The 144179-nt window shown below is 43.9% G+C and overlaps 2 protein-coding genes across 2 annotated transcripts; both read right to left on the minus strand.

Annotated features, from left to right (window-relative positions):
* Positions 1-54501: 54501 nt before the first annotated feature.
* On the minus strand, positions 54502-83784 carry LOC146021152 (olfactory receptor 1-like). The gene is made up of 3 exons (XM_083154952.1): positions 83649-83784; positions 72430-72647; positions 54502-55440 (listed from the first exon to the last, which is right to left on the minus strand). The coding sequence occupies exons 1-3, from the start codon at positions 83782-83784 to the stop codon at positions 54502-54504; spliced, it is 1293 nt and encodes a 430-aa protein (XP_083011078.1).
* A 4929-nt stretch (positions 83785-88713) lies between these two features.
* LOC146021153 (olfactory receptor 1-like) lies at positions 88714-111022 on the minus strand. The gene is made up of 5 exons (XM_083154953.1): positions 111014-111022; positions 108776-109699; positions 107793-107827; positions 89600-89735; positions 88714-89166 (listed from the first exon to the last, which is right to left on the minus strand). Exons 1-5 carry the CDS (start codon positions 111020-111022, stop codon positions 88714-88716), a joined length of 1557 nt encoding a protein of 518 aa, XP_083011079.1.
* Between the last annotated feature and the right edge of the window lie 33157 nt (positions 111023-144179).

Below are 144179 nucleotides of genomic sequence, written 5' to 3' on the forward strand. Positions count from 1 at the left end.
TGTCCTAGTTGATGGCTGGTTCCATCATCATGCAAAACAGAAGTTCCCACTGGGCAGGAAATAATGTCATCTGAGATGCAAACATACTGGGATTCTTTGTGTTCCTGGTGTTGTCTTGCCTGGTCATATTCCTGATTTCAGCGGCATCGAGTACTGCCCAGCCTGTACAACCCTCCTCAGTTTGTGCCTGTAGTACAACAGGGCAAATTAGGAGTTGATAGCAGTGTGTAAATGGCAGCCACCTTACCACTGTCAAATTTGTTTGCTGTTTATGTTAAATAACCAGCAAAGAAGGTGGGTATCGGCTGGGTCTGTTTTATAAGTCTGGCATGTTTTTTTTTTGTTGTATAATATTTTGTTGTATAATATGTATTGATGGTAAACAGCATCCATCAAAAAAAGGCAATGTAAAGACCAAATACAGAAACATAGAAACATAGAATTTGATGGCAGATAAGAACCACTTGGCCCATCTAGGCCCTTATTCTGGTTGGTGCGGCCGGAGCCGCACACGGTGCTCCGGCCGCACAAACCAATCCCCGCCCACGAGACGGATCGCCACGGCCGTCCGTACACGGACGGCTGGCGATCCGCATAAAAATGGTGGGGCGTACGCCTCCACCATGGTGGGAGCTGCCCCCTGCATTCGATGGTCGTCGACCATCGAAGGCAGGGCCGCACGCCACAGCAGCTCCTGCAAGCTGAGACCACACGGACAATCGTCCGTGTGATAGCTTGTATGGGGGCTAAGAGCTGACATCCGGCGACGTCAGCTTTCCGCCCCCATCAGTGGCGTCATACCCTCATTAGCATGCATACGCCCCGCGTTTGCATGGGAACGCCCATGAAACGCGGGGCGTATACATAGGGAAATGAGGGTATGAAGCCCCTCACGCCCCTATACGCCCCCTTTGCGGCGGACGAAATACGTCTGCGGCGAATGGGGCTGCACATGCGCAGATTGACCTCTGCGCATGTGCAGACTAAAAACATCGGCGGTACGGCCGCACGCGGGCCGTACCGTCCGATGCAGAATAAGGGCCATAGTCTGCCCCTTTTTTTAAACATGTTACCTCAAACCATATTTGATCCTTATTTTTTTGTAAGGATATCAGTATGCTTATCCCAAGCATGTTTAAATTGTACTACTGAATTTGCGTCTACCACCTCTGTTGGGAGGCTATTCCACTTATCTACTACTCTTTCTGTGAAAAAATTCTTCCTCACATTTCCCCTGAATCTTCCTCCCTCTAGTTTCAGTGCATGTCCTCGTGTTCTGTTGCTCCTCTTCCTGTGAAGAATGTCTCCCACCTGTACCTTGTTAAAACCCTTGATATATTTGAAAGTTTCTATCATGTCCCCCCTTTCCCTTCTCTGCTCTAAAGTATACATATTAAGATATTTTAGTCTTTCCTGGTACGTTTTGTGATGTAGGCCATGCACGATTTTAGTTGCTCTTCTTTGGCATTATTACGTCTTTATTTATACTGCTGATACCTCTCCGTATGCAACCAAGCATCTGACTTGCCTTCTTCATTGCTTTATTACATTGCCTGGGGAAAAGAAGGATAGTGGATAGTTCCGAATGATGACCACAACACACCCAATGTAGCAAATCACAAATACATCCATCATACAAATACAAGCCAAGAGAGCACTCTCCAAGAACAAAACACACACCAAAAACAACAACAACAACAGATCAACAACAGATCTCGACGCATCGAGACCGCTTATAATATGTACAGCATAATTACTATAAAACCATAAGTGAAGTATATTTAACTAGAATTGTTGAGAGGGGTATATTTCTCAAAACTTCCAGATTATATTTAGGGTTTTTCAAAATAGAATAGGGGAAAAAAGGTAAAGGAAGAATAAAGAGAGAAGAAAAAGAGAGAGGTAATTGATCAACTATGGGAATTCAATAGAGAGCATAAGAGATAACAAAGCATAATAGTATTACATAGCTGTGTACAACGTGGACATATAGGCCGATATGTAATAGGGTGCGATTTTTAGACTTTTGCGATTTTTTGTCAAAATTGACCAAAATCGCATTTTTTCTAAAAATCGCACATGTAATAGGATGCGAGTCGCGGTAAAAATCGCATTTTTTACCGCGAAATCGCACATTTTAAAGATGCGATTTTCAGGCACACTGAAAATCGCATCCAGATGTTTTCCCATAGTAAACTATAGAACTCGCATATGTAATAGGATGCGAGTTCTAAAGTCGCATATGGGAGCTTAAAAAAAATCGCAAAAAATATAGACCAGCTTCTGACTGGCGATTTAGGCAGAAACATGCACAGATCATTGAGATCTGTGCATGCTTCTGCTGTAAAAAAATAGTTAAAAAAGAAATGTAAATAAAAAACTGGCGTGCTGTCCCCCTCCTAAGCATTACCAGCCCCGGGCTCAAAAAGCCGGTGCTGGTATCATAAAATCAGAGGGACAAACAAATAGGGGTCCCCTTGATTTAATGAAACCAGCACCAGGCTCAAGGTCCGGCGCTGGTTCCCAAAATATGGGGGACAAAATGACTAGGGGTCCCCCGTATTTAAAGAACCAGCACCGGACCCAAACAGCCAGCAGGGTAATGCCACAGCCGGGGGGAGACTTTTTATACAAGTCCCCCCGGACAAAGCATTCAGCCCTGTGGCTGGTCAGCATGGGCAGGGGTCCTGGGGAAGTGGGGACCCCCCCAAAGAAGGGTTCCCCCCCTCCAGAACTTACCTGCCCATGCTGAAGCCCGGGGCTGTCCTCCATGCCCCTGGGCTGTGGGCATGGAGCTGATTTTGTGTAAAATCAAGTTCAATTTATTGTTTTTAACAGTGGTACTACAAGTGCCAGCAAGCCTCCCCTGCAAGCTGGGACTTGGAGAACCACAAGTCCCAGCCTGCAGGGCATTAAAGGGCCCGCTGTAACTTGTAGTTCTACTGTTAAAAAAATAGTACACAAAACACACACTGACACACATTTTAAATAAAAGTTTAATACACACATCACACACACACTCATACTTACCTATCTTTATCCCGTCGGTAGGTCGCTGGCTCCGGTGTCGCTGGCTCCGGTGTCGGCGGCTCCGGTGTCGGCGGCTCTGTGTCGGCGGCTCCGTGTCTCTGCGGAGACATGTTGCCTCTTCAACGCCGGTGCTTAGAATGATTCTATTGGCTGCTCCCAGCGGCGCTTCTCATTGGCTACTGAGCAGCCAATAGAATCATTCTGATGTTAGGCGCTGAAGATCAAACATCTCCAGCGCCTTTCATCATATTGCCGAATGGAGCTGCCGGAGCCGCAAGAGCTTGAAGATAAAGAAGAAGAGAGAAGAGAGAAGAGAGAAGAGAAGACAGAAGACCATCCATGGTGGACCTGGTGAGTAGGATTTACTTCCACAGGTCCAACATGGATTATCGTCGGACAGGACGCCGACCCCAGAGCCGCCGACACGGAGCCGCTGACACGGAGTTGCCGACACAGAGCTGCCGACACCGGAGCAGCCGACACCGGAGCCAGCGACACCGGAGCCAGCGACACCGGAGCCAGCGACCTACCGACGGGATAAAGATAGGTAAGTATGAATTTGTGTATTAAACTTTTATTTAAAATGTGTGTCAGTGTGTGTTTTGTGTACTATTTTTTTAACAGTAGAACTACAAGTTACAGCGGGCCCTTTAATGCCCTGCAGGCTGGGACTTGTGGTTCTCCAAGTCCCAGCTTGCAGGGGAGGCTTGCTGGCACTTGTAGTACCACTGTTAAAAACAATAGATTGAACTTGATTTTACACAAAATCAGCTCCATGCCCACAGCCCAGGGGCATGGAGGACAGCCCCGGGCTTCAGCATGGGCAGGTAAGTTCTGGAGGGGGGGGAACCCTTCTTTGGGGGGGTCCCCACTTCCCCAGGACCCCTGCCCATGCTGACCAGCCACAGGGCTGAATGCTTTGGCCGGGGGTCTTGTATAAAAAGTCTCCCCCCGGCTGTGGCATTACCCTGCTGGCTGTTTGGGTCCGGTGCTGGTTCTTTAAATACGGGGGTCCCCTAGTCATTTTGTCCCCCGTATTTGGGGAACCAGAACCGGCCCTTGAGCCTGGTGCTGGTTTCATAAAATCGGAGGAACCCCAACTTGTTGGTTGCCTTGATTTTATTAAACCAGCACCGGCTCTTTGAGCCCGGGGCTGGTTATGATCGGGAGGGGGACCCCACGCCGTTTTTTTTTTTTTTATATCGCACATTTGAAAATGTGCACATTTTCATGACTGAAAATGCGCACATTTTCATTACTAAAACTCGCCCGAAATCGCACCACATCACACTTTTTTCCCGTGAATTCGCATCTCATGCGATTTTGTGCGATATGGTGCGATTTTTGGACTAGTCTTTATATGCTGGTGAAGCTTTATATTCAAGCCAGGGATACCAAGTGGCTACAAATTCAAACAATTTCCCTATTGATGAAAGGAGTAGATTTTCCATGGACATAAAATAATCTAATTTAGAAAACCAGGCGTGACATGGAGGGGGTGTAGCTCTCCACAAAACAGGAATCACAGCACGTGCCGTATTGCTTAAATACAGCAACAGTGAATTCTGAAATTGGGAGAAGGGATTAGAGGAGTAGTTTAATAACCAGAAAGCTGTGTATCTTGGAATTGAGATATAAAGGATATCATGGGAAATTTCACTTACCTCTGTTCAGAAAGTCTTAAGAAGTAGGCAGTCCCACCAAATTTGGTGGAAGGATCAATTCGCTGTGGAGCACCGCCAGCATTGCAATAAGACAGAGGAATACATTGCAAAATGGGTTAGAACTTTATATTGGGTTTAGGAAATGTCTCACTTTTAGAATCTTCCAGAAATCTAATTGTGGGATGTTCCATCTCTCCTGTAAGTCAGAGAATTGTCTGATTGAGAGGGGAGCCACCAGCTGACAAATCCTGAAGAGTCTGGCAACTGCCCACTTAGAGAAATGGGACAGTGTCAACCCAGTAGGAAAGTCAGAATTTGCCAGAAACGATGTGAGCAGACCTAATTTGGAGGTTAGACAACCTTCTGTAGGACCTTCCATACAGATAGAGTGGGAGATATTGTCGGATGAGGAGTCAGGGGCCTCAGAAGGCTAGGGATACAGTGAAAAATATCAGGTAATTGCTGCAAATCTAATCCCTCCAGAGCCACCCATTTATTGACCTCATGGTATCTAGTCCAATCCAAAATCCTATTTAAAAGGATTGCGTGGAAATTAGTATTAATGTTTGGAAATTGTAGATCTCCAGTGTGAAAAGAGTTGCAAAGTATGGTGCGTCTAAGTCTGGGTGATCTGTTGAGTAAAAAAATTGTTGGATTAAGGATTGAACTGAATGAAGCCAGGAGTCAGGAATATGAATCAGCAAGGTGTCATGAACCCCGGTTCTCGCACTGCTCGCATGCGCCCCTTACCGGCACGCTGGGGTAGTGTCCTCCGTAGGTCGGCTGCCGGCACAGTCGGCAATCCCTGGCGTGATGCCTTTTGCTTCCAAGTCACCCCTGCGTCACTGTGAGCTCCAGGTGTATTCCCTGATCAAACTGCGGGTCACATGATCCAGGTAAGCTCCAACTCACTTCCTGGTCTGTGTGCTGCTGCTGCGGCTAATCCCATCACCTGCGTCTGATTCCCTAATCACCTGGAGGAATAAAAGCCCAGCTCACAGTCTCCTCCTTGTCTTGAACAACTCGTCAGTTTACCTGTGAGTTATCCAGCGTTAAGCTCCTGTCAAGACTCCCCACGTGCTCCAGAGGTCCGGTTTCCTGAGTCCGCTGTCACCTGTGTTACTCTCAGCGTCCTGGTCATTCCACTCCTGCCAGAAGTCTCCACGTGTTTCCATCTGCCGTGTGATCCTGTCTTCTCGTGCAGCCCAGGTTACTTACTCAGTGTCCGGTTATCCGTGGGTTCCGTGCCCGTCTCCCCTCGGCTCTCAAGCCGCTCCAGCGATCCCCAGTGATCTCCAGTACCGGCTCCCTAGCCGCTCCAGCGATCCCCAGTGATCTCCAGTACCGGCTCCCTAGCCGCTCCAGCGATCCCCAGTGATCTCAAGTATCGGCTCCTTAGCCGCTTCAGTGACCCCCAGTGTCTCCAGCGTCTCCCTGTGATACCTTCGTGTCTTCCCCGGCTTCCAGGCCGCATCTCACATTCCTCAAGTACCCTCCGTGTTGCTGTATAGCATTCAGTGCCATCGATCACCATCGATGGTTTAAGTACCCCATTAAAGACTCTTGTTGTCCAAACTCTGCTAAAGCCACAGGGGAACCTGGGCAGAGGGCCGCGACCTGGTCGGCAGTTGCAGCGAAGTCCATATCCCCTTGCGGGGGTCCCTGGTGAATACCACTGTCGGCTTAGACCCCGCGCCTCTGCTTTAGGTCTCAGCCAATCCTCTGTGTCCCCGGCAGATCATCTCCCTCCAGCCTCCGTGCATGAGCTCCAGCTACCTCAAGCCTCCTCGCTTCCAGTTCCCTGAGCCCTCCACTGGCGCACCCAGGTCAGTGCCGGGAACACAGACAGTCCAGGCCGTGACAGATTGTTCAAGACCGATGGACTCGGCACGCGACCATAGTGTGGGGCCAGCGGCTCTCCAAGATGTCACCTCGCGTATAGAAACACAAGAAGCGACGCAGCAGCAGGTGATTACATACCTCCAGGATGTGTCCACTTGTCTGGATTCCCTCCAGCAGTCCCTCCGGCCACCTCCGCCACCGGTATCTAATCAGCCTGCCACTCATGCCCCAGCATATATTCCTCGTCTTCAGCTGCCTACTCCTAATAAATATGATGGCAATCCTAAAGGCTGTAGAGGCTTTCTAAACCAATGTGACATCCAATTTGAACTTCTACCACAGAACTTTCCGACTGCCAGAACCAAGATAGCATATATTGTCTCCTTGCTGACTGGTTCTGCCCTAGATTGGATATCATCCCTCTGGGAAAGATCTGATCCAATTCTCACCAATTATGACAGATTCGTCTCTACCTTCCGACGGATATTCGATGAGCCAGGAAGGCCTGCATCAGCCTCTACAGAAATTCTCCGCCTCAAACAGGGCTCTCGTTCCATGGGCCAATTCGTGGTTCAATTCCAGACTCTTGCCTCCGAGCTCAAATGGAACAATGAGGCGTTAACAGCCGCCTTCTGGTTGGGCGTTTCAGAACGCATCAAAGATGAACTTGCCACCCGAGATCTCCCAGAGCAGCTTGAAGAATTAATTTCCTTGTGTGTCAAAATAGACCTGCGCCAAAGAGAGCGAGGTTTAGAAAGATTAAAGAAAGTAGTTCCCCGAGTTCCGCCTCTGCCTCAGCACCGTCCTGCGACAACCGCTACAGAAGAACCTATGCAAATAGGTAGATCTAGGTTATCTACAGAGGAACGGTCCAGGAGGCAAAAGGAAAAATTATGTATCTACTGTGCCGCCCCCGGTCACTTCATTGGGTCCTGTCCCGAGCGTCCGGGAAACGCCAAGCCCTAACCTGCAGTGGGGGAGTCAGGTTAGGTTGTCTCAGTAAAACTCCTCCCACCACTGACTTGATTCTACCTGTTGCCCTTGTGTCCCCTGTGGGTACCCTGCAAGTCTCAGCCCTGGCAGACTCCGGGGCTGCAGGGAACTTTATCTCAGCCGAGCTGGTAAAAAAGTGCAAAATTCCAATTCTGCCTCTTTCCCAGCCTCACTACCTAACAGCGGTGGATGGAAGCAGGATTCCCGGAAGTGATATTGTGCATCGGACAGTCCCTGTCTCATTCCACATAGGGGTGCTTCATCAAGAATGTATGGACTTCCTGGTCATTCCTAAATCCTCCTACGACCTTGTGTTAGGGTTACCGTGGCTACAACTCCACAACCCCCGTATCGATTGGAGATCTCTCCAAATTGTGGAATGGAGCGAATATTGCCAGAAACATTGCTTGACTGAAGTAACTCCAGTTCGATCTTCCACAATTAAAAGCCTTCCGTGTCTTCCCTCAGTGTATCATGAATTCAGTGATGTATTCAGTGAACAAGCCGCTGATGTTCTGCCTCCACACCGCCGGTGGGATTGTCCCATCGATCTCCTCCCTGGGAAGTCCCCTCCTAAGGGGCGTACCTATCCTCTGTCAATCCCTGAGACCAAAGCGATGTCTGAGTATATTCGAGAAAATCTCCAGAAAGGTTTCATCCGACCCTCTACCTCCCCTGCTGGTGCAGGATTCTTTTTTGTGAAAAAAAAGATGGAGGGTTACGCCCATGCATAGATTATAGAGGTCTCAATGAGATAACCATCAAGAACAGTTATCCTATTCCCTTGATCACTGAGTTATTTGATTGTATCAAAGGTGCAAAATTTTTTACCAAGCTTGACCTCAGAGGGGCGTACAACCTAATCAGAATTCGCCAAGGCGACGAATGGAAGACTGCCTTCAACACTAGAGATGGGCATTACGAGTATCTAGTGATGCCCTTCGGTCTCAGTAATGCACCTGCCGTCTTTCAAGAATTCGTCAATGAAATTTTTAGAGATGTCCTATATCAATATCTTGTTGTGTACCTCGACAATATTTTAATTTTTTCTTCAGATCTCCAGTCTCATCGTTCTCAAGTCAAAGAAGTGCTATCCCGTTTACGTGCTAATAAATTGTACGGTAAACTCTCCAAGTGCACATTTGAAGTCCCCCAGATACCCTTCCTAGGGTATATCGTGTCCGGCTCAGAGTTGCGAATGGATCCCGCAAAACTTGAAGCCATCAACAGTTGGTCCCAACCAACCACTCTCAAAGCAGTCCAGCGTTTTATTGGCTTTGCCAACTACTACAGAAAATTTGTCAAAGGATTCTCCACCCTCATCGCTCCCATCACAGCTCTCACCCAAAAAGGTGCCAATCCAGCTGTCTGGTCCGAAGAAGCCTTGTCCGCATTCCACCTGCTAAAACAAGCCTTCATATCTGCCCCCATCCTCCGGCAGCCAGATACAGACAAACCCTTCCTCTTGGAAGTTGACGCCTCGAATGTGGGTGTTGGTGCTGTGCTCTCCCAAGTTACAGACGATGGCAAACAGCACCCCTGTGGGTTTTTCTCTCGGAAATTCCTCCCTGCCGAGAAAAACTACTCCATTGGTGATCAAGAGTTGTTGGCAATTAAACTTGCACTGGAAGAATGGCGATATCTGTTAGAAGGGGCCAAGTTTCCCGTGTCCATCTTCACAGATCACAAGAACTTACTGTACGTCCAGACAGCCCAGTGTCTTAACTCCCGCCAAGCTCGTTGGTCCTTATTCTTCTCACGATTCAGTTTTAAAATTTTCTACCGTCCTGGGTCCCAGAATGCAAAAGCCGATGCACTATCCCGTTCTGCAAGAACAGCGTCCCATCATCAGTCCTACGGCTTTTGCCGCCACCCATGTGTCACCTGTGCCACCTCGAGGAAAGATGCTGGTTATACCAGAGCTCCAGCCCAAAATCTTATCCTAGGCTCATGCCTCGCCCTTCTCCGGTCACCCAGGTGTTCACAAAACCCTGGAGATTCTTCGCCCGTCATATTGGTGGCCTCACATGAAAAAGGATGTCCAGGATTTCATGGCCTCATGTCCTACTTGTGCCCAGCATAAAATCCTTAGTCAATCCCCTGCCGGTGCTCTCCTTCCGTTGCCCACTCCCATGCGTCCCTGGACGCACATTTCCATGGACTTTATTTCCGAACTCCCAAGGTCTCAAGAATGTAATACCATCTGGGTGGTGGTAGACCGGTTCTCCAAAATGGCACATTTCATCCCATTGACTGGCCTGCCCTCTGCTCCCAAGCTCGCCCAGATCTTCATTCAACATATCTTTCGAATTCATGGACTCCCTGCAGATATTGTCTCCGATCATGGAGTGCAATTTGTAGCCCGCTTTTGGAGAGCTCTCTGTTCTGCCCTGAAGGTAAAATTGAACTTTTCCACAGCGTACCACCCGCAGTCTAATGGGAGAGAGTTAACCAAGATCTAGAAGCATTCCTCCGCCTGTAGGTCTCCTCGTCACAAGATAACTGGGTCAGTCTGCTGCCTTGGGCTGAATTTGCCCACAACTTCAGATACCACACAGCTACTGGCTACTCTCCTTTCTACATAGTGTACGGTCAACACCCTCGACCACCGATCTTTGAGCCTTTACCAGCCTTGGAAGTGCCTGCCGCATCTTCCACACTCAAGCATTTCTCACAAGTTTGGAAAAATGTGCATGTTTCTCTCAAGAAAGCCTCAAAAAGATACAAATTCTTTGCTGACCGTAAAAGAAGAGCAGTCCCTCAGTTAAAACTTGGTGACAAGGTATGGCTCTCCACTCGAAATCTTTGCCTACGAGTCCCGTCCATGAAGTTCACCCCCCGATTCATTGGGCCATTCCCTGTGATCCAAAGGATCAATCCTGTAGCTTATAAGCTGAAGCTACCTCCATACCTGAAAATCCCAAATTCCTTCCACATATCCTTATTGCGACCTCTTGTTCTCAATCGGTTCCAAAGTGCTACTCCTGAGCTCCCCAGAGTTTATACCCATCGAGGGGTTGAATTCGAGATCGATAAGGTGGTGGATTCTCGCAAAAGATATGGAAACATCCAATACCTCATCGATTGGAAGGGCTATGGCCCGGAAGAAAGAAGCTGGATCAATGCTGCAGATGTGCATGCTCCCCGTTTGATTGCAGCTTTCCATAAAGACAATCCGAGTAAGCCCAAAGGGTGTTCGGTGCCCACCCTAAAAGGGGGGGGGGGTACTGTCATGAACCCCGGTTCTCGCACTGCTCGCATGCGCCCCTTACAGGCACGCTGGGGTAGTGTCCTCCGTAGGTTGGCTGCCGGCATAGTCGGTAATCCCTGGCGTGATGTCTTTTGCTTCCAAGTCGCCCCTGCGTCACTGTGAGCTCCAGGTGTATTCCCTGATCAAACTGCGGGTCACATGATCCAGGTAAGCTCCAACTCACTTCCTGGTCTGTGTGCTGCTGCTGCGGCTAATCCCATCACCTGCGTCTGATTCCCTAATCACCTGGAGGAATAAAAGCCCAGCTCACAGTCTCCTCCTTGTCTTGAACAACTCGTCAGTTTACCTGTGAGTTCTCCAGCGTTAAGCTCCTGTCAAGACTCCCCACGTGCTCCAGAGGTCCGGTTTCCTGAGTCCGCTGTCACCTATGTTACTCTCAGCGTCCTGGTCATTCCACTCCTGCCAGAAGTCTCCACGTGTTTCCATCTGCCGTGTGATCCTGTCTTCTCGTGCAGCCCAGGTTACTTACTCAGTGTCCGGTTATCCGTGGGTTCCGTGCCCGTCTCCCCTCGGCTCTCAAGCCGCTCCAGCGATCCCCAGTGATCTCCAGTACCGGCTCCCTAGCCACTCCAGCGATCCCCAGTGATCTCCAGTACCGGCTCCCTAGCCGCTCCAGCGATCCCCAGTGATCTCAAGTATCGGCTCCTTAGCCGCTTCAGTGACCCCCAGTGTCTCCAGCGTCTCCCTGTGATACCTTCGTGTCTTCCCCGGCTTCCAGGCCGCATCTCACATTCCTCAAGTACCCTCCGTGTTGCTGTATAGCATTCAGTGCCATCGATCACCATCGATGGTTTAAGTACCCCATTAAAGACTCTTGTTGTCCAAACTCTGCTAAAGCCACAGGGGAACCTGGGCAGAGGGCCGCGACCTGGTCGGCAGTTGCAGCGAAGTCCATATCCCCTTGCGGGGGTCCCTGGTGAATACCACTGTCGGCTTAGACCCCGCGCCTCTGCTTTAGGTCTCAGCCAATCCTCTGTGTCCCCGGCAGATCATCTCCCTCCAGCCTCCGTGCATGAGCTCCAGCTACCTCAAGCCTCCTCGCTTCCAGTTCCCTGCGCCCTCCACTGGCGCACCCAGGTCAGTGCAGGGAACACAGACAGTCCAGGCCGTGACACAAGGTCTGGAGAGTATAAAGCAATTTAGGAAGTGTGTTCATCTTGACAACTCCAATTCTACCAAAAAATGACAGTTATTTAAGGTAGCAATTATTTTAATATCTATGTAATGATTGGAGCAGAGGGAGAAAATGTAAAGAAACCGATTGGGATAGATCTATAGGGAGTTTAACACCTAAATAACTAATGTGTGAAGATTGCCAGGAAAAGGGGAAAGCATGATGTAGACCAAATATTATGGAGGAATGGGCACAAATGTTAAGTGCACTTGATTTTGAGAGGTTGATTTTAAAATTTGATAGAGTGCCGAAGGTTTCCATTTCCTGCATAAGGTGTATGAGTGAGGTGGTGTGGTGTCAGATAATTGCGAGCAAATAATCTGCGAACATAGCCAATATATATTTCTCATCTCCAACCGTAAGGCCGAGGATATGGGGATTGGCCCTGATAGCCCTGGCTAGAGCCTCTATACAAAGAACAAATATTAATGGGGATAAGGGAAACTCTTGCCTGGTGCCATTGTGTATAGGGAATTAATTTGATAAAGAACCATTACCACGGACACTATCTCAAGGGGATTCGTACAGCGCCAGTATTTGGTGAAGTGCTGCTGGTACCAAACCGATGTGCTCCAATACAGACATCATAAATATCCAGCTAACCCTATCAAATGCCTTCCTGGAATCTATAGGAAGCAAAATGGAAGGTATCTTCCCTTGGAGGCCAGGTGGATAAGGCTCAAAACCTTAGTGGTGTTGTGTTTGGCTTTACAACCAGGGGCGAAGCCCACCTGGTCATTGTGTATCAGATCATATTCAATCTGTTTGCCAAATGTTTTGCAAACAGTTTGAGATCGATATTTAGGAGAGATATGAGTCTGTAACTGGAGCACACCGAGGGGTCCTTACCTTACTTATGGATCACCAAAATGTGAGACTCCAGAGATTGGTTAGAGAAGAGTGTAACAGTGGAGATTTTGACAGCAGATAAGAACCGTTCACTGAAAGGTTTCTTTGAATCTGTCCCTCCTACTCGCAGGACATAGGTAACTTGCTGACTCCAAATACTTGTATAAAAGATAAAAAAAAATATTTCCAGTAGCAAAAGTTCCAAAAATTACAAAAACAAGTCTTAAACAAGTCTAAAAAGTGGAAAGAGGCTCCTTGGGTAAGTGGTGTTCTGGGTTACCTCCCTATCTGGATGGAAGGATCCCCTAGTAGCTGAAGATGACAACCAGCACCAAACCACAAACCTCCTGGATAGTCTCTTTTCCTCCAACAAATGCGTTTCGGGCTACAAATGAGCCCTTTTTCAAGGTGTGGAGGTTACCACCACATACACAGTTTATATACCAGTTCCAAATTACACTTTTCTAAGTCATAGTGAAAACATGGAGAAAGTGCTTAGTCCTAAAATGTCCATAATTCATGTTAACAGTCAAGTATAAACACATACATTTCATGTAAACATAATAAAAAGTACCTCTCCTGTACATATCATACAAGCACAAACATTGCGCATATACAATACCGCATAAACAATAAAAGCACTCCAGCAATTCCCATTCCAGTCTTTCAATTTTGCTGGGGCACAGCTGTTTTCTAATTGTGTTGGCGTCTCCAGCCATGATATAATTCCCCAATCAGACTGTGGTATAAGAAAATAGAGTGGAACCAACTTTACAGTACAAAAAACTACAGGGACTTCAGCTATCATCACTCAGGAAGCGCTGTGCCCGCTGTCGGAAGATCCCTGCATTCCACGGAGCATCGGAAGGTGTGATAATCTAAGAAAGATGCGGCTAAAAGATCTTCAGCCACCATCGTTTAGGAAGCGTTGCGCCCGCTTCCTGGAGTGTTCACTGCGTTCCACACAGCACCGGAAATTGGGACGAGAAAATCATGATGCGGTTCAAAGACCCAGAAGTGCGGCACACAGCGTGGCTGGAGACGCCAGCAGAATTAGAAAACAGCTGTGCCCCAGCAAAATTGAAAGAATGGAATGGGAATTGCTGGAGTGCTATTATTGTTTATGGGGTATTGTATATGCGCAATGTTTGTGCTTGTATGATATGTACAGGAGAGGTACTTTTTATTATGTTTACATGAAATGTATGTGTTTATACTTGACTGTTAACATGAATTATGGACATTTTAGGATTAAGCACTTTCTCCATGTTTTCACTATGACTTAGAAATGTGTAATTGGGAACATAGGCGTGCGCAAGGGGGGTGCCGGGGGTGCACAGGCACCTCCTAATCATAGCTGAGGGATGGGGCTTTCCAACGAGCCCAGCCCCGTGTCTCTAGCCCCCTGGGAACCGGAGATACTGCCAGGCAAAGCTGGAACGTTTTCCCTATAGTATAACATGGGACCCGCTAATTCCGACCCCCACCCAGTTCAATGGCTGCCAGTTCCCCCTTCGGCATCACTGAAGCTCGAGGTTGATTTCAGTCGAACCCAAATCGCTGGGCCTTCAATCTGATACCAGGCGGATCCATATGGATTATTTGATTCCAGGGATATTGAGGTTAAACCGTTTTTTTTTTTGTTTGTATGTGTGTGTGTGTGTGTGTATACTATGTGTGCGGGCGGGCATTTGCCCCTGGGCACTTGGGGTACAAGTGTCCCGTGCCCGCCACAGCCTCCTTCCCTTTTGAGCGGCTGACCAGATGCTGCCTGCCGCTGACAGGTAAAGTAGCTTCAGTGTGCGGCGTGCAGCATCCGGCCAGCGGCTCAAAAGGGAAGGAGGCTGCGGCTCCGGTGGGCATCTTATAAGAAGAGTGCACAGCGCTACCCGGAAGTGCAGATTCACGGGAGCGCTGGTGTGCAATGCGCACCCCCAGCAATGAGCATGAAACTCCCCTTGTCAACGAGCATTTAACCACCCCCTTCCCAGGGAGCATGTGACTCCTGGCAAAGAACATTTCACATCCCCCCCCCCCCCATGGCATAATCTGTAATGGCCATCACAGTCTGAGGCGTAACGTGTAATGGGCATCATGGTGTGAGGCGTAACATGTAATGGGAATTACACGTACAACGTGTAATGGGCAATATGGAATGTGGTATACTATGTAATGGCTGTGTGATGTGTAATATGCATGTAAGTATGTGTTAATTTTTGGCGCGCGCCTTCGACGTGCACAGTCCCTATTGTCCCTGTTTTAATAATATTTTTTTAAGCCCTAACATAATGTGTAATGGGCATTACGGTGTGTGGCATGTGTGATGGGCATTATTGTGCGTGACATTATGTCTAGTGTGTCTCATTATGTGTAATAATAGGAGATGATGAACACGCCCAGTAGATAGTGATGGACACGCCCCCTCCAATGGTGCACCCCCTAATAAAACGGGCTGCGCACGCCTATGATTGGGAACCGGTATATAAACTGTGTATGTGGTGGTAACCTCCACACCTTGAAAAAGGGCTCATTTGTAGCCCGAAGTGCATTTGTTGGAGGAAAAGAGACTATCCAGGAGGTTTGTGGTTTGGTGCTGGTTGTAATCTTCAGCTACTGGAGGATTCTTCCATCTGTATAGGGAGGTAACCCAGACACCACTTACCCAAGGAGCCTCTTTCCACTTTTTTTTTTTTTACTTTTTATTTTTGAACAAAGTGAAGGTACACAGTATGGATAATTGAACATACAAGTGGGATGTATAAAGGTGCCTTCACAAATTTTTTGCGTTTAAACATTTCAGAAGTATAAAACATATTATAGGCTAACTTACGTTATGGGGGGGGGGAAGGGGAGGGGAGGTATGAGGAGGAGGGGGGAGAGCAAAAGAAGGGGGGGGAATGGGGGGAGAGAGAGAGCAGGGTGAAAGAGAAAAAAAGATGGGTCTGAGGATGGGGGGGGGTCTCAAGGTCGCCCGCTGTCGGGAGAGGGGGTCGCTTGTGGGGGATCTAGTTGCCAGATGTTGAGAGGGGTGTGGGGGGGACATCATGGCCGTCCATGGATTCCACACATCGTCAAACTTGTGGGGACAGTCGTGTAGATAATAGGTTATTTTCTCCATGTGGGCTATATACCATATATAGTTGGTTAAGAGTGCCTGTGGGGGTGTGACCGGGGATTTCCATTGTTTGGCAATGACTAGTTTTGCTGTGGCTAGGATATGCAATAGTAGTTTATTCAGGGGGGGGGGGTCAATGTCTTGGAACGGGCGGGCTAGTAAGAAGGACCATGGATCTAGGGGAAGAGTGAGGCCTGATATAGACTTCATAAGGGAACGGACTTCCTCCCAGAAGGGGACTATCCTTGGGCATGACCACCATATATGAATGAGCGAGCCCCTTTGTCCGCAATTGCGCCAGCAGTTCGGTGTAACCGTGGGGAACATCTTGGAGAGTTTTTCTGGGGTAAGGTACCATCTATAATATAGTTTATATGTAGTCTCCTTGATGCGTGTGGATATTGAGCATTTTGCAATACTCTCGCGGACATCCTCCCAACATTTCTCATCTGGTGGGGAGCCCAAGTCTCTTTCCCATTCTGATTCGTGGCGGATATGTGTAGGGGCAGTTGTGTCTATAAGTAGGTTATATATCTGAGAGATCATGCCCTTAGAGAGAGGGTTCGATGCACATAGTCTCTCAAAAGGGGTCATGTCACGCAGCGTCTCCGTTTGTGGGAGTGATGAGAGATAATGTCGGATTTGGAAGAATTCAAACAGAGGGGGTGCCAGTGAGGAAAATTTGTCCTTTATTTCCTCCAGGGATAGCCATGAGTTTTGGGTCGGCAGGTCAGAGACAAAGCGAATCTTAGATTTAGTCCACTGCGTGAAGGATGAAGGAGAGGTTCCAGGGGGAAAGGCATGGTTGTCCCAGATGGGGGTAAGGGGGGACGGGCAGGAGGATAGTTTATATTTGTAGAGGGCATTGTCCCACAGTGAGAGGTGAAATTTAAGTGAGGGTAGGGTGCCGACGAGGGCCGGTCTATGGGATTTTGAAAGGCTCCAAAGAGAGGCTAGCGATCGGAGGCCTAAATGTTGTGACTCTAAGTCAATCCAAGCTATCGAACCCGGTGGGGCATGGGAAGTGGTGATCTGGCTCAGATGTGAAGCCAAGTAATAGTATTTAATATCGGGGAGGCCTCTGCCACCTCTCGATCTGGGCAATTTAAGGGAGCTAAAAGCTATTCTCGGTGGTTTATTGTTCCATATGAATCTAAAGAGCGAGGTTTGGATATTTTTAAGGGTTTGGGTGGGGACTTTAATTGGTAGAGTTTGGAAGAGATAAAGGATTTGTGGTAGGATAGTCATCTTGGTAGCTGATATCCTCCCAAACCACGAGATGATATATGATTTCCACGTTTTGAGTTCCTGTTTGATCTTGTTCAGAAGGGGGGGGGGGGATTTTCTTTATATAGGAGTTCGTATTTAGAGGTTATATATATACCAAGATATTTAATTTTGTCGGTTTGCCATTTAAATCGGTAGGAGGATAATAGAGAGGCTTTTATTAGGGGGGGGGGGGGGTATGTAATAGCATGGCTTCGGATTTTTTTTTAATTTAAGTCTTTATTTATAATTCTCAAACATCACATATAAAAAAAGTCAAACATTACTTTTGAACACAAACAAGTGCAGATAAATTTTTAACCATTTACTTAGCCACATATTCATGGTACATCCCCCCCCCCCGCCCCGTCACCCCACATCAGACTTTTATCACTCTATATTTTTGCGTCTTTATGATCATTCTTTACTCTATCCCTTCTTTCACGATTGTCACTAACACTTCCTTCGGGCCCCCTGAGTTCTTATATTTTTTTTTCCTTCTTTTGCTACCTTAGCTTGCACCGCTAATTCTTCCTTTAACCCTGACTACTCATATTTTTGTCACCTTTATAATGTTATTACACACAGTTATACCATACTCCACTTATTTATGTGTTATTTACGATCGTGATTTACTATCCACACATTACAATATTCTAGGTAAATATATATATAGAAATATCTACTTGTGCCTATATAATAATAAAAAAACAAAATTTAAATAAATAAATAAAAAAAAAAAAAAAGTGATAAACAATTATGTATATGAGAAAATAATGCCTCGGCATTACTACTTGTGCTTTACATATAATGAATTTTGCATTTTTTCAATTCAATCATCCCACATGGGCATACAGCCTATGGCTCTTTACAGTTCACTTGAAACAATTCTGACTGATGCCATCTTTTCCATATATTGTGAAAGTTTTCACTAGCACCACGTGAGGCGAAAACATATTTCTCGTGCTCAAATGAAACATTCACTAAGTTAACCCATTCTGAGAAGTCAGGGCCTTTTTGTGCAAGCCAGTGTCTAGCTATGACCACCTTGGCTATTGCCGACAAATTCGCGGCCAGTACACCCTCCTCCCTTGGGATTGCCTCTTTATCCCATGCTCCTAAGATAACATTGAGACCCGTAATGACATCCTTGGGTATCCCCAGATTCACCATGACCCTGAATATCCGTTCCCAAAAGTCATGCACCAATCTACACTCCCAGATCAAATGCCAAAATGTGCCCGTATTATCTCCACATTTGGGGCATAGATCGGATCTCGCCCCACTGAACCTTTTAAGTTTTACCGGCGTAATATATATCCTGTGAAGAATATTATACTGCACTTGCTGAATTCGTATAGAATTGGTTGCCCTTTTGGGCGCTGCCATGGCCACCCTCCATCTTTCCTCATCTACCCCCGAGATATCCTCATCCCATTTTTGTCGCAGATACGGTAACCCCTCCTCTTCCTCCATTAGTAACAGATGACCATATACTTTTGCAATTCTTTTCCCCGGGACTAGTTTTTTCACAAATAGCTTGATTGGAGCTTCTTCCAGAAAACCCTCTTTTCCTCTGCTAAATTGGGCTAATGCACTTCTTAGCTGCAGAAAACTGTAGAATAGTGTCCTAGGGATATTAAATTCCTGCTGAAGTTGTTCAAATGATTTGAAACTATTATTCTGATATACTTGTCCTAATGATGATACCCCATATCTGGCCCATATTCTCCCAGTCTCCTGTTTCTTAATCTCCCGCAGTGTGGTCAGAGAAAAGATAGCTGAATCTGGGTCTATCCCCTCATATTTACACAGCTTACATACCCCCCTCCATATTTTTATAGCTTGTATTACAATTGGAGGGAAACTTTGACAGCCACCTTCTCGAAGCAGCATTTGCATTGGTGTAATCCCAGGGTCTACACACTCTATCAACTTCCTCAGTTCATATGTAATTTCTTCCTCCCTTACCCATGAGCATACGTGTACCAGTTGAGCCGCCCAGTAGTACGTCTTAAAGTTCGGAAGTGCGAGCCCTCCCCTTTCTCTATCCCTCCATAAAGTGGCCATTTTGATTCTGGGGCGTTTATTCCGCCAAATGAAGGAGGAAATAACACTGTTTAGTTTCCTGAAGTACATGTCTTTAATATATATAGGTGAGTGTTGAAATATATATAATAGCTTGGGGAGGATGATCATCTTGACCAGATTGACCCGGCCTATTAGAGTCAGGGGAAATTTGGCCCAACTTCTACATTGTTTCCTCACTCCGATCAGAGCGGGGACGATGTTATCTTGTATATACTCTTCTGTATTTTTGGATACCAGGACCCCAAGGTATTTAAATCTATCTACCATTTCTATAGGGAAGTTACCCACCCTTTCTCTCTCAAAATCATTATCATTGTCTACTATCATCAAATTCGATTTTTGCCAGTTTATTGTAAGCCCTGAGTATAACCCGAATTCCTGTATTAGTTCTATAACACTTGGCAGGTCTTTCGCAGGTTCTGACAGCCCCACCAGGAGGTCATCTGCATAGAGGGATACCAGATTATACCTATGGTCAACCCCTATGCCTGCTCCCATCAGTTTGGTCCTTAATAGACACGCTAGCGGCTCTATCACCACTGCAAATAGCAAGGGGGAGAGAGGACACCCCTGCCGGGTGCCTCTGAATAATGAAAAGGAATCAGAGGTGTAGCCATTAATAGATACCCTAGCCTTTGAGTTTTTATACAATAATTCCACCTGGTTAATAAATCCTGCGCCAAACCCAAATGCTCTAAGGGTACCCCAAACATACTGCCATTCAACTGAGTCAAATGCTTTGTTCGCGTCAAATGACGCGATCCCCACATTTGACCTTTTGGCATTTGCATGTTGGATATAAGAAAAAACCCTCCTTAGGTTAATCATAGCTTCGGATTTAGTAAAGTTTATTTTATATCCCGAAAGGGTGCAATATTCATTGATGATTTCGTAGAGGGCTGGGAGTGAGGTCTGGGGCTGGGTTAGGGATAGTAGTACATCGTCAGCGAATAGTGATATTTTATATTGATGGGTGCCCACTTCCACCCCCCTGACCCTCTCAGAGAGTCTTATCCTAGCCGCCAAAGGCTCAATCACCATGGCGAAGACTAGGGGTGAGAGAGGGCATCCTTGTCTGGTACCGTTGGAAAGTGAAAAGGGGTCAGAAAGGGTTCCGTTAGTGAGGATATGGGCGGACGGGGCTGTATATAGTGCAGAGACCGCGCTAAGGAATTCCGCAGATAGTCCATATGCTCGGAGGGTCTGGAATAGGAAAGGCCATGAGATGCGATCAAACGCCTTCTCGGCGTCTAGGGAGAGGACAAGAGAGGGAGTGTGTCTGTTATTAAGGATCTGGACGAGATCGATTGCCCTCCTCGTGTTGTCCCTGGCCTGGCGGCCTGGGATGAAGCCTACTTGGTCATAGTGGATCAGGCCTGGGAGAACAGCACTAAGGTGAGAGGCAAGGATCTTAGCGTAGATCTTAATATCTATATTTAGCAGAGAGATAGGCCTGTAGCTGGCACATTCAGAAGGGTCTTTTCCCTCTTTATGGATTACTATTATTCTGGCCTCCAGCATCGTTTTAGGAAAGTGAGATCCGTGTAGGACTGCATTAAACAACCTTTTTATATGGGGGGTCAGGATGTGTACGAATTTCTTGTAATAGGCGGCCGAGAAGCCATCTGGGCCGGGTGCCTTAGATGGCTTTTGCTCTCCCAGGGCCTTCAGTATCTCCTCGTCTGTAAAGTCCTGGTTCAGTTGTGCTGAGGATTGCTCAGATAGCTTAGGGAGTTTAGCTTTTTGGCGAAATTCTGATATTGTCTCGGTAGTGGGGGTTGGGCTTGTTGAGTCCTTTTGCAGGCTATAGAGGTTATGGTAAAAGGTTTGGAAATCCTGATTAATGGTGTTGGGGGAGTGGGATAAGGTGCCGTTTTTAGTTTTGATGGCTAGGATGTTATTTCGCGAGCGTTGGGATCTGAGTCTTGAGGCTAGTAGTTTGTCCGCCTTATCTCCCTTCTCATAGAACATTTGTTTCAGCTTCTGGAGCGATTTGGCTGTACGCTCTGAGAGAAGAAGTGAAACATCGGCTCTAGCTTTAGTAAGGAGATCAAGATTAGATTGAGTAGGAGAGAGTTTGTGTTGGCGTTCTAATGTTTGGAGTTTAGTAGTTAGGTTATTGAGGCAGGATCTTATTGATTTTAGATATCTGGAGGCCATACTTATAGGGTGGCCTCTTAAAACTGCTTTATGGGCCTCCCACAATGTTAAGGGAGACATATCTGGGAGGTCATTAAGTTTAAAGTATTCAAGTAGCTGGTCTCTGATCTGGGTAGAGAGCTCAGCGTTGTGTAGGAGGAAGTCGTTCATCCTCCAGGTCGATGTGGTAGGGCGGGAGGTTAGTGTGGTTATTGTTGTGGAGATGGGGCAATGGTCCGACCAGATCATAGGGTGAATTTGTGCTTCTTGTATTTTGGGCGTCAGATCTCTGCTAAGTAAAATCATGTCAATACGTGAGTAGGTTTTGTGAACATATGAATAGAATGTGTAGTCCTTAGTTGTGGGGTTCAGTATGCGAAAGGAGTCGAATAGAAGATGGCGTTTAAGGAGGGAGTGTATAGCTAAGGTTGCCGAGGAGGGGGCTCTTGGGTCGGGAGGTGAGAAGGAGGTGGTGCGGTCTAGCACTCTATCAAGCACTTTGTTAAAATCTCCTGCTACTATGACTGATCCCTTGGCAAACGAGGAAAGAAGGGAATCAATTTTCTTGAAAAAGGAGGCTTGTTGTTGGTTAGGAGCATAAATATTTACTAAGGTACATTCTGCCCCGTTACGTTTACCTACTAATATTAGCCATCTCCCTCTCCTGTCCATGTGCGAATTTAAAAGATCGAATGTTAGATGTGAGGCCAATAATATGGCCACACCGCGTTTTTTTTGTTTAGAGTCACACGCATGGAAAGAGAGAGGATAGGCTTTGGATTTTAGTTCAGGGTGGGAGGGATTTTTGAAATGGGTCTCTTGGAGAAAGACTATGTCGCTTTTGGATTGTTTAAGTGTAAGGTAGAGTTTAGTGCGTTTTGTAGGGGAGTTCAGTCCCTTCACATTCTGGGAGTACACTTTAAGGGCCATGGAGAAGAGTGTGAGGAAACGCTACGTGGGCCCCCCTGAAAGTCCCCCCGGGAAGGCCACAGCATAATACAGGCAATAGGAGGTAGGGTATGGTTGTTTGGCTTTTAGTAGTTGGGTATCGACCTTGAGGGTAAGGGAGAGGCGAGAGCAAGAAAGGGGCAAATAGAAGGAAGGACAGGGGAGTTGGAGACCAGAGAAAGGGGAGTCTGGTCGAGTTTGCCGGTCAGGGGGGGATAAGGAAACGTCACGAAGTGACAGAGACCGGGCTTGGGTATAAAACCCGAGGTAAGGAGCGCGGTCTGGATTTAGGGTGGACATATGGTGTCAATAAGACGGTCCCAGTCCACGGGGGGAGCTAAGTCTACATGTAGGAGATAGATATATAAAGAGGGTGAAAGTGATATTTCCTGCTAGTTTTGTAGGGAAACAACAACAACAAAAAAAAGAAACAGAACAGCATAACAATAATCAAACTTACATAGAATTAATAAGTACGATAAGGTCCTCCCTCTCTCTTTTTAGAAAAATAAAAAGGTTTGAGCAAGGGGTGGTATCTCCGCGCCTCCCGGGTAGGGGAAGGAGGGGGGATAGGCCCCCGAGAGTTATAGGTTGTATGCTGATAAAATTTTGAAGGGGGTGGATAAGTATATATAGTCTGCATAGAGAGAAGGGTCTAGAGCCTGTACAAAATACATAGAACAACTTCCACCGAACAGTGGTATGTAATAGTGATATTAAGTGGAGTTAACTACATTCAAAAAAACATTGGATATATAAGCGAGTCCACATATCACCTGGGTACTGAGGGGGTAGTGCCAAGACAGTTCATCAATGGAGCCTCAGGGTGGCTGGTTGGCTGGGGTCGCCTATCTGGCGGAGGGTACCTTAGACCAGTCATGATTCAGGGTACGCCTTGGAGTTCTTAGTTGGTCTGGGTTGGGGGAGTCCTGGGACCTGGCGCTCGCGTCATCAGGTGGGGGAGGCGCTTTCAGGCCCAAGTTATCCAGGAGCTGGTGAGCTTCTTTTAGGTTCTTCGCCGCATGGAAGCGGTTCTGGTGCCAGACTAAGATGCGGAAAGGGAAACCCCATCTGTAGCGGATTTTGTTCTCTCTTAGTATAGATGTAATGGGCCTGAAGTCTTTCCTTTTGAGTAGAGTGGTGGGGGCGACATCCTGGAATATTTGGAGGGTGTGACCTTGGAAAGAGACTGATGGAAGTTTTCTGGCCTCACGGAGGATATCTTCCTTTGCTGTAAAATAATGGCATCTGAGGATGACATCTCTGGGCTGCGAGGTCTCTTGTGAACGAGGGCGAAGGGCTCGATGAGCTCTGTCGAGTAGGAGGTGGTCCTCTGGGGTGGATGGGGATAGATGCGAGAATAGCTTTTTGAGGTAGTCGTCCAGCAGTGTTACCTCCACTTCTTCAGGGATGCCTCTAATGCGGAGGTTATTGTGTCTCGCTCTGTTGTCCTGATCTTCTTGGTAGTCTAGGAGGGACTGGACCTCTTGTTTTAAAGTACGGATCTCCTCCTCTTGATCGTTGTGAGAGGAGATCACTTCATCCATTTTTGTCTCTAGTTGATCAGTTCTGTCTCCGAGATCATTGAGATTGAGACAGCTTTATGTACTTTGGTTTGAATCGCCTGGACTGATCTTCTTGTCTCCTGTATCTCATGAAAAAGAGAGCGTATGTCTTTTCTGGTGAGCGGAGCATTGTCGGAATCTTCGGAGTCAGAGTTTTCTTGGTGTGAAGGAATGGGGTCTTGTGACGATTTTTTTGTGGAGAATGCAAATTTTTTGAGGCTTTGAGAGAGTTCTGGGTCAGCGGGTTTTTTATTACCCTTCGGCATCCTGAGATAGGTAATTATATGGGAAGGTCGAAGTTCGGTTGAAAGGTGGGATTTGGAACTCTGTAGCAGGAAAGGGTAGTTACATTGAGCTTAGGATCATATAGATGCGAAGTGCTCCCCTGAACTCGGGAGAGTGGTGAAGATTACATCCTTATATAGGGCCGGGAGATATCGGTCAGGGCTATAGGATGTAAGCTATTAAGCGATGATCTTTGTGTTCCTGATATTCTTGTGTACAAAAAAGGGAGATGTTATGATGGGGGGAGTTCTTTTGTGGGCCGGTACTTCAGGGGAATTATCTTCTCCACTGAGGCAGAGGAGTGGAGGGTAATCGAAAGTGATTCAGTGTCTCGGTTGGTAGCTGGAGGTGAGGTATAGTCTTATTCCTCTGGTAGCTTGGCCTTAATAGGTCGGGGAGGTTGGCCCCTCCGGGGAGGATGGAGAGTTTTAGATATGGGTGGGTAGGAGACACAGACATGCACAGCTAGGGACTACCAAACTCCACAGTATGTGAGGTGGAGTGATTCTTCTCAGTATTATTTTCAGCTCTGGGCTGTCAGTATGCACTTTTCAGATATGGCAGGGGTGCAGAGAGACACATATATATAAGATATAAAGTGGTTTTGTCTGTAATAGGAGTTTTCCAGGTGCTGTTGTGGAGGGGGGAAGCATATAGGCCCTTATTCTGATCGGTGCGGCCAGAGCCGCATACGGGGCTCCGGCCGCACCAACCAATCCCCGCCTACTATACGGATCGCCACGGCCGTCCGTACACGGACGGCTGGCGATCCGCAAGAAAATGGTGGGGCGTACGCCTCCACCATGGTGGGAGCTGCCCCCTGCATTCGATGGTCGGCGACCATCGAAGGCAGGGCCGCACGCCCCACCAGGTCCCGCAAGCTGAGACCACACGGACAATCGTCCGTGTGATAGCTTGTATGGGGGCTGAGAGCTGACATCCGGCGACGTCAGCTTTCCGCCCCCATCACTGGCGTCATACCCTCATTAGCATGCATACGCCCCGCGTTTGCATGGGAATGCCCATGAAACGCTGGGCGTATTCATAGGGAAATGAGGGTATGAAGCCCCTCACGCCCCTATACGCCCCCTTTGCGGCGGACGAACTACGTCTGCGGCGAATTGGGCTGCACATGCGCAGATTGACCTCTGCGCATGTGCAGACTAAAAACATCGGCGGTACGGCCGCACGCGGGCCGTACCGCACGATTCAGAATAAGGGCCATAGTTAGGGGAATCACACCAAAAAAAATGGCTGCTGTCTCTGCAGCGTTACAAGGGTGTATAGTGAGACTGTGTGCAATGCTTGGAAGGTTATAGAGGTGAATCAGGGGGAAGGGGGGCCTTTTTGGCTGGTGGCCTGATGGTGGTGTAGGCTGGGTACCTGGTGTATTGTGTCCCCTGCCCCTGTCACCGGGCTTTCCTTCTGTCAGGGGACGTGCTCTGGGTTCCAGGGCCCGCCGCGCCGCGAGCCGCCGTCAGCTGTGTGTTCAGCGTGTTGAGCCCGGCTTCGCAGTGTGGTAGCAGCCGGCTCCGGTAGCAGCGGGAGGTCTCCACGGGCAGTGTCCGTCTCCAAGGTGAGAGTGCGCACAGCGTCTCCGTCTAAATGGGGCGGAAATTTAGGTCCCGGCTCCCGTTTTGAAGTAGGCCGCAACCTGCAGGAGCACTTAGAAGTGCTCCCCGGCTCCGCGGCTCGGTCCCCCTGGCACCGGACCACTTGTGGGTGAGAGAGGGGTGTTTGTATCTCTCAGGGGGGGGTAGCGAGCGGTAAAGGGCTCTGGATTGTGGGGTTTTTCGGGGAGCTCGCAGTAATGGCGTCCTGTCTCTCCAGTGTCCAGACCACGCCCCCCTCACTCTTTCCACTTTTTAGACTTGTTTTAGACTTGTTTTTGTAATTTTTGGAAATTTTGCTGCTGGAAATAGAAATTCATCTTTTATACAAGTATTTGGAGTCAGCAAGTTACCTATGTCCTGCAAGGAGGAGGGACGGATTTAAAGAAACTATTCCAGCACGTAAAGGATGACGTGAATATACCAGATGATCATAACAATGAATCCGATTGGTTCAGCCATCTGATTTATACCCACTGGCAATGACGTTCGGGTCCAGCCTTGACAAAGCCATATGTGAAATGCGCTTTGGCCGGATGCACGCGCTGTGTAAATGTTTGATGTTAATGTACTAATTTACTAAATGTGTTGGTTAGATCGAGCAGTCTATAAGATAGAAATAGAAACAGTGCCTACCGCTAGAATAGACATCAGAGAAGCGACACAGCTAAGCGGGGATTGGTGTAAATATAGCCGGCTAACATTATCTGAGCCCGTCAGTTACGGCGATTGGCCTAACAGACGGAGCACAAGACAAACACATACTATAGGAACCCCTAGTCTGAAACCAAGCAGACTACCGGCGTACTGTAAACTGTGTTCACCGCTACAAATTAATATAAAAAAGGCACTGTCCAGCAGGTATTAACACTAATACCCAGTAAAGATATCTGGTCAATACTATCTAAGTCCATTAGATATTGGACAGACTTAAACAATTAAGTGTAAAATAACATATGTTGTAGCTACCTTTACTTTGGGGCAAAGCGAATTACTGGCACATTACATATTGTGCTTACCGCTATATATTAAAATAACGGTGCAGCTGAGTGGAGTTTTGACAGTTAGCATTGACTATCAGAAATATAGCCGGCTAATGTTACCTGAGCCCGCCAGACATCCCAACGGCCTGAGTGACGGAGTGTGAGACAAACACATAGTATATATTGCAACAACCCCTATTGTGGGGCTAGCAAACTTACCTGCACTCAAAATTAATATATAGAGTCAGCAATGTAAGAAATAAGAATAGAAACAAAAGATGATGAAGCCGCTGACACACTGAGAGGCGGGGAAACGCGTCATCAAAGAGACCCCATCTACTACTTTGAACTCTGCAACACCGCTGGGAGACCCGGAAGCCGGAGCAGTGCGTTCGTCACAAGGCTGATCAGCACAAACAGCCAGGAACCCTCTCCAGGCGTGGGCTAAAGAATCAACTCCTAACAGTGGATTACAAAAACGGAGCCTAAGTATCAATTTCTTTGCATCTATTTCTAACAAGCTTACTAACATCTTTAAGCTTATAAAGGGCTCTATTGACTGAGTTTAAATGAGAGAAAGTTTGGCTGGAAATCTAACCTTTGGCTGTGCATATTCAAGTGTGTTTGTTTGAAGCCTCCATTCACAGACTAACATCGTCTTATACCAAAGACTGTTAAAAAATATTAACCCTATGCATGCCTAAAACTTCCTATTAAGCTCTGCAAAACCTATGTGCCTTATCCTATGGTTAGCCATAACATAGGACAGTCATTAAGTATTGCACAATTTCTGTGCAAACCATATATATTATATTAGAGATGCTTTGATTGATTAGAGGTGCACCAATAGCTTTTTAAATATTTACATAATACCGGCCGGCAGGGGCGGATTGGGAATTAAAACCAGCCCGGGAAATATCTTGACGCAGCCCTGGGAGGGGGGGGGGCGGGGCGATGGGCTGTTGCGCGCCGCAGGCGCGCCCAATTTTTGGGGGCGTGGCCTAGCAATATGGGGTGTGGCCTATTTCAATGAGGCCACGCCCCGTTTTGCCACTGTGGGGCATGGCTAGTGGCTCTGAGCTGCTGGCTATGTCCCCGGCAAGGACAGAGAGAGTGACAACAGACAGAGAGTACATCCATGGGTACAAATAAGAAATCCATGGGTACAAATAAGAAATATAATTTGTCTGTAAAATACCAGAACCTACCAAATCAGCAATGGATATCCATACCAGGTTGAACTAGATGGACGCAAGTCTTTTTTCAGCCTTACCTACTACTACGAAAGAGTGACAGCGGGGACACAGAGAGAGCCACATATGTATATTGAGCATCACTGTGTGTGGCAAATGTATAATGGGCATCACGGTGTGTGGCCTATGTATAATGAGTCCATTATTCATAGGTCACACACCGTGATGCCCATTATACATATGCCACACACCGTGATGCCCATTATACATAATTGAAATGCCATCCGAGAATGGAGTATGAGTGCGTTCAGCGCTGCGCTCTCCTCCTGTCTCTCAGCTCATCATTGTAGTTCAGCTGCTAGAAGCCAGTGGTGGGTAAATGGTGCTGCCAGATGGTGTGCCCACAGTGCAAATGCACTGTGGGCAAGGCACAACTGGCACACCGATAGTTACGTCCCTGTGTGGGACACAGATCAGGCTGCTTCTGCCTCCACCCATACACATTATTATGTTTTTCACTAGTTTTTAATGACAGGGGGCATGTGTTGGTGTTGGTGCACTGCCCACCCCCTAAAACAACCACTGACTGCCAAGATAATGATCTTTCTTTTACTTACCATGTTCTTGGTCTTCTTTCTTCTCCTTCTGTCTTTCTCTTTTCTTCTCCTTCTGTCTTTCTTCTCTTTTCTTCTCCTTCTGTCTTCTAGGGCTCCTTGCTGTATGCTCCTCACTGAATGATGCAAAATGTTATGAGGTGGGAGGGGGTCTCTTTTCAAGTGTAAAGGCCCCCCTCCACTAGTGCACTTTGGAATGTTTAATCCGATGCAGAGCAATCAAATTAAATCAAATTAAAATGTAAAATGGAGGTAGAATCTACCTTCATTTTACATTCCCTCTCCCCCAGGACCCAGATAGCAGCATCTTCTACCAGGTACCAGCATCTTCTACATTCATACATACTACACCCACTGCCGCCATCATTTATACATACTCCACACACTGCCGACCTCATTCATACATTCTACACACACTGTCACCCTCATTCATACATACTACACACACACACTGCCGCCGTCATTTATACATACCACACACACTGACGCCGTCATACATACATACATACATACTACACACTGCCACCCTCATTCATACATCCTACACACACTGTTGCCCTCATTCATACATACTACACACACTGCCGCTCTCATTCATACATACTACACACACTGCCGCTCTCATTCATACATACTACACACACTGCCGGCCTCATTCATACATTCTACACACACTGCCACCATCATTTATACATACTCCACACACTGCCGACCTCATTCATACATACTACACACACACACACTGCCGCCGTCATTTATACAAACTAAACACACTGACGCCGTCATACATACATACATACATACATACTACACACACTGTCGCCCTCATTCATACATTCTACACACACTGCCACCATCATTTATACATACTCCACACACTGCCGACCTCATTCATACATTCTACACACACTGTCACCCTCATTCATACATACTACACACACACACTGCCGCCGTCATTTATACAAACTACACACACTGACGCAGTCATACATACATACATACTACACACTGCCACCCTCATTCATACATCCTACACACACTGTCGCCCTCATTCATACATACATACTACACCCACTGCCTCTCTCATTCATACATACTACACACACTGACGCTCTCATTCATACATACTACACACACTGCCGCTCTCATTCATACATACTACACACACTGCCGCTCTCATTCATACATACTACACACACTGCCGCTCTCATTCATACATACTACACACACTGACGCTCCCATTCATACATACTACACACACTGCCGCTCTCATTCATACATACTACACACACTACCACTGTCATACATACATACTACACACACTGACACTCCCATTCATACATACTACACACACTACCGCTGTCATACATACATACTACACACACTGACACTCCCATTCATACATACTACACACACTGACGCTCTCATTCATACATACACACACACTGCCGCTCTCATTCATACATACTACACACACTGCCGCCCTCATTCATACATACTACACACACTGACGCTCCCATTCATACATACTACACACACTGCCGCCCTCATTCATACATACTACACACACACTGCCGCCGTCATTTATACAAACTACACACACTGACGCCGTCATACATACTACACACTGCCACCCTCATTCATTCATACATACATACATACATACATACTACACACACACTGCCGTGCACGAGAGGCAGATTCCTGGCACGGTCAGGAAGCTCCGGGTCCGCCGCTGTATCCGTCCGACCTCCACTGTCTTCCGGAGACCCAGCAGCAGCAGTGCTGCAATAAGCCCCGCCGCCTCTTCCTACCGCAATAACTTCCCTCCCAGTCCGCCCGGCAGTACACTGCCCCCCCCATCTGTCAGCCGGATGGGGGGGGACGGGAGCGACGGAGTTCCCATGGGCGGAGACAGGCAGCTCCGCCGAGTAGACAGAGGAGCAAAGAAAAATAAATAAATCAGTGCTCGAAGAAAGTGCCGGTACCAGCCCACTTCGAGCACTGTGTGTGTGTGTATATATATATATATATATATATATACGCACACATGTATACATATATATATATATTCATATACATACATGTATACATATACTGTGTATATACATATATATATATATATATATATATATACATATATACATACACAAATATATATATATATATATATATATACATACATATATATACATACACACATATATATATATATATATATATATATATATATATATATACACATACATACATATATATATATACATACTTTTCCCTGAGGCCAAAAATTATTATTTCTGGCAGTGCCACTGCCATTTCCATTTACAGTACCTGCCTCCTGCTGCCGCCTGCTTAACGCTGCTACCAGTGCCGCCCATCGGATCCCGGCTCCCCAGCCCAGCGTGCAAAACAGACCTGCGCGCTGCTGCTGCTGGGGAGGATCATGTGGGCAGCATAGCCATTCTCCCTCCGGACCGCGGGAGCTGCTGTGTGCGCGCGCGCATGCGCACCAGCCCTCCCGCGGCCATTTTAGCTGTGGGAAAGTCGAGGCTGGCCGCGGCCATCTTCAGTCAGGGCACAGTGCCGCGGCCCTGCACAAAGATGCCGCGTCCAAGTAAGCGGCCTCCTCTGAAGTAATATGTGCCGGCCCACCGGGAAACAGCCCGGTTTCCCGGTGGGCCAATCCGCCCCTGCCGGCCGGTGTTTTCAAGTTTATAATTGATGAATTATTGTGATAAATTGTCTTAAATAAATTTGCATTTTGTTTTTACTATAATACCATGTGTCTATAGTGTCCTTTAGCGCCATCTACTTTGTTTCTATTGTTATTCCTGCTCAAGAGGGGTTGAGTATCCCCTCTAGACGGCTGCAAGGACAACTTACATTTTCCAGCGCTCTGCTATCCTTTCTCTTTTGCTATGTAAGAAATAAGACTGCATATATAGTAACTGCTCGAGAAACCAAATGTGTCTACACATTATTGGGGTTAATGTAATAACAATTGAGTAAATTGCTACAAAACCCACAACCACAAATGAACAAGTTTCCTATCCTCTTGTACTTCAATTAAAAATTCTGTAAAGGATATACAGTAACATACACATTATATTCACTGCCCGATAACGTATGCATGTGAAGCAACCAATAAAATTCTAATTGCTTATAAAAAAGTCGTAATATAATAGAGGAATCTGACACAACACACACTGCCAGATCACCCACACGACCTTCCTGACATTGCCTTAAAAGCAATAGTGTGATTTATTAAAGTGGCATCACTTGTATTATCTGTGTGAATATAACACCAATACAGCAAATGGTTATCATGAATAAATACTTCTCTACCTCCTGTACCATAACTAATTGGTAGCATACAACCAATTAATCTGTACAAATAAGGTGTGCCACGGATATAACAAACGTACAAAAACGAATTGCCCAATAGCAATACATGAGTAACCTCTGAACGAGCCACTCATCAGTAGAAAACTCACTGCCCGATAACGACATACAAACACCCTCTGATCGTGGCATCTGTCAGCCGAATCATGCTGACTATACACATTTATGTTGCAGTGTGTGGATACGATCCAACCAATATTGTCAAAATCCTCCTGCAACATTGATTGATGCAATCCACCTCCATTATTTCAATTTAACAAGGCTGCCAAACACTAGCGGAGTTATAACCGCACAATAAGGCAGAGAACAGCCAGTCTATGGGCAGTGAACATATACATTGAAGACTACCCATACGACCCGATTTTTGAGAATGCACTAATTAAAAGGCATCAGCATGACTTATTAAAGAGATATTAACCGAGGGGACTCAAGCTCACACTTTAATAGGAAACCAAAAGATAGTGGATACATTAAAACCCATGACACAACTTACATCAAAGAAAAACACACCCAGTGCGTGCATCAATTTTAATTAATTGTTCAATGTTTGTTTAAGTCATATATGTGGTTCATATCACTATAACGTTTTGGTACTTATGTAGTATCTGGGCTGCCGATTTTTTGATTGTATGCCTTAAGTTAAGGCATACAATCAGATGCGATGCGATGCGATATCGCATCGCATCGCATCCGATATCGGATGCGATATCGGATGCGATGACCCGATTTTTCCATAGGAATCAATGTTAAAATGGACTGAGTCCATTTTAACATGGAATTCAATGGGAAAAATGGGTCCTTTTCATACCCCTACTATCCAAGTGGGCATGGAGTTGGATATAAACCTGTGGCGAGCGTAGCGAGCCACCGAGCCCGAAGCGTGGCGAGCGAAGCGAGCCCCGCGAGGGGACGGTATTCGTCCCCTCGCGGGGCTCGCTTCGCTCGCCACGCTTCGGGCTCGGTGGCTCGCTACGCTCGCCACAGGTTTATATCCAACTCCATGCCCACTTGGATAGTAGGGGTATGAAAAGGACCCATTTTTCCCATTGAATTCCATGTTAAAATGGACTCAGTCCATTTTAACATTGATTCCTATGGAAAAATCGGGTCATCGCATCGCATCGCATCGCATCGAATCGCATGGTCGCATGCGATGCGATGCGATCTCCCGATCCGACCCGATTTAGAAATCGGCAGCCCAGATACTACATAAGTACCAACGTTTTTTTATACTTATACAATTTAAAGTTATATTTTAAAGGTTGGTATTTGTGTATTTTGGCGGCGCAGGATCGTGCGATGAACGCGTCGCATCGCATGCCATGTACCCGATGGCATGCGATGCGATTTTGACCCTCTATGCGATGGAAAATCGTATAAGCACCCTAAAGGGTGCTTTTGAGCACCCTAATGGGTGCTTACAATGTTAAATGCACCCCCCACGCCACCCCCCCCCCACTATAAACGTGAACCCGAAGCGTGGCAAGCGCAGCGAGCCCGCGAGGGGCGGCGGTACGCGTCCTACGACCTTTTCATACCCCCACTATCCACGTCGGCGTGGAGTTGAGAATAGATTAGTGTGGCGAGCGTAGCGAGCCACTGAGCCCGAAGCGTGGCGAGCGCACGCGGATACCTTCACAGGTAAACGCGTCCCTTCGCGGGCTTCACAGGTATCCGCGTCCCCTCGCCACGCTTCGGGCTCGGTGGCTAGCTGCGCTCGCCACACTAATCTATTCTCAACTCCACACCGACGTGCGTGGATAGTGGGTGTATGAAAAGGTCGTAGGACGCGTACCGCCGCCGTTTATAGTGGGGGGGTGGCGTGGGGGTGCATTTAACATTGTAAGCACCCATTAGGGTGCTTAACATTGTATAAACACCCATTAGGGTGCTTATACAATGTTTAATCGCATTGCATCGTATGGCATTGTATGCCATGTACAATGGCATACAATTTGAAAATTGTATGCCATCGCACACTAACCAACGAAATCGCGTCGCATCGCATACGATCGTATGCGTTATGGTATGCGATGGGCGCCGCCAAAATACACAAGTAACTAAAGGTTTTTTCTTCAGTGCGCCAGCAAAAAAGACAATCCTTTTCTTTTCTTGCTTCTCCGAGTCTGATTCTGACCAAGTAGCCATTGTCACACCTCTTTGAAGGGGAGGAGTGGCACCAAATGTCAACTTGCTTCATGGCTTTGATGAATTTACACCCATGATGCCTGTGAATGATGCCTGTGAATGATGTACACGTGGTAGGAAATATAGATTGTAAACTTTATTGGGCCAGTGACTGAGGTGAATGACTGAACCATTATCTACGCAAGGCATAAACAACTGTTCAGAAATATATAATATTCTCTCAGAAGTTACACTATTGCCACACCAGTATTTACAATGTTAGGGCCAACAGACACCTTGAATTCTTTCCTATACTAGAGGAAGCAAGTGGAAGTTTCCAAAAACAATGGTGCCTGACTGTGAATGAATATTAACAGTTCAAAAACACATGTAAGAGTAGACATGTGCAACTGCAGAGGGCACCACAAGGCAGGGACTTCAAATAAAGGACAATGTAAAAAATAGCAAAAAGCTATATATACAGTATATATATATATATATATATATATATATATATATATATATCCACTCAATCCGGCACTGCCCACCAGTGTGCTGTCAACAACTTGCCCGGGTGCTCGTTCAGTGTGCAGGTGAAACCTGACCACATACAATGAATCCAATGAGACACGTCACTCCAGGTCTAGTAAATTCAAAACATCGTTTATCTGGTGCCTACGGCGTTTCGGGACAAGCCCGTCTTCAGAACATACTCAGTTATACTTCCAACAGTGAATGACATTTATACATTTGTGTGTGACTTACCCATCCCGGCGCTGCCCGCTCTCACATCCGTCCATCGGCGTGTTCTCCGTCTCCTTTCCGGGTTCCCCTCCCGGAAGTGACGTATCGCCGTCTAGGAACGTCATGCTGGACGGGCAGCACTGCGATGCACTAAGTGGTGTATCTAAAAAATCAAACAACATTTACAAAGTTATTCATCATGTGACCCTATATCTTCCTTATAATATTATAACTCTATCGTGCAATTGCTCATACAAATATTCTCAAAGGGGTCATACATGTTATTAACCCTGTGTTGTTGTGGGTGTGCATATTTGCCTATGTGTGTTATTTGTAACGTGATCACTAGGTGGCACTGGTGCTTTCTTTTCAATAATGTCTTATATTTAAACATAATCGTTACCAATCATGTCTCAATAATATAAAGTAATATTTAAACAAAACATATATATATATAATTATACATAAAAGGTGCTCCTGTATGTGATGCAATATATACACCACATGCAGGTACCAATACATGGACAAACACTAATCACCATAAAGTTTGAAGATGATGTCCCGAAACGCCATAGGCACCAGATAAACGATGTTTTGAATTTACTAGACCTGGAGTGACGTGTCTCATTGGATTCATTGTATGTGGTCAGGTTTCACCTGCACACTGAACGAGCACCCGGGCAAGTTGTTGACAGCACACTGGTGGGCAGTGCCGGATTGAGTGGAGAGATGTATGGACGCCCAGTAACTAGCCCGCACCTTGGACTGGACTGGCCGTTATAATCAAGGCACGCCAGAGGTTTATACCTATTCAGCTATTATTTCCATCCAGGACTGCTGAACAGCACTGCAGCACTTTAGCGGAGGATCACCCCGCACACTAAGATCACCACATTTCCAGGTGAAGCACGGGCACTTTCTTGGAGCAGCACACAAGCACTTTCCAAGCACTCACAGCACTTTTCAGCAGCAGCACTTTATCGCTAAAGGATGGCAACCTCCATGGGAGAAGAGATGTTGCAGATGATACAATGTGATAATACCAACGTGTTCAGCTACTCTGATAGCGACATAGGAGGCATTCTCTACACGGAACCGGTATTTGACATCACGTTACAATCCTCTGGGGAAGAGTTATTCCAGGAACTCACCCGTCTTAAGAAAAAAGAAGTAGATTTTTTACTGCACGGGATGACTCTTTCTGAGTATTTCAGGAACAAGCAGATCCCCAGGGGGTTTAGAGTGCATAATGCACCCACTATTGGACGATTCAGTCCTGCATTCTGCACCAGGTAGATCAGTATCCTGAACAAGTGTTCAATGGATCTGATCCTCCTGGTGATAGAAGAATCCACCCGTGAGCTAAACATGTACAGAGAGAAAATAACTGTCTTTGAAACTGAGCACAAGGACACTCTGAGTAACACAGCTCATGTTGAATTGATGAACAAACTAAAGATTCAGGTGGACAATTACAAAAGAGACATTCTGAGATTCAAAAAAGAAAAGTTTCAGAAGGTCCAGCAGGATTACGGCCAGCACAGGGTATATAAGTGGCTTACCACTGACCCCCAACAGAAAGGTCATATTCCCCCTAAGTTTAGACGTGAGAGGAGACCCCCAAGACAACAAGGGGGATACTCCAGCACGTCAGCCAGCGACACGGAGGCCCCCAAACCTCCAGGCAGAAACAGCAGGAGACCAACTGGCCCTTTAGGGGTGGACACCCGGTCCAAAATCCGGTTCCGCGAACAGAGGGGCCCAGGTCCCACAAGCGAACCAGAAGAGGGGGCCAGAGTCAAAGGACCCGGAAGGCAATCCAGAAATGCCAGGGGAAGGAGGAACTGATCTTTAACTTATCTACAACACCACTCACCGAAATTGAAATTAAACTCCTGAGCAAAGGCCTCACGTTTGTACCAACAACCAACCAAGATGATTTTCAGTTGAAGGTTGACAACTTTAAAGTACAGCGGAAACTGCGGCTCAGAGATCATTTCGACAAAAAGGGAGGAAATTCAGAGACACTTGATTTAAATGATTTACACCCACACAGCATTGAGAAAAAATTAGGAAAAACCAGTACTTTTGACCCCCAAACGTTCAATGCCTCCATCAGGACATTTTCAAGATTGATGGATATGAGGACAATTGAAGCCAAAGCCAGCACCAGATCCAATCTTACCAAAGATGAGAGACTGGCCTTAAAAGAGTTAAGTGCCAGAGAAGATATAGTGATCTGTGGTGCGGACAAAGGGGGTTCAATAGTAATTCAGGGCATAGAGGCATACAGGGCAGAGTGCAATCGCCAATTATTGAATGTGGATGTTTATAAACTTCTACCCAGCAACCCGACTGAGATGTATTCGAAGGAGCTGGAAGAAATCCTCAATTGGGCGGTACTAGAGGGCATGATTTCTACAGACCTCAAAAAACAATTGCACAAGGCAAAGCCCAAAACCGCTTTGTTTTATACAATCCCCAAGATCCATAAGGACGCGCAGAGGCCACCGGGCAGACCGATTATATCCGCCCGGGGGTCTCTGTGCGAACCATTGGCTATCTTTGTGGACTATTACTTGCAGCCCTGTATTCAAGCTACAACAACCTACCTGAAGGATACAACTATGTTACTAACTAGACTGGCCAGTATTGATACCCTCCCGGAGAATCTGGTCATGGCATGTGTGGACGTTACAAACTTATACACGTGCATCCCGCACGACCAGGGACTGTCAGCTACTAGAGAGTTGATCACAGACAACGTACTGTATACTGGCCCGCAAATTGAATTTTTCCTAAAAATATTAGAATTCACTCTAACCCATAATTGTTTTTTACATGATGGACAATTTTTTAACCAGAACTCTGGATGTGCAATGGGTTCCCCAGCAGCGCCTGTCTATGCAAATACGTATATGTATGGTGTTGAGAATGCAATTTTTTTCAGGAATGTCAATATTAGTGCTAAGATATTTTTATATCTTAGATACATTGATGACATCATTATATTCTGGACAGGGTCAGAGGAGGAGTTAGAGGATGTTCTACAAACACATAATGCCTCCCCAAGTCCAGTAAAATTGACATACACCATGAGTCGTGCCAAAATTAATTTTTTAGATGTACAGATAGAAATCAAAGATGGTGGCCTGATCACACAACTGTACTCCAAGCCGACTGACCGCAACACCATCTTGCATAAACAAAGCTTTCATCCAAGCCACACTACCCTTAGTCTACCCTATTCCCAATTTTTGCGAGTCTGTCGCATTAACAACATAGAGGGGATTAGGGACAGACAGCTTGATGAAATGGTTAACAAATTCATAGCCAGAGGGTACCACATACAAGATCTCTTAAAAGCGAGAGAGAAGGCGACCAGAGTGAGCCGACAGGAGCTACTCGCACAAGCCAAGAGGGACAAGAACAAAAAAGAACAACAGCCCTTTATGTGGGTAACCCACTACACCAATAAGAGTCCAGATATGGTTAAACAAGTAAAAAACATCTGGCCCATAATAAATAGTGACCCAGACCTAAAGAGCTTGCAGGGGTCAAGACTGATGCCTAGTTACATCAGGGGTCCAAACCTGAAAGACATCCTTGTAAAGACAGACATAACTGGTAGAGGAATCAACAGGCCAACACACTTTCTGTCCAGAAAAGCGGGATGCTACAGATGCCTGGGATGTGCCACCTGCAGCCACATGGTTGTGGGTGACACCTTCAGGCACCCATATTCAGGGAAGGCATACAACATCAGATATGCCCTCACGTGTACTACAAGATATGTAGTGTACCTTATCTCGTGCCCGTGTGGCCTGCATTACGTGGGCAAAACGGTAACACAATTTAAGGAAAGGATGGCCCAGCATAGAACAGCCATCAGGGCCGCCTTAATCAGTGGGACCAGTGAACAAACAGTTGCCCGGCACTTTGCCACAGCAAAGCACAACATCGCGGCATTGAGATACCGGATGATTGATCACATCCCAGCCTCCCTTAGGGGAGGAGATAGGGACAAGCAACTATTATGTTTGGAGAGCAAATGGATTTATAGACTCAACACTGTGAGCCCGCATGGGCTGAATGAAGCCAACCATCTTGGGTGTTTCTTATAATCATGTATCAAGCAGATCCCCATAGATGCCAGCAAGGCCCACTGAATAGGGGCACAAGTGTTCATAGATACGACCACATCCAGAGAGAGAGAGAGATATATATGGGTGTGGCTTTGGAATACAATTAACAATAGCGATAGAGATAATCTGTATGTTTTGCCATACAAAGTCATTAACATCTAGCTGTGAGAGCGACATAGCCCAACAGGGCTGAATTAGAACACACTTGAGCAGATCATTAATTTACATTTTTTTCACTGATTGGTTTGATTTGGTTAAGTTTTAATATCACGTTTGCTTTTTTTAATTTAATGTGAAATTTTTGACACAAGACACACAAGTCGACACAGGGGGAGATGTCGACAGGAAAGGAATCACCTGACGGAGGGTGTTACTATACCCCTTCTCTAGGGTGACAAACAAAAAGAAAATAAAAATAGAATGTTGTCTTCACATATATATATATACAAAAATTTTCTTTACACATATACATCTGACTCACATATATCTATGTACAATTTGGTGATAAGGCCCATACACACTTAACGATTTTCACCTGAAAATCGGTCAAAACAGCCGTTTTGAGCGATTTTCCGCTGAAAATCGCCTAGTGTGTATGGCCCACCGATGGAAGACTAGCGATGATGCGCGCTCCCGCATCATCGCTAGCAAAGTCTCCCATCTGCTGGTTATAAGGCCCATACACACTTAACGATTTTCACCTGAAAATCGGTCAAAACAGCCGTTTTGAGCGATTTTCCGCTGAAAATCGCCTAGTGTGTATGGCCCACCGATGGAAGACTAGCGATGATGCGCGCTCCCGCATCATCGCTAGCAAAGTCTCCCATCTGCTGGTTTTACCAGTATGCCAGCGATGATGGCTGCTTTCTCAGCCATCATCGCTGAGTGTGTACAGCAGCCGGGCTGAACGCTGAGCTGCTTTCAGCCCGGCTGCCGCCATGCGCCCTCCCCCGGCTGCCGCCCTGCGCCCTCCCCCAGCTCCCGCCCCCGGCTCCCCCGCGCTGTTGATGGAGCATACTCACCTGCTCCTGCCGCTCTGCCGCTGCGCTGCCACATACACCGCTCTACCTTCTCCCATGCTGGCTCCGGCCTGCAGCTCTGCTCCCCCGGCCTCACATCCCTGCATGATGCCCCGCCCGCCGGAACGCCCCGCCCCCTGCACTGTTCCATACACTGCCCACCAATGACTTTTCTAAAGGCAGTGATATATATATGACTGACACATGCCAGCCATGTATATATTTCTGTCACCACTGCCCACCAATGAGATATATATATATGTCAGTAATATATACATGGCTGGCACATGCCAGCCATGTATATATTTCTGTCACCACTGCCCACCAATGAGATATATATGTCAGTAATATATACATGGATGGCACATGCCAGCCATGTATATATTTCTGTCACCACTGCCCACCAATGAGATATATATATGTCAGTAATATATACATGGATGGCACATGCCAGCCATGTATATATTTCTGTCACCACTGCCCACCAATGAGATATATATATATGTCAGTAATATATACATGGATGGCACATGCCAGCCATGTATATATTTCTGTCATCACTGCCCACCAATGATATATATATATATATATATATATATATATATATGTCAGTAATATATACATGGATGGCACATGCCAGTCATGTATATACTTCTGTCACCACTGCCCACCAACAATATTTATAAGGCTGTAATACAGATGGAGCCGCTCTCCCCCTTGCCGCCAGCTTGCCATATTGCTGTAGCTGGCAGGAGATGGTGGACGGTGGGACGAGTGTCTCATTGCTGAGAATGTGGCACGCGAGCATCTCCTGAGCGCACGCCCCATTCTGGCAGACAACGTGGGACAGCACCATGAGAGCCGCTCCGATGCAGCGGCCCCATCTGTATATACATTGCTGGCACAGGCCACTGCCCACCAATGCATTTTTTATGGAGACAATGTATACATTGCCAGCAATGTAAACGTTGCAGCCGCCACTGCCCACCAATATACATTGACAGGTATTCAATGCCGGTGCGAGCGGCCGGCGAGGGGGTTAAACTGCGAGGATCACAGAAAACCAGTGATCCTCGCAGTTTAACCCCCGCGCCGGCCGCTCGCACTATGCAACGTTCCGGGGGAATCCTCGCAGTCACAGAACTGCGAGGATTCCCCTAAACTGCGAGAGCCGCGGCTAGTGCAGCAAACTCGCTGTAATTAGCCTCGGCTCTCGCACTTTTTGGAGGCACATTCGCAAATTCCCCCTCGCTCAAAAAACGGAGCGAGGGGGAATTTGCGAATGAGGGGGGTCAGTTGAATACTGACAGGGTGAGCGGTGACTGCGAGCAAAAAGTCCTGCTCGCAGTCACCGCTCGCCCACGGCATTGAATATATGCCATTATGTTATGGTGGTAACGTATTCATTGCTGGCGCAGGCGAATGGATTTCTCCCTATGTACAAGGCTGCAAATAATCGTTGCCATACACATGGGCGGGATTTTGCCTGAACAAGGTGGCGTTTACCTGATCGCTGGGCTCCGAAAATATGCAGCCCAGCGATCAGTTCTGAATCAGGCCTCAAGAACAGAAATGCACAGAATAATATGGCCGCTGTTCCCACCCTTGGAATTCAAACCCACCCATTATGTAAATGGCCTTATACTGAAAGATTTTCAGCAAAGTCTTTTGCCTCCTGAAAATCTTTTGCTCTTTGGGGAAAATAGTTCAGTGTGTACGCACTACTTTGGTGAAAGATAAATCTATCAGAGATTTTGGCAAAGTCTTTTGAAATGAAAATCTACTAGTGTGTATGGGCCTTTAGCAATATTGTGGTTGAACATGCAAAGTGTCCATCTACTGCTCTAGGTATTAACCCCGAAATCTGCTGCGATTGTAAGGCAGATATAAAGTTGGTACTTGGGTTGGTGTTGAGGCGGGTTCGTTGAGATATTGATACTGTAATCTTTTATGGAGGTGCGGTACATATACCCCCTGGTGTGAATATAATGTTCTGCTGGTCAATAGGTCTTTTTGTCGACTACCAACACACATTGAATTTATAACAAACAGGATTATATTAGACACATGGCAGCCCCACACGTGCTTTACAACACGCACTTTGTTCCCATTGTCTGTGTTATATCTTATGTGTTTTTTTTTATTATTTCGCAGTTTTACCTAATTATAATAAATTATAAAGTTACAATTTACTGTCTATTTTTCTTTTTGGTGCACCACATTGTGACAAACTATTCCTGTCTGGCTGTAAAAGATTTTTCTTTTTAGTTCAGAGATAAACACTTGACAATTCAAATGCTGAACTGGCCAAATTATTATTTTTTTAAATTCACTTACCTGTACATGCAAACAGTGTAACTGACGCTTTGCTGAAATAAAGTATACACAAATTGCTAAATTTTCTCTGCGCAGATTAATGTTCTACCTGCTGTACTGTACACGGTACTGTGCTGATACTGAGTTATTGCAAGTGCAAAACTTCAGTAATATTCCTTATATTTTCAAATGCATTTGAAATAAGTGTCTAATGCTCTGCTGTGATGTAAAATACTGTGCAATAGCTGGCATACCGTAGAACATGTCCTGTCCCAGCCTTCTTATCTATCAGATACAGATATACAGGTTGAGTATCCCGTATCCGAATATCCGTTATCCGAATTATTCCGAAAACCAGACATTCCAGAAAGTGAACAAATTTTTTTTTTTTTGCTAAAAACTCACTGGGGACATTTGTAACAGCACTACTGAGGACATCATATGTAACTGGCACTATATATGTACAAGAAAATGGTTGCTTGGCTTTCAAATTCAATATCTGAGATAGTACACACATTTTGTTTCATTTTTTGAAACCTTGTTTTTTGAACAAATAAAATATATTTGTGTGCATTTCATGTGTTTGATGTGTTTATACAGCATAAATGCAAGATACTTCAAAATACATCATTGAAATATAAAAATATTCCGAAATACGGAATAATCCGTTATCCAAAATTCTCCTGGTCCCGAGCATTTTGGATACGGGATACTCAACCTGTATACACATCTAGGGTTGTGTACGTTCATTATACAGATTGCTAATGAATGACCTCTAAGGACAACTATATTAGCATGTCATCACAGCGCTCAAGCAAACTGCTCTGGGAAACTGATTTACTCAATGGTCATTAAAAAGATTCTGTTTTCATCTGGTTCTTTTTATGCTTCAGAGTTTTATATTGTAAACTTTTTTTTAAATTGTACTTTTCAAAGTGTCTCTATTAGGGGGATAGTCAATCTGTGCTGTTATTTCCTCCATTGAATATAGCGGAAATTCTGCCGTTACCGACAGCATTAACCCCTTCAGTGGTGGTTTTTTTTTTTGGAGCGCTACCCACTGGGCGAGTTTTTTATGGGGAGCGCTCCCTTTAAAAAAAAACCACCACTACCCCCCTGGGTCCGGGCAGCGCCGCTGAACTGTCAATCAGCGGCTGCCCGGACCTGCGCCCACCCCCCCCCGCATCGCTGTCCCCGGCAGCCGGCTTGTCATAAGCCGGCGCCGGGGACTTCTATTGAAAACCCGGAGGGGAGGGAGGAGGAGGAGGGAGGAGGAGGCGACGCCGCAGAGGGGAGGGAGCCGGGCAGCGCGACGCTGCCTGAGATCAGAGTGAACTCAGCAGCGCTGCCCGACTCCAAACAGTGGCAATCCCGAGAATTTTCCGGGCTTGCCAGACTGGGCACTGAGGCACAGCCCGGAAAATTCTCGGGATTGCCACTGAAGAGATTAAAGGCAGTCATACAATTTTTTTTTAAACCGGATGTGTTTTGTCAGAACACGGCGGTGGATTGTTGAATTCTCGGCTGTTTTTCGACAATCCGCATACTTTTTCGCCGATCCGCGGACTTTCTGACACTCAATTGTCAGAACATTGAATTCCTACTTTCGAGTTACTGTCGGATTGGATGAAAAAAAAAACGGCCTGGAAAATTTGATATTTTAAGGCCCCCATACACTACTGCGACTTGTCTGAATGAAAAGTTGCATACGATTTCCCTTGAACTCCCCTGGCAGCTCCCAAGAGGGCTCACATACGATATGGCACTTGATGTGCCATTTTTTACATGTGATAAGTCGCATATGATTTATTACATGTAAAAAGGAAAATCTGATGCGATACATCGCAGATGCTAAAAAGAACCCATGATGGGTCCGATTGTGATTTATCCTAATGGGTCCGATTGTGATTTATCCTATGTGCTGGACATAGGATCTCCAGCTCCGCCCTGATGCTCACAGGACCCTGCATCGGATCAGACTGGATATCAAACACAGCCGATTTTGCCACTTTTTACCCATCGGAATCGGGTGAAAAGAGGTCAGATTGGTCAAGTGTATAATCTGGCCAAGTGTATTTTAGGTTGAATCAACTTGTATTCTAATTTTACCCTCTCTTTTACATTTATTACACAGAATATAATTGAAATGCACAAATGTACAACATATGTTCAATGTGATTGTAGAACACTGTCCATTTTCTTAAAACTCTGCTACTTCTCATACCCAGTGTGAGTCTAGGAAAGGCAGGTACTCACTTTTTTGTGGGGGCACTCTTGTTTTAAAATATAACTTTTATTGTTTAAGGTTAAAATCATGGGTAGAAGTCCCAGATAAGAGGACACATACAACAATTATTAGACAACACACAAACACTGAAAATTGTTTAAAGAATCAAAAATATTTATGGCAATGGCCAAGTATATGAGGCCTGCGAATGTTGCAATGCGCAATGCTGCTTAGCGTGAAAGAACATACATATCCAATTAACTTGTAGTTGTACATGAGCTTTGCGCACTTACTTAGTACTATTTTACTTCTCGCAACCAGTAAATCCATTGCTAGGAATGGATTGTGGCAGAAAAAACTATTGCACCTGATTTTCCCATGTGGTCTTCCATTTAAGTACGAACCATGCCACACAGCATAGCTTCCAAGACAAGAAATTATTTAAGTGGTTGTTGTTGTAGGTGAACTCTATTGATCTCTTAGACATCCTCTGCTTCTCACGAAATGTATCTGCTAAGAATAGTCTGTGGTCTGTAAAATTCTCTAGCTTCTGACAAATCCACGTGGTCTACCACTCAAGTATTAACCAGGCCCAACACTGATTAGCTTTTAAGAACATACATGTATGATAAAGTTCTGATCATTGATGATCTCAGAGCATTATTTTAAAACTCTTCTTCTCACAGGGCGGGATGCTCTAATATCCGTGCCCGCACTTCGCCACACATCGCCGGCTACTGTCAACATAATTATCGCATATGCACTAACATATGCGATAATTATGGCAAACGACAGCTCTTGCGTTAAGAGTTGTCCTTTGCGTTGTGGCCTGCGATGCGCAGCGGGTCCTGGCGGCTCCCCCCTCACTCCCTTACCCAGCCGGGTGCTGCTGCTGCTGCAAGCAGGCTCTATTCCTCCTCCCTGAACCCGGAAGAGGATTTACAGTGCTGGGAGGAGGAGGTCACAGATCCAGGCAGCACAGAGCTGTGCGAGGCGGCGGTGGGGTCCATGCGGGGAAGCGAGGGTGGCATTAAGAAGCCCATAGGCTTTTATGGGGTATCACCAGCTTCTGCTGGCGATACCCCCTGCAGCAAAAACCCGCCATGCGGGTTTTCCTGTATATCAAAATGCGGTAAAAACCTGATAGCAGGGTTTTTACCATTTTTCGTTGAGTGAATCCAGCCCACAATGAGTAAAGTAATTCCTAATATGCAGCACACATGTAGTAAAATATCCCCTATATTTCCTAAAAATCCCAGCTGGTATCCCATCCAAGTGCTAAACAGGCCCAATACTTGTTAGCATAGAAGACAAAACTGTTAGGTAGGACTGGGTGTGTGGACCCGGTTGCCGCGATTCCACGGTTCTGCTGGCCTCCTGCGGGCTAAGACTTCACCAATAACAGCCACGTTTGTGGGGCTGAATTAGGTCCAGCCCCAGACCAGTGCTGCCTGGTCTTGAGTGGGACAAGGTGGCCCACAGGAAGTGTAACACATGGCAAGGTGGGGTGAGATGGCGTACACACCCAGCCTACCAATGCGTGGGAAAAATAACCCCACGGGTGCAACAATGCACTAAGATGGTAACTAGATGAATGTCCCTAAGTTTACAATGGGTACAACAATGCACAGATGGAAAGAGAATGATAATAACCCCGTATACCTGCACTAGGAGATCGGAACCCCCTGGGTAGGCAAGGCCTGACCCTCCTGTGCAGGTAACTGCAACAATGCAGAGAAGGATGCAAAAAGATTCTTTCAGCCTGCAAGGAATTCTTTCTGTTAAAGATCTGGCAGTGTGTGTTGTGTCAGATTCCACTATTATATTACGACTTTTTTAGAAGCAATTTTAATTTTATTGCTTGCTTCACCTGCATACGTTATCGGGCAGTGAATATAATGTGTATGTTACTGTATATCCTTTACAGAATTTTTAATTGAAGTACAAGAGGATAGGAAACTTGTTCATTTGTGGTTGTGGGTTTTGTAGCAATTTACTCAATTGTTATTACATTAACCCCAATAATGTGTAGACACATTTGGTTTCTCGAGCAGTTACTATATATGCAGTCTTATTTTTTACATTGCTGTCTCTATATATTAATTTTGAGTGCAGGTAAGTTTGCTAGCCCCACAATAAAGGTTGCTTCAATATATACTATGTGTTTGTCTCACACTCCGTCACTCAGGCCGTTGGGAAGTCTGGCGGGCTCAGGTAACATTAGCCGGCTATATTTCTGATAGTCAATGCTAACTGTCAAAACTCCACTCAGCTGCACCGTTATTTTAATATATAGCGGTAAGCACAATATGTAATGTGCCAGTAATTTGCTTGGCCCCAAAGTAAAGGTAGCTACAGCTTATGTTATTTTACACTTAATTGTTTAAGTCTGTCCAATATCTGATGGACTTAGATAGTACTGGGTATTAGTGTTAATACCTGCTGGACAGTGCCTTTTTTATATTAATTTGTAGCGGTGAACACAGTTTATAGTATGCCGGTAGTCTGCTTGGTTTCAGACTAGGGGTTCCTATAGTATGTGTTTGTCTCGTGCTCCGTCTGTCAGGCCAATCGCCGTAACTGACGGGCTCAGATAATGATAGCCGGCTATATTTACACCAATCCCCGCTTAGCGGTGTCGCTTCTCTGATGTAAATTCTAGCGGTAGGCACTGTTTCTATTACTATCTTATAGACTGCTCGATCTAACCAACACATTTAGTAAATTATTACATTAACATCAAACATTTACACAGCGCGTGCATCCGGCCAACGCGCGTTTCACATATGGCTTTGTGAAGGCTGGACCCGAACGTCATTGCCAGTGGGTATAAATCAGATGGCTGAACCAATCGGATTCATTGTTATGATCATCTGGTATATTCACGTCATCCTTTACGTGCTGGAATAGTTTCTTTAAATCCGTCCCTCCTCCTTGCAGGACATAGGTAACTTGCTGACTCCAAATACTTGTATAAAAGATGAATTTTTATTTCCAGCAGCAAAATTTCCAAAAATTACAAAAACAAGTCTAAAACAAGTCTAAAAAGTGGAAAGAGACTCCTTGGGTAAGTGGTGTCTGGGTTACCTCCCTATCCAGATGGAAGGATCCTCCAGTAGCTGAAGATTACAACCAGCACCAAACCACAAACCTCCTGGATAGTCTCTTTTCCTCCAACAAATGCACTTCGGGCTACAAATAAGCCCTTTTTCAAGGTGTGGAGGTTACCACCACATACACAGTTTATATACCAGTTCCCAATTACACATTTCTAAGTCATAGTGAAAACATGGAGAAAGTGCTTAATCCTAAAATGTCCATAATTCATGTTTTAGTCAAGTATAAACACATACATTTCATGTACACATAATAAAAAGTACCTCTCCTGTACATATCATACAAGCACAAACCACCACTTACCCAAGGAGCCTCTTTCCAATTTTTAGACTTGTTTAAGACTTGTTTTTGTAATTTTTGGAACTTTTGCTACTGGAAATAAAAAAATGTATCTTTTATACAAGTATTTGGAGTCAGCAAGTTACCTATGTCCTGCGAGTAGGAGGGACAGATTTAAAGAAACCTTTCAGTGAACGGTTCTTATCTGCTGTCAAAATCTCCACTGTTACACTCTTCTCTAACCAATCTCTGGAGGCTCACATTTTGGTGATCCCCAAGTAAGGTAAGGACCCCTCGGTGTGCTCCAGTTACAGACTCATATCTCTCCTAAATATCGATCTCAAACTGTTTGCAAAACGTTTGGCAAACAGATTGAATGTGATCCTCCCTTCTCTGATACACAATGACCAGGTGGGCTTCGCCCCTGGTTGTGAAGCCAAACACAACACCACTAAGGTTTTGAGCCTGATCCACCTGGCCTCCAAGGGAAGATACCTTCCATTTTGCTTCCTATAGATTCCAGGAAGGCATTTGATAGGGTTAGCTGGATATTTATGATGTCTGTATTGGAGCACATCGGTTTGGTACCAGCAGCACTTCACCAAATACTGGCACTGTACGAATCCCCTTCAGATAGTGTCCGTGGTAATGGTTCTTTATCAAATTAATTCCCTATACACAATGGCACCAGGCAAGAGTTTCCCTTATCCCCATTAATATTTGTTCTTTGTATAGAGGCTCTAGCCAGGGCTATCAGGGCCAATCCCCATATCCTCGGCCTTACGGTTGGAGATGAGAAATATACATTGGCTATGTTCGCAGATTATTTGCTCGCAATTATCTGACACCACACCACACCACCTCACTCATACTCCTTATGCAGGAAATGGAAACCTTCGGCACTCTATCAAATTTTAAAATAAACCTCTCAAAATCAAGTGCACTTAACATTTGTGCCCATTCCTCCATAATATTTGGTCTACATCATGCTTTCCCCTTTTCCTGGCATTCTTCACACATGAGTTATTTAGGTGTTAAACTCCCTATAGATCTATCCCAATCGGTTTCTTTAAATTTTCTCCCTCTGCTCCAATCATTACATAGGGCCTTATTCTGGTTCGTGCGGCTGGGCCGTACGCGTACGTTCCGGTTTTTTTTTTCATCTGCGCATGCGTACCATCTGCAATGCGCAGGCGCGACCACTCCACAACGCTCACGGACGGGTCTTTCCGTGCGAAAAAACCTGTACGCGAGAGTACGGTCATTGTGGGCGGCATAGGGGCGTGTTGAGGGGAGCGGCCAAAATAATGAGGGAAAATGGGCGTAAACATGGGCGTACACGGGGGTGTGCACCAAAAATGAACGGTGCTACTACCGCACGATCGGCGAAAGCACCGTTCATTTCGGACACAAAACAGGCGGCCGCCAACCGCCACCTCAGACCACCCCTACAGATACCGCATGACAGCGGACGCCTGGGTCTGCTAATTTACGCTGATTACTACTCAAACACATACACCTGAATGTAATAAGCAATGCTGCAGTCTATTAAGTCCAAACCATTATTTCACTACCTGCAAGCCACACACAGCACTCAAACACATTGGAAGCTTATCTTACTATACTTCTCTACATTTAAAGGTTTGTTTCATTTAAGGTAAGAATCTTTTTGAGACCTGCTTATTTATGCTAATGTAGGTATTTGTTAAACATTTATACACATTCACAACATGTTTTCATAGACTTTACACAGTAGCACACTCAATCTACACAAGTCGACATGTGTCAACGTGTTCACTCTAATACAAACATATGTTTTGTATTTATGATACAAATACATAAACCACATCTAATAGCTACAAAGGATGTTTCAGCAATGTTTTAAGCCCATGGCCACTATTTTGCACACAATCTTTGTATAGTACCCAAAATACAGAACTGTACCACTTTCTGATCTGCTATGAATTTAATAAACAATAGAGACCCATCCGTGCACGGTGGCGTATGCTCAGATAGCCGCAAGAAGTCGGTGGGAAGACGGACGAGAGACGTCCATAAACGGTGGCGTACGCTCTGTTGTACACCAGTTGTCAGAGTCTAAGGGGTGATCCGTCCGTGTACGTTGGCGTACGCTCAATTGTACGCCACTCCCCTTTGTCAGTGTTTGTGCCCGTACGTATGCGGCTGTTTTGTGGGTGGACTTTAGCTCAACGCCTGCGTACGGAGAGCGTACGCTGATATGGAACGTACGCACGTTTGGCCGCACCAACCAGAATAACCCCCATAGATATTACAATAATTGCTACCTTAAATAACTGTCATTTTTTTGGTAGAATTGGAGTTGTCAAGATGAACACACTTCCTAAATTGCTTTATACTCTCCAGACCTTGCTGATTCATATTCCTGACTCCTGGCTTCATTCAGTTCAATCCTTAATCCAACAATTTTTTTACTCAACAGATCACCCAGACTTAGACGCACCATACTTTGCAACTCTTTTCACACTGGAGATCTACAATTTCCAAACATTAATACTAATTTCCACGCAATCCTTTTAAATAGGATTTTGGATTGGACTAGATACCATGAGGTCAATAAATGGGTGGCTCTGGAGGGATTAGATTTGCAGCAATTACCTGATATTTTTTCACTGTATCCCTAGCCTTCTGAGGCCCCTGACTCCTCATCCGACAATAACTGCCACGCTATCTGTATGGAAGGTCCTACAGAAGGTTGTCTAACCTCCAAATTAGGTCTGCTCACATCGTTTCTGGCAAATTCTGACTTTCCTACTGGGTTGACACTGTCCCATTTCTCTAAGTGGGCAGTTGCCAGACTCTTCAGGATTTGTCAGCTGGTGGCTCCCCTCTCAATCAGACAATTCTCTGACTTACAGGAGAGATGGAACATCCCACAATTAGATTTCTGGAAGATTCTAAATGTGAGACATTTCCTAAACCCAATATAAAGTTCTAACCCATTTTGCAATGTATTCCTCTGTCTTATTGCAATGCTGGCGGTGCTCCACAGCGAATTGATCCTTCCACCAAATTTGGTGGGACTGCCCTCTTCTTAAGACTTTCTGAACAGAGATAATTGAAATTTCCCATGATATCCTTTATATCTCAATCCCAAGATACACAGCTTTCTGGTTATTAAACTACTCCTCTACTCCCTTCTCCCAATTTCAGAATTCACTGTTGCTGTAATTAAGCAATACGGCACGTGCTGTGATTCCTGTTTTGTGGAGATCTACACACCCTCCACGTCACGCCTGGTTTTCTAAATTAGATTATTTTATGTCCATGGAAAATCTACTCCTTTCATCAATAGGGAAATTGTTTGAATATGTAGCCACTTGGTATCCCTGGCTTGAATATAAAGCTTTACCAGCATATAAAGACAAGGGGCGAAATGTAATAGGGTGTGATTTTTTAGACATGTGCGATTTTTGGTCAAAAACGGCCGAAATCGCACATTTTCCGAAAATCGCACATTTAATAGGTTGAAAATCGCGGTAAAAAATCACACTTTTTACCGCGAAATCGCACTTTTAGAAGTGCGATTTTTAGTCACATTTCAATTCGCATCCAGATGTTTTCCCATTATAAAGTATACAACTCGCAAATGTAATAGGGTGCGATTTTTGGTAAATGTTACCAAAAATCGCAAAAAAAATAGACCAGGTTCTGACAGGCGAATTTGACAGAACCATGCACAGATCATTGAGATCTGTGCATGGTTCTGTTAATAAAAATGTGTAAAAGTGTTTTTATAAAAAAAAAACGGCGTGGGGTCCCCCCTCCTAAGCATAACCAGCCCCGGGCTCATTGAGCCGGACCTGGTTCCAAAAATACGGGGGGACAAAAAGCATAGGGGTCCCCCGTATTTCTGAAACCAGCCCCGGACTCTTGGACCGGTCCTGGTTCCAAAAATACGGGGGACAAAAAATCTGGGGGTCCCCCGTATTTTGAAACCAGCACCGGGCTCCAACAGCCCGCGGTGTCATGCCACAGCCGGGGGACACTTTTTATACAAGGTCCCCCGGCCAAAACATGAGCACCGTGGCTGGTCAGCCTTGGACGGGGTACCTGGAGGAGTGGGGACCCCCCCAATAAAGGGGTCCCCCCCGGCTTCACCCGTCCAGGGCTGAAGCCCGGGGCTGTCACCGGCGTCCGTGGCCAGTGGACGCCGGCCTGATAGGGTTAAATCCATCATACATATCATTACATTGCTTTTTACCGGCGAACTACAAGTGCCAGCAGACCTCCCCCGCATGCTGGGACTTGGAGAACCACAAGTCCCAGCATGCGGGGCATTAATGGGCCCGCTGGGACTTGTAGTCCACCTGTAAAAAGAATGTTTATAAAAAACACACACACAGAGAAGTACAAGTTTATTACACACACACACCTCACTTTTACACCAGCATACTTACCATTCCTGGATCCAGCGCTGGTCTGGCTGCTTCTCAGCCGGCTCCCCCCGCACTGACAGGCAGCGGGGAGAACCGGCTGTCTCCGTTGCTTCTAACAGCCTCTGTAGCACTGTCCGAGTGCTACAGAGGCTGAGAGCGTGATTGGCTGAGCTACAGTATGCGTCTCCATGGAGACGCATAGCTCAGTCCTGATTGGCTGAGCTATGCGTCTCCATGGAGACGCATACTGTAGCTCAGCCAATCACGCTCTCAGCCTCTGTAGCACTCGGACAGCGCTACAGAGGCTGTTAGAAGCAACGGAGACAGCCGGTTCTCCCCGCTGCCTGTCAGTGCGGGGGGAGCCGGCTGAGAAGCAGCCAGACCAGCGCTGGATCCAGGAATGGTAAGTATGCTGGTGTAAAAGTGAGGTGTGTGTGTGTAATAAACTTGTACTTCTCTGTGTGTGTGTTTTTTATAAACATTCTTTTTACAGGTGGACTACAAGTCCCAGCGGGCCCATTAATGCCCCGCATGCTGGGACTTGTGGTTCTCCAAGTCCCAGCATGCGGGGGAGGTCTGCTGGCACTTGTAGTTCGCCGGTAAAAAGCAATGTAATGATATGTATGATGGATTTAACCCTATCAGGCCGGCGTCCACTGGCCACGGACGCCGGTGACAGCCCCGGGCTTCAGCCCTGGACGGGTGAAGCCTGGGGGGGGGACCCCTTTATTGGGGGGGTCCCCACTCCTCCAGGTACCCCGTCCAAGGCTGACCAGCCACGGTGCTCATGTTTTGGCCGGGGGACCTTGTATAAAAAGTGTCCCCCGGCTGTGGCATGACACCGCGGGCTGTTGGAGCCCGGTGCTGGTTTCAAAATACGGGGGACCCCCAGATTTTTTGTCCCCCGTATTTTTGGAACCAGGACCGGTCCAAGAGTCCGGGGCTGGTTTCAGAAATACGGGGGACCCCTATGCTTTTTGTCCCCCCGTATTTTTGGAACCAGGTCCGGCTCAATGAGCCCGGGGCTGGTTATGCTTAGGAGGGGGGACCCCACGCCGTTTTTTTTTTAACTTTTTTTTTTTTGCACAAAATCGCATTTATGAAAATGCGCACATTTTCATGACTGAAAATGCGCACATTTTCATGACTAAAAATCGCCCGAAATCGCGGCAAATCGCATTTTTTGCCGCTAATTCGCATCTCATTACATATGCGAATTCGCGGCAAAAAATGCGATTTTTAAAGGTGCGATTTGGTGCGATTTTTTTTTAGTCTAAAAATCGCACCCTATTACATTTCGCCCAATGTCCACGTTGTACACAGCTATGTAATACTATTATGCTTTGTTATCTCTTATGCTCTCTATTGAATTCCCATAGTTGATCAATTACCTCTTCTCTCTTTTTCTTCTCTCCTTATTCTTCATTTACCTTTTTTCCCTATTCTATTTTAAAAAACCCTCAATATAATCTGGAAGTTTTGAGAAATATACCCCTCTCAACAATTCTAGTTAAATGTACTTCACTTATGGTTTTATAGTAATTATGCTGTACATATTATAAGCGGTCTCAATGCGTCGAGATCTGTTGTTTCTGTATTTGGTCTTTACATTACCTTTTTTTGATGGATGCTGTTTCCCATCAAAACATATTATACAACAAAATATTATACAACAAAAAAAAAAACATGCCAGACTTATAAAACAGACCCAGCCGATACCCACCTTCTTTGCTGGTTATTTAACATAAACAGCAAACAAAATTGACAGTGGTAAGGTGGCTGCCATTTACACACTGCTATCAACTCCTAATTTGCCCTGTTGTACTACAGGCACAAACTGAGGAGGGTTGTACAGGCTGGGCAGTACTTGATGCCGCTGAAATCAGGAATATGACCAGGCAAGACAACACCAGGAACACAAAGAATCCCAGTATGTTTGCATCTCAGATGACATTCTTTCCTGCCCAGTGGAAACTTCTGTTTTGCATGATGATGGAACCAGCCATCAACTAGGACAGTTACCAGAAAAGGGTTTGACCTATGTACATGGATACAAGAAAGGGGCTAAATATGTGTTAGTGAGACTTAACCAACGGTGCCACTAATCTCTGAAGAGCTCTTCTGATTTCATGGTTACGGAGACTATATATGAGAGGATTGACCATGGGGATCACTGTTGAATAGATCACAGTCAAAATCTGTTCGAGGAAATTGGATTGGTCTGATGGTGGTATCATATAGACAGATATACAAATAACATAGTATATGGTCATGACGGTGAGGTGGGATGAGCAGGTGGAGAAAGCTTTATTTCTTCCTTCCTTTGATTTAATATGCAATATAACACTGACAATTTTTTTGTATGACATTATATTAATGAAAACTGGGCAAACACCAAATAAAAGTATGTTTACATATATGGTGACATTAAACATGCTTGTGCCAGAACAGGCGATATTAATCAGAGCTTTAGCATCACAGAAGAACTGATGGATGGTGACTGATCGACAGAAGAACATTTTAAGAATTGATAATAACCACAAACTTGAGTTTATAAATGCGCATAGCCAGATCATAGCCACCAGCAGGATACAGACCTTCTTCCTCAGTATCTGGTGGTAGTGTAAGGGATGACAGATGGCGATGTACCGGTCATACCCCATCACAAATAGTAGTAAATCCTCGGAGCTGGCAGCTATGAAGAAGAAGTACACCTGAGTGAAGCATTGTGGGAAGGACATTGTGTTATTCCCGGATAATAATATGTCCAGCAGTTTGGGGACAGTTACTGTTGTGTAACATATGTCTACAAAGGACAAGTTACAGAGAAACAGATACATGGGGGTGTGTAAATGAGAATCCAGACATATCACTGTGATTATAGCCGTGTTCACCAGGACTCCAAACAGAAATACTAGGAAAAAAACACATAAAATAATGGGTCCATCACCGGCTTTCATGGAAAATGGCACAATATGGAATTCTATCATATAAGTAATGTTCTCCATGGGATTCTGTAAGACAATAATACCAAAATAATAATAATAATAATAATAATAAAAATATCTATATAATAAGAAGAAGAAGAAGAAGAAGAAGAAGAAGAAGAAGACAAAGAAGAAATATTAGAAGGAGAAGAATAAAACCCCTACTTTTACATTTAATACACAGAATATAATTAAAATGAACAAATATACTACACATGTTGTATGTGGTTGTGGTTGTAGAACATTGTCCATTTTCTTAAAACTCTGCTACTTCTCATAACCAATAAACTAATTGCTAAGAATAGACTTTGATTGCAGTGTAAAAATACTAGAGCTTATGACAATCCCGGTGGTCTCTGATCGGGCCTGCTTAGCTTCCAGCACATTTTGGGGGTGATTCGCAGGTTTGTGGGTCCTCTAAACGTTGCCCGGCGCCCGCACGAACACCTGCCCCACCCTCACACGCCGATTTCCCCTACACATGCAAATGGGTGTTTAGCATATACATCCATGCGTAGCCTTGCATGCAGGGGGGAAATCATTTGATGGTCACCAACCATCGAATGATTTTGCAAGCGCTCGTAGAACTCACACATTTCTCTGGTGTCTTAGATCTGTGAGTCCCTGTAAGGCCAGGATGGCCAAACCTGTCCTCAAGATCTACCAACAGTTCATGTTTTTCAGGCAACCTGTGGATCTATAGTAGGAATGATTTTTGAAAATGTGACAGTTAGTAATGACTACAGCTGTGCACCAGCTAGGGGGTTTGGAAAACGTAGATCTCAAGGACTGGTTTGGCCACCCATGCTGTTAGGGAAGCAGGCAGGCAGCTGACTTCTGCTTAGGTCAGCTGCCCGCCCCCTTGCCCGCACCCATGTCACCGGAGAATTTCCCAGTGTTTTCATGGGAACGCCCATAAATCACTAGGCATTCCCATGGGCGTGACCATGTCCTGCCACATCACTCCCCCCACCCACACTGCTGTGTGCGAGTGGCCGGAGAACAATCAATTTGCCATGACCGCTCGTACAATGCGGCTGCACATGCACATAAAAGTTTATGCGCATAAACAGTCGCTAAACATCGCTCCTATGTGGGAATGTGCAGTGGAGCATTCCATCTAGAATAAGGGCAAGTACATATGGTTGTAGGAGATGGCTGTTGCTTTTCCAAAAACTCTACTACTGCTCAATTTACAACTAAGTATAGTCTGTGGTCACAATATAAAAATACAAAAGCTTTTGACAACCCCGGGTGGACTCCTATGTAACTACTTTCCAAGTAAACAATTCATCGCTTCCAAGACTATACATGTCCAATGCTGCCGTGGTTGTAGGAGAATTCTGTATTTCTCTTGGGTGTCCCCCATCCAAGTACTCACCAGGCTCCAGTACTGCTTACCTTGAAAGAACATACATGTGCAATTTACTTGTGGTTGTACATGAGCTCTGGCCATTTACTTAGTACAGTTCTACTTCTCGCAACCAGTATATTCATTGCGCAGAATAGAGTGTGGCAAAAAAAACTATTGCACCTGGTTTTCTTCTGCTTCTCACAAAATATATCTGCTAAGAATAGTCTGTGGTCTCTGTCTAAACATTCTGTAGCATTTGACAAATCCAAGTGGTCTACCTCCCAAGTATTAAAAAGGCCCAATACTGCTTAGCTTTTAAGACCATACATGTACTGTATGATATAGTGGTGGTTAATATGAACCCAGTGCATTATCTTAGAACTTAGAACTCTTCTTCTCACAATGAGTAAATTAATTCCTAATTTGCAGTACGATGTAGTATAATACCATTATATTACCTAAAAATCCTAGCTGGTATCCCATCCAAGCACACAACAGGCCCAATACTTGTTAGCATAGAAGACCAAACATCTTCAGTGGGGTTGAGGTTGTAGGTGAGCAGCCTCTCTTTTTCATAGCCATTAAAATAAATTATGGGGCACATAGATTGGTGAGGTCACAGAGCATGGCAGTCCCCCAGATTGCAGAGATCATAAGATGAATACTTTGCAGAGATAAGGAGGGGCATGCATCCGGAGCTCACAGACTATAGCTGTCCACCGGATCTGAGAGAAAAACACAGAAACTAAGGGGTCCATGGCACGATACGGAATTGTGTAATATAAGTAAGGTTCTGCATGGGATTCTGCAAGATCAAAATAATAACAATATAAAAATAATAATAATAATAATAATCATAATAATACCAATATAATCATAATAACAATATAATAATAATAATAAGAAAAAAAAGAATAATAAGTTATCATTTACAGTAGTGACTGCTCCTAATTGCGAAAAATACTGTATACACTTACAGTACAGCGTGTTTTACCTATATTCATATTAAATACTTTATTTATTATTATTTTTGTTTAATTGCCACAGAGATGTATAAAACAGAGTAACATGGATTATAATGTGCCTAGTTGAAACATAATGAAGTCAACAAATAATATGGAATACAAAATGTATCTTTCCATGTGAATTAATCTTGACAAGATGCATACTGTACTATTGTTGGTGGTAAAATGGGCACATATCAGTAAAACATGAAAGCACTCAGGGCATAGAAGGAACAACTGAAGCAGTTTGTTATCCATGATTCAGTTCTATATTTTTTTTTTTGCCCTTTTGGAACCCGGGTGCAAAAATGAGTTACTGGCACTCTGCTACCCAAGTGCAACGGTCAGTTCTGTCCACCGTTGCTACACAATGTGATCCTGAGCTCCTGCTACTACCTGAGTGCAATCCTGAACACTTCAACACATGGGAGGTTATTCCGGTCGATGCGGTCCATCCCGAATTCTTTCGGAGCGGACCGCACGCCACGCTGTGCGGACATCGTACGAAGAAACGCCCACCGGTCCTCCGCATTCGGACGGACTCACACTTTAAGAAGAGGGCGTGTTTACGGACAACATCCAAACCTTGCGTCTGCGGTGGACACACACATATTCTGCACGGTCTTACAGCGTCTGCATGGTCTTACAGCGTCAGAACGGACGGGAACCTGCCCGTATGCACCGATGCGGTGTATTATCGCAAAACTCACGACTATTATCTGAACTCATAAATCGGTCACATGACCCACTTATGCAATTAGGCAACCTCATTAAAAAGTGTTTGTTTGGAATTGGAATCAATTAAATCCTAATAGATACTTAAACACATTACTACCACATTCATTACAGACATTAACCCTTACATCATGTGAAGTGCTATTTATTTATTGTTACCCCTTTATCTAGGTTTTATGTATGCATATTATATCATAATTGCACGTCAAATGCAATATTCTACAATGTGCTAATTATTACTTACACATACTAAAGGAAACTTAACAACAGTTATAAACACAGTGTGTGTGTGTGTGTGTGTGTGTGTATTTTGTTGTTTGGATAATGTTAATTGCTCTACAATTATAGTACATTTGTGTATTGCAAGGATGTGCACACTACAATAACATACATATATATAGTATGTACCTTTTGCTACTGAAAAATATTCTAAACAATTTACACATATACTGTTTAATGTCAAAAAAACACACAGACAACTTCTAACTGTTAACAACTATTTATTTTTTAAACAAAATATTGAAAAGTAAAAATTTACAAAAAAAAACTTTACAACAGCAGGTCAGTTAAGTCCTGCAGGTCTGCCAGGACTAAGTGCAGGTGCTCCCACGGACACCCTCATCTGCTTGGGTAGGTTCATCTGTGGGCATGTTAAAGGGGGTAAAATTAGTAATGATATTCATGAATACATTTAACATAGTCATACATAAATCTAATAAATGCAAGGTGACATGTGTATATATATATATATATATATATATATATATATATATATATATATATATATATATATATATATATAGACATATATAAATATATATGACACATACATATATACATACATGCATACATACTAAATGTAAAGCCTGTTTTTGTCCCTCTACCCTTTACTCTGTAGAAGACCTCACAGTCATAGTGCTCCTTCTGAATCCCAACCCACCCATGACTAAGCTGCTGCTGCTGTTGTCCGTTGACATGAGAAGCATGTAATGAGTTCCACCAATAACAACTCATGTTCTGTTCTCTGATGCAACGTGGCATGGGACTTAGTCAGCTCTCAGGAATGCACAGTACACTTGTGCAGTCATGGATGGATTGGCTGCTGATGGTCTGCTCCATAAATCATTGTCATATTGCCAGTTAGGTGAAGCTGCAGCACTAACCCACTCCCATGCACAAAATCATTATTAAGACAAAATCAACCAACAATTATGTTGGCAAAAATACATGCCAAACACAGGGAGTGGAGAGCTAGAGGAGGGCCCAGGGGCACTGACCACTTGTGACTCCATTATAAGCCACGCCTGTCCATACTCCATTTATGCCATACTTAATCTAGTTTAGAAATATCAATCAACTATAAACTCTATTCACCTATATGAGGCTACAGATTGTACGCTTGCAGCAGGGGCATGTAACCCTAAAGTGAGCAAGTCATCCCTTTAATCCAGGATCTAGATTAACTACACAGGTTCTGTGGCAGTTAAAATCGAGCTGAAAGCCATCCCCAGAACCTGTGTAATTAAGATGTGTCCCGGATGAAAGGGATGACTTGGTCACCATATCTAACCTCTAAGTGTGTCTGTTGCTACACACTTTGTTTTATTACTTTATACTATTGTAAAACACAATTGATTCACCAGTGCTACATAACAAATAGTAGTCAAAAAAATGATTAATGATGCATTATGTATACCTACCACTTTCAGCCACCTTCACCACCTCACAGGCCTCCTCCTCCTCCAGCTCAACCTCCTCCACTTCCTCCCTGGCCTCCTCCACTGCCACCACCTCCTCCTCCACCTCCTCCACCGCCACCACCTCCTCCTCCCTTCCTCCACCGCCACCACCTCCTCCTCCACCTCCTCTGCCACCACCTCCTCCACCTCCTCCTCCACCTCCTCCTCCACCTCCTCCGCCACCACCTCCTCCTCCACCTTCTCCGGCACCACCTCCTCCTCCACCTCCTCCGGCACCTCCTCCCGGGCCTGCCCCGCCTCTGTCTCCTCCCGGGCCTGTCGTGCTCGATCCCGTGCTGTGTTGGAGAAAAGAACGATTAGTGCCAATTAAGGGTCATTGGGGCAGATGTATCAAGCCTTAACAAGAGATAAATGCAAGGGTGATAAGGAGAGATAAATGTCCAGCCAATCAGCTCCTTACTGACTTTTTTCAAACACAGCCTGTAACATGGCAGTTATGATGTGATTGGATGGACGTTTATCTCTCCTTATCACCCTTGGATTTATCTCTTGTTAAAGCTTAATACATCTGCCCCATTGTATGCATCACAATCAATAATCCTATAGAATTACATATTATATCCACATGACTGCATGTCAAAGAGGAAGTAGCACACATATAGTGTATGCCATTTTAAACTCATGATCAGCCAGTTTACCTTATTGACTTTAAAAAGTTAATTTAAGCAATCATTTAAAAATGTGTATTTATTGTGTAAACACTCACATTGAGCTATCCTGCCCCTTATTTGCTGGAGCAATTGTGGCTGTCACCTCCGGAGGTTTGACCATCGCCTCTCCAGCTGGGCGATGGTCCTCCGCACCTGGGTGCGGCCGTATATTCGGCGGCAGGCCGCAGCATAAGCACTGCGCTTCTGCCTGTTCGTTATAAAAGGCCCTGCACGGCCCAGCCTACTCTCCATAATGAAGACCAGTGCCCTGAGCTCCGCAGGAGAGAATGGGGCTGCTCTCCCATAGGCCGCCATCTTAGCAATGGCGCAATACAAGCAATCATGTCCTGTAATTGGTTGTTCACAGCGATATTTGGTAATAACTTTATTGAACATTTGTATGCGTGTATGCGCCACAACAAACAGCTAAAACATTGCATCGCTGTAGGTTGGCATCGCTGAGCTAACCTTGGCATTACTTAGTATATACTAATAAGACAGGGTGAAATATGTTGGAAAACCAATATACTCTCCAAACATGGCTGAAAACAGCAGGTGAAATAGTGTGCCACAATATACAGTTACACATATCTGTACAAGGTACTACATTAGTCAGCCTTATTGGTATGAAAACAATACACCACTAACATACAAAATAGTGCTATACCTTTTCAAATTATTAGGCCATGGTGCCATTTATGTACCTAGCATCAAGGCAGTATTTATAGGCCTATCACATGTGATTTGGATGCAAGCACTGATTACTATTGCCTGAGTTGTGGCATGGATTAACATATGGAATGGGTTAGTGTCATTTGTTGTACATACCAAACAAGTGCACAGTAAAAATGAACATTCACATATAGATTTTATGTCTGGCCAAAGTTGTAGGTGTTTATTGGTGTTCAAATCTGGCAATGAGTACAAAATCAGACTTGGAAAGTATGCCTGGTTTTGTAGATTTGTTTTTCCGGTGGTATGGGCGTGGCCTAAGCGCCGCACGGTGTAGGTAGTCGTACGGAACGCTGCCGCACAGAACGCACGGTGGGGTTGATGTACGCCAATTGAAGCAATGTGTATATATATATGTATGGGATGCGGTCATTCGTCAGACTGCATTTAGGTCTACAGTCATTAGGTCGACCCCACTAGGTCGACTGGCAGGAAGGTCGACCTGACTTAAGGTCGACATGGGCCAAGGTCGACATGACTAAAGGTCGAATTTGCATAAAGGTCGACATAAGGAAGGTCGACTGGTCATAAGGTCGACATGGGTTTTTCACTGTTTTTTGAGCCGACATGTGCCGACAGGCGGTATTTCATGCCCTACCATCCACTAGGGCGTGGTGGGAGAATAAAATAGTGTGCCGAGCGCAGCGAGGCACCGTGCCCGAAGCATTGCGAGCGAAGCGAGCGATGCGAGGGTCCGATTCTCATTGCCAACTGTGTCCATGTCGACTGTGTCGACATTCGGATAAAAAAACAGTGAAAAACCCATGTCGACCTTATGACCAGTCGACCTTCCTCATGTCGACCTTTATGCAAATTCGACCTTAAGTCATGTCGACCTTGGCCCATGTCGACCTTAAGTCAGGTCGACCTTCCTGCCAGTCGACCTAGTGGGGTCGACCTAATGACTGTAGACCTAAATGCAGTCTGACGAATGATCCCATTCCATATGTATATATAGGTGTGCATGGAACAAAAGATCATCACCACCTCCTAGCTCAGCTGGACTCCATCACCTCCAATGTGCACCTCACCAGAGACCAGCCATTGGGGGGTGAGTAGACAGCTGCCCCATCTACAGCTGGGCCATCTTCTGCCTCAGCAGAATCATTGGGAACACAGCAGATGGCTTCACAAGAGAGTAGCCTGGCAAGCACTTCAAGTACAGCGACTGGTGGCCGTGGGCGTGGCCGAAAGAGGCCAACAGAGGAACCAACCAGCAGGAACATGGCATTTGAATTGCAGGAGCTTGCCATACTGGTACCCCATGCACGGGATTGGATAGAGTTGACACAGGAGAGGTTGACACACACAAGGAGATGGAAGATTTGGGAGGACATAACTGTGGAGATTAATGCGGTAGCTCCACAAGTTCGTGAGACGGAGCACGTAAAAAAGTGTTACATTTGAGCAGAACAAGACCAGTAATGTTTTTATTATATGTTAGATGGAGTTGGTAAATGGTCGGACACATTGCTAGGAGCAACAGACATGATTGCCATGTCACTTATTCTATATTTATTGTAGGGTGAGTGTGAATGTTTCTTCAAAGTGTTGGTTTTATAGTTTAACATAATGTAACTTATGTTGAATGAAGCACACGTTGACATACAATACAATGCATGCTACATCAAACGTCAGGGGTGACATGTTATAATATGTAAACTTTGTTTGCAGGTGGCATGACTTCAAAAGCAACCTCAAGAAGAAACTGACCAAACGGTGGGAACACAGCCACACCTCTGGGGCTGGCCCCATGACGCTCACCCCCCTGGAGGAGATGGCTGAGGGCTGCATTGCAATTGAGGAGGTCCGGGGGGTGAGCAACATGGATAGTGAGGCCCCAGTAGACGTTTTTGCTACTGACTTAGAAGGTAATTTGTTTGCATGGCATAAGTAGTTTGTACTAATTTTAAAGGAATGTGTTGTAATTGTAAGTTTCTCTTTTAGCATCATCTCCACCGTGCGGCAGTGAAACTCTTGAGGAGGCGGAGGAGTCAGTGCCACCTGCCACATGTGCCAGCCATGTGCAGCAGCAGGAGCCAACGGCCACACAGGATTTGGACAGGTGGGTGCAGATGCTTGGCCAGTTTCGCCAGCAGGGAGACTTAGGATCAGAGCGGCTGCGTAGGACCGAGGAGGTCATGCAGGGTATTGTCAGCACCCAGCAGGCCATGGCTGCCACCCAGCAGTCCATAGCTGGCAGCCTGCAGGTGTTGGCAGAGCAAGCCCTGCGCGAAAATTACCTCCTCCTCTGCCATAATGAGCTTATGGTGGAGCTAGTTACCACCAATAGGGCCCTATTGTCAGTCGTTTCTGGTGCATTTCCAAAACCAGCACTCCCTGCTGGCAGAAGGGGAACACCATCCCCCCCTTCCACATCATCTGCTCCACCTGCCCCACCATCCCAACGTGGCTGTGGCCGTGGCCAAGGAGCTTCTGCACGTGGCAAGGGCCCTACCAAGGCCAAAAAGTCCCGCAAATGAACTTGGTTCCGCATTAATCTCCACCTTTATGTCTTCCCAAATCTTTAATTTTGCTGTGTGTGTCAGCTTCATGTGTGCAACCCAATCCCGTGCACAGGGTACCCAAACTTGCCTTCGGTTCGAATGTTTTGTTTGGTTCCCCTGTTGCCCTCTTTCGGCTATCATTACTGTCTGCTGTACTTGAAGTGTTGGTGCTATATATTTGTTGTGAAGCCACCTGATGTGTTCCTAATGATTCTGCTGTATGTATGAAAAGAATACATTTTTGTACATTTTTTTTTTTTAATTCCTGTTATGGTACCTTTAATTTTTGGCATGTGGCAAATAACATGCTCTTAAAATTTTATGTTTTCCCTAACTGTAATAAATATTTCATTTGATCCTGAAATGTGTGCTGTTATTGGTGAATGTAAAAGTGACATGTATATTTATATTAGTTATAGCAAGTTCTGTCCATTGCTTGCAGTGTAAATGTGTGTAAAAAATGCATCCGTGCTTTCAGCATAGATTTGTGTGTTTTGTAATGGTCCATTTAAGCTGCAATGGTTCCAATTGAAGCAGTGACAAGAGTGTAATTAATGAGTAATGAGTAGAGGAGGTGATTGTATTGTGTTCAGCTGACATTGGTTCAGGTGCGGCCGTACTAATTGGGCGTTCCGATTGCCTAGCGCATGACCGAGTGGTGTCCGTAAAGCAATACTTGCTTATGGAGACCGCATATTTTCTGCCTTTTGGTTCGTTTGCAGTCGATGTTCTGTCCGAATGCATGCCTACCAGAATTAGTGCACTCCCTCGTGTACGCCCATGTTTACGCCCAGTTTAGCCCACTTTGAAACTACGCCCCTGTGTAGTTCCGAATGACGCCTATATTACGCCCATATTTCCTGAGTGAATGCGGTGCACTTTTCTGTACGGTATTAGTGAGAACGAGTACGGAGACCGTGCGTGGCACATGCGCATAGCGTTGCCCATGCATGCATGAATTCGGAAAATTATGCATCGACCAGAATAAGGCCCATGGCGCCAAAGGTATTCAGCCTTTGCAAGTGATAAAGTGGAGAATGATGAAGTGATAAAGTACCAGTCAGTCAGCTCCTAACTGTCATTTCTCAAACACAGCCTGTAGCATGGCAGTAAGGAGCTGTTTGGCTGGTGCTTTATCACTGTTCATCTCTCTCTACTTTACCACTTATTAAAGCTCATTACATTTGGGGCCTGATTCAAATTGACTCACTAAGCAGCATACATTGGCTACATACGTCCGCGCAGCATGCAAACGCATGTGCAGCTTACGCATCCATTTGTATGTGGGCGTAACGGTGAAAAAATCATTCGATGGTCGCAGACCATCAAATTATGTTTTTCCTCGTTTCGCAAATAAAAGTCAGTGTACCCTGTCAGAAATGGCCGAGAACGGGGCGGGCGCTGACATGTGTCATCAGCTGCCAGACCCGTTTTCACATGGGGACGCAAAGTGTTTTTCAGGGTACACCCACCTTTTTGCGGGTACGCCCAGGACTGCCCCATGTGATTGCCCCCCCCCACACCCACTACACGCCCACCGTGTGGGAACGTCTCGGCAACTGTGTTATCCACACATATTTGCTGATATGCATGTGCAGACCAGAAACATCAGTCCCCGCAGAGAATTTGCAGGGGACCGATTATACCTGAGTAATAATATTAGCTCCTCCCACTCCGCTGCCCAAAGCAAAAACAAACCCTGTGCAGCCGTTACATAGTTGGATGGATAATTTTCTATCGGCCCAGACAGGTTTTTCTGTAAATACAGTTTCATTGATTACAGATTGCTATTGCAACTGTGTTAGCGTTAATATTAACCCTTAATACCCTTAACAGCATCTCTCTGTGAGATGTTCAGAATATCTGCCGAAAATCCCAGCGTCGCTCACATTTATATAAATTCAAATAAAAATGATGTGTAAAAAAGATATTTCCTATATAAGGTAACATTACAGGACATTATGATGAATAAAAAGGTTTATTTGGCAATTTTCACACCTATTTTGACATACTCACTTGGCACTCATAGGGTTAAATTAGGACACAAACATCGATGACAGCATATTAACAAAATTCAAGCTACAACTGAGATATGTTTCTGAAACAATCTGTCTTTGTCATTATTACAATGGGCCTTATTTTGGTTCATTCTTTCTGACAAAATCCTTCTTAGATGGGCAAAACCATGTGCACTGCAGGTGGGGCAGGTGTTACTTGTGCAGAGAGAATTAGATGTGGGTGGGGTTTTACTTCAAAGTGAGATCTATATTGCAGTGTAAAAATAAAGCAGTCAGTATTTTCCCTGCACAGAAACAAAATTACTCACCCAAATCGAATTCTCTCTGCACATGTTACATCTGCCCCCCCTGCAGTGCACATGGTTTTGTCCATCTAAGAAGGATTTTGTCAGAAAGAATGAACCAAAATAAGGCCCAATGTGCTGTGCTCTCCAGTATTGTGGAGAAACAATAACATTGATACGTGTACAAGCACAGATCATCCCGCTGACATTTCGGTCCCCACTTGGACCTTTGTGAAGTAGGGGCTATTCCTGTCCGGCTGTAAAAGATTTTTCTTTTTAGTTCTGAGATAACACTTGACAATTCAAATGCTGAACTGGCCAAATTTTTTTTTTTTTAAATTCACTTACCTGTAAATGCAAACAGTGTAACTGACGCTTTGCTGAAATAAAGTATACACAAATTGCTAAATTTTGTCTGCGCAGATTGATGTTCTACCTACTGTACTGTACACGGTACTGTGCTGATACTGAGTTATTGCAAGTGCAAAACTTCAGTAATATTCCTTATATTTTCAAATGCATTTGAAATAAGTGTCTAATGCTCTGCTGTGGTGTAAAATACTGTGCACTAGCCGGCATACCGTAGAACATTCCTGTTCCAGCCTTCTTATCTATCAGAAACAGATTATATACACATCTAGGGTTGTGTACGCTCATTATACAGTATGCTAATGAATGACCTCTAAGGACAACTATAATAGCATGTCATCACAGCGCTCAAGCAAACCTCTCTGGGAAACTGATTTACTCAATGGTCATTAAAAAGATTCTGTTTTCATCTGGTTCTTTTTATGCTTCAGAGTTTTATATTGTAATCTTTTTTTTAAATTGTACTTTTCAAAGTGTCTCTATTAGGGGGATAGTCAATCTGTGCTGTTATTTCCTCCATTGAATATAGCGGCAATTCTGCCGTTACCGACAGCATTAAAGGCAGTCATACAATTTTTTTTTAAACCGGATGTGTTTTGTCAGAACACGGCGGTGGATTGTCGAATTCTCGGCTGTTTTTCGACAATCCGCATACTTTTTTGCCGATCCGCGGACTTTCTGACACTCAATTGTCAGAACATTGAATTCCTACTTTCGAGTTACTGTCGGATTGGATGAAAAAAAAAACGGCCTGGAAAATTTGATATTTTAAGGCCCCCATACACTACTGCGACTTGTCTGAATGAAAAGTTGCATAAAATTTCCCTTGAACTCCCCTGGCAGCTCCCGAGAGGGCTCACATACGATTTGGCACTTGATGTGCCATTTTTTACATGTGATAAGTCGCATATGATTGCATGTAAAAAGGAAAATCTGATGCGATACATCGCAGATGCTAAAAAGAACCCATGATGGGTCCGATTGTGATTTACCCTATGTGCTGATCTCCAGCTCCGACCTGATGCTCACAAGACCCTGTATCGGATCAGATTGGATGTCAAACACAGACGATTTTGCCACTTTTCACCCATCAGAATCGGGTGAAAAAAGGTCAGATTGGTCAAGTGTATAATCTGGCCAAATGTATTTTAGGTTGAATCAACTTGTATTCTAATTTTACCCTCTCTTTTACATTTATTACATAGAATATAATTGAAATGCACAAATGTACTACATAATGTGGTTGTGGTTGTCCATTTTCTTAAAACTCTGCTACTTCTCATACCCAGTGTGGGTCTAGGAAAGGCAGGTACTCTCTTTTTGTGGGGGCACTCTCATTTTAAAATACAACTTTTATTGTTTAAAGTTAAAAATTCTGGGTAGAAGTCCCAGATAAGAGGACACATACAACAACAATAATGAGACAATACATAAACACTAAAAATTGTTAAAAGAATCAAAAGTAAAAAATAATATTTATGGCAATGGCCAAGTATATGAGTTATGTAAATATAAGTCCGTCAGGTAGGAGAATCTGAGAAACTCATATAAAATTGAAATGCAAATCACAGTAATTCAATCTGTCCTATCTGACATTGGGGCAGATGTATTAAACCTTAAGGCTAATGCAAGGTTGATAAAGAGAGATAAATATCCAACCAATCACCTGCTAACTGCTATGTTACAGGCTGTGTTTGAAAAAAGTCAGTAAGGAGCTGATTGGTTGGATGTTGATCTCTCTTTATCACCCTTACATTTATATCTTGTTAAGGCTTAATACATCTGCCCCATTGACTCATATAGACCCTGTAATTCCAAAATCCACCTTGAAAAGGTAAATTTAAAATGGATTGGCTTGAGGCATCTCTTCATTAGGAAACTAGGGTAAAAAAACTTTTTTGAATTGTGGGAAAGCTACAGTATGTGGATACTTTAACATCTTCCATACATTTACAAGTTAAGACCTGCTTCCAACATACGGGTTGGTATGAGGGGTTGTGATCTACAGCATGTTGGTTGACAAGCATTAGGTCGACACCATTAGTTTGACATGGTTCTAGGTCGACATGGACCTAGACACTGTCGACCTAATGCTTGTTGACCTAATGACCTGTTGACCTAAACCCATGTCGACCTAGACCCATGTCAACCTTGACCCATGTGGACCTAGAACCATGTCAACCTATCCCCATGTCGACCTAATGGTGTTGACCCAATGCTTGTCGACCATCATGCTGTAGACCAAATAATCGTATCCTGGTGTGAGTACAGAGTGTTATTGGATGATAAGGTGATTCTGGTGTAATTGTTATGACTTATACAGATTCGAGGCTACCCCCTTGGAGGACCGAGATACCCAAGGGTGTAACTACCATAGGTGCAAGGGGTGCAGCTGCTATGGGGGCCAGAGCTGAAAGGGGCCCATCTTTGCTGTCTAAGTAATATGTTTTACATACATTTTTCACCATCAGTTGCAAACTTTTGCTATGGGGCCTACCAATATCTAGGTGTGCCTCTGGATATACCCCCTTTTCACTCTACTCCTTTTTTTTGTTTTGCTTTATTGCCTGTTTTTAATTCAATAGTCTTATTGTCTTATGTCCCTTTTTGTTACTTATGTGATGATGTCATCTTTGTTTTCTTTGTATTAAAACAATGTTTCATCTTAACGATCACAAGAAAAGAAACAGAATGGGAAAAAAATACTGCTTACTTTGAAAGAACATACATATCCAACTAAGAATATATGGAATATGATACAGCGCTCGGATATTACTGAATTTATTACAATATTAAAACACAATTAATAAACAATACATTGCATATGAGAATTCTCAAAGATATAAAAATGGAAAAATGATGATAAAAATGTTTAAAAAGGATTTTCCGCTAGCATTCAATATTGGGGCCAAATAAATATTGAGTGTCCAAATCAACACCAGGGTGTATAATTACCATACGTGGTGGATAACCTTATTAGGAATGGGTTTTCAGAGTCCCGGAGATTTCCTAGTAGTGGATTCCTGGACCTCTCACAATAGATGGAATAATGTGGCAGTCCTTAAGGTACGGCTGGTACCAAGATGAAAGGGCTGCAGATTCCAGGAGATCCAAAGCGATGAATACAGCAAGACTGGTCCGGGTATGGTGTCCTCTGCAATTGCAAGGTTTGAAAAATGGAGCTGTGTGTGAGCTGGATGGCTCTCCAATAAAGTGCTAGAGCAAAGAGTGATGGCTTGTACATGAGCTTTGCGCACTTGCTTTACTTCTCGCAACCAGTAAATCCATTGCTAAGAATGGAGTGTGTCAGAAAAATCTATTGCACCTGATTTTCCCATGTGGTCTTCCACAAACCATGCCACACAGCATAGCTTCCAAGACAAGAAATTGAAGTGAAGACTGCTTCTACTAGGCTTCTATCAATGCCACATTTCTCAGGGTTGGTGTTAAACCTGTGTGCCCTTAGAAACTTTAAAACAGCCTCTACCTTAGGTAGGTGTGATGTCTAGTCAGAGCTGTTGATAAAATTTTTGTCTAAATACAGTAGGAGCAAGTTTAATCTTTGCTCCTTTGGCCATGGCTAGCCATGGCTAGCCATGGCTATTCTATTGTTCTCAGCTGCAATACGTATTGTATTGCAGCTGAGAACAATAGAATAGCCATGGCTAGCCATGGCTAGCCATGACCAAAGGAGCAAAGATGAAACTTGCTCCTACTGTATGCAGCTACATATTCTCTATAGGGCCACAGCAACTTCTTAATAGCTCTTTGAAAGGTTGCTGGGGCACCATGTAAACCAAACGGCAGCACTTTGTGCTAAAATAAGCCATCTGGGGTAGAGAAGTCTTTTTTTACCTTAGCAGTTTCTGTCAAGGGAATTTGCCAATAACCTTTTGTCAGAACAAGAGTGGTAGGGTACTGACTTTTGGCTACATTTTTTACCAGAAGAAAAAATGAGCAGGATGGTGATGGTAAAAAAACACCTACCAAACTATGAGTTCTGGCGCTTTAGCTAGAAGGGTTTATAAGAATGTGATGTTAATTTGGTGAATATGAATCCACTGCTGCTGCAAGTGTTATTATGAGTTGGCTAAACTCATGAGTTTGAGACAAGAGAATGGGGGGTTACCACCATGTGCTGCTGAGTGGATACTTATTATAAACCGATCCTTGCTGAATCAAATACACACTGGACACAATGTATACTTATAAGTTTTTATAAAAATAGCAACAGTTGAGACAATTTGGGCACATAAAATAACATTACATATAAAAGGTATACATATATATCATAATATATCAATAGGGAGTCCAATAAGGCAATGGGCTCTACCCTGCGCTGATGGCTGTGGTAATGGTCCCGGAGATAGCCACCTTGAGATGGCGATGGGGCGGTCGGGCAGCTTCCCTCCGATGGAAGGTAGTTGGGGAGGCACAGGCGAGCCCAAAGAAGAGGGGGCTGATGCCTGCGCTTGTGGCTGTGAAGGTGTTGCGGAGAAAATTCAACAGCCGGGCGGCTTCATCTGGCAGTGAGAGTGTCTAAGTGACGGCTGTGTCCAGCGGCTCACGTGGACAGGAGAGCTGGACGGTGTTACCAGCTGATAAATGATGGTGCAGACGTGCAGCGGAAGGGGGCGTTGATGCGTTTTGTTCCTATGGCAACTGGGAACTTTTTCAAGACTAGTACAGACTTCCACTGTTTGGTGCTATTTAAGGGTGAATGCCCTGCTATGTAATCAATCATTTAGGATTGTAACAACTCTATAATTATACAATCAATGCGAATATGTAATCAGTAAAAGTGTGTCCAGTGTTACAGAGAAATATATATATATACATGTATAAAATAGTTCTGGCAATATTATGTCAACATAATAGGTTCCTTAAATATCTGATACAATTATTTTTATTTAATTTTTTTAATCACGGCACCCTAAAGTATCAGAATATTTTTCACGGCACCCCTAGGCCAAAAATTGGTTACTAATTTCAGGAAAAATATTTAATTAGTTGTGGTTTAAATGTTTTCCTTAGGTCCACTTATGTGGTGAGAAACATGATTCACTTCTGTTTACCCACATATTCTTAACTGGAAGCCACAAGCACTGATTTTGCCTATTTCATTCACCATAAATATCTTGCATTGATTCTGGACCACCAACCTGAGGCACCCCTGCAAGTGCTCCAAGGCACCCCAGGGAGCCTAGGCGCACAGTTTGGGAACCACTGATTTAGACCATTAGCTTTCAGTACTAACCCATACCAGCTATTGGATACAATTATTTGATCGTATACCATTTATTACATTCAATCAACTAATGGAGTACTTCAGCAGATGTGCTATACTAATCTATTGATATATTATGATATATTTGTATACCTATTATATGTAACGTTATTTTATGTGCCCAAATTGTCTCAACTTTTGCCATTTCATAAAAACTTATAAGTATACATTGTGTCCAGTGTGTATTTGATTTAGCAAGGAGCAGTTTATAATAAGTATCCACTCAGCAGCGCATGGTGTTAACCCCCCATTCTCTTACATTTTTTTTTTATCAACTTATCAACCTGGGGCATAGAGTATGAATCAAGCGAGATACTTGATTTAATTCATGGAAGTCATTACAGAATCTTAAAGCACACAAAGGCATAGGTACTAAAACAATGGGATTATTCCACTTGGTTGTTGACTCCTCTATAAACTCTAGGCATAGCATATCTTTCACCTTTTGCTTTACCGCTGCCCATTTCGCCTTGGGAATGTGATATGGTGTTTGTTTAATGACCACCACATCATGCTGGATGAGCTGTGTCTTTCCTGGAATGGCAGAAAACATGTATTTGAATTGTGTCATCATGTTCACCACTTCCTGTTTCTTTCTAGGACTAAATGTGACTTCAATGGTTACCTGGAATTCTGTACTCTTTTTTTTATACCAAAGAAGGTGGATTGTCACTTTCCTTCCAAGGTTTTAGCAGGTTTACAGTAATTGAAGATTTGGACCTCCTTCCTTCTACTCTTCTGTCGAACCTTGTAATTGACCGGTCCCACTGCCTATATGATCTCATAAGGGCCTGCCATTGGGCATATATCTTACTCTCTGTAGTGGGCACACTAACTAGCACCTTGCTTCCTCATTTAAAGGACTGGTTGACTGTTGTGATGTCATAGCTCTGCATCTGATGCTGCTGATCCCTTTCCATATGTTTGTTCAGAAGTGAAATTAGACGACCATACAATTGAGACATAAAATGAACGATGTTAGGTTTCTGAAAAAGGTTGTTTTTCCTGCCCCTGTTTCAATAGATCCAGAATCCCTCTGGGCTGTCTCCCATAGAGGAGCTCAATGGGACTAAACCCGGTAGAGGATTGGAGTACCTCTCTGACCGCAAACATTAAATAGGGTTATAGCAGATCCCAGTCTCGTTTTTCTTGAGATACTGCACTCTTTATCATTTGTTTAAGGGTCTGGTTGATCCTTTCTACTAGGCCATCTGTTTGGTGGTAGATTGAAGTGGTTATCCTGTCTACCTTTAACAATTGGCATAAATGTTTCATAAGCTTGGAAACAAATGGAGTACATTGGTCCATTAAGACTTCCTTCTGTAGTTAGTAGCTCTCTGGCAATAGTACCAGATTTCATATTACACAGGGGTATAACATCTGGGTACCTGGTGGCATAATTAAATACCACTAGTATATATTGGTGTCCTCAAGCAGATTTTTCCACTGGCCTTATTAAATCCATGCAAATTTTTGAAAAAGGCATGGAAACTAGAGATGAGCGGGTCCGGATCCCCGAGATCCGACAGATCCGAATATCGGGGATCCGGGCCAGATCCGAGCCGGCTCGGGTGTTCCCGCCTGAATTCCGGACCAATAACGAGGCCGAACGTCATCATCGCGCTGTCGGATTCTCGCGGGAGCGGGATCTTATAAAAGACGCACGCGCGCCCGCCATCTTCACTCCAATCTTGGAGAGGGAAGAGGGTGGTTGGAAAGCTCCGTGTGCTCCGTGCTGTGCTCTGTGCCATGTGCTCCGTGACCTGACCTGTGCCCTCACTGCCCTGTGCTGTGCTCCGTGCCATGTGCTCCGTGCTGTGCTCCGTGACCTGCCCTCACTGCCCTGTGCTGTGCTCCGTGCCATGTGCTCCGTGCTGTGCTGTGCCCTGTGTTGTAGACTTGTGGCCTGAGCCCTGTAGTGTGATTTAACTAACTAGGTGCTGCAGTGCTCACACGCAGGGGCTGCAGTGTCCACTGTCCAGGGGCTGTCCTGTGGCCCGTGCCCTGATGTGATTTATTTAGCCCTAAGCCCTATGTTGTGATTTATTTTATTTAGCCCTGAACCCTGTGTTTTTTTTTGTGATTTAACTAACTCAGTGCTGCAGTGCTCACACACAGGGGCTGCAGTGCTGCTGAGTAGTACACTGTGTACAGGGGCAGCATTAATACAAGGGGCTGTGTCCAGTGTGATGGCCTATATCTTATCCAGTGTCACAAGTCACTCACGACATATATCCTGTGTCCTGTCCTGTGTGACGACTGACGACATATCCTGTGTCCAGTGTGACGACATATATCCTGTGTCCAGTGTGAAGACATATATCCTGTGTCGTGCTGCAGTGCTCACACGCAGGGGCTGCAGTGTCCACTGTCTAGGGGCTGTCCTGTGGCCCGTGCCCTGATGTGATTTATTTAGCCCTAAGCCCTGTGTTTAGCCCTGAACCCTTTGTTTTTTTTGTGATTTAACTAACTAACTCAGTGCTGCAGTGCTCACACACAGGGGCTGCAGTGCTGCTGAGTAGTACACTGTGTACAGGGGCAGCATTAATACAAGGGGCTGTGTCCAGTGTGACGGCCTATATCTTATCCATTGTCCAGTGTCACAAGTCACTCACGACATATATCCTGTGTCCTGTCCTGTGTGACGACTGACGACATATCCTGTGTCCAGTGTGACGACATATATCCTGTGTCCAGTGTGAAGACATATATCCTGTGTCGTGCTGCAGTGCTCACATGCAGGGGCTGCAGTGTCCACTGTCCAGGGGCTGTCCTGTGGCCCGTGCCCTGATGTGATTTATTTAGCCCTAAGCCCTGTGTTTAGCCCTGAACCCTTTGTTTTTTTTGTGATTTAACTAACTAACTCAGTGCTGCAGTGCTCACACACAGGGGCTGCAGTGCTGCTGAGTAGTACACTGTGTACAGGGGCAGCATTAATACAAGGGGCTGTGTCCAGTGTGACGGCCTATATCTTATCCATTGTCCAGTGTCACAAGTCACTCACGACATATATCCTGTGTCCTGTCCTGTGTGACGACTGACGACATATCCTGTGTCCAGTGTGACGACATATATCCTGTGTCCACTGTGACGACATATATCCATTGTCCAGTGTGACGACATATATCCTGTGTCCAGTGTGACGACATATATCCTGTGTCCAGTGTGACGACATATATCCTGTGTCCAGCGTGACATATATCCATTGTCCAGTGTGACGACATATATCCAGTGTCCAGTGTGACGACATATATCCAGTGTCCAGTGTGAAGACATATATCCAGTGTCCAGTGTGACGACATATATCCTGTGTCCAGTGTGACGACATATATCCTGTGTCCAGTGTGACGACATATATCCTGTGTCCAGTGTGACGACATATATCCTGTGTCCAGTGTGACGACATATATCCTGTGTCCAGTGTGACGACATATATCCTGTGTCCAGCGTGACATATATCCATTGTCCAGTGTGACGACATATATCCTGTGTCCAGTGTGACGACATATATCCTGTGTCCAGTGTGACGACATATATCCTGTGTCCAGTGTGACGACATATATCCTGTGTCCAGTGTGACGACATATATCCTGTGTCCAGCGTGACATATATCCATTGTCCAGTGTGACGACATATATCCTGTGTCCAGTGTGACGACATATATCCTGTGTCCAGTGTGACGACATATATCCTGTGTCCAGTGTGACGACATATATCCAGTGTCCAGTGTGACGACATATATCCAGTGTCCAGTGTGACGACATATATCCTGTGTCCAGTGTGACGACATATATCCTGTGTCCAGTGTGACGACATATATCCTGTGTCCAGTGTGACGACATATATCCTGTGTCCAGTGTGACGACATATATCCTGTGTCCAGTGTGACGACATATATCCTGTGTCCAGCGTGACATATATCCATTGTCCAGTGTGACGACATATATCCTGTGTCCAGTGTGACGACATATATCCTGTGTCCAGTGTGACGACATATATCCTGTGTCCAGTGTGACGACATATATCCTGTGTCCAGTGTGACGACATATATCCTGTGTCCAGTGTGACGACATATATCCTGTGTCCAGCGTGACATATATCCATTGTCCAGTGTGACGACATATATCCTGTGTCCAGTGTGACGACATATATCCAGTGTCCAGTGTGACGACATATATCCAGTGTCCAGTGTGACGACATATATCCTGTGTCCAGTGTGACGACATATATCCTGTGTCCAGTGTGACGACATATATCCTGTGTCCAGCGTGACATATATCCATTGTCCAGTGTGACGACATATATCCTGTGTCCAGTGTGACGACATATATCCTGTGTCCAGTGTGACGACATATATCCTGTGTCCAGTGTGACGACATATATCCTGTGTCCAGCGTGACATATATCCATTGTCCAGTGTGACGACATATATCCTGTATCCAGTGTGACGACATATATCCAGTGTCCAGTGTGACGACATATATCCTGTGTCCAGTGTGACGACATATATCCTGTGTCGTGCTGCAGTGCTCACACGCAGGGGCTGCAGTGCTGCTGAGTAGTACACTGTGTACAGGGGCAGCATTAATACAAGGGGCTGTGTCCAGTGTGACGGCCTATATCTTATCCAGTGTCACAAGTCACTCACGACATATATCCTGTGTCCTGTCCTGTGTGACGACTGACGACATATCCTGTGTCCAGTGTGACGACATATCCTGTGTCCAGTGTGACGACATATATCCTGTGTCCAGTGTGACGACATATATCCTGTGTCCAGTGTGACGACATATATCCTGTGTCCAGTGTGACGACATATATCCAGTGTCCAGTGTGACGACATAAATCCAGTGTCCAGTGTGACGACATATATCCTGTGTAACGGGCTGTGTCGTGCTGCAGTGTCCAGTGACCAGGGGCAGTGTCCAGTGTCACAGGCTGTGTCCAGTGTAAAAAATCTGAAAAATAAAAAAAAGTATTAAAAAAAATTTTTGGGGGGAGGATGATGGAGGAGGAAATAGTGGGAGATCAGCAACCTGATAGAACTTCTGAAGCTGCTACTACCAGTCAGATTCATGATGGCAAGGCCGATGGTCAAAGGCCTAGAGGCCATGTAAAAGCAAAGCAGAAATCAAATTTTACAATGGTCCATAAAAAAAAAATTAAGTCACGTGCGGAGAAAAATAAAATTGGCAATATGCCGTTCACCACACGCAGTGGGAAGGAAAGGCTACGGCCTTGGCCTTTGTTTCTGACTGATGGTACAGCGTCTCAGAAGAATGATGGTAGCCCTTCTGCTACTACAAAAAAAAGAATGAAAGTTTTTAAGACAAAGGCGAGTTCACAAATGTCACAAATCCCAGAGGAGAGTCTAAGTGTGTCCGTGGATGCCATATGTGAGCCGGACCTTTCAAATACTGTTTGTGAAGAGGAGGTTCATTCCACCATTTGCATGCCCTCTGCAAGTGTGTGCAAGAGCATCCCCAGTCAAGATTTTGACCTGGTTATTGAGGATGCCCAAAATCTACCCAAATCCGGACAACAACTGTCAAGCCGTGTGTAGCGTTTGCAAAGCTATTGTAAGTAGAGGTAAGGACGTGCAGCACCTTGGGACCTCCTCACTGTTACGGCATTTGCAGCGCATCCATCAGAAGTTTTTGTCAAAAGAAACTGTGAACAAACATGTAGCAGCCCGCCCAGCGTCACCGTCCTGCTCCCCTTTCATTGTTAAATCCAAGGTCCTGCAATCTCCTCAAACAACTGCATCATCCCCATCCTCAGAGATTATGGGATTGGGAAGTAGTCCTGCACCCAATGTCATGATCCTGACTGAATCCTCTCCTATCCTGGATTCCTCAGAAGCATCCTTATCAGGTACACCTGTTGCTTCTGCTGCTGCTGCTGGTGCTGCTGCTGCTGCTTCAAGGAAAGGGACCAGGAATGCTAGTCCTGATCACTTAGCCAAGCAACTGACTGTAAGTCAATCCTTTGAAAGGGGGATGAAGTATGCCAGCAGTCACCCCGTTGCACAGCGTATTACTGACGCCATAACAACTATGTTGGTAATAGACGTGCGTCCAGTATCCGCAATTAATTCTGTGGGTTTTACCCAGTTGCTAGAGATCCTGTGTCCTAGTTACCAAATTCCATCTAGGTTCCACTTCTCCAGGAAGGCAATACCCAGGCTGTACACGGACATTAAAAAAAGCATTGTTACTGTCCTTAAAAATGCCTCTGTACCCACTGTCCACTTAACCACGGATATGTGGACAAGCGGAACAGGGCAAACAAAAGACTACATGTCTGTGACTGCTCACTGGGTGGATGTATTGCCTTCAGCAGCAGCACCAACAGCAGCAGCAGCAACATCATCTCCCATTGCTATTCAGAGGCAGGCTACACTGTGTATCACCGGTTTCAGTAAAAGGCACACAGCGGAAAACCTCCTAGAAAAACTACGGGAAGTCATTGCGCAATGGCTTACCCCACTTGGACTCTCCTCGGGATTTGTGGTATCCGACAATGCCACCAATATTGTGAGTGCATTACATGTGGGCGAATTCCAACATGTCCCATGTTTTGCTCACACAGTAAATTTGGTGGTGCACCATTTCTTGAAAAAGGACAGGGGTGTTCAAGAGATGTTGTCCGTTGTTCGGAAAATTTGTGGACATTTTCGCCATTCTGCAAGTGCGTGCAGGAGATTGCAAGACTTGCAAGAAAAGCTAAATTTGCCCTGCCATCAGCTGAAGCAAGAGGTGGTCACGAGGTGGAATTCCACCCTCTATATGCTTCAGCGGATGGAGGAGCAGCAAAAGGCCATCCAAAGCTACACCTCGACCTATGACATAGGGAGAGGAACGGGAATGCACCTGAGCCAAGCTCAGTGGAGAATAATTTCCGTGGTGTGCAAGATCCTGCAGCCCTTTGAGGCTGCTACACGCGAAGTTAGTTCTGACACTGCCAGCTTGAGCCAGGTCATTCCCTTGATAGGTCTTTTGCAGAAGCAGTTGGAGAAATTGAAGGAGGAGTTGAAGTACACTGATTCTGCTAGATATGTTGGGCTAGTGGATCACGCCATTAGTTCCCTTTGCAACGATCCAAGGGTCGCGGATGTCTTACAATCAGATCTTTACATTTTGGGGACAATGCTGGATCCTAGGTTTAAGTCTTACATCGTGTCTTTGTTACCAATGGGAACAAATCTGCAGAGGTGCAAAGACCTCTTGGTCCAAAAATTGTCAGCTGAAGCGGAACGTGGCAGGCGCACAACTTCTCCTTCAATTTCTACCACAGGGGTTGCGAGGAAAAAGCTCAATTTTCCTAGAAGACCGACTGCTATTCAGTCCGGAAATCTATTTGACATCTGGTCCGGACTGAAGGAGCTTCCTAGCATCATGGACACGTCGACTGCCACAGACTATGATGCTATCACCATTGAAAGAATGGTGGATGACTACTTTGCTGATAGCATCAATATAGGTATGTCAGACTGTCCATTCCATTACTGGCAGGAAAAAAAGGCAATGTGGCATCCTTTGCACAAACTGGCTTTGCTTTATTTAAGTTGTCCACCCTCCAGTGTCTATTCTGAGAGAGTCTTCAGCGCAGCTGGGAACCTTGTTAGCGATCGGCGTAGGAGGTTACTTCCACAAAACGTGGAGAAGATGCTCTTCATAAAGATGAATTTCAAATTCCACGAACTGGACCTCCTTCGCCAACACTTACGTCCTCCTACTGCACACAGTCCTCCTGTATTGGTTGATTCCAGCGACGACGAATTAATTGTGTGTCAAGAAGAGGATGAGGCTGAGGAATCTGACGCTGAGGATGACCTCTTGTAAAGCCAGTTTGTGCAATGCCCATTGCCTTTTTTTTTCGTGGGGGCCCAAACAAACCAATCATTTCAGCCACAGTTGACAGTCCCTCCCGCTGCAGTCCCTGTCGCTGAAATGATTGGTTTGTTAAACTGTGCATGTCCTGTATTCAACATAAGGGTGGGTGGGAGGGCCCAAGGACAATGTCATCTTGCACCTCTTTCTGCGTCGTTTTGTTGGCTGTTGTAGCGTCCTAATTTTTTTACCTCTTTGGTGGATGAATGTTGGGGAGATGGGTGATTTCTCTCTCCACATCATCTATTATGGATGAAAATATGTCCTCATGGACATCCATGGTCTTATCCCTTCCTATCGTACTTCTTTTTTGGATGGGATGTCCCGGATGGATGGATGGCTGGGTGGCAGGGCCCCAGCAAATCTTTTTCTTGCACCTCTTTCTGCGTCATTTGTTGGCTCTTTGTAGCGTCCTAAATTTTTAAATCTTTGATGGATGAATGGTGGGGAGATGGGTGATTTCTCTCTCCACATCATCTATTATGGATGAAAATATGTCCTCATGGACATCCATGGTCTCATCCATTCCTATCGTACTTCTTTTTTGGATGGGATGTCCCGGATGGATGGCTGGGTGGCAGGGCCCCAGCAAATCTTTTTCTTGCACCTCTTTCTGCGTCATTTGTTGGCTCTTTGTAGCGTCCTAAATTTTTAAATCTTTGATGGATGAATGGTGGGGAGATGGGTGGTGTCTTTCTCCACATCATCTATTATGGATGAAAATATGTCCTCATGGACATCCATGGTCTTATCCCTTCCTATCGTACTTCTTTTTGGATAGGATGTCCCGGATGGATGGATGGCTGGGTGGGTGGCAGGGCCCCAGCAAATCTTTTTCTTGCACCTCTTTCTGCGTCATTTGTTGGCTCTTTGTAGCGTCCTAAATTTTTAAATCTTTGATGGATGAATGGTGGGGAGATGGGTGGTGTCTTTCTCCACATCATCTATTATGGATGAAAATATGTCCTCATGGACATCCATGGTCTTATCCCTTCCTATCGTACTTTTTGGATAGGATGTCCCGGATGGATGGATGGCTGGGTGGCAGGGCCCCAGCAAATCTTTTTCTTGCACCTCTTTCTGCGTCATTTGTTGGCTCTTTGTAGCGTCATCAATTTTTAAATCTTTGATGGATGGATGAATGGTGGGGAGATGGGTGATTCGCTCTCCACCCCATCCATAATGGATGAAAACATGTCCTCAGGGACATCCATGGTCTTATTCATTCCTAGACCGAGTGCGTGGCTTCGGGAGGAACACACGTGATTTGGTGAAGTGGTGAGGGAGGTAAGGGAAAACACACCTAGCCAGCCAGCTCAAACAAATTAACCTTAGCGGTGAATTGGGTGACAGATGTAGCAGACTAATTGACCCTACTACATAGATAGCGGTCTATAAGGGTAGACCTATATAGGGATCTCCTAACCTGGGGTCCTAGAGAGGTGGAGGCCACCAATTACCCAACCCCTGCCACCAATTACCCCACCCCCTCCACCCATTAGGTGATGGATGAGGAGGCAACTGGTAATGCTCCCAGCGTTCAGAAACCACGTGACCTCACGCCAGATAGGGGTCTTGTTAGATATTAAACTGATATAATCAGATACTACCTTGCAGACTAAATAAGTGCTGCACGAAACGCCCACTGCTCCTTGGCTGAACATGAGGAAGAGTGCTCATTCAAGCCAAACAGGGGTTTTGGTACTTGATTGGATCTTCTACCAGAGGAGCGCAGCTACTAGTATAGCTTTGAACGAAGATCGGTCCTTCTCTATTGGGGAAGAATAGATGTCATCAGTGACATCCAGAGTATATCCTCCTTTTGGGATAGTATGGATGGATTGATAAATGTTTGGGAAGAAGTAGTCCCAACAGCTGCTGATGGTCAGTGTACTAGACCAAGTGCGTGCCTTCGGGAGGAACACATGTAATGTGGTGAAGTGGTGAGGGAGGAAATGGAAAACGTACGTCTAGCCTGTCTGATCAAGTTTGATAAGGAGGTATCTTCACAAACCACGTGACCTCACGCCAGATAGGGGTCTTGTTAGATATTAAACTGATAAAATCAGATACTACCTTGCAGACTAAATAAGTGCTGCACGAAACGCCCACTGCTCCTTGGCTGAACATGAGGAAGAGTGCTCAATCAAGCCAAACAGGGGTTTTGGTACTTGATTGGATCTTCTACCAGAGGAGCGCAGCTACTAGTATAGCTTTGAACGAAGATCGGTCCTTCTCTATTGGGGAAGAATAGATGTCATCAGTGACATCCAGAGTATATCCTCCTTTTGGGATAGTATGGATGGATTGATAAATGTTTGGGAAGAAGTAGTCCCAACAGCTGCTGATGGTCAGTGTACTAGACCAAGTGCGTGCCTTCGGGAGGAACACATGTAATGTGGTGAAGTGGTGAGGGAGGAAATGGAAAACGTACGCCTAGCCTGTCTGATCAAGTTTGATAAGGAGGTATCTTCACAAACCACGTGACCTCACGCCAGATAGGGGTCTTGTTAGATATTAAACTAATCAAATGTTCTCTTCTCTTGCTAATGGTGTGGAGGTTCTAAAAGAGGAGTGCAGCTACAAGGGGGGGGGGGGGTTATTAAACTGCCACAATGTCTGCCCCTGTAGTGCTGCTCTGCTTCCGACATGTGCCAGGTTGGAAGTGTAAGGTCCACATGTATGTGATGCCCACTGCTGTCGCCTAGCTTAGTCATCCAGCTACATCGGGATAACCTTATGGCCCTACTACAGTAAATGAAAACGATTTTGTGAGCTGTGAAGTGATCAAAATTGTCTAGAATTGAGTGGAAACTAATGTTATTGAGCTCAATAACACTTTAGGGGCAAAAACAGGCCTGAAAACTATTATTTTAGCAATTTTTAGCATTTTTCCAAATAAATCCAGATCCAAAACCAAAACCAAAACCCGCAAGGGTGGTTTTGCCAAAACCAATCCAGATCCAAAACACGAAGGGAGATCCAGATCCAAAACCAAAACCAAAACCCGAAAAAGTGGCCGCCGCACATCTCTAATGGAAACCAGTGGAGCTCTTGTCGAGGGGGCGTCTTCTGGCACACTGGGCATACCTGACAATACCTCTTGACTGAGGCATAGATGCCTGGCCGAAAGATCAGTAACTTTAGACATTGGAGAGTTTAATCCTCTCCTAAATGGCCTCCCCACAAATGTGTATGTGCAGCTTGCAATACCAACAGCACAAGCTTTCACGAAACTAATAGCTGATCCACGCTTTTTCCCTGTAAAGTAGTAACATTATATCATTCTTTATCACAAAATATGTCACATCCTCTGATGGTAAAGTAGCAATCACCCTTCAATTTACCACTTTAAGACTCTCAAAGGCCTGTGCCATATTGGTATCATTGTATAGTATCGCCCAAAGACCTGTAATGATATTCATTCATCAGCAGGGGTCCATTGGAACTCAGACTTGGTCTACTGGGATGGTTCAATATCTTCGGTAGCGCTCCTGGATGTCAAGCCTTGGTAGTCTCCAATGGATAAGGTGGTCTGGAGGTCACTGCATCTACCACCTTTAATGTTCGGCCCTGTATGGTACACCCATGGACACTACCCAACCTCACTATGGATACACAACCAACTGACAGTAGGCGGGACCTGGAGGAACCACATTGGCAGCGACAATGATGAGCTCACTACCAGTATCCACCAGTGCCCAGTTCTCCCATCCTTCCAACTGCGCCAGTACCCGGAACAGGGTGGAATCCACGTGAGATACCACAGCAGCAGCCATGCTGACCATTAGCCAAGCTTCTTATCATGCAGTGCAATCCATCATCTCTCACTGCTTTGGGCAGTCCCACCACACATGACCAGGCTTGCCACATTCGATGAACACATTGGGAGACGGAGCCTTTGGTTTAATCACTTGGACCTGTGTTCTAGGCTTTGATATTTGCATGCATCCTGACCTGGCTTTATTCAGCTTTTTCAGAGTCAGGTGCTCTGAAAGGTGTCTGGGGGTCAGCCTGAAGGGTCCACTGCTGTACCAAGTGGTCAAACACCCGCATAGCCTGGTCCAGACCAACTATCTCCACAATCCTCGCTGCAGAGTTCTTATCCATCTGTAACCAGGCCTTGCCAGCCAGGCCAGTCTGGCCAGTTGAATCCTGGGAGGCTCAGAGCCGTCCAGACATGATTCAACCATTGAAATTCCTGGGCTTTGCTGGGCTCCTTCAATCCAATCCTGTCAAATATAGCCTTTTTTAAGGCTAGGAACGTGCCTCAGCCACAGTCATATCCACATATGCTCCCTGTGCCTCCCCTGTTAATCAGGGAGCCAGCCTGTCAGACCATTCCTCTGCATGCCATCCCAAACACATGGCCATGCACTCGAACGTACAAAGGAATGTCTCTATATCATCAGCTGGGGTGAGCTTTGGTAGCCTCTCCCACTCTGGCTCACTTTTCCTCAACCCCTTCAATTCCACATGCAACAAATTAATCTGGGCTTGTTGCCCCTCAAGAAACATCTGGACTTGATGTTTAGCAGCCAGTTCCTGTTGCGCTTCATGTAACATCTGGACCTGAGCCTGATGGCTCTCTATCTGGGCTTGTATCTGAGTCTGCTAACCTGCAGCCAACTTTTTTACCATTTCTTCCACATTGCCCTGCTCTTTCCCTTTAAGGACAATCCTTGGAGGCTTAATATAATGTGCAAGATGGGGCATGGCCTGACTGGGGAGCCACCTAGATACTTGGCTGAGAATCTCCTGAGACTCTGCGCCTTTCCAAAAGAATTTGTCATCCTTAGACACTCTCCACCTACTCCACTCAGGGCCCACTGACCTGCTGCACCTTGCTTGAGCACAGTGGTTTGCGCGGTAAATCCAGGAGGCTATTTGTTCAGGTTCCACGGGTTGTGGCCTACCGCAAGTCTGAAGCCAGGGCCTCGATTTTGAATCCAGGCTGGGTACTTGTGTATTATAGCGGCGCCCCCGATTTCCATTGCGCGATGTTTTAATCGAATCGCATCGCATGCCATGCACCCGATGGCATGCGATGCGATGCAACGCGATTTTTGGCCCCTATACGATGAAAGATTGTATAAGCACCCTAAAGGGTGCTTTTAAGCACCGTAATGGGTGCTTACAATGTTAAATGCACCCCCACGCCACCCCCCCCCACTATAAATGTGAACCCGAAGCGTGGCGAGCGCAGCGAGCTCGCGAGGGGCGGCGGTACACGTCCTCCGACCTTTTCATACCCCCACTATCCACGTCGGAGTGGAGTTGAGAATAGAAAGTCACATTGTATGGCATTGTATGCCATATACAATGCCATACAATTTTAAAATTGTATGGCATTGTACAATATCGCGCGATATCGCATCGCATCGCATACCATCGTATGCCTTATGGTATGCGATGGGCGCAGCCAAAATACACAAGTACCCCAGGCTGGGATCCGAGCTCCGTGGCAAAAATTAAAGGCACACTCACCTGCACCACGGCCTCTGGACCGGGTGTATTTTCCCACCTGTGGCACATTCATCCCTTTACTGGCATCACTGCCTACCTCTGGACACAGCAACAGAGGTGGGAGAAGTACAAGGACCCTGTCAAACTGTAGTGATGGCAGCCATTTTCTTCGTGGGAGAAGAAGTTATTTCTCAAAAGGTCCCTGACTTAACCACTACCAAGTGCCATTATATTAACCATTATACTTTGTCATTACCTCACCTGGGGAACACTTATCACCACTGGAGAGGCTTTGTCCTGCTGCAGAACCCCACTGAACCCTAGATCTCTGGTGCATCCTCACAGAAGGCCTCTATCTACAGGCTGCTGGGCCTTCGGTATTACAACACAGCATTGTGTCCCAGAGGAACAGTTCATTGTTGCCCTGTCCCCCTGCTTTATCCTCCTGCATTGCCCCACATGAGGGTCAGGTTTTGATTAAATTACCCCTGGTCTGCACTTTCTCCAATATTATACAGTATGCTGTAAGGCCTTTTTGCTGCTTGTCTATTTCAGAAGGCTGAGACCCATATTGCCCTCACTCACTAAGATTACAAATGTCTCATCCTTTCAATGCGTGGCTGTCTCTAACTATGAGTCCACTAGATACTTGATGGCTCGCTAGCATCATACCAATGGGAGTCTTTGCTCATTAGGCATTCTCAGTGAAATGTTCAGTCCATTCCAGCTTCTTATTTTGACAATTGATACTTTTCACTAATAAACTCTTCACATTATGGTCAGAAATAAGATACTGTCTCAAAAAATTGTCCCCTGTTTGCGAAACTCATGAGACCAAGAAGTATTGTCTTTCCTCAAAAGCCCTCCCAACTTAACAAGACCAACAGGACAACATTTGAAGTGAACTTGCCACAGTTGAACGTGGCATCTCCCATCTATCTGGTTGCCTTTCTGATCTGGAAGAAACCCAAATGTCGATAGACACCTTTCTCGGATTCATAAAGACATCATTGTTGCCCAATCTAAAGAAATCCATCTCCTACAAATAAAGATGACGGTCCTAGATAACAGAGGAATATGCAATAACATTCGCATTAGGGGACTGCCTGAAGATGTTCCTCAAAGTGACCTTGTAGACACAAAGGTTTTTAATGAAATCCTAGACAATGATCCTAATGATATCATCACCTTTCAAAGAGCTCACACGGCGCTCAAACCAACAGGACTCCCCTCGGACAGCCCACGTAATATTTTTTGCCAATTGCAAGAGACAACTGAAATACCCCACTGGGGATTCCCCTTTCATGTAATTGATGCAAAACTACTCTTATTGGCCTCCCACTCTGCTCCTCCTTAGGCTTCCCTAAGATTGATATCCAGGACCGGGAATTGTCCATTCCCTTCCACCATGGACTTCCCTCAACAGATGGCTAATAACAATTCTTGGCAAGAAGTCCGGAATCCTAAAAGAAGATCAAACCCATTGCCGTCTCTCTAGGCTGCTGAGATTACCTGAAGACACCCCTTCCCTCTCTTTACTGACCTCCCCATACTTTCATCATGATAGACTTTATTTTATCCCACTTTTGGTAAGATACTGCCTTGATTACCATTCACTCTCTTGTTTGATAGTTTGTGAATGTGCGCATTATAGTTTATCTCCTATATTTAGTTTATACTAATTCAATGTGATACTTTTGTGTTGCTCAATCTATTGTTGCACTGTTATAACCCTGCTTTTTGATTTATATCATTACACATTTATACGCCTTTAGACACAGACTCCATTCCCCCTTGCCCAATTTTAGCTAATTTGCCCACTGGGATTCTGACTTCTGGTAGCCAGCATTTACACTGCAGGTTCCCTATTGTTGTACATTTACTACAGTATGTGCTCTTTTGTTTCACTATGCTGCTATTACTTTATTTCTACCCTTTATTTCCCCCCCTCTCTTCTTGATTATCATGGGTACTATTTTCAGATTTTCCTACTCTAGCCCTTAATGATTTCATTGGATAAGCTCAAACTAATTTCCATCAATGCTCATGGCCTCAACGTTCTAAAAAGACAGTCCCATCTGCTTAGGTCTTTATGAACTGACAAAGTCAACATAGCTATGATACAGGAGACTTTAAAAAATTGTGCCAATACTCCCTCCCTTATGAACAAGCACTTTTTCTGTGATGGTTTTGGGTGTGAACCCACAGCCATGACTGCTGTTTAGGATGGCCACGGAAAACCCTACACTACCTCTGTTGACCTCCTCTGAAAGATGGCTGATACCTACAAGAGCTAGGACTTCACCTCTAATCGCCACATTTGAAGGGGTGAATTAGGTCCGCTCCAACTCCGGTGCGACCAGGTCTTATGTAGAGACAAGGTAGTAGCGGTCTTCAGAGGTGAAAGGTCAAAAGGAGCAAACTAGCTAATAGGGATCTGCCTGGAGGGGTACCTACCTACAGGCACCAAGCAAATAACAGGGACAGGAGTGACCCAGGTGCAAGCCCAGAGCGACTTAGTCGCAGACCCAAAGCAAACCAGTCACAAAGACAAAACACAAGACAAACACAGCAAACCACAAATACCACAGCAAACCACAAAGACAGGTACCTGACTACTCAGAGTGGCACCCAGCTAGGGTGAGAAATATGCCTCTGGGTAGCATAGACCCGGAGCAATCGTCTGGTATTCTTAGAGTAGACTTACCAATATGGGCCAAAAAAGGGACCACAATACAGCCCAGAAGGTACAAACAAATAAGAAATCAGTAATTAAAAGAACCCAGGCTCCAGGTGGAGCACTTATGGTGACCAGGACCCTGGAGTGGAAGAGAAGATCCAAGAGGCTGCTACAATGCACAAGAGCTGGCTGGAGGGTAAGTGATGTCCACAAACATGGCAGAATCACCAACATGGCTGGGCAGCATCCCTTAAAAGGTATTAGATGGCCAATCACCTGCCAATACACCCACCAGCACCTTGGCCCTGATTGAAGAAGGTGGTGAAGGGGGCAATATACATCATCCCTTGTCTACCTGGCAACCGCTGGGTGGATGATGACCATGCCAGTGTGGCAAATGGAGCTGCTGATGATGCAGCCTGTCAGTACGGCCAACGGTACCCCCTTGAGGAGGGGTCAAAGACCCCTACCACCAGGTTTATGAGGAAACCCGAAAAAACATCTGCTAGAGTCTGGGAGAATGTAAATCCTAATCCGAAACCTATGATGTCAAAGATCTTGTCTACCAAGAATTTATGAATGGCCCCTCTATCCCTTTATCCATCTTACGAGGGAACTTACTGGAGAAGAGTGCAGGTTTAAGGAGAGATGCATGGAACGTATTAGCGATTCTGAGAGATTTAGGCAGCAGTTGTCGAAAAGCTACCAGATTTACTCTCTTGATAATACAAAATTGACCAATGAACCTCAGGCCAAATCTAGCCAAAAGTTGACAAAGCTTGATGATCTGGGTAGACAGCCAAACCCAGTCACCACCCTTAAATGAGCAGGTATGCCTGGACTTATCAGAGAACACTTTCTCTTTAAAAGCCGCCTCTTTACGGGCACAATGTACCTTCTTCCAAATGGCCTTGAGATGAGAAATACCAGAAGAAATACCAGAAGAAGAAAGCTTCAGGTCCCAAAGAATTGGCAAAGTCTTAGAGGAACAATGATAGGCATTGTTGTACACAAACTAAGCCAACGGAAGAAAATCATACCAGTAATTTTGTAACTTAGAAACAAAGCACAGCATATACTATTTCAGGGACTAATTTAGTCGTTCCGTCTGACCATTCAACTGAGGATGGAAGGCTGAAGTTAGGCTGGATATAATTTTCAGAGATGAATAGAACAGTCTCCAAAACTGTGCCACAAATTGAGGACCTCGGTCCAATACAATATCCGTGGGTAACCCATGGAGTCTGAAAACATGCCGTAGAAACAAATTAACCAATTCTTTGGCTGACGCCAATTATTTTAAGGCTACAAAATCTACCAATTACTACCAAAATGGTTTGAAAAACACAAGACATTTCTAGTCCCACCAAGTCCATTGAAATGTGAGAGCAGGGTCTATTAGGAATGGCCAAAAGCATTCGTTTCCCAAATAGTCGAGAATGAGGTACCTTCTGCCTTCCAGAAACTTGGAAGGAAAGAACAAATTCCTTGGTATCATGGGAAATACCCATGAGATCTAACGTCTTATAAACTCCTGGATGGCCTGCAATTTTACAGTCATGCAATTCTGCCAAAACTCTACATCTAAGAGTTTCGAGAACAAAAAGACAACATGGAGGACATTGAACAGGAGCTTGGCTATGAGCATGGTGAATAAAGTCCTCTAAAGTCTTAGTGAGACCGGCTTGAATACAGGTGGCAGGGAGGATAGAAGCGGTAACTGCCAGACAGTTGTTTTGAGGTAGAAAACATCGGGAGAGTCAATCAGCCCTCATGTTCTTAGAACCAGGTCTGCATGTGATAAGAAAATTTAAACGAGTAAACAATAATGCTAAATAGGCCTAGCAGGCATTAAGACGTTTAGCTGCATCAATATATTTAAGGTTTTTATGATCGGTTATAACGAAGACTTGATGAATGGCACCATCAAGCCAATGCCTCCATTGCTCAAAAGCCCACTAAATGGCCAATAATTCTCAATTCTCTACATCTCGATTCTCTACATCATAATTCCCCTTTTGCTGAGGAAATATTTCTTGACATATAAGCACAAGGGTGTAGAACAGAGGAAACTGGGTCTTTTTGAGAAAGATCCGCCCCTGCTCCAATCTCAGACGCATCAACCTCTGCGATTAAGGGAAGGTCGGAATTAGGGTGTCTCAGGATGGGAGCTGAAACAAAGGCTCTTTTAAGAGATAAGAAGGCTTGTTCTGCCTGAGGAGGCAATTTGGATGGTTCAGGCCCCGTCCTAGTCAATGGTACAAGAGGAGCCACCAAAGTAGAAAAGGAATGAATAAAACATCTGCAGTAATTTGCAAAACCCAAAAACCTTTGAATAGCTTTAAGAGAGGTGGGTTGGACCCAATCTAAGACAGCTTAAAGTTTTTTAGGGTCCATTATTAACCCCTTAGATGAGATGATGTAACCTAAAAAGCATACTTGGGCCACTTAAAATTCTCACTTCTCAAGTTTAGAGAACAGATTGTTTTTCCATAGCTTCTGCAAAACTTGCTTAACTTGCGAGCGAGGGGGAAACGGCATGTGTGGCTGCTAAAACAGCGAGGCTCGCGGCTAAATGCAGCAAGCTCCCTGCATTAGCCATGAGCCTCACTATTTGGGGGAATCCTCACTGTCCAATGAGGATTTCCCCAGCGTGTTGAATAGTGTGAACGGTCTGTGTGTGTGTGTACATGTGGTAGGGAATACAGATTGTAAGCTCCACTGGGGCAGTGAATTATGTGAATGTTCAAATATTCTCTGTAAAGCAATGCAGGATTTGTGTGAGCTATATAAGAAACTGTTAATAAATAATGATAAATAAAATGTCTCAACTGAGGTCTCCAAAATTACCCTCTAGGAAGCACACAAGTGCGTGCTGCGAGGTAAATTCATTCAACTGGGGTCATTTATGAAAGAAACAAAAGCAGTTATGTATTGAGAGCCTTTTGAAGAAAATCCACTCCCTCGAAACCTCACACAAGACTTCCTTATTAGGAGCGACATACGTAGAACTGACAGACCACAATTTTAAAAATCCTTTCAGATCAGGCGCAACTTTCACTATGTAAATATTTTTATTATCAATGGGGCAACAAACCAGTCCACCTTCTGGCCCGAGCTCTACACACTCAATATGCTGCCTCCTTTTTACGCTCTATAAAAGATACACATGGCTCTACATGTTGCTCATCCCCTCAACATATTAAGGATTATTTTAAGTTTGTCGATTATCCAACACTTTCCCAAGCAGCTATAGAATCTTTAGAACAACCTTTCACTCGCCACGAGCTGGAGGAGGCTATCTCCTCAACTCCATCTGGTAAGAACGAAATGGGGTTTTTTTTGGTAGGTTCAGTCGCACAAGATTGTAGTATTAGAAATAAGTGATGATCTTATCATAGGCCCTCTGCAAATATTAGTGTCTATGTAACACTTGGAGGTGCAGGGGTGTGCTACCACAGACAATTTTTAGGCAGAATATATTAGAAGACAGGGTAGGGATTGTCAGAGGTGTGGTGCACCAAGAGAGAAAAAATTTTTTAACACATAAAATATACCTTTTAATGGTTTCTTTTAAAACTGCGAAATATACAGACTAACATGTAACATAAAACAGTGAGTACAGTGATTTATTAAAAACTGCACGTGCGGTATCAGCATGCAATGCCTCCTACTGTGGTGATCCACTCTCCTAATATCTTGTACACGTATATGTCCCTTATGGTATCTGGTGGCTTACATTAGCCTTATTACAGATATCCGCGGGTGAGTGTACTTATACCAGGATATCGAGTGATCTGTATAGATATCACTAGTGTCTCTTACTTTGATATATTAATGTCCCTGAGTCCGTGTTAGGGTTAGTGGTCAGATTATCACTGATGAATAGGGGATTTTTTATATATATGTGTATTAGGTGATATCCGATTGAACCAATCCCCAAATCTCCTGGTGTGTATGGTATTTTCAGTATATGCGGTGTTTAGTACACATTCATATTGGAGATCTGATGTTGGCTTTTAATGGGTATGATAAATCACTTTATTAAGGGGGATAATGTCCCTATTGGGTCCCCTTTATCCTTTTCCCACAATATATAGATTTTTGCACTATCTCAGTTCTCCAATGTTGGTTTTATACACATATTCACGGACAGTATTTAGCAGGGTATATGTCTGCTGGTGAACTAATCTGATTAATATCCTAATTATAGGTCAGTTATTGTAGTATTTAATTAGTGCTCTCCACGGGGTTTAGCAGCAAAAATAAGGACAAGGACAGTATTTGTCTTTCATAGGTTATTGTCCTGCTATTAATGGCCCTCGTGGGTGATGTTATAAATAAGCTGATACAGTATTTTGTTAGCGCTCTCCACGAGGTTTTGACGGCACAGATAAGGACAGAGACACTGTTTGTCTGCAATGGATAACCGTCCTGCCGTTAATTGCCCTCGTTGGGTGGCGTTACAACTGGTTAATGCTCTCCACAGGGTTTTGACGGCACAAATAAGGACGGAGACACTGTTTGTCTGCAATAGATAACCGTCCTGCCGTTAATTGCCCCCGTTGGGTGGCGTTACAACTGGTTAATACAGCATATAATATGATATGAGCCGCTGCATTTAGTTAAATCAGGGGTATGACCGTGAGTGTCAGTAACTTTTGTAGCCGGCGAAGTACAGCAGTGTGGAAACGGAGCGATCGGTTCTCGCATAACAGGGCTGGAGACCGGATCCTGTAACCCTCTCGGGTGCTCAACGGAGTCCCTAGAGCTGTTAGGTTCACTTTAGGCAGACATAATAAATTATTTAAACATTTAAATCATTAGAGTCCTTACAAGGACTAGCATTGCGGACACAGTGATTAATATTAATAGGAGTCCTTACAAGGACTATATCAGGACACAGTCTGAGGCATGCATGTGAGGCGACCGCACGGCTAAGGTGGCCGGCGTACGCTTCGCAGATCTTCCTCAGTTGCCCTGAGGAAGATCTGCGAAGCGTACGCCGGCCACCTTAGCCGTGCGGTCGCCTCACATGCATGCCTCAGACTGTGTCCTGATATAGTCCTTGTAAGGACTCCTATTAATATTAATCACTGTGTCCGCAATGCTAGTCCTTGTAAGGACTCTAATGATTTAAATGTTTAAATAATTTATTATGTCTGCCTAAAGTGAACCTAACAGCTCTAGGGACTCCGTTGAGCACCCGAGAGGGTTACAGGATCCGGTCTCCAGCCCTGTTATGCGAGAACCGATCGCTCCGTTTCCACACTGCTGTACTTCGCCGGCTACAAAAGTTACTGACACTCACGGTCATACCCCTGATTTAACTAAATGCAGCGGCTCATATCATATTATATGCTGTATTAACCAGTTGTAACGCCACCCAACGGGGGCAATTAACGGCAGGACGGTTATCTATTGCAGACAAACAGTGTCTCCGTCCTTATTTGTGCCGTCAAAACCCTGTGGAGAGCATTAACCAGTTGTAACGCCACCCAACGAGGGCAATTAACGGCAGGACGGTTATCCATTGCAGACAAACAGTGTCTCTGTCCTTATCTGTGCCGTCAAAACCTCGTGGAGAGCGCTAACAAAATACTGTATCAGCTTATTTATAACATCACCCACGAGGGCCATTAATAGCAGGACAATAACCTATGAAAGACAAATACTGTCCTTGTCCTTATTTTTGCTGCTAAACCCCGTGGAGAGCACTAATTAAATACTACAATAACTGACCTATAATTAGGATATTAATCAGATTAGTTCACCAGCAGACATATACCCTGCTAAATACTGTCCGTGAATATGTGTATAAAACCAACATTGGAGAACTGAGATAGTGCAAAAATCTATATATTGTGGGAAAAGGATAAAGGGGACCCAATAGGGACATTATCCCCCTTAATAAAGTGATTTATCATACCCATTAAAAGCCAACATCAGATCTCCAATATGAATGTGTACTAAACACCGCATATACTGAAAATACCATACACACCAGGAGATTTGGGGATTGGTTCAATCGGATATCACCTAATACACATATATATAAAAAATCCCCTATTCATCAGTGATAATCTGACCACTAACCCTAACACGGACTCAGGGACATTAATATATCAAAGTAAGAGACACTAGTGATATCTATACAGATCACTCGATATCCTGGTATAAGTACACTCACCCGCGGATATCTGTAATAAGGCTAATGTAAGCCACCAGATACCATAAGGGACATATACGTGTACAAGATATTAGGAGAGTGGATCACCACAGTAGGAGGCATTGCATGCTGATACCGCACGTGCAGTTTTTTAATAAATCACTGTACTCACTGTTTTATGTTACATGTTAGTCTGTATATTTCGCAGTTTTAAAAGAAACCATTAAAAGGTATATTTTATGTGTTAAAAATTTTTTTCTCTCTTGGTGCACCACACCTCTGACAATCCCTACCCTGTCTTCTAATATATTCCATCTGGTAAGAACCCAGGACCAGATGGCTTCACTATAGCCTAATATAATATGTAGAGAAGTTGACCCTCATGCTCCTCAATGCTTTTATCTCCATCTCTGCTGTTACACACTTCTCTAACCAATCTCTGGAGGCTCACATTTCAATGTACCCCAAGGTAAGGACCCCTCGGTCTGCTCCAGTTACGGACCCATATCTCTCCTAAATATCGATCTCAAACTGTTTGCAAAACTTATGGCAAACAGATTAAATATGATCCTCCCTTCTCTGATACACAATGACCAAGTGGGCTTTGTCCCTGGTTGTGAATCCAAATACAACACCACTAAGGTTTTGAGCCTTATCCACCTGGCCTCCAAAGGGAAGATATCTGCCATTTTGCTTTCTACAGATGCAGAGAAGGCATTTGATAGGGTCAGCTGGACATTTATTACGTCTGTCCTGGACCACAATGGATTGGGACCACTGGCATTTCACCAAATACTGGCAATGTACGAATCCCCTTCAGCTAGAGTCCGTGTTAATTGTTCTTTATCAAATTCATTCCCTATACACAATGGCACCAGGCTAGGGTGTCCCTTACCCCCATTAATATTTGTTCTTTGTATTGATAATACAGAAGTATATATAATTACGTTATAACCCTTAAATATAATGGCAAATGCTGAAATAATTGCACACCAAAACAAACTTGAATGACAAAAATGAGTGACAATGCTTTAATTGAAAGATAACTTGATTACATGTATTTGCAAATGCGGACTAACACAATAAACATAGAATTGATTGACTTAAACTTAAACAATAATTCTACATTAAATCAAAATTCAAACCTATCAAGGACAGTGATCAGCCATTAAACCGGTACTTGATTCCTATCTGGGCGCCCAGGTTTTCTACGTACGGCACCGTAATGAAATCGGATCGCATCGCATCGGATTCGGTACTCGATGATGTACGATGGTATACGATGCGATGCGATCCGATTCGATTTCCCATAGGAAACAATGTGAAATGGCTCAATTTAGCCAAATTATCATAGGAACAATAGTAAATGGGCCAAAAACACCCCTGAACATTGAAATGTCCTCGCGGGCTTCCCAGGTGTCCATGGCGACGCGGACACCTGGGAAGCCCGCAAAGGGACGCGTTTACCTTTGAAGGTATCCGCGTCCCCTCGCGGGGCTCGCTGCGCTCGCCGCGCTTCGGGCTCGGTGGCTCGCTGCGCTCGCCACACTATTCTATTCTCACTCCACGCCCTAGTGGATAGTAGGGCATGAAAAGGTCGGAGGACGCGTACCGCCGCCCCTTGCGGGCTCGCTGCGCTCGCCACGCTTCGGGTTCACGTTGATGGCGGGGTGGCGTCAACTACTTTTGGGGGGACATTCCACTGCTCTGTGGGTTTTTTTGGGGTTTCTGGCCCATTTACCATTCTTCCCTATGCTGATTTGGGTAAATTGATCCATTTAACATTGTTTCCTATGGGAAATCGAATCGGATCGCATCGCATCGTTCAATATCGTGTATGTGTATTTGTGGTATCCGATGCGATGCGATCCCATTTTTATATGGAGAATAGCATGGTGCGCAGTTAACTTAGCGGGCGCCCAGATAGGAAACAAGTACCATTAAACCTTATTCATAGTTACCTCCAGCCCCCATGCTTGCCTGTTCTTCCTCATCCAGCCCCTTACATCTCTATCTCTGATATTTAAACTTTACTCATGTTACTTAATTAATTAATCATAAGCATTGAGTCTTATTGGTAAGCTTTGCTTTCAATTATACTGTCATAATTCACCCCTCACCCAACTTCCTTGTTACTAGCTAAAGATTCAGTGGCCTTGGGGGTCTACGCATGCGTGGCCCTCTTAACAGGTGGTTTCTCATATTGTAGAGTTTAGCTGGCTGTCCTCACATTGCATTCTTAAACTTACAAAATCAAAACAATTCTCCATAAGAAATCACTTTTCCAGCAGAGCCATTTTGTAATGTTTTTTATGCAAGTCATAGTTGACAAAATGGTTGCTGCTTTGTTGCTTAGCACAATGGGTAGGCCTCATACACCATGGCTAGTACCTTATGTAACAAGCTAATGCCATCTGCAGCATTAATAACAGTATTTAAGAAAACAGAGAATAAAAGCATAGAACTATTGATGCCTTAATTTCTGTTTTAACAGTATAGAGGCTCTAGCCAGGGCTATCAGGGCCAATCCCCATATCCTTGGCCTTACAGTTGAAGATGAGAAATATAAATTGGCTATGTTCGCAGATTATTTGCCTGCAATTATCTCACACCACACCACCTCACTCCCACACTTTGGCCTTTATTCAAATCTGATCGCAGTACAAATTTGTTTGGAAAATGGGCAAAACCATGTGCACTGCAGGTGGGGCAGACGTAACATGTGCAAAGAGAGTTAGATTTGTGTGAGTTATTTTGTTTCTGTGCAGGGTAAATACTGGCTGCATTATTTTTACACTGCAATTTAGATTTCAGTTTCATCACACCCCACCCAAATTTAACAGGTTACATCTGCCTCACCTGCAGTGCACATGATTTTGCCCATATACCAAACCAATTTGTAATGCAATCCGATCGGAATAAGGGCCTTTATGCAGGAAATGGAAACATTTGTCACTCTGTCAAATTTTAAAATCAACCTCTTAAAATAAAGTGCACTTAACATTTTGACCCCTTCCTCCATAATTATTGGTCTACATCAGGCATGTCCAACGTTGGCCCTCCAGATGTTGTGAAACTACACATCCCAGCATGCTTTGCCACAGTTTTGCTTTTAGAGAATGCTAAAACTATTGCAAAGCATGCTGGGATGTGTAGTTTCAAAACATCTGGAGGGCCAACGTTGGACATGCCTGGTCTACATCATGCTTTCCCCTTTTCCTGGCAAACTTAACACATTAGTTATTTAGGTGGTAAACTCCAGAGACCTATCCCACTTGGTTTCCTTGAATTTTTATCTGCTGCTCCAATCATTACATAGAGATTACAATAATTGGCACCTTAAATAACTCATGGTTCGGTAGAATTGGAGTTGTCGAGATGAACACACTTCCTAAATTGCTTTATCCTCTCCAGACTTTGACGATTCATATTCCTGACTCCTGGTTTTGTTTAGTTCAATCCATAATCCAAAAATGTATTTGACTCCACAAATGACCCATACTTAGGTGCGCCATACTTTGTAGCTCTTTTTACAATGGAGTTCTACAACTTCCAAACATTAACCCCTTCCCGACATATGACGTACATTTACGTCATGGCCGGGAGGTACTTCCCGACACATGGCATAAATGTACGTCATGACTTTAAACTGTCACTGCGTCTCGAGACGCAGTGACAGAGGGACGATGTCTGCTGTCCCTGACAGCAGACATGTCCCTGCATGCCCAGGGCGATCGCTGTGATTGGCTGTTCAGTGTGAACAGCCATTCACAGCGTTTTCCTGTGTTACCAGCGAATCAGACGCTCGGTAACACAGGTGTCAATCACCGCCGGGCGTCAGGGGGCATGGGGGGGTCATCGGTGACGATGACACCTCACCCCACCCTCACCCCACCTGCCCCCAAGGCTGTGATTGGTCCGTGGGACCCACGGACCAATCACAGCCAAGGCGCGACATTTAAACTGACGGTGACTGCGCTGCAGACGCCATTCCGGTCTGGAATAGCGTGCAGAACGGTCACCGTGCCTGTCTGCCGTGAATACCGACCTGATCCTTGCTAATACTTACCTGATCCTTGCAAATACCTTACCTGATCACCTGCTCACTGCTTGTAGCGTGCTGGACGCTTCCTGGATCTGACTTCCTGAGACTTCCTGCTGCTGCTGCAGTGTGATAGAGAGATAGAGAGATAGAGAGAGAGATAGAGAGAGATAGAGAGATAGTGACAGAGAGAGCTATATTTTGTGTCTGCTACCCCCCCTTTTTGGGGGTGCAGGGGTTTAAATAACTGTCAGTGCTGCTGCTGCAGTGTCCTAGAGTGATAGATAGTGAGAGATAGTGATAGATAGTGAGAGGTAGAGAGATAGAGAGATTTGTGTCTGCTACCCCCCCTTTTTGGGGGTGCAGGGGTTTAATTTTATATATATAACTGTCAGTGCTGCTGCTGCAGTGTCATAGAGTGATAGATAGTGATAGATAGTGATAGATAGAGAGATAGAGAGAGATAGTGACAGAGAGTGATAGAGAGTGTATATTTTGTGTCTGCTACCCCCCCTTTTTGGGGGTGCAGTTTTTTTTATACATATAACTGTCAGTGCTGCTGCTGCAGTGTCCTAGAGTGATAGATAGTGAGAGATAGTGAAAGATAGAGAGATAGTGACAGAGAGTGATAGAGAGTGTATATTTTGTGTCTGCTACCCCCCCTTTTGTGCTGATCAGTATATCTGTGCTGATCAGCAACTTTTTGGGGGCGCAGGTTTTTTTTTTTTATATATACCTGTCAGTTGCTGCCAGTTGCACTGTCAGTTGCACCAAAGGTTGTGCACCTGCTGTCCCTCACTGGTAATCAGTGTCGCATCACTGATCACCTTTTTTTTTTTTTGTGAGTGCTGTGGGGTCTTTTTTTAATTTTTTTTTTACACACACTGTGATTTTGTGGGTGTCCTGTGGCCACTGTGCGCCGATCAGTGACGTACATCACTGATCAGCTTTTTCGGCACAGGGTTGATCTATTTTTTTTTTTTTTTTGATCAAATTCCTGTTGCCTTTGAGCGCTGTTCAGTGACGGACGTTACTGACCAACATCTGTGCTCAATTTTTGGCGCAGGACCTTTTTTTTTTTTTTTTAACCCCTTCAATTTTTTTATTTTTAACCCCTTCTTTTTTTTTTTTTTTTATTGGTATAAAGTATTTTTTTTTTTTCTGCACTACATACACACTACACACTACATACCCCCCGGGTTGAAATAAAGTTTGTACCCCCCCCTACACTATACACGTGTTGAAACATTTCACTACCAGTAACACAAAAATAAAAATGGCATCCCAAATGTCCTCCCAAATGTCCTCCCAAATGTCCTCCCAAATGTCATCCCAGTCATCCAGGAGAATGTATTCAGTGGAGGAGGCATATGCCATGCTTGCTTCTGACTCTGACACAGCCAGTGAGGCAAGCGGGGAATTTGAAGGATTCATCTTAAGCTCCTCTTCCTCCTCTGGTGATGAGGGACCCCCTCAAAGACGCCCCCGTAGATCAGCTGAGATTCCCCCCCCAATAATTGATCTAGTATGGACCCCACCACCAGACAATTTTGAGCCCCAGGTTCCTGAGTTTTTGGCCATGCCAGGAATCCAATTTGATTCCACAGGTCTCAGAGAAATTGACTTTTTCAAATTATTTTTCTCTGATGATTTTATAAATTTAATGGTGGACCAAACTAATTTATATGCCCAGCAGTTTATTGCTCAAAACCCCACGTCATCATTTGCTAGGTGGACCCCTGTAGATGCAGTAGAGATGATGACGTTTTGGGGTCTGGTGTTTCATATGGGCATAGTAAAAAAGCCAGAAATTAGGCAATATTGGAGTACAGATGTTCTGTACAGCACCCCATTGTACCGTATGGCCATGCTCCGGGCTCGATTTGAGACAATCCTTAAATTTTTGCATTACACCGATAATGCACAGTGCCCACCCAGAGATGATCCCACCTTTGACCGGCTATTCAAAGTCAGGCCGGTCATTGATCATTTCAGTGCCAAATTTGAAGAGGTGTACATCCCTGAAAAATTTATTTGTATCGACGAGTCCCTTATACATTTTAAAGGAAGGGTTAAATTCCGCCAGTACCTTCCCAGTAAGAGGGCAAGGTATGGCATAAAAATGTATAAACTGTGTGAAAGCACCTCAGGGTACACTCACAGGTTTAGGGTATATGAAGGGAAGGATTCAAGAATTGAACCGCCAGAATGCCCCCCCTCCCTCGTAGGTGTTAGTGGGAAAATTGTCTGGGATTTAGTGCACCCCTTCCTGGATAAAGGTTATCACCTCTATGTGGATAACTTTTACACCAGCATCCCCCTGTTTAAGGCCCTTGGTTCAAGAGGTACAGCAGCTTGCGGTACTGTGCGCAAGAACCAAAGAGGCCTCCCAAAAACGCACATTGCCCAAGTAATGAGAAGGGGTGAAAGCAGGGGAATATGCACCGAAAATATGTTGTTGGTCAAATATAAGGACAAGAGGGATGTCCTTATACTGACAACAATTCACGGAGACAGTACCACCTCCGTCCCTGTACGAGGTACCAGTACCCACACCTCCAAACCTAATTGTATCCTGGATTACAATAGGTACATGGGCGGAGTGGATCTTTCAGATCAGGTACTGAAGCCGTACAGTGCCCTGCGGAAAACAAAAATCTGGTACAAGAAGGTGGCCGTGTATATCATCCAGATGGCACTGTATAACGCTTACGTGCTATTCCGTTCTACCGGCCAGAGGGGGACATTTATGCACTTTCAAGAGGAAGTCATAAAGGGCCTAATATTTGGGAACCAGCAGGCAGAGGGCCCCAGTACTTCTAGTACTGGTCCCCGTATTGTACCAGGGCAGCATTTTCCTGATGAAATCCCCTCCACTGGAAAAAAGGGCAGGACACAAAAAAGGTGCAAAGTTTGCTATAAAAAGGGAATAAGAAAGCAAACTATTTTCCAGTGTGACACTTGCCCCGACAAACCCGGCCTATGTATAAAGGAGTGTTTTAAAATATACCACACATCTATGGAATATTAGGTTCATAATTTCACCGTGCTTCGGTGGTCTTGCTAATGCCACATAGCACCCACCATTCATTCCACCAGAATCTGAGCCGCAAAATCCAAAAATCACTCCTTCCCTTCTGAGTCCTGCCATGCACCCAACTGGTATTTTTTGGTCACATGTGAGGCATTGCCGTACTTGGGAGAAATTGGGGCACAGATTTTGGGGTGCTTTTTCTCCTTCATACCTTCTGAAAATGAAAAATTTTGAGCCAGAACTGCATTTTTGTGTAAAAAAATGTAATTTTTCATGTTCACTGCCCACTTGTATCAAAATTGGTGAAACCCCTGGGGGTTTGAAATGTACACTATACCCCTAGATGAATTCCCTGAGGGGTGTACTTTGCAAAATGGGGTGACTTGTGGGGGGGTTCCACTGTATTGGTGCAACATAGCACCCACCATTCATTCCACCAAAATCTGTGCTGCAAAATCCAAAAATCACTCCTTCCCTTCTGAGTCCTGCCATGCACCCAACTGGTACTTTTTGGTCACATGTGAGGCATTGCCGTACTTGGGAGAAATTGGGGCACAGATTTTGGGGTGCTTTTTCTCCTTCATTCCTTGTGAAAATGAAAAATTTTGAGCCAGAACTGCATTTTGTGTAAAAAAATGTAATTTTTCATGTTCACTGCCCACTTGTATCAAAATTGGTGAAACCCCTGGGGGTTTGAAATGTACACTATACCCCTAGATGAATTCCCTGAGGGGTGTAGTTTGCAAAATGGGGTCACTTGTGGGGGGGTTCCACTGTATTGGTGCTTTGGGGGTCTTGCTAATGCGACATAGCACCCACCATCATTCCACCAGAATTTGTGCTGCAAAATCCAAATATCACTCCTTCCCTTCTGAGTCCTGCCACTTTTTGGTCACACATGAGGCATTGCCGTACTCGGGAGAAATTGGGGCACAGATTTTGGGGTGCTTTGTCTCCTTCATACCTTCTGAAAATGAAAAATTTTGAGCCAGAACTGCATTTTTGTGTAAAAAAATTTAATTTTTCATTTTCACTGCCCACTTGTATCAAAATTGGTGAAACCCCTGGGGGTTTGAAATGTACACTATACCCCTAGATGAATTCCCTGAGGGGTGTACTTTGCAAAATGGGGTGACTTGTGGGGGGGTTCCACTGTATTGGTGCAACATAGCACCCACCATTCATTCCACCAAAATCTGTGCTGCAAAATCCAAAAATCACTCCTTCCCTTCTGAGTCCTGCCATGCACCCAACTGGTACTTTTTGGTCACATGTGAGGCATTGCCGTACTCGGGAGAAATTGGGGCACAGATTTTGGGGTGCTTTTTCTCCTTCATACCTTCTGAAAATTAAAAATTTTGAGCCAGAACTGCATTTTTGTGTCAAAAAATGTAATTTTTCATGTTCACTGCCCACTTGTATCAAAATTGGTGAAACCCCTGGGGGTTTGAAATGTACACTATACCCCTAGATGAATTCCCTGAGGGGTGTAGTTTGCAAAATGGGGTCACTTGTGGGGGGGTTCCACTGTCTTGGTGCTTGGGGGGTCTTGCTAATGCGACATAGCACCCACCAAAATTCCACCAGAATCTGAGCTGTAAAATCCAAAAATCACTCCTTCCCTTCTGAGTCCTGCCATGCACCCAACTGGTATTTTTTGGTCACATGTGAGGCATTGCCGTACTCAGGAGAAATTGGGGCACAGATTTTGGGGTGCTTTTTCTCCTTCATTCCTTGTGAAAATGAAAAATTTTGAGCCAGAACTGCATTTTTGTGTAAAAAAATGTAATTTTTCATGTTCACTGCCCACTTGTATCAAAATTGGTGAAACCCCTGGGGGTTTGAAATGTACACTATACCCCTAGATGAATTCCCTGAGGGGTGTAGTTTGCAAAATGGGGTCACTTGTGGGGGGGTTCCACTGTATTGGTGCTTGGGGGGTCTTGCTAATGCGACATAGCACCCACCAAAATTCCACCAGAATCTGAGCTGCAAAATCCAAAAATCACTCCTTCCCTTCTGAGTCCTGCCATGCACCCAACTGGTATTTTTTGGTCACATGTGAGGCATTGCCGTACTCGGGAGAAATTGGGGCACAGATTTTGGGGTGCTTTTTCTCCTTCATACCTTCTGAAAATGAAAAATTTTGAGCCAGAACTGCATTTTTGTGTAAAAAAATGTAATTTTTCATGTTCACTGCCCACTTGTATCAAAATTGGTGAAACCCCTGGGGGTTTGAAATGTACACTATACCCCTAGATGAATTCCCTGAGGGGTGTAGTTTGCAAAATGGGGTCACTTGTGGGGGGGTTCCACTGTATTGGTGCTTGGGGGGTCTTGCTAATGCGACATAGCACCCACCAAAATTCCACCAGAATCTGAGCTGCAAAATCCAAAAATCACTCCTTCCCTTCTGAGTCCTGCCATGCACCCAACTGGTATTTTTTGGTCACATGTGAGGCATTGCCGTACTCGGGAGAAATTGGGGCACAGATTTTGGGGTGCTTTTTCTCCTTCATACCTTCTGAAAATGAAAAATTTTGAGCCAGAACTGCATTTTTGTGTAAAAAAATGTAATTTTTCATGTTCACTGCCCACTTGTATCAAAATTGGTGAAACCCCTGGGGGTTTGAAATGTACACTATACCCCTAGATGAATTCCCTGAGGGGTGTAGTTTGCAAAATGGGGTCACTTGTGGGGGGGTTCCACTGTATTGGTGCTTGGGGGGTCTTGCTAATGCGACATAGCACCCACCAAAATTCCACCAGAATCTGAGCTGCAAAATCCAAAAATCACTCCTTCCCTTCTGAGTCCTGCCATGCACCCAACTGGTATTTTTTGGTCACATGTGAGGCATTGCCGTACTCGGGATAAATTGGGGCACAGATTTTGGGGTGCTTTTTCTCCTTCATTCCTTGTGAAAATGAAAAATTTTGAGCCAGAACTGCATTTTTGTGTAAAAAAATGTAATTTTTCATGTTCACTGCCCACTTGTATCAAAATTGGTGAAACCCCTGGGGGTTTGAAATGTACACTATACCCCTAGATGAATTCCCTGAGGGGTGTAGTTTGCAAAATGGGGTCACTTGTGGGGGTGTTCCACTGTATTGGTGCTTGGGGGGTCTTGCTAATGCGACATAGCACCCACCAAAATTCCACCAGAATCTGAGCTGCAAAATCCAAAAATCACTCCTTCCCTTCTGAGTCCTGCCATGCACCCAACTGGAATTTTTTGGTCACATGTGAGGCATTGCCGTACTCGGGAGAAATTGGGGCACAGATTTTGGGGTGCTTTTTCTCCTTCATTCCTTCTGAAAATGAAAAATTTTGAGCCAGAACTGCATTTTTGTGTAAAAAAATGTAATTTTTCATTTTCACTGCCCACTTGTATCAAAATTGGTGAAACCCCTGGGGGTTTGAAATGTACACTATACCCCTAGATGAATTCCCTGAGGGGTGTAGTTTGCAAAATGGGGTGACTTGTGGGGGGGTTCCACTGTCTTGGTGCAACATAGCACCCACCATTCATTCCATTAAAATCTGTGCTGCAAAATCCAAAAATCACTCCTTCCCTTCTGAGTCCTGCCATGCACCCAACTGGTACTTTTTGGTCACATGTGAGGCATTGCCGTACTCGGGAGAAATTGGGGCACAGATTTTGGGGTGCTTTTTCTCCTTCATACCTTCTGAAAATTAAAAATTTTGAGCCAGAACTGCATTTTTGTGTAAAAAAAATGTAATTTTTCATTTTCACTGCCCAGTTGTACCACAATTGGTGAAACCCCTGGGGGTTTGAAATGTACACTATACCCCTAGATGAATTCCCTGAAGGGTGTAGTTTGCAAAATGGGGTCACTTGTGGGGGGGTACCTAACTTTTAGCATCTTATGGTGCCTAGAAACCTACATGGTGCCTAAAAAATAATCTCATAAAAAGGAGGCTCCAAAATCAAGTAGGTGCTCCTTCTATTATGAAGCCTGTGGTTTGGTCACCGTGCACACTAGGGCCACATATAGGATATTTATGAAAACCAAAGAATTGGGGGAATCAATTTTTAGTCACATTTCTCTAGTAAAATGTACTGTGTTCCTTAGAAAAATGTATTAAATTTGCAAATCTGCAAAAAAAATGAAATTTTGAAATTTCACCTACACTTTGTTTTAATTCCTGTGAAACACCTAAAGGGTTAACAAACTTCCAAAATGCTGTTTTGAATACTGTGAGGGGTGCAGTTTTTGAAATGGCATCATTTATGGGGGTGTCTCACATACAAGTCCCTCAAAGTCACATCAGAACTGAACTGGTCCCTAAAAAAATCAGTGTTTGAAATTTTCTTGAAAATTTGAGAATTTGCTATTCATATTTGAAGCCTCCTAGTGTCCAAAATAATGAAAAGGAAGTTGAAATAATGATGGAAACATAAAGTAGACATATGGTCTATGTTAGTTATTAACTATTTTGAGTGGTATGATTATTTGTCTCACAAGCAGAAAATTTAACATTTTGCAAATCGCTAAATTTTCCATTTTTTCACGACATTTTGGTATTTTTCACAAAAAAACACAGACTGTATCGACCCAAATTTACCACTAATTTGAAGTACAATGTGTCACGAAAAAACAATCTCAAAATCACTGGGATAAGTAAAAGCAAAAAAAAGTTATCCCCACTTAAGTGAGACATGTCAGATTTGAAAAAAATGGCTCTGTCAGGAACGCAAAAACTAGCTCTGTCAGGAAGGGGTTAATACTTACTACAATGCAATCCTGTAAATATGATTTCGGATTGGACTAGATACCATGAGGTATCTAGGACTAGATACCATGAGGTATCTTGGAAAAAACCCAACTAAGCTAATCATGGGAATGTAGAATTTAAACTACGAGGAGGGATTGAGCACTTTGGGACTATTTACACTACAGAAGAGACATTTAAGGGGGGACATGCTCAACATGTACAAATATATCAAGGGCCAGTATAAGGAACTGTCAAGCAACCTTTTTATTGCAAAAAAGGAATCTAGGACACGGGGCCACAAATTTAGATTAGAAGAAAGAAGATTTCGTTCACTCAAAAGAAAAAATTTCTTTACGGTCAGAGCAGTCAAACTGTGGAACTCTCTTTCTGGAGAAGTGGTGTCGACAGATACAATAAATACGTTTAAAATAAGGTTGGACAAACATTTATTGGTTAAAAAACATCCAAGAGTACACAAAATGAATCATATTCTGTCTTTAACAAGGGATAAGCTATTAAAACCTAGGTTGAACTCGATGGACGCAAGTCTTTATTCAGCCTTATCTACTATGTAACTATGTAACTATGAGGTAAAAAAATGGGTGGCTCTGGAGAGATTATATTTGCAGCAATTACCTGAAAATTTTCCCTGGATCCCTAGAATTGTGAGGACCCTGACTCCCCATCCAACAATATCCCCCACACTATCTGTATGGAAGGTCCTACAGAAGGTCATCTACCCTCCAAATTAGGCTGCTAACATCCTTTCTGGCAAATTCTGACTTGCCTCTTGGGTTGACACTGTCCCATTTCTCTCACTGGGCAATTGCCGGACACTTCAGGGTGGGTCAGCTGGTGGCTCCCTCCTCGATAAGACAATTCTCTGACTTACAGGGGACATGGAACATCTCACAAATAGATTTCTGGAAGTTTCTCCAAGTGAGACATTTCCTAAACCCAATATAAAATTCAAACCCGTTTGTACAGGCACCCTACTGTGCTCAATGCAATGTACCCCTGTGTCTCATCGCAATGCTGGTGGTGCTCCACAGCGAATTGATCCCTCCTCCACATTTGGTGGGACTGCCCTATTCTTAGCTTTCTGGTTATTTAATTACTCCTCTACTCCCTTGTCCCAATTTAAGTATTCACTGTTGCTGCATCTAAGCAATGCGGTATGTGCTGTGATTCCTGTATTGTGGAGATCTTCTACACCCCCCTCACCTGGTTTTCTAAATTAGATTATTTTATGTCCATGGAAGATCTACTCCTTTCGTCAATAGGGAAATCATCTGAATTTGTAGCCACTGGCTTGAATATAAAGCTTCACCAGCATATAAAGACTATATGTCCACGTTGTACACAGCTATGTAATACTATTATGCTTTGTTATCTCTTATGCTGTCTATTGAATTCCCATGGTTGATCAAATAACTCTTCTCTCTTTTTCTTCTCTCCTTATTCTTCCTTTACTTTTTCTTCCCTATTCTATTTTGAAAAACCCTCAATATAATCTTGGAGTTTCGAGACATATCCCCATCTCAACAATTCTAGTTAAATGTACTTCACTTATTTATTCATTGTAATTACGCTGTACATATTATAAGCTGTCACCATGCGTCAAAATCTGTTGTTTCTGTATTTGGTCTTTACATTACCTTTTTTTTGATGAATGCTGTTTACCAATTTCTGCCTAATAAAAACATATTATACAAAAGTAAAACAGTGCCAGACTTATAAAACAGACTAAGCCGATACCCGCCTGCTTTGTTGGTTATTTAACACAAACAGCAAACAAATTTGACAGTGGAAAGGTGGCTGCCATTTACACACTGCTATCAACTCCTAATTTGCCCTGTTCTACTACAGGCACAAACTGAGGAGGGTTGCACAGGATGGGCAGTACTCGAGACACATTCCAATTAACCCTTCCTGGGCCAGCCACACAGTGTGCAACCAAGGGAAAAAAAATGCAAGTTTTATACACAGACACAGTAGCTGTTTTTACCAGAGATTCTTTCACTGTATAAATGTACTCTTTGTGCTCTGCTATCAGTGTACAGCTGTGAGTTTATGGCAACATGCTACCAGTTCCCTAAACTCTGCTACCCAAGTGCATTGCCGAGTTTGTGACTATAATCCATGTATTACTTTTACTCTACTATACCATCCTAAATGAATGAAAGTCTGCTATCGGAGTCCTCGTAACTCTGCTATGAGGACATGTTGTGACTGGGTGGGAATGTTGTGGTGGGGCTCCCAGTAGGAATACATTTTTTGTTTTAAGTTGAGTGCCGGGCAGGTGGTTGATGTCATTCTCAACTTGTTTAAAATCATATGTTTAGCTGGTACGATATATTCTCCATCAATGAGGATCAGTATGAAGGTGGTTCTTCAGGAGGTCTATACCTACACATATCTTTATGCCACTGAAATCAGGGATATGACCAGGCAAGACCATGCTAGGACCATAAGGAACCCTATTATGTTTGCATCTCAGAAGGCATAGTTTCCTGCCCAATGGGAAATTCTGTTTTGTATGAAGTGAACCAGCCATCAACTAGGACAGTTACTAGAAAAGGGTTTGATCTATGCCCATGGATACAGGGAAGGGGCTAAGTATGGGCTAATAAGACTTTACCAATGGTGCCACTAATCTCTGAAGAGCTCTCCTGATTTCATGGTTACGGAGACTATATATGAGAGGATTGACCATGGGGATCACTGTTGTATAGATCACAGTCAAGATCTGTTCAAGGAAATTGGGTTTGTCTGATGGTGGTATCATATAGACAAATATAGCATTAACATAGTACATGGCCATGATGATGAGGTGGGATGAGCAGGTGGAGAAAGCTTTATTTCTTCCTTCCTTTGATTTAATATGCAATATAACACTGACAATTTCTTTGTATGACATTATATTGATGAAAACTGGGCAAACACCAAATAAAAGTATGTCTACATACATGGAGACATAGAACATGTTTGTGCCAGAACAGGCGATATTAATCAGAGCTTTAGCATCACAGAAGAACTGATGGATGGTGACAGAATGACAGAAGGACATTTTAAGAATTGAAACTAAACACAACATTGAGTTTAAACATGCGCATAGCCAGATCATAGCCACCAGCAGGATACAGACCTTCTTCCTCAGTATCTGGTGGTAGTGTAAGGGATGGCAGATGGCGATGTACCGGTCATACCCCATCACAAATAGTAGAAAATCCTCGGAGCTGGCAGCTATAAAGTAGAAGTACATCTGAGTGAAGCATTCTGGGACGGACACTGTGTTATTCCCGGATAGTAATATGTCCAGCAGTTTGGGGACAGTTACTGTTGTGTAGCACATGTCTACAAAGGACAAGTTACAGATAAACAGATACATGGGGGTGTGTAAACGTGAATCCAAACATATTAATGTGATTATAATTATATTCACCAGGACTCCAAACAGATATATTAGGAGAAAAATACACAAAATAAGGGGTCCATCACCGGCTTTCATGGAAAATGGCACAATATGGAATACTATATTATAAGTGAGGTTCTCCATGGGATTCTGCAAGACAATAATAATACCAATATAATACCAATACCAATATAATAATAATATTAATATTAATACCAATATAATAATAATAATAACAAAAATAATAATATCTACCATATATACTCAAGTATAAGCCGACTTTTTCAGCAATTTTTTTTAGTCCCACTCCCTACTCACAACCTAACTACTAGGTGAGGGCAGGGGCGGATTGGCCCACCGGGAAGACCAAACCTGGGCGCTAGACCCCCCTGGCTGGGCCACGGACTGCGATCTCGGCGGCCGCAGCATTTTGCCCACATCAATAACGGGTACATGTGTGCGGCCGGGCCGTGTTGCCAGTAGTTAAAATGGCCGCGGGAGGGCTGCTCCCGCGGTACTTTTGATGTGGCAGTGCACTACTAAGCACTGGATGTAAGCTGCAGGGCTGGGAGAAGAGCGGCTCCCCTTTGCACACAAACATATTTAAAGATATTGTGCCCGACAGTGCTGCGCTGCTTTTCCTTTCCAGTGTCTCCCAGAATGCTGCAAACTGCGCATGGCATTCTGGGAGAACACTCGGAGAGGACGGAGGAGCACTGTGCAGCTGCTGAGAATGCTGCTGCAGTGCTTCCTCCCAGACTGAGCCTGTGGCTGCCCCCGCAGGAGAGAGAAGAGACCTGCCTGGCTGCTACTGTGTATGTGTGCCTTGTCACATGGATTGTATGCTGCCTGTCAGCTGAAGAGCTGAGCCTGCCGTCTATATGCAGAATCACTGAGACCATGGTGGGAGGCCAGGTATTAGTGTGTACTTGTAGGAGGGGTTTGGTTTATGTGGGTTGTGGGCTGTCAGTGTGTGATGAGATATACATGTGAGATGTTTGATGTGGGGGCTGTAAAGTTGTAGTAGTCATTAGTGTCAGTGGGAGGGGAGGAGGATTCATGAGGTGTCTGAGGGAGTTCTCAGAGGAATATGTGTATTTATGTTACATGTGTTAGTGTGAGGGTGTTTGGGGGGTTTTCAGTTGGGGGAGACTTGGGTTCATATTTAAGTGTTTTAATATTTTTAAGTTAAGCTGTATTCTTGTCAGATTCATACACTCCTGATGATGGGGCCACGGCAGTGGCGTAACTTCCATGAGGCAGACCCCACGGCAGCTTGGAAGAGCGAGCGCCAGCGGGGTCTAGGGTTACCACCCATCCGGGATTACTCCGGACAGTCCGGTATTTTAGACCGGCGTCCGGAGTCCGGACAGGTGGCTGCCCCGGACTATACAATGTCCGGGAATGATCTCCCTGCCCGGCCGTCACTGCTTATGTACTGATGCCCCCCAGGTCAAAACATACCGGAGACATAATCGGATGAACTTCTTGTAGCCGGGGGAGGGTGCGGTGACGTCAGGCCATCCCCGTTTCAATTTGCGGCTGAGTGATGATTGACACATCCACTCCGCCGGGGCGCTAGCTGGGAGGAGGAGGGAGGTGGGACGGACACACTTTTAGACAGTGTGTGTCACTACAAGTGTCCTCCGGCTCCTCCTTCTGTGGGCGGCGCTGGTGTGTGACTGGCGTGCGACCTCCTGAGTCCTAAGTCTGACACACACGTGAGTCAGTGGCGGTGCCTGGCGCGAAGGAGGGACCGGACGGCGTGGGTGGCGGTGAGTGCGGGCGCCGGGCGGCAGTTTGGTGAGCAGAGCAGTAACAGTTGTAAGTTATATTGAGTTGAAATTGTCAGTCACGTTGTGTGAACTTGTCCCCAGGCCAGTCCACTCAGCGGCCGGGCAGGCCAAGCCCACCAGGCAGAGAGGCGAGAGCCAGCCAGCAGCACACAGCCGCCCCAGCCCACACATGACACACCTGCAGTGTGCCAGCCCAGAGCAGTCGGCAGTGTGGCTGCTGCCTTTTGTAATGGTCCCCCCTCGCTCGGCTCCTGCAGCACTGTCACACACTGAGTAGTGTCACCTCACCTCACAGTCACCACACTCAGTCCATGCAGTCCCCTTCTGGGCAGCGTGATGCTGCAGGGGGATGATGTGATGCTGCGGGGGGGGGGAGATGTGGTGGTGCTGCTGCAGGGGGATGATGTGATGCTGCAGGGGGGGGGAGATGTGGTGCTGCTGCTGCTGCAGGCCATTTGTAATGTTATCCACAAAGAAAGGCAGGGCTGACCCAGGTCCAGTGTAAATGGTGCAGATGCAGACTCTGGTCCGACCCAGGTCCACTGTCCGGGAATCTCTCAACACAAAGGTGGTAACCCTAGCGGGGTCTGTGGTGGCACACTGCATTAGGTTGTTGAGCTAACAGTCTAATGCCACGGCAATGGTGTGCGGCATGAAGTTGCGCTGCCATTGACTGTCTGTCACTCAGACAAATTGGGACAATCCCACCTTGTTTCTGTACACAGAGCATAAAGCCTACTGTGTAAAGGATGGGTGGGCGGGGGCAGGTTGGCCAGGATGGAGGGGAAGCAGCTACTGCGTGTGACAATATCAGGTCACACGCAGGGGAGACACGCTGGATTCGGAGAGGAGCCAGGAAGCCAGCAGAGTGGTGGGCTATTTTTTGTGTTTGTATGTGTATGTGTGTGTGTGTGCGAGAGCACAGTATGGTACCTCTCGTGTGTGTGTGTGTGTGTGTGTGTGTGTGTGTGTGTGTGTAATATGGGACCTCTCCCACCCAAGTAAATTCTGCATTTGGCCCTCACATTTTTTTATTACTTATATATTTTTATTTTATTTAATATTAATTATTTTATTTTATTATTAACAGCAGCCAATAGGCAACTAGCATGTAACTCCTGGCAACATGCATTTAACCAAATGTAACCGCTGGCAATGAGCATATAACAGCATGTACAGTAACAACAAGCAACAATCTCTTGGCAACGAGCATGTAACCCCTGGCAATGAGAAAGAAACCCCTGGGAACAAGGATGTAGGTAATTTTTGTGTGTAGGTAATAATGTGTGTGTGTGTGTGTGTGTGTGGGGGGGGGGGGTGTCAGAGACTTTTTTGGCTGGGGGACGCAAAAATTCAAGTTACACCACTGGGCCACAGGCCCCGAAGCATTGAGAATACATTTCTTTACATATTACAAACCCTGTAAAATTGATTTGTGTGTTCACGTGCCGTGTCAGCTACCCTTTGCTTTACATTTCTTAGACTCTCCCCTACATCTAGTGTGTCAGTGTCTGTTGCCCACTTTACCTCTTGTTTTATTTATTTTTCCCAATGATTTACTTATGTAGCACACATAGGTGGTACAGTAAAGTTTTACGGTGTATAACTTCTGATGGTCAGTAATATAATGGTGTGTGTAGAGTTGTCAGTAATGTAGAGTAGGGTAGTAGGGTATAGTGGGTCAGTAACGTATGGTATAGCGGGATCAGTAATGTAGTTCCGTGCATAGAGGAGTTAGTAATGTAGAGGGGTCAGTAATATAAAGTAGTGTAGGGTATAGCAGGAACAGTAATGTAGTGGTGGGTATAGGGGGGTCAGTAGTGTAGTGGTGGGTATAGAGAGGTCAGTAGTGTAGTGGTGGGTATAGAGGGGTCAGTGATGTAGTGTAGGGTATAGAGGGGTCAGTAGTATAGTGTTGGGTATAAAGGGATCAGTGTAGTGTAGGGTATAGAGGGGTCAGTAGTATAGTGTAGGGTATAGAGAGGTCAGTAGTGGTGGGTATAGAGGGGTCAGTGATGTAGTGTAGGGTATAGAGGGATCAGTAGTATAGTGTAGGGTATAGAGATGTCAGTAGTATAGTGTAGGGTATAGAGGGGTCAGTAATATAGTGTAGGGTATAGTGGGGTCAGTAGTATAGTGTAGGGTATAGAGGGGTCAGTAATATAGTGTAGGGTATAGAGAGGTCTGTAGTGTAGTGGTGGGTATCAGGGGCGGATTGGGAATTAAAACCAGCCCGGGAAATATTTTGAAGCAGCCCTAAAGGGGTGGGTGAGCGTTGTTGCGCGCCGGAGGCGCGCCAGAATTTTGGGGGCGTGACCTATTTAAACAAGGTCACGCCCAATTTTTGCCGCTGTGGGGGCATGGCTAGTGGCTCTCCGAGCTGCTGGCTATGTCCCCAGTCCCTCAGGCTGCAGAATAGGCGCAAGCGTACAGCGTCTATTTTGCAGCCTGTGGGGGGGGGGGGGGTGACAGGGGGTCTCCCAACTGTCCCCCCGCCGTGGGACACTGAGTATGGTCCACCTCCCTTGAACACATTATGCACTATAACAAGAGGGCCCTTTGTTCTATCGAAAAACCTGTACACAAAGGCGTAACTACCATAGGTGCAAGGGGTGCAACTGCTATGGGGCCCAGAGATGAAGGGGGCCCATCTTTACAGTCTAAGGTATATGTGCTATATTCATTTATTACCAAAAGTTGCTAAATAGGGGGCCCATACAAACTTTTGCTATGGGGCCTACAAATGTCTAGTTACGCCTCTGCCTGTACACCTTATGCCACACAGTATGAGCCAATATTCACATTATGACACGTGGAATGATCCAAAATTCACAAAATGCCACACAGAATGCGTTAAAAAAAAAAAAGCTAAATTTCACATCATGCAACGAAATGAGAAGTGAGAGGGGGCTGGTGCAGGGTGAGAGGGGTTGGTAATGAAGGGTGAGTAGGGGGTGACGAGGGGTAAGAGTAGCGTGGCAGGGTGGGAGGGGTGACGGAGGGTGGCGTAGAATGCTGGGAGGGGAGATGCAGGGTGGCTGAGAATGAAAGGAGGACGTACGCAGGGTGGCACAGGATACAAAGTGTGAGGGGGGGCATGGTGGCACAGGATGCAGGGTAGGAGGGGGAATGCAGAGTGGCAGAGGATGCAGGGAGGGGAGTCAAAGTGGTGAAGGATGCAGGGAGGGGAGACAGTGATGCCCATTATACATATGCCACACACCATGATGCCCAAAATACATATGCCGCACACCGTGATGCCCATTACAGATATGCCACACACTGAGATGCCCATTACATATAATGGCACATAAGTGCTGCTTACCGACATGCTCATTCCAAGGAGGTTTAGTGCTTGTTGCCAAGGGGGTTTACAGGTTCCTATCAAGGGGGAAGCAGTTTGACAGCCGGGCAGAGTGGGGTGTGCTGCCCAGCTGTCTAAAGAGCGTGTCCGCAGTGGCTGCAGTGAAACACTGTGACAGCTGGGCAGAAGCGGTGGGCTGCCCGGCAGTCTTTAGAGCAGGCCCTCGGCTGTTTGAAATCACGTGATGGGTTGCCAGAAAATAGCAGCATACAGTTACATGACACCCCCCCGCACATATGAACATGAACATTATGCCACATACCTTAATACCCATTAGACCTGGGGTAGCCAACCCTAGTCCTCGAGAGCTACCAACAGTGCATGTTTTGCAGGTCTCCTCACAGAATCACAAGTGAGCTAATTAGCTCCATCTGTGTATCTTTTAAAATGTGTCAGTGATTAATGAGTGCAGCTGTGCAGCAGCTAGGTTGTCTGGAAAATGTGAACTGTTGGTAGCTCTCGAGGGCTAGGGTTGGCTACCACTGCATTAGACAATATGCCAGATGAGACGCCATAATGTCCAATGCACATTATGCCACACACTGTAATGTCCATTAAACATTATGCCACATACTGTACTGCCCAATATACAACATACCATAATGCCCATTACACATTATGCCCACACCATAATGCCCATTATGCCACATACATCCATTAAAGACAGAAATCAGAGGCAGGGGCTGTGAATTGCAGCAATGTGTGGCATGGCCCCTGTACCATAAAGGCAGGTCATAAAGGAAAAAGGCTTCATTCTGTTCCGCAATACTATTGCAAGGAGGAAAGGGGACAGAATGAAGCCTTTTACTTCTGTACCATCCCCGCTGCATGTGAACACAGCACCTGCCTCATTCCAATTCTCCTGACTGCAGCCCCCAAACACTAGCAAAATCACTAAAACAGAGAATAGTGACAGTGCAAGACAGGCCCCATGGGTAATCAGGATGTGGCCACCTCTTAGCTCATGTCCCTTCCTCCAATGTCCCTGGACCTCTGCCCCTCCACTCATGTCTGTGTCTCTCCAGAATGGCATACCGACAAACACATAATTGTCTGTCCCACTGGCTGCTGCCCCCCTTCTCTATGTCACTTTCAATTCCCGCACCTATCCGGTGCATCCGCCGCTGCTACCGTACCTTGCTGAGAGCGGAGCGCAGCCACAGCACTGCAGGCTTCGTCCCTCAATCACCTCGTGACTGCCGGCCATTTCAAACATGACACGCTGACTCTTGAGCCAATCGGAACTTGCGGACCATCAGCCAATCACCGTGGCTGCCGGTACGCGAGTGCTGATTGGCTCAGTAGCCACGGAGACCGGGTGAGATTAACCTTTATAGGGGGGGCGACTGGACACCCCTGGGGGCCCCTGAAAACCTCTGGATACCCCTGGGGGCCCTGGACACCAGCCTGCCTGCACCAGTCAGTCAGTTGAGCGCCTGTATGCTATGCTTTGTTTGAAATGAGAAGAAGAGGTTAATAAAGATGGAATGGGTGTTGCTTTAATCTCTGGCTCTTCTTATCATTCCAAACAATCAAAGCATACAGGCTGAAGCAGCGCTAAAGGCCTTTTGGTTCAGATGCAAAATTGTTGAGGCTCAAGCCCACCCAACAATTTTGCATCTGAACCAAAAGGGCTTAGCAGCGCCTGAGAAACACTTCAGCTACAGTCATTGGCAATAATGTGAGCGCAGTATTAGTATACTCACTCACTTAATCTCTCTCCGCAGGTCCTGACTCCGACTCCGAGCCAGTGTCCTCCCCCTCCTGTTTGCCGCGTCACTGGACTGCCCAGCCCGTCCTCTGAACAGTTTAAGTGGCGAAGCGGCACACAAGATTAGGATGCGCCGATGCCATGGCGCATTCCGGCGCATGCGCAGTGTCAGCGCTCGCCATGAATTTCTACTGCCGCACTTGCGGCCATCTTTACTGTGGGAAAAAGTGCTGTGGTCGCGGCCGCTAACCGCGGAGATGGCGGTCGGGTGGTCCGCGGCCCAGCCAGGGGTGGGGAGCGGCCGCTACATGGCTGAAATGGGCCGGCCCACCGGGAAATAGCCCGGTTTCCCGGAGGGCCAATCCGCCCCTGGTGGGTATAGAGGGGTCAGTGATGTAGTGTAGGGTATAGAGGGGTCAGTAGTATAGTGTAGGGTATAAAGGGATCAGTAGTATAGTGTAGGGTATAGAGGGGTCAGTAATATAGTGTAGGGTATAGAGGGGTCAGTAATATAGTGTAGGGTATAGAGAGGTCAGTAATATAGTGTAGGGTATAGAGGGGTCAGTAGTATAGAGATGTCAGTAGTATAGTGTAGGGAATAGAGGGGTCAGTAATATAGTGTAGGGTATAGTGGGGTCAGTAGTATAGTGTAGGGTATAGAGGGGTCAGTAATATAGTGTAGGGTATAGAGGGGTCAGTAATATAGTGTAGGGTATAGAGGGATCAGTAATATAGTGTAGGGTATAGAGAGGTCAGTAGTGTAGTGTAGGGTATAGAGGGGTCAGTAGTATAGAGATGTCAGTAGTATAGTGTAGGGAATAGAGGGGTCAGTAATATAGTGTAGGGTATAGAGGGATCAGTAGTATAGAGATGTCAGTAGTATAGTGTAGGGAATAGAGGGGTCAGTAATATAGTATAGGGTATAGTGGGGTCAGTAGTATAGTGTAGGGTATAGAGGGGTCAGTAATATAGTGTAGGGTATAGAGGGGTCAGTAATATAGTGTAGGGTATAGAGAGGTCAGTAATATAGTGTAGGGTATAGAGGGGTCAGTAGTATAGAGATGTCAGTAGTATAGTGTAGGGAATAGAGGGGTCAGTAATATAGTGTAGGGTATAGTGGGGTCAGTAGTATAGGGTATAGAGGGGTCAGTAATATAGTGTAGGGTATAGAGGGGTCAGTAATATAGTGTAGGGTATAGAGAGGTCAGTAATATAGTGTAGGGTATAGAGAGGTCAGTAGTGTAGTGTAGGGTATAGAGGGGTCAGTAGTATAGTGTAGGGTATAGAGGGATCAGTAGTATAGAGCTGTCAGTAGTATAGTGTAGGGAATAGAGGGGTCAGTAATATAGTGTAGGGTATAGAGGGATCAGTAATATAGTGTAGGGTATAGAGAGGTCAGTAGTGTAGTGTAGGGTATAGAGAGGTCAGTAATATAGTGTAGGGTATAGAGGGATCAGTAGTATAGAGATGTCAGTAGTATAGTGTAGGGAATAGAGGGGTCAGTAATATAGTGTAGGGTATAGTGGGGTCAGTAGTATAGTGTAGGGTATAGAGGGGTCAGTAATATAGTGTAGGGTATAGAGGGGTCAGTAATATAGTGTAGGGTAAAGAGAGGTCAGTAATATAGTGTAGGGTATAGAGAGGTCAGTAGTGTAGTGTAGGGTATAGAGGGGTCAGTAGTATAGTGTAGGGTATAGAGGGATCAGTAGTATAGAGATGTCAGTAGTATAGTGTAGGGAATAGAGGGGTCAGTAATATAGTGTAGGGTATAGTGGGGTCAGTAGTATAGTGTAGGGTATAGAGGGGTCAGTAATATAGTGTAGGGTATAGAGGGGTCAGTAATATAGTGTAGGGTATAGAGAGGTCAGCAATATAGTGTAGGGTATAGAGAGGTCAGTAGTGTAGTGTAGGGTATAGAGGGGTCAGTAGTATAGTGTAGGGTATAGAGGGATCAGTAGTAGAGAGATGTCAGTAGTATAGTGTAGGGAATAGAGGGGTCAGTAATATAGTGTAGGGTATAGTGGGGTCAGTAGTATAGTGTAGGGTATAGAGGGGTCAGTAGTATAGTGTAGGGTATAGAGGGGTCAATAATATAGTGTAGGGTATAGTGGGGTCAGTAGTGTTGTGTAGGGTATAGAGGGGTCAGTAATATAGTGTAGGGTATAGAGGGGTCAGTAATATAGTGTAGGGTATAGAGAGGTCAGTAATATAGTGTAGGGTATAGAGAGGTCAGTAGTGTAGTGTAGGGTATAGAGGGGTCAGTAGTATAGTGTAGGGTATAGAGGGATCAGTAGTAGAGAGATGTCAGTAGTATAGTGTAGGGAATAGAGGGGTCAGTAATATAGTGTAGGGTATAGTGGGGTCAGTAGTATAGTGTAGGGTATAGAGGGGTCAGTAGTATAGTGTAGGGTATAGAGGGGTCAATAATATAGTGTAGGGTATAGTGGGGTCAGTAGTGTAGTGGTGGTTATAGAGGGGTCAGTAATGTGGTGGTGGTTATAGAGGGGTCAGTAATGTAGTGGTGGGTATAGAGGGGTCAGTAATGTAGTTGTGGATATATAAAGCACCAGAGGTTTTTTTTTATGAAACCAATTTTTATATTGTAGAGTACCAGGGCCTATTGCTTTTGATTCTGGCAACCCTGGTATAAAGTTGCATTTGCAACTACATCATAAAAAAAAAAAAATGAAGGCCGCAACTGCATGCAACTCTATGCAACCCTGAATCAGATTCTATTAGTTGGTATCAGCCCCCTCTTGACAGACTCCACCCCCTCAGCAGACCCCGCCCCCAGGGCTGCTTCCATAAATTTCCCGGGCTGGTTTTACATCCCAATCCGCCCCTGGGTGAGGGTACACTGTCTTACTACTGTGCCTGTGCCTCATAATAAAAATCCTTTAATTTTCTGTGTCTGCACTCTGTAGTGGTGTGTGACAGTTCGTACATCACTGTCGCATAATAATTTTTCTAAGAAAAGGGTTTCTGCCTGTATATTAATCCTTTTAAATTTTTCTGTGTCTGTAGTGGTGTGTGACAGTCCGCACATCGCTGCCGCATAATAATTTTTCTAAGGGTTACTGCCTGTGTACTGTGTTAATCCTTAAAAAAAATTCTGTGACTGCAGTGTTATGTGACAGCGTAAGCCGGTAAAGGGTACATTCTACCTCACCTGTGCGGGCACATTGGTGCAAAATATAATTTTTGGTTAGGGTTACTGACAATCCTATTTCATTTTTTCTGACATCTTCTGCTGAGTGTGTAAGCACCTCACCAATGTGCGGTCTACATTGGTGCAAAATAAAAAAAAATTTGGTACACTACTCTCTGTCTCCTGTTCGGCCTGTAAACTCCAGAAAGATAATGGAGAAGGAGAACCAAAATATGGAGGCTCCAATAGTACAAGAAGAACCACTTCCTATAAGTGCTGAAGCTGCTGCCACTAGTGAAGACATAGAATATGATGATGAAATGCCATCAACCTAGTCTGCCCAGGCCGATGCCCAATGTCATAATAGAGGGCAGGTCAAATCGAAAATGGCAAAGTTGAGTAGGTTGAAGAGAAAAAATAAGTTTAAATCCTTGGAGGAGAAACAGGCTTGCCAATATGCCATTTACCACACAGATTGGCAAGAAACGGCTAAGGCCATGCCCTCTGCTCTTGACTAGTGGTCCAGATTCATATGATGATCACAGCCCTCCCCCTCATCCTCCTCTCCCCCCTACAAAAGTGAAGAGAGGTAATCTGAAAATAAAAACACAGCAAACCACTCTGCCTTCTAAAGAACACCGGATATCACAAATCCCCAAGGAGAGTCCAAGGGTGTTGGTGGTTGCGATGACTGACCTTCCCATCACTGTATGGGAAGAGGTGGCTCCTTCCACCATTTGCAGCACGCCCTCTGCATATGCTGGAAGAAGGATAACCCACAGTCCATTTCCTGATTTAGAAGTTCTTAATGTTGTACACCAAGAGGAGGAAATTGATGTAGCTGGATGGAGATCAGTGGATTCCCAACGCGTTTCGTCAATGTGACTTCATCAAGTCCACCCCTTGATGAAGTCACATCGACGAAACGCATTGGGCAACCACTGATCTCCATCCATTTTGAGCTAAGCAAATCTCCTTTATATCTATATGCGTATTTATTGATTTTAGGAAGATTTTTACAATTGTGTATTTTTTATACATCCCCCATATTTTTGTGTATATCCATTTGCATTTTTATCCTTGCATTTTTATTTTTGTATTTTTGAATTTGTCCATCTTTTTATACATATTTTTTGTCATGTACTTTTTGTCATCTAAATAAATATATTTTTATTTATTAATCTAAATACCCAGCCCAATAATTAGTCGCCGATATCTTTATCTATCTACCCACATCTCCTAAGTGTTATACCTACACTCATCTTTAAAGAACTGGCTGACACCCTCTACATAATAAGGGAAGATTGCTGTGGCCACTCAAATCCCACACGAGCACAAGTGGCGCCACTCATCCAAAGTACACACATATATATATATATATATATATATATATATATATATATATCTAAGAAAAATGTAGAAAAAGGCGCTTCATGGTGCAATAACGTAAAACAATTTTATTGGGAGTAAGGTAAAAACTCCACGGTAAAAAGAGTCAAAGACCCGTACCATAAAATACAACTCTGTGGACTGGGTACCACACGATATGATATAAAACCAAAGGCAAAACTGCTCACGCTGAACCAGGACCGGACATCCAGAGACATTTCTCAGGTAACCACAGGGCTGGTTTGCTCTGCCGCGATCGAGGACGTCACAGACAGCCGGAGACAGGAGACAGCGAGGAGATCAGCTGGGGGCACGTCGTAGGCCACGCCCTGACGCGTTTCGTCGTAAGACTTCGTCAGAGGGCGTGGCTACTACGCGTGCTGGCCCAGCATATATACCTCCGATCACATCAATCCACAACGTGCCGGGACAGGGAACACGCCCATTGAAAGTGTCAGTCCAAGCCTCAAACAGCTCAGCTGGCAACCAGACCATGCTGTAATAGGGCACCGCAAATGTCAATCAATACTGACATAAATGGGAGGAAACCCTTACAGGGAGTCAGACTAAATGGCAGCTGAATAAACCAATGGGGCGCCCAGGCCGGCCGCTAATGCTGACTAGCCTACATAGCGGACAGGACGTATAACCCTATCCAAATAGCACTATGAATTAAGCGCAGTATGTCACTATACCTAGGGACAAGATCAGAAGTAAAACATATAGCGTCCATTGCCGGATAAGCGTGAGCAATCTTTTACAAAAGGGACAAACCTAAACGACAAAAGACACAGTATAATATAGAGCCACAAAGGCTCTAGCGCCGCACAATAAATACAAATCAATGTCCATACACGCAACCATGATTACATAATTACATATATAAACAATTTGGAAGACATTGATTATATCGGCATCGGAAATAACAAAAAAACATTAATAATCTATAAAGTGTAAAATACACCTAATACCTTAGAAGCAATTATAATAGAAGTAAACATACCAATGACATGCCCACCTAGTCTGATCACATAGTACAGAGCAGCAAAGGGACAAGTAAAAAAGGCAAAACGTATCAAAGAATATTTCATGGTAAGTAAAACCCACATTTATGTTAAAAACAATGATGGTTTCAGAGTTTCAGCTCAAGCCGCTTTATATGATGTCATTTGTTTCTCTCATCTCTAGAAGCTTCATATAAACTAATATATTATCAATTATAAGCCCGAACTAAACCGGGATCAGTTAATTAATTCAAACAAAGCAGGACAAAATTGATGCATTAGTATATACACAAAACACCTCGAGGGGGGATCTCGATAAAGGATCTCAAAAGAGGGGAAAAGCTACGGTACCAATCAGTTAATAAAGGGGGTGATTTCATATCCCTCATTCAAGCCGGCAGGCGCTAGTGTACCAAGCATTAAAATCCAAGTAGTTTCCCTTTTCAGCAAGTGCTTCTCAAGATCACCACCTCTTTTATTCTGTTTCACGAGTTCAATGCCCTTGAAAGACAGGCTGGCAGGATCACAATTGTGAACCTCTTTATAGTGCCTGGGCACACTGTGATTTGTAACTCCATGCTTTATGTTGCGGATGTGTTCCAATATGCGGACCTTCAGACACCTCTTGGTCTTCCCCACATATTTTAGACCACAGCCGCACATAAGCATGTAGACTACTGATGTCGTGTTACAATTAATAAAGCTGGTGACTTTTAAATCTGTACCTTCAATGTTATTTCCCTTTTTCATGAAGGGACACACTTTGCAATGATTACAAGGAAAAGAACCCTGAATGCTGAGGAAGTTATTAGTCAAAGGTCTCTCGGCCAGAGGCTGTAATTGGCTCTTAGAGACCATTGATTTGATGGTTTTAGCCCGCCTATAAATCATTTTAGGAGAATTCGGGATATGATCTGAGAGAATGGGGTCCAGTTTTAAAACCTTCCAATGTTTTCTCATGATCTTATCCAATTCCTTTTCATGTGTGTTATATTGAGTGATGAAAAAAGTGTCACTTTCATGAGAAGAGATATCCATCTGATTGTCACTCAGCAGAGGATTAGAAGGCATCACAATGGCACGACTGTTATCCAATAATTTAGCCCGATCAAGTGCTCTAGATCTATGTAATGCACCTTGGACTATTTTATTGGGATAGCCCCTCTTATTGAAACGGTCGACATATACTTTTGCCTGTTCATCGAACAGCATGGGGTCAGAACAGTTCCTCTTAAGACGGAGGAACTGTGAATAGGGGATGTTATCCTTCCACACCCCTAGGTGGCAACTCGAGTAATCGAGATAACTGTTAGCGTCGACAGGTTTAAAGAATGTCGAAGTTTGAATTTTTGTCTCACTTGGAAACTTGCTAACATCGAGTTTTAAATCTAAGAACTCAATCTTAGTCGCATGAAAAACAGATGTAAACCTCAAATTAAATGAGTTAACATTCAAAGCGTCGACAAAGGCAGAAAATGACGACTCGTCACCATCCCAGATGATGACGATGTCGTCGATATACCTTTTAAACAATTTTAAATGAACACAAGGAGCACTGATCACCATCTCTGTCTCCCATTTCTCCATGTAGATGTTGGCAAGGCTTGGGGCACAAATCGTGCCCATCGCCGTGCCACACACCTGGAGAAACCATTCATCAAGAAACTCAAAATAATTGAACTTAAGTACAAATTTTAAACACATGCATATAAAGTCCCTTCTACCTGCTGAGATAGAACCATCCAAGGCAAGACAGCCATTGACCGCAAGCAGACCACCCTCATGGGGGATACTTGTATACAGTGCTTGCACATTGATAGAAGCGAAATGGTAACCCGTCTTCCATTCGATGTCATCCAAAATCTGCAATAGGTGTGCTGAATCTCTGATGTATGTTTGTATAGTAGGGACATACTTTTTTATGTAGTGGTCAACATATTCAGAGATCCTCGAAGTAAGGGACCCCACCCCGGCTATGATGGGACGACCCGGGGGGGGGGGGGGTGGGGGGTACTACCCCCTTATGAATTTTTGGCAGATGGTAGAATGTTGCCAAGTTAGGGGAGGTATTAAATAAATACCTATATTTATCGAGAGTGAGGATTTTATTTGACAGACCCTCTTTCAAAATACCCTCTAATTCCACAATGAATTCCTTTGTGGGATCCCCCGGTAATTTCAAATAAGAAGCAGTGTCTAACAATAGTTTATAGGCTTCCTTCTCATAGTCAGCTCTATTAACAACTACCACCCCGCCACCCTTGTCCGCCCCCTTTATGACAATGGACGTATCTGACATAAGGGTTTTTAGGGCTGCCGTTTCCTTAAAATTTAAGTTAGATTTGGTAGTAGTTTTTACATTTAGTTTATTAAAGTCCTTCCTCACTAGCTCTGTAAAAAGGTCTATATAAGGGCCCCTAGACTCAAGAGGATAATATGTGGACTTAAGTTTCAGTTTTGAATTTTGGGGATCAACCTCTCTAGATGCTAAACTATTAGAGGGAGGTTTTTTAAGGAAATGCCGTTTTAAAGTAAGGCGGCGTGCGAATAAGTTTAGGTCTACCTCTAGGTCAACCTTATTTGGGCCATGGGAGGGTGCAAATGACAGGCCTTTTTGTAAAACCCCAATTTCAGTGTCAGTCATAGTCCTTTTAGAGAAATTGAACACTCCATGGTTCTTAGAACTGGATTCCACACGGTTGTCAGCAACATTAGGTGGCACTACAGGGTTTATTGAACAAACCTTTGTTTTGATTCCCTTGTGGGAGCCTCCTTTTCCCCTATTTCCTCTAGCCTTCTTTTTATATAGAAGGCTAGAGGAAATAGGGGAAAAGGAGGCTCCCACAAGGGAATCAAAACAAAGGTTTGATCAATAAACCCTGTAGTGCCACCGAATGTTGCTGACAACCGTGTGGAATCCAGTTCTAAGAACCATGGAGTGTTCAATTTCTCTAACAGGACTATGACTGACACTGAAATTGGGGTTTTACAAAAAGGCCTGTCATTTGCACCCTCCCATGGCCCAAATAAGGTTGACCTAGAGGTAGACCTAAACTTATTCGCACGCCGCCTTACTTTAAAACGGCATTTCCTTAAAAAACCTCCCTCAAATAGTTTAGCATCTAGAGAGGTTGATCCCCAAAATTTTAAACTGAAACTTAAGTCCACATATTATCCTCTTGAGTCTAGGGGCCCTTATATAGACCTTTTTACAGAGCTAGTGAGGAAGGACTTTAATAAACTAAATGTAAAAACTACTACCAAATCTAACTTAAATTTTAAGGAAACGGCAGCCCTAAAAACCCTTATGTCAGATACGTCCATTGTCATAAAGGGGGCGGACAAGGGTGGCGGGGTGGTAGTTGTTAATAGAGCTGACTTTGAGAAGGAAGCCTATAAACTATTGTTAGACACTGCTTCTTATTTGAAATTACCGGGGGATCCCACAAAGGAATTCATTGTGGAATTAGAGGGTATTTTGAAAGAGGGTCTGTCAAATAAAATCCTCACTCTCGATGAATATAGGTATTTATTTAATACCTCCCCTAACTTGGCAACGTTCTACCATCTGCCAAAAATTCATAAGGGGGTAGTACCCCCCCCCCCCCCCGGGTCGTCCCATCATAGCCGGGGTGGGGTCCCTTACTTCGAAAATCTCTGAATATGTTGACCACTACATAAAAAAGTATGTCCCTACTATACAAACATACATCAGAGATTCAGCACACCTATTGCAGATTTTGGATGACATCGAATGGAAGACGGGTTACCATTTCGCTTCTATCGATGTGCAAGCACTGTATACAAGTATCCCCCATGAGGGTGGTCTGCTTGCGGTCAATGGCCGTCTTGCCTTGGATGGTTCTATCTCAGCAGGTAGAAGGGACTTTATATGCATGTGTTTAAAATTTGTACTTAAGTTCAATTATTTTGAGTTTCTTGATGAATGGTTTCTCCAGGTGTGTGGCACGGCGATGGGCACGATTTGTGCCCCAAGCCTTGCCAACATCTACATGGAGAAATGGGAGACAGAGATGGTGATCAGTGCTCCTTGTGTTCATTTAAAATTGTTTAAAAGGTATATCGACGACATCGTCATCATCTGGGATGGTGACGAGTCGTCATTTTCTGCCTTTGTCGACGCTTTGAATGTTAACTCATTTAATTTGAGGTTTACATCTGTTTTTCATGCGACTAAGATTGAGTTCTTAGATTTAAAACTCGATGTTAGCAAGTTTCCAAGTGAGACAAAAATTCAAACTTCGACATCCTTTAAACCTGTCGACGCTAACAGTTATCTCGATTACTCGAGTTGCCACCTAGGGGTGTGGAAGGATAACATCCCCTATTCACAGTTCCTCCGTCTTAAGAGGAACTGTTCCGACCCCATGCTGTTCGTTGAACAGGCAAAAGTATATGTCGACCGTTTCAATAAGAGGGGCTATCCCAATAAAATAGTCCAAGGTGCATTACATAGATCTAGAGCACTTGATCGGGCTAAATTATTGGATAACAGTCGTGCCATTGTGATGCCTTCTAATCCTCTGCTGAGTGACAATCAGATGGATATCTCTTCTCATGAAAGTGACACTTTTTTCATCACTCAATATAACACACATGAAAAGGAATTGGATAAGATCATGAGAAAACATTGGAAGGTTTTAAAACTGGACCCCATTCTCTCAGATCATATCCCGAATGCTCCTAAAATGATTTATAGGCGGGCTAAAACCATCAAATCAATGGTCTCTAAGAGCCAATTACAGCCTCTGGCCGAGAGACCTTTGACTAATAACTTCCTCAGCATTCAGGGTTCTTTTCCTTGTAATCATTGCAAAGTGTGTCCCTTCATGAAAAAGGGAAATAACATTGAAGGTACAGATTTAAAAGTCACCAGCTTTATTAATTGTAACACGACATCAGTAGTCTACATGCTTATGTGCGGCTGTGGTCTAAAATATGTGGGGAAGACCAAGAGGTGTCTGAAGGTCCGCATATTGGAACACATCCGCAACATAAAGCATGGAGTTACAAATCACAGTGTGTCCAGGCACTATAAAGAGGTTCACAATTGTGATCCTGCCAGCCTGTCTTTCAAGGGCATTGAACTCGTGAAACAGAATAAAAGAGGTGGTGATCTTGAGAAGCACTTGCTGAAAAGGGAAACTACTTGGATTTTAATGCTTGGTACACTAGCGCCTGCCGGCATGAATGAGGGATATGAAATCACCCCCTTTATTAACTGATTGGTACCGTAGCTTTTCCCCTCTTTTGAGATCCTTTATCGAGATCCCCCCTCAAGGTGTTTTGTGTATATACTAATGCATCAATTTTGTCCTGCTTTGTTTGAATTAATTAACTGATCCCGGTTTAGTTCGGGCTTATAATTGATAATATATTAGTTTATATGAAGCTTCTAGAGATGAGAGAAACAAATGACATCATATAAAGCGGCTTGAGCTGAAACTCTGAAACCATCATTGTTTTTAACATAAATGTGGGTTTTACTTACCATGAAATATTCTTTGATACGTTTTGCCTTTTTTACTTGTCCCTTTGCTGCTCTGTACTATGTGATCAGACTAGGTGGGCATGTCATTGGTATGTTTACTTCTATTATAATTGCTTCTAAGGTATTAGGTGTATTCTACACTTTATAGATTATTAATGTTTTTTTGTTATTTCCGATGCCGATATAATCAATGTCTTCCAAATTGTTTATATATGTAATTATGTAATCATGGTTGCGTGTATGGACATTGATTTGTATTTATTGTGCGGCGCTAGAGCCTTTGTGGCTCTATATTATACTGTGTCTTTTGTCGTTTAGGTTTGTCCCTTTTGTAAAAGATTGCTCACGCTTATCCGGCAATGGACGCTATATGTTTTACTTCTGATCTTGTCCCTAGGTATAGTGACATACTGCGCTTAATTCATAGTGCTATTTGGATAGGGTTATACGTCCTGTCCGCTATGTAGGCTAGTCAGCATTAGCGGCCGGCCTGGGCGCCCCATTGGTTTATTCAGCTGCCATTTAGTCTGACTCCATGTAAGGGTTTCCTCCCATTTATGTCAGTATTGATTGACATTTGCGGTGCCCTATTACAGCATGGTCTGGTTGCCAGCTGAGCTGTTTGAGGCTTGGACTGACACTTTCAATGGGCGTGTTCCCTGTCCCGGCACGTTGTGGATTGACGTGATCGGAGGTATATATGCTGGGCCAGCACGCGTAGTAGCCACGCCCTCTGACGAAGTCTTACGACGAAACGCGTCAGGGCGTGGCCTACGACGTGCCCCCAGCTGATCTCCTCGCTGTCTCCGGCTGTCTGTGACGTCCTCGATCGCGGCAGAGCAAACCAGCCCTGTGGTTACCTGAGAAACGTCTCTGGATGTCCGGTCCTGGTTCAGCGTGAGCAGTTTTGCCTTTGGTTTTATATCATATCGTGTGGTACCCAGTCCACAGAGTTGTATTTTATGGTACGGGTCTTTGACTCTTTTTACCGTGGAGTTTTTACCTTACTCCCAATAAATTTGTTTTACGTTATTGCACCATGAAGCGCCTTTTTCTACATTTTTCTTAGATATTGCTGCCTTTGTGGATTCCAGGGGCTTCCCGTTTTCCCTTCCCGCTTCTCAGAAAAAGTGCTGCACTGCTGATATTGGTGGTTTGGTGCCATTTGATACCCTGAATAGGGTTCTGGACAACTGGTATTAGAGGACTGTTCTAAGCGCATGGTCCTATATTTTCTTTCCAAAATATATATATATATATATATATATATATATATATATGTAAAAAGAATATAAAATCATGCGCTTATAACCATCCAGCTACGACCAGTAAAAAAGTCCACTGATGATCTCAAATCAAAAGTTCAGACACCATCCACTTGATACAGTGGCGCAGCAACCTTTCTCTCAGAGGCAATCTCTGGAATCCACAGAGGGGGAAAGATCTAGTAAAGAATGGAGAAGGTGCGCCTCATGGTGCATTAAACGAGATATAGTTTAATTGAAACAAAACAGTCTCCTGGATAAAGTAAGTCAAGAGACTAGTACCATATAAAATAGCACTGTGGACTGGTTACCACACGGCATATACAAATAGCCACGGCAAAACTGCTCACGGTATCCTCGGGGGGAACGGCCGGATCAATCCACAGATGACGCCGCCAAGCTGGCTTGCTTGGACGGCTGACAGAGGACGTCACTCGTTACGAACCCAGGGAGGCCGGACAACGATCAGCTGGAAGGACGCGTCGTAAGCCACGCCCTGACGCTATTTTATATGGTACTAGTCTCTTGACTTACTTTATCCAGGAGACTGTTTTGTCTCAATTAAACTATATCTCGTTTAATGCACCATGAGGCGCACCTTCTCCATTCTTTTCTAGATATATATATATATATATATATATATATATATATATATATATATATATATATAGATCGAGATCAAAACACCATCTCCAAAGACAATTTATCAAACTTCGAGAAAAATGCTTTAAAAAAATTGAAGGATGATACATCCATAGTTTTAAAACCTGCTGACAAGGGGGGCGGCCTGGTGATTATGAATAGAGAGGATTATGAAAATGAAGCCCATAGACTTCTTAATGACAAGAACTTCTATGTAAAATTAAAAGATGATCCAACAGAGGAATTTATATCAGACCTTCGTACTATTCTTTTAGATGGTCTTAGACAAGGCTTCATAAACAAGGATGAATATCAATATATAATTAATAACAATCCCATCATTCCTATATTCTACTTTCTCCCCAAAATCCATAAAAAGCTAGATAAACCGCCAGGCCGCCCCATCGTTGCTGGGATAGATTCTGTTACGTCCCACATTTCAGAGTACGTGGAGATATTTTTACAAAAATATGTTTTAAAACTAGATTCTTTTACCAAAGACACCACAGCAGTTCTACAACATTTGAAGCATTTTACATGGCAGGATGACTATCTCTGGGTCACGATCGACGTACAATCTCTTTATACGTCGATTATACACCAGAGAGGAATAGACTCATGCAAGGAATTCTTATTAAATGACCCAGATCTTAATGATGGACACAAAGATTTTATTTGTTTATTGATGAATTTTATCCTTAAACATAACTATTTTAAATTCTTAAATGAGTTTTATCTGCAGGTCTGTGGGACCGCAATGGGGACAGTATTTGCCCCGAGTTTCGCGAATTTGCACATGGGTAGTTGGGAAAAGAAATATATCTACAATAATGATCTGGCCGCCAACATAGTCATGTATAGAAGATATATTGACGACATTCTACTAATATGGAAGGGGGACATTGTATCTTTTAACAAGTTTATTGATAATATTAGCACCAACGAATATAATTTATCATTTACATATAATGTCCAAAGTAAAGAAATCGAATACTTAGATTTAGTATTAATGTCAGATAATGGGAACATCAGCACTAAAAACTACATCAAAGAAGTTGATAAAAATAGTTATCTGCATTACCAAAGTGGACATCTAAAGAGTTGGAAAACCAACATCCCATATTCACAATTTTGTAGGCTAAGGCGGAACTGTAATAAAAATGAGGATTTTGACCAGCAATTGGGAACTTATTCATCGAGATTTATAGAAAGAGGATACCCCACACCCTTGATTGAACAAGCAAGTATCAGAGCCAAGGAGCAAAATAGGGAAGAACTTCTCATATATAAAAAAAAAGAAAAAGAAGAAAACCAACACGCCAATTTCATAACAACCTATAACTCCGGAGAAACTAAATTAAGAAAGACATTGAAGAAACATTGGGCAATACTCAAACTAGACCCCATTTTAAAAGATACCCTGCCGCAACAACCCAAAATAATTTTTAAGAAGGCCAGAAACCTTAAGGAAATCTTAGCACCCAGTCTATTAAAACATGCACCAAGCAACCCCACCAATTCTTGGTTAAACACCACTGGATTCTTCAGATGCAACCAATGCTGCATCTGTAAATATGCTCATAAAGATGGTAAAAGTGTTGCCAATCATAACTCAACAGTCCATCATAAAATAAAACAAAAAATGAATTGCCTCACTACGTATGTAATTTACTGTCTGGAGTGCACTTGTGGATACAAATACATAGGTAAAACTAAGAGACCGTTGAAAATAAGGATACAGGAGCACGTCAGGGCCATTAAAAACAAAATGGAGAACCACTCCGTCCCTAGACATTTTTTGAACATACACAAGTCCAACCCTGATCATATATATCGTTTAAGGCTATAGAACAGGTTACGTTGGGGGAGAGGGGAGGCGACAGAGATAAGAAACTTTCCCAACGAGAAATGTTTTGGATATATTCACTGAATACCCTGACCCCTTTTGGACTAAATGACTCCTATGAAATTGCACCTTTTATCTGAGTACCAACATCTGGATAGAAGACAGATAACATGCGGTAAATACTTTATATGAGGATGTAAGAATATAGTTTTGGTGTTTTTAACTATATTTATACCATCTTTCATATATTCACGAATGTAGCTTATTCGATCATATGCAATGCTGATAAATATTTTTAACATTTTTTCTGCCTATATATATATTTTTATCATATTTTTCATCATACATATTTTTTATCATTTTGTATTTTGCTGTTCTCTCTTTTTTACTCTGCTTATTTTATGAATTACCATACGTTAATTAACTTTTAGGAATTGTCTGCATAGTATCAGTGTCCAGCTCATTGCTACAGTGGATCCACACTGAGCAATTGTGTTGGAATAATGACATAAATGCATGATATTCTTATACATACTCTTATACACATGCAATAAGTCTTGAGCATGATGTTTCTATATATATATGTAATAATTCTAGTGTTTATATAACGATCTAAGTATTATTTTGCACTCTATGTAATATGCTGAGCTTACAGCTTAAGTAATCTAATGTCCCAACGCATGCGCAGCTATCTCCTAAATTCACTATCAGTGCTGTAGATAACGCTGCTGATAACATCACGGAGGACGGCTAAGACAGCCTCCTCGCGATACTACATAATCACCGTGCAAGCGCACGGTGTCCCTAGACAGGGAAACCACAACAAAAATGGAGAAGCTGTCTATACAGCACACTCGCGAGATCGCGATGTGCCTCGCGCATGCGCAGTTCCACCTTTACACCGGTAATGAAGTCCCGAATGTTGCTATAGCAACGCGGGACTCGCGCGCATGCGCAGTACAGTCTTCCGGACGCCAGCCACTTAAGACTTATGCTGGAGGCTATTTATACCTCTTACTGTCCTGGTCACCTCATCTTTAACCCCTGATGAAGTCCCACTCTATGGTTTAAAGGGACGAAACCGGTTGGGCCAACACCTCTCCATCCCCGCTGGCATCACAAACCAGATAAGCAATTGAACATTATTGTCAATGTACGGGTCCACCCACACTTCACAGGTATCCGCGTGCCCTTGCGGGCTTCACAGGTGTCCGCGTCCCCTCGCGGGGCTCGCTGCGCTCGCCACGCTTCGGGCTCGGTGGCTCGCTGCGCTCGCCACACTATTCTATTCTCACTCCACGCCCTAGTGGATAGTAGGGCATGAAAAGGTCGGAGGATGCGTACCGCCGCCCCTCGCGGGCTCGCTGCGCTCGCCACGCTTCGGGTTGGCGTCAATAGCGGGGTGGCGTTAACGGTGGTGGGGGGCCATGAAACATTTTTTTTAAAAACATATTGCCCAATTTCACATTGTAATTTTATTTTAACATTGCTGTCTATGGGAAATCGGGTCCACCGCGTCTTTTAACATTACTGTCTATGGGAAATCGGGTCCATTGTGTCTTTTAACATTACTGTCTATGGGAAATCGTGGGCATCGCGTCGCGGCCCCTTATAACGGCCACGACCGACGCGATGCCCCCGATTTCGTGTCTTTTAACATTACTGTCTATGGGAAATCGGGGGCATCGCGTCGCGGCCCCTTATAACGGCCACGACCGACGCGATGCCCCCGATTTGGAGCTAAATCATGGGCATCGCGTCGGTCGGGTGTCCTTAAGTTAACCAAACTTAAGGACAAAATCGGCAGCCCGGATAACTCACAAGTACCGTTTTTTATGACCTATTTTGTTCTAAATAAATAATTTTTTATATATAAAACAATATTACGCTATGTTTTTTTTCCCATCTTGGGAGAATCTTTTGGTTTTAAGGGCTTTTGGAGGATATCCGCTGGAATCATCACCTGGTCACATATAATCCCAGTGTGAGTTTCATGATATTTATTCCTTCCTAATTACATTTTTTTCTCACAAAAGTGAACACTGTGTGCATTTTAAACTAACCACAAGGTGGCGTCGCATGCGCGAGAGTAACAGAGTCTCGCGTTAACACGCTATCAGTGTCAAAGTGAAGAGTGCTAAGTACAAGCATCCGCGCATGTGCGGGATTTGTGCTCACTCGCGCTGCTTCTAGTGATCTAGTGTCACTTATGTATTACCGCGCATGTGTAGGAGATTTATACCTATTACGGAACAATCTCCGTCTTCCCTTATACTGCGCATGTATGGTAACCAAGGTGACTATGTCTTGGTTAGGACGCTAATACACTTGCGCATATAGGACCTGCTTTGTGTGTATAGACGCCTATCTTATATATGAGAAAATAAGGGGGAGAATTAAATAAGTTAATAGCATGATTTCATAATATCGTATTTGCAAGGTATAATACTTGGACAACCATTATTTGACTGAACTAAAAATATTTACAACTCAATGTACTGTATTTGTATAAACGCAGACTACTTAGAAAACCATAAAAAATATATAACAATATAAAAATATAAAATCGACATTTTTGCATAAAAACCATACACATAATGTTTTAAATACGACAATTATACAATATAAATACCATTTTTCATAATGTTAATCTGGGGGAAAGAAACTTAGCTCTTTTGATACTTCACACTCTGAGTTTATATATAAATAAATTTAAAACACCACTAAATTATTTCACCAGACCGTAATGATTGTGCAATATAAAGAGAGAAAAAAAGAGAGAAAAAGGGGGGTGTTAATATTACTTCACAAAAAGGATGTCATTTCAAAAGCCTCATTTAACCCATGTGGAACCATGGTGTTAAGGGTAAAAATCCAGCACATCTCCCTTTGTGAAAGTAATCTCTCGTGGTCACCCCCTCTTGGACCCAGTTTTACATGGTCAATCGCTTTAAAGTGCAAAAAGGCAGGATTACAGTTGTGAAACTTTAAAAAATCTTTGGGAACAGAATGATTCTCCAACTTATTTTTAATTGCTCTGACATGTTCCTGGATTCTTATTTTCAAGTTTCTTTTAGTTTTCCCTATGTACAGTATTTCAATTTACACTGACATTCTAGTTGGTAAATGACCCAGGTTGTCATGCAATTCATAAGATCCTTAATCTTAAAACTCTTAAAGGAGTATTCAATGCCGCAGCGAGCGGCCGGCGAGGGGGTTAAACAGCGAGGATTGCTGAAAACCAGCGATCCTCGCTGTTTAACCCCCGCGCCGGCCGCTCGCTCTATTCAACGTTGTGTGGAAATCCTCGCCGTCATAGGATGGCGAGAATTCCCCAAAACAGCGAGACCCGTGGCTGCTGCAGAAAACTCGCTGTATTTAGCCGCGAGTCTCGCTGCTTCTGGAGCCGCATTCGCCAATTCCCCCTCGCTCAAAAAACGGAGCGAGGGGGAATTGGCGGATGCGGAGGCTGTGTTGAATGCTGTCAGGGTGAGTGGTGACAGCGAGCAGGAAGCTCTGCTCGCTGTCACCACTCGCAAACAGCATTGAATACCTGCCTTAGTATCATTAACATTTTTAAATTCATGGTTCACAGGACTCACATATTTACAAATAATACAGGACGTGCATTTAAAAAAACCTTTTGTATTTTGTAACCAATTTTGATTTTAACTGCTACACAATTTCAAAAGACTAGGAGCAATTTGATCCTTTATGTTTTTCGCTTTCCTAAAAGCAATAAGAGGTTTATCTGGCAAGACTCCATTAAGGATTGGGTCTGTTTTCAAAATTTCCCAATGTTTATAAATAATATTCCTTATCAAATGTTCCTTTTCATTATACTTGGTCACAAAAATGCAGTTATTTTGGTCTGATGTTTTGGGATTTTTATATTGTAGGAGGTCTTCCCGATCTATGAGTTTGACTTTGTCTGTGGATTCTTTCAGTAAATCCTCCGGGTATCCTCTTTCCTTAAATCTATCCGTATATATTGTTAGTTGTTTATCAAACTCTGTTTTGGAACTGAAATTCCTTCGGATTCTTGAAAATTGGGAAAGGGGAATAATCGTTTTCCACTTCCTCGCTTGCCCACTTTTAAAATGTACATAACTATTGGTATTTAATAAAATTACTTGTAGCCACCTTAGTATCTGTATTGCTCAATATAAGGTCAAGGTATTCAATTTCTTTGTCAGTGATTTCGAATGTAAAAGAAAGATTATAATCATTGTTTTCCATGTAGCTCATGAATTCTAAAAAGCGTTCATTGGTGCCTTCCCATATAATGATAATATCATCAATGTACCTATAAAAGGCCACTAAATTTGATTTATATCCATGGTCACCATAGATGTATTTATGCTCCCAGCTTCCCATATGGAGATTGGCGAAGCTGGGAGCAAAAACCGTACCCATAGCGGTCCCAACCGCTTGTAAGTAAAACGTGTCTAAAAACTTAAAATAGTTTCTACTTAAAATGAATTTAATTAATGTGCAAATGAATTCTTTCAGGGTATGGGACATTGTTGGGTCATTGTCTAAAAATTCACGGCAGCTGGCTATTCCCTTGTCATGTGGAATGGATGTATACAATGATTGTACATCGATTGTTACCCATTTGTAATTCTCTTTCCATTCTATATTTTTCATTAATTTGTAAGACTCTGGTGGTATCTTTTACATAAGATCTTAAATCTTTAACATACTTATTTAAGAATACCTCTACATATTTAGAACACCCAGAAGTGAGCGAGTCTATACCCGCCACTATTGGGCGGCCAGGTGGGTTATCAAGTGTCTTGTGCACCTTAGGCAAACAATAAAAAGTGGGTATAGTCAGATTATTTTTAATTAAAAACTGATATTCATCCTTAGGATTACTCTGAGTTCTTCTACAAATTGATTAGTCGGGTCAGAACTTAACTTTTTATAAGAAACCGAGTCCCCTAGAAGTCTATGTACCTCTTTTTCATAATCTTGACGGTCCTGTATAACAAGCCCTCCGCCTTTATCGACTTGTTTAAAAACCAGATGTTCACTATTTTTTAGTTTCTTTAATGATTCTCTCTCGAAATTGGTTAAGTTGGGGTTTTTTACAGTTTTACTTTCTAAATAGCATAGATCTTTCTTAACCATTTCGTGGAAGGTTTCTATTTCGGTACTCCTGGATTCTATCGGATAGAATTTTGACGGGAGTTTTAATCCTGACTTAGATTTTTCTTACTCATAGTTTTTTATGATGCCACTATCCTTTTTAATAAAGTGCCGTTTCAGGGTTAGCTGCCTCGTGAATTTATTCAGGTCCATATACATTTGGAAATGATTAGATTTAGCCGTTGGTGCAAAGGACATGCCTTTATTGAATAATTTTACATTTGATTGTGTGAGTACCTGTTTTGTTAAGTTGAAAATGCCATTTTTTCTGAGTGTTTCATTATCTATTGGTATTTTTGGTTTCTTTTTCTCAGATTTAGTCCTTCCTCCTCTTGTCCCACTCCGTCCCCTATTTTTCGTTTTAAAGTGGATGCTAGTTTTACTGTCTCTTTGAATAGATATTTTGTATAGCGATCCCGAGGGTGTGGATTAAAGTCAGGGGTCGGACAGTCTGAATTATCCTCAGATTCAAGTCTGCTTAGGGCTGTGAACCTGTTTCTCTGTGGGATAGCATCAAATTTTGGTGAATTGGTATAATGTTTCTGTCTTTGTCTATGTCTTGATGGAACACGAGTCCATTAATTTTGTTTGGGTCTAGATGGCTTTCTATAGTTTGTCATTTCACTTTTATTATCCCAGTTAAAAACTTTTTTATTCTGGTAATCTAGTTTATCGCGTAAAAATTTATTTTCTTTGATTTTTGTGACCTCTGTTTCTACTACTTCCAATTTTTTTATTTAAAACTATAAGATTATCCTTAAATTCTGTGTTGTTCTTATGAGGTTCCATTAAGGTTTCTTAAAATCTGAGAAAAAGAAACCAAAAATACCAATAGATAATGAAACACTCAGAAAAAATGTCATTTTCAACTTATCAAAACAGGTACTCACACAATCAGATGTAAAATTACTCAATAAAGGCATGTCCTTTGCACCAACGGCTAAATCTAATAATTTCCAAATGTATATGGACCTGAATAAATTCACGAGGCAGCTAACCCTGAAACGGCACTTTATTAAAAAGGATAGTGGCATCATAAAAAACTATGAATTAGAAAAATCTAAGTCAGGATTAAAACTCCCGTCAAAATTCTATCCGATAGAATCCAGGAGTACCGAAATAGAAACCTTCCACGAAATGGTTAAGAAAGATCTATGCTATTGGGAAAGTAAAACTGTAAAAAACCCCAACTTAACCAATTTTGAGAGAGAATCATTAAAGAAACTAAAAAATAGTGAACATCTGGTTTTCAAACAAGCCGATAAAGGCGGAGGGCTTGTTATACAGGACCGTCAAGATTATGAAAAAGAGGTACATAGACTTCTAGGGGACTCGGTTTCTTATAAAAAGTTAAGTTCTGACCCGACTAATCAATTTGTAGAAGAACTCCGAGTCATCCTAGTGGATGCGCTACTTAATAAAACGATAGATAAGGATGAATATCAGTTTTTAATTAAAAATAATCCGACTATACCCACTTTTTATTGTTTGCCTAAGGTGCACAAGACACTTGATAACCCACCTGGCCGCCCAATAGTGGCGGGTATAAACTCGCTCACTTCTGGGTGTTCTAAATATGTAGAGGTATTCTTAAATAAGTATGTTAAAGATTTAAGATCTTATGTAAAAGATACCACCAGAGTCTTACAAATTATGAAAAATATAGAATGGAAAGAGAATTACAAATGGGTAACAATCGATGTACAATCATTGTATACATCCATTCCACATGACAAGAGAATAGCCAGCTGCCGTGAATTTTTAGACAATGACCCAACAATGTCCCAACAATGTCCCATAACCTGAAAGATATCATTTGCACATTAATTAAATTCATTTTAAGTAGAAACTATTTTATGTTTTTAGACACGTTTTACTTACAAGCGGTTGGGACCGCTATGGGTACGGTTTTCGCTCCCAGCTTCGCCAATCTCCATATGGGAAGCTGGGAGCATAAATACATCTATGGTGACCACGGATATAAATCAAATTTAGTGGCCTTTATATAGGTACATTGATGATATTATGATTATATGGGAAGGCACCAATGAACGCTTTTTAGAATTCATGAGCTACCTGGAAAACAATGATTATAATCTTTCTTTTACATTCAAAATCACTGACAAAGAAATTGAATACCTTGACCTTATATTGAGCAATACAGATACTAAGGTGGCTAGAAGTGATTTTATTAAAACCATAGATACCAATAGTTATGTACATTTTAAAAGTGGGCACGCGAGGAAGTGGAAAACGAATATTCCCCTTTCCCAATTTTCAAGAATCAAAAGGAATTGCAGTTCCAGCACAGAGTTTGATAAACAACTAACAATATATGAGGATAGATTTAAGGAAAGAGGATACCCGGAGGATTTATTGAAAGAATCCACAGACAAAGTCAAACTCATAGATCGGGAAGACCTCCTACAATATAAAAATCCCAAAACATCAGACCAAAATAACTGCATTTTCGTGACCCAGTATAACGAAAAGGAACATTTGATAAGGAATATTATATATAAACACTGGGAAATTTTGAAAACAGACTCAATCCTTAATGGAGTCTTGCCAGATAAACCTCTTATTGCTTTTAGGAAAGCGAAAAACATAAAGGATCAAATTGCTCCTAGTCTTTTGAAATCGTGTAGCAGTTCAAATCAAAATTGGTTACAAAATACAAAAGGTTTTTTTAAATGCACGTCCTGTATTATTTGTGAATATGGGAGTCCTGTGAACCATGAATTTAAAAATTTTAATGATACTAAGAGTTTTAAGATTAAGGATCTTATGAATTGCATGACAACCTGGGTCATTTACCAACTAGAATGTCCGTGTAAATTGAAATACATAGGGAAAACTAAAAGAAACCTGAAAATAAGAATCCAGGAACATGTCAGAGCAATTAAAAATAATTTGTAGAATCATTCTGTTCCCAAACATTTTTTAAAGTTTCACAACTGTAACCCTGCCTTTTTGCACTTTAAAGCGATTGAACATGTAAAACTGGGTCCAAGAGGGGGTGACCACGAGAGATTACTTTCACAAAGGGAGATGTACTGGATTTTTACCCTTAACACCATGGTTCCACATGGGTTAAATGAGGCATTTGAAGTGACATCCTTTTTGTGAAGTAATATTAACACCCCCCTTTTTCTCTCTTTTTTTCTCTTTTTATATTGCACATTCATTACGGTCTGGTGAAATAATTTAGTGGTGTTTTAAATGTATTTATATATAAACTCAGAGTGTGAAGTATCAAAAGAGCTAAGTTTCTTTCCCCCAGATTAACATTTTGAAAAATGGTATTTATATTGTATAATTGTCGTATTTAAAACATTATGGCTGACTAAGCCTTGGCTGGCTATAGAAATCTGGCTTTAGAAATTTTGTCAGAATTCAAAGTAGGAAGATTCTAAGTAGGAATATACAACCGCACACTGTCGCCTAGACTTAGCCTGGACTTGCTGTGACATAACTCCCGTCTTATTCTCTTCTCATTGCAGGTAAAATATCTTTCATGCAAAAGTCATATTTGAACTAGCATCACTGTGATTAATATACTGCATTGTCTAGGTAAAATATCATTCATGCAACAGTCATATTTGAACTAGCATCACTGTGATTAGTAAACTGCATTGTCTAGGTAAAATATCATTCATGCAACAGTCATATTTGAACTAGCATCACTGTGATTAGTATACTGCATTGTCTACGTAAAATATCATTCATGCAACAGTCATATTTGAACTAGCATCACTGTGATTAGTATACTGCATTGTCTAGGTAAAATATCATTCATGCAACAGTCATATTTGAACTAGCATCACTGTGATTAGTATACTGCATTGTCTAGGTAAAATATCATTCATGCAACAGTCATATTTGAACTAGCATCACTGTGATAAGTATACTGCATTGTCTAGGTAAAATATCATTCATGCAACAGTCATATTTGAACTAGCATCACTGTGATTAATATACTGCATTGTCTAGGTAAAATATTATTCATGCAACAGTCATATTTGAACTAGCATCACTGTGATTAATATACTGCATTGTCTAGGTAAAATATTATTCATGCAACAGTCATATTTGAACTAGCATCACTGTGATTAGTATACTGCATTGTCTAGGTAAAATATCATTCATGCAACAGTCATATTTGAACTAGCATCACTGTGATTAGTATACTGCATTGTCTAGGTAAAATATCATTCATGCAACAGTCATATTTGAACTAGCATCACTGTGATTAGTATACTGCATTGTCTAGGTAAAATATCATTCATGCAACAGTCATATTTGAACTAGCATCACTGTGATAAGTATACTGCATTGTCTAGGTAAAATATCATTCATGCAACAGTCATATTTGAACTAGCATCACTGTGATTAGTATACTGCATTGTCTAGGTAAAATATCATTCATGCAACAGTCATATTTGAACTAGCATCACTGTGATTAGTATACTGCATTGTCTAGGTAAAATATCATTCATGCAACAGTCATATTTGAACTAGCATCACTGTGATTAGTATACTGCATTGTCTAGGTAAAATATCATTCATGCAACAGTCATATTTGAACTAGCATCACTGTGATTAGTATACTGCATTGTCTAGGTAAAATATCATTCATGCAACAGTCATATTTGAACTAGCATCACTGTGATAAGTATACTGCATTGTCTAGGTAAAATATCATTCATGCAACAGTCATATTTGAACTAGCATCACTGTGATTAGTAAACTGCATTGTCTAGGTAAAATATCATTCATGCAACAGTCATATTTGAACTAGCATCACTGTGATTAGTATACTGCATTGTCTAGGTAAAATATCATTCATGCAACAGTCATATTTGAACTAGCATCACTGTGATTAGTATACTGCATTGTCTAGGTAAAATATCATTCATGCAACAGTCATATTTGAACTAGCATCACTGTGATTAGTATACTGCATTGTCTAGGTAAAATATCATTCATGCAACAGTCATATTTGAAATAGCATCACTGTGATTAGTATACTGCATTGTCTAGGTAAATGTACAAATTTATTTTTAAAATTAGATAGTGACTTAAAATTGACTAGTGACTTGGACATAGTCTGTAACATCTCACCATTTGCTTATCTCAGTTTTATTGCTGACTTTCTCTAGTGGGAGAGGGGCATTGGGTGCGGTCTTAATTACTGAAGTTAGAAACAGCTTTTACAGACCTACTTATTAGAGTATAGGAGGCTGACTAAGCCTTGGCTGGCTATAGAAATCTGGCTTTAGAACTTTTGTCAGAATTCAAAGTAGGAAGATTCTAAGTAGGAATATACAACCGCACACTGTCGCCTAGACTTAGCCTGGACTTGAACTGGACAGAAACTGAAGGAAACTACAATCAACATAAGTGCAACTCTTAACTGCTAAAACTTTGAATATTACTCTTTCTGCTTGCATATGCACTGTCTGTTTTGAAAATGCACACCTCTCCTGCTCTTCCATTGATAATAGGTGTCCCCCAACATTTTATTCTTGGCCCTCTTCTTCTCTACCTCTACATGTCCTCTCTGGGTGAGCTTATTTGCTCACTTAACTTCCACTATCACCTCTATGCTGATAATACTAAAAATCTACCGATCCTTTCCTGATCTCTCTCCCTCTATCCTCACTCATATCTCCAACTGTCTCTCTGCTGTCTACTCCTGGATGACCCAGCGCTTTTTTAGACTTAAAATATTAAAGACTAAGCTGACCTCTTTCCACCCTCCTGCATAAAACCTGACAATCTCTCAACCTAACCTGTTTAAGCTCACTTCTTCGCCTTCTGTGTCACCCCAGTCTGTCTAACCCTCCCCTTTTAGAATGTAAGCTCTCACGAGCAGGGCCCTCTCTCCTTATGTGCCTTTCTTATAAACCTCTGCCACCCTGATAATTGCTTCAGTGTCCTGTCCCCTGGTGCAACTATCCATATTAACCATGTACTTGTCCTAAACTGTCTTGTACTGTAATTTGTTATGTGTTTTTGATTATAACTATGCTCTGTAAAGCGCTGCGGAATCTGTGTGCGTTATATAAGAAACTGTTAATAAATAAATAAATGTGTATGGTTTTTATGCAAAAATGTCGATTTTATATTTTTATATTGTTATACATTTTTTATGGTTTTCTAAGTAGTCTGCGTTTATACAAATACATTGAATTGTAAATATTTTTAGTTCAGTCAAATAATGGTTGTCCAAGTATTATACCTTGCAAATACGATATTATGAAATCATGCTATTAACTTATTTAACTCTCTCCCTTATTTTCTCATATATGAGATAGGCATCTATACACACAAAGCAGGTCCTATATGCGCAGAGAATACAAGTGTATTAGCGTCCTAACCAAGACATAGTCACCTTGGTTACCATACATGCGCAGTATAAGGGAAGACGGAGATTGTTCCGTAATAGGTATAAATCTCCTACACATGCGCGGTAATACAAAAAGTGACACTCGATCACTAGAAGCCGCGCGAGTGAGCACAAATCCCGCACATGCGCGGATGCTTGTACTTAGCACTCTTCACTTTGTCACTGATAGCGTGTTAACGCGAGACTCTGTTACTCTCGCGCATGCGCAGTAAACGCATGTTACGAAACCCGGAAGTTCCATAATTGGCCCAAGGGCTTAATTGACTGCACTATAAATATACGTTATTTGGTCACTGTAAATATACTCTCCTGATGAAGTCCAGCCATTGGAATTAGGCCATAAGTGACGAAACGCGTTGAGAGCGATCTACATCTACTACTGCACTTTATGTAAGCTGTTCGTTTTTACCTTCACTATTTTCACTTTAATAAAACTCCAAAAAATTCTAACTGGAGTTTTTTCTTCTTTCACCACTGTGTGACACTGATGGTTGTTGGACCCTTGGGTGATTCTGTGGGAAAACTGCCCGAAGAGGCTATCTGAATTTATCCAGGCAGTCCCCTGGTAACCCACAGCAACATGATACTCCAACATCACATATTGATAAGCACTTAATTATTGCAAAACGGTATGCACAATATTTATATTATATTTCATGGAAAACCCACTTACTACACTATAGAGCGCTTTTTCTCATCCCCCCTTTCCCAGTACACATATCAGAGACGGTGCAACAACACCTCTACAGAGTCACTTATTTGGACATAACGTGTGGAATAATTCAGCACCTTTTGGGTAGCAGCGCTATACAGTACCCCCCTTGTTCCATATATATATATATATATATATATATATATATAAATAATGATATGGAGCCTTATGACAATCTATTTAAGTTATAGATTTTACATAAGAATGTCCATAATAAGAAATACTATAAAGACATTGTTCATCCAATCGATGCACTTTTATTGGCTTCTTCCAGTATTGATATAAATCATATGATCTGGTCCTCAATCAACAACATAATGCAATCCCAACGGGTTTCGTCAGAAATTACTTCATCAGGAGAAATTTTTTATATGTCTAAAAACGCAAACATTGCAATCAGTACATCTGAAAACAATCCGTATACTTCCTAGAACGTATATGTTTATACAAAGTGAAAAATAATACTAAAGAAGAGAAGGTGGTTGTGAAGTGAACAATAGGGTACTTGTGTATTATCACGGCGCCCCATTTAATCTAAATTGCATACGATATCGCATACGATATCGCATACGATTTAGCGGCTGATTTGCGGCCGATTAGATTCGCAATACGATTTACCGGCCGATTTGCGGCCGATTTTTGGCCAATTTTCAGCCGATTTTCCGTGATTTCCTG

The sequence above is a fragment of the Crinia signifera genome, chromosome 7 (assembly GCF_055691185.1).
Source record: "Crinia signifera chromosome 7, ASM5569118v1, whole genome shotgun sequence".
In the NCBI taxonomy this organism is placed as follows: Eukaryota; Metazoa; Chordata; class Amphibia; order Anura; family Myobatrachidae; genus Crinia; species Crinia signifera.

Bases quoted from the DNA above. Each gene is read 5' to 3' on its own strand.
- LOC146021152 (XM_083154952.1), bottom strand. From the start codon at position 83,784: ATGGCTGCTGCTGTGGTATCTCACGTGGATTCCACCCTGTTCCGGGTA. The intron at 72,648-83,648 runs GTCCCGCCTACT...CTGCCATTCCAG, and splicing joins TGCCAATGTGGTTCCTCCAG to GAAAGACACAGCTCATCCAG. The intron at 55,441-72,429 runs GTATCTCGCTTG...ATTGTCTTACAG, and splicing joins ACTTCCATGAATTAAATCAA to AATCCCATGGAGAACATTAC.
- LOC146021153 (XM_083154953.1), bottom strand. The intron at 107,828-108,775 runs GTAAAGTCTTAT...TGTTTTTATTAG, and splicing joins AGAGATTAGTGGCACCATTG to GCAGAAATTGGTAAACAGCA. The intron at 89,736-107,792 runs GTAATGTAAAGA...CGAAACTCTTAG, and splicing joins CAGCATTCATCAAAAAAAAG to ATGTAGAGTTTTGGCAGAAT.